Source organism: Cinclus cinclus, chromosome 12, assembly GCF_963662255.1.
Source record: "Cinclus cinclus chromosome 12, bCinCin1.1, whole genome shotgun sequence".
Lineage (NCBI taxonomy): Eukaryota > Metazoa > Chordata > Aves > Passeriformes > Cinclidae > Cinclus > Cinclus cinclus.
The window spans coordinates 2,294,026-2,438,204 of record NC_085057.1 but is presented as its reverse complement, the minus strand read 5'-3'; the positions used below and the strand labels follow the sequence as shown (position 1 = coordinate 2,438,204).

The 144,179-nt window shown below is 42.6% G+C and overlaps 1 protein-coding gene across 4 annotated transcripts; it reads left to right on the top strand.

Moving 5' to 3' along the window:
* Nucleotides 1–25,885: 25,885 nt before the first annotated feature.
* Nucleotides 25,886–101,741, top strand: LOC134048657 (contactin-6-like). Of its 4 annotated transcripts, XM_062500572.1 has the most exons (20): nt 25,886–26,042; nt 42,675–42,770; nt 49,493–49,696; nt 51,712–51,814; nt 59,750–59,934; nt 62,075–62,211; nt 65,850–65,979; nt 66,947–67,097; nt 82,430–82,557; nt 84,625–84,800; nt 85,146–85,263; nt 86,070–86,228; nt 86,321–86,470; nt 90,000–90,070; nt 92,198–92,432; nt 92,940–93,055; nt 95,204–95,390; nt 99,092–99,204; nt 99,930–100,098; nt 100,786–101,741. In XM_062500572.1, exons 1-20 carry the CDS (start codon nt 25,901–25,903, stop codon nt 100,923–100,925), a joined length of 2,910 nt encoding a protein of 969 aa, XP_062356556.1. In that variant the 5' UTR covers nt 25,886–25,900; the 3' UTR covers nt 100,926–101,741. The 4 variants fall into 4 exon arrangements, with proteins under 4 accessions (XP_062356556.1, XP_062356553.1, XP_062356554.1 ...); XM_062500569.1 differs by lacking the exons at nt 51,712–51,814; nt 100,786–101,741 and having other exon boundaries at nt 49,493–49,700; nt 99,930–100,173; XM_062500570.1 differs by lacking the exons at nt 49,493–49,696; nt 51,712–51,814; nt 100,786–101,741 and having other exon boundaries at nt 42,675–42,777; nt 99,930–100,173.
* Nucleotides 101,742–144,179: the final 42,438 nt, after the last annotated feature.

Genomic DNA, 144,179 nt, shown 5'->3' with positions numbered 1-144,179 from the left:
TGATTGGAGGAAGCAGGAATTCGTCCCCCCATTCTCCTTCGTGAATGTCCCTTGCGCTTAATTAAAATATCAACAGTTTGTAACATATTGTGAAGTAAAATGTTCTTTTCTGTCTGGCTGGGCATTGCTCACAGTGAGGGTTTGGTATTCTGAGTTCATTCCATCTCTGAACCTTTCTTCTAATTAAAAGCATATAACTTGACAATCCTGCTTCATAAAGCCATAAAAATGGGATTAACTCGTGTGGCTCATTACAACCTGGTCTGCAAACAGGCACTGAATGGGAACTGGACTCTTTGAGGTTATAATGAATTTGGGGATGGACTGACCCTTCACACTTGGCTGTGATAGAAACCATGACAACTGACTTTTGTCTCCAATTAATGTGTTGAACTCTAAATAGCCAGGATATTACTCATGTACTTACAAGGAAATTGTATTAAAGTAACCTCAAATGATACTTAAATTAATTATGTATTGCATGAGTCAGCAGCTGTTTGAAGTGAAGAAACAGAGCACAGGGCAGACTTCAGTAGCATTTTAAAATACAATTTAAATGAGACTCGATGCTGTTTTATCTAAACACGAAATGTAAACCTCAGGATAAAAAAAAAAGTAAATCTCAGGATCAGACTTTCTGTTAAATCAATACAAAGTTGCTATTTCAGTACCAAACAACCAGCATGTTAAGGACTAAAAAGCTTGGAATATGTAAAATACTGTGATATATAAAATATTTCAAGTGAACAGTCACTTGTTTAAGCCAAGCTTTGCTGAGTTAATCTCAACAACGACGTGTTTAGGACCCAAATCTTCCCTTTAATTTCCCACTGCCCCCTTGGGTACCTCTCACAGATCATGCCCTTCTTTACTACTCTGAGTAAAGTACATGCACTAGACTTTCAGAGCACAGCATTCCCCAGTAATTCCTTGATTTCTCGGGAAAAAGTTGGTGGTCCTGGAATCTGAATTGCTGGAGGAGCAAGACAGCTGCATGAGGGACAAGATATTCTTACACCCATTATTTGGATCTCCAAAAAGAAACTTTTGCTTCCTTTTTTTTTTCCCCCAGGCTTTCATTTTTGAAACTTTTTGTCATCTTCATCATTCTTGCCAGAGGATCATCTTTAACAAGCTCAGTCCCAGGCTTTAAACCTGAGTTAAAAGGGACTGGGAGCTCACTTTTAGATGAACATGTTCAGCTTTTAAAGACTTAAAAATAGCTAAAAATGTAAATGTTCCATATTCCCAGGCACCATGAGTAGCTCACAACAGCCCTTTTGTCCTGCTCTCAATTAAAGGAACAGCAAAAGCTCCCACTGACTTCACTGGGATAAGTTCATTTATACCTGGGTATAAATTAACTCCATTGATTTCAGCAGAGCTGCGCTGATTTTCACTCCATGACGTTCTGAAATAGGCCTGATGGTAACAGTCACACTGCACTTATGGCAAAACTTCTCTGCTTTATCACACAGAAGGTTCACATCAATTTAGGAATAATAGAAATGAGTGGGAAGATGAGGACCCAGTGCTGATGCTGAGCAGTTTTGTGGGCTGGGGATGGAAAGGTAATTTAGGGTGTTGGATGGCACTGGTCACTCATTTCCTCCTTGTTTCTACCTCAATTCTACATGACATGTAGAATGAAAATGATTTTGACCTCTAAATTAATTTTAAATCTCGGGATTAAATGTGCTGTGCAGAAGAGCTGGATATTATTACCCCTCAAAATGGCAATTCAATTACTCAAAAATCAAACTGCCCTCTATTTTCTCTTTATAGGCAAAAATCGTGGAAAGAATAATGTTCTTTCCAACTCTTATTTTCCAGCAGAGCTTTTTTATGTGTCTCAACGAGGGTCTTTAGGGTTTTCTTGCAGTGCCTTAGGGGACGAAATAAAATAAAGTAATGCATGCACAGTGACACAGCGAGGGAACAGATTAGATTTTTTTTCCCCTAACCCATTGCTATTTAAATGAGATAATCTGATCTAAGCAGAGCACCAGAGGGAAGAAGGGTGATGAAGATAAACTCCGAGATCATTACTTTAAATTCTGTGTACTTGCTATGGGGACGTACAACAACCATCTCCTGACATCATTGAAATTTGAACATTATTTGATATGAATATGTTAAGAAAGAGCCTTCACTTTCTGGATTAAAGATGCAGACAGGATTTTGGGAAGTTGAAATGAACAGACCTGTCCAAAGTGCTCAATAAAACAGAATAATTGTCTCTTCTCACCAAACTCTCTCATGTTTTCCTCCTATGGCTGCTCCAGGATTGTGCTGCTTCCTCTGGAGCTGTTGTGCAAGGCTGGTGGCCAAGAATATCATAATGAGAGAAAAATCGATTTTCATTTTTAATGTCATATTTCTGTCCTAAGCACCCATCAGATGCACCTCAGGCTGTTCCTTGGGTGTGGATGCCAGGTCAGATTCTCCATCAGGTTGGAGGAAATTTCCTCATCTCTCTCTCTGCTCCCTCCATTCTCTCTTCTGTCAATACTTTGTGATTATTTCAAGTGTCTGCCTTCCTCCTGGACAGCTGATCCAAATTCTGGCTGAAAATCCAAATCCTCCTGTTCCTCAAGGGAAATGACACCTCTTTGACCTGATTCCTGGTGGCTTCTTCCCTTCAAATAAATCCCTTTATCAATAAATAAATAGAGACATGGAGAGGTGGCCTTTGTGACTCTCCTTTGTTCTGTTGATGATCTTGGCCCCACCATGGAAGCAAGGGGGATTTCCAGGATTAAAGACTAGGAAAAGTGAATTTTATCAGACTGTGGACAAGAGAAATATCCCAAGCCAGTCTGACCTGCATTTTGGAAATGAGGCATTCACTGTATTTTTACACAGCCCTTTGGCTTCTTGCTCCAAATCAATTGAAGATGCAACCATAACCTCCTGGGCTGGATTATTTTGGCCCATCATTTTGAAACCATTAAATTAGAGAGAGACATTTCCTGATGTAAAGTGTCCTGATCCTCCTCTGGGTCACAGCAGGATGAATATTGAATACATCACATCCCACACTCTGCCTGAGGTGTCTCGCAGATTTACTGTTGGCATAACAGCATCTTTAGGGATGGAACAGCACACCATATATTTTAAGACAAGTGACATCTTTGCTATTTCTAACAGCAAAATGTGGAGATGAACTAGTCCAGCCTGGAAAAAACATTAAGGCTTCCCTGAGCAACCAGAGGCATTTGGAGATCTGCTGATGAGTCAGGCGCTGATAATAATTAGGTGTCCCTTAGACAGCATGGAGGTGTTCATGGTTTTGGGGAAAAAAAAGCCTGGATTTCTGTAAATGACTTGCAAGGCTGTGGCAGGACATGGCTAATACTGCAACAACTTCCCAGGAGAGGCAGCAGTGATCTTGGAAGAGCTTTTATTTCCATGCTACAGGGTGCCAGGAGGTTCAGCTTTTCCCCAACACCAGGGAGCAACAACCATCCCCTGGTGAAACAAAGACAGAAAAAAGGGGAACCTCATGCCCTGAAGATGCACTATTACATTTAGAGAATGTGAGGGAGCTTGGAGCTTTCCACCAGACAGACATAAACCCACCTCAGAGCTTTTCCCTGAGGGGACACCAGTGCCACTCCGTATTCTCCAAGGACTCCACCCCACCCCAAACTTGGGGCATTCTGTTTTATATTCCCTACCATGGGATAGACTCACTCTGCGGAAGAATCTCCCTCACTGGGCTTCATCTCCCAGAATAAAACACTTTTTGGGATTGCCCTGAGTGCATGGACATGGTGCAGGAGAGCTGAGAGCTCAGGTGCTGCTTTGAGAGCACATTTTGAGATTGGAGCCTGCATTGATTCTGCTGTCAGGGAAATGCTATTTATGGCTCCTGGAGTCAGGTGGAGATGCTGGAATTCATGGGTGCGAATTGACCTGACTTTTAGGTTTTCTGTAGGGCTCTAGTGTCTAAATTCTCTAGTCTGAAAGGCCTTGTCTGGTTTAAATAATTATTACTTCCCAGTCTTTTCAATTAGTTACTTTACATTATTTTTCCCCCTTTCATATAAATTTTACATGATTTATTCCTGTTTAATATCAAACCATTTCATCTCCCCGCACAAAAGGCTCATTAACTTTGTAAAATAACATCCTGGTACTTTAGAAGTGGTTGGATTTTTTTTTTTTTGCTTCTTTTGTTGCAATAGCTTCAAAGACAATTCAATTTACTTTGTTATCACTGCCAAGAAGTTGAAATTAGCAGGTGATTAAGCACTTCAAATATTTTGAGCATTTTCTATTGTCAACAATGGCAAATTTAAGTATAAAAAAATTAAACTTAAGAAGGCACAATAATATATTACTGAAACAGTTATTGAAGCACAAAATTTTCAAGGAAAAATGTTGGTTTTAAGTAATTGCTCAAACATAGAGTAGGTTTAGATCAGATTTTAGAGACAAATTGTTCCCTAAACAGGGTTGAGGCCCTGGCACAGGTTGCCCAGAGACGCTGAATATTGAGGTTCCCCATTTCACAGTTACCAACATGGATTTTTTTGGCGTTTAAGAGCCAAATGCACTCCCTTTTTATCTCCACAACCAATGCCTCAGTTAAAGAACTGGCACTTGAAACCCTTGGTTTTATTATGGTGAGAATGATGGCCACAAAGCGATGGAATCATTGAAAGGTTGGGGTTGAAAGGGACCTCAAGGATCATCTATGTCCTCCATGAAACAAAGAGAAACCCAGCTGAAGTCTAATTTTCCACTTCCAGAAATGAGATGTTTTCCCCCGCAGAATTCAGACTTTGTAAATTCAAAAAATAACCCCAAAAACAATTTTCCTTTATTTTGACATGAAAACCGGGACCAAAGTCCCCTGCTGTTTAATAAAAGCTGTGCACACCCTGACACAGGTGAAGACCTTGCTCACAAACTTTTAAGTGCTGCAACAATATCTGTGACTTCCACGCAATCACAGGCTGATCATCCCTCCCATTGTTTGCAGAAGCTGGAAAATAAAACGTCTGGGGTTATTGATTTGCTACTTCTTTTTCATTTAGCGCCTATTGATCGCTGTTTATGTGTGTGTTTTGTGTTGAGCAGGAATTAACATTGAAAACTTCTTGGAATTCACTGCATTCACCCCACTTGGCATTCCTGGGGAAATCTTGCTGCCACATTCCCAACTCCAGTTGCGGGTTTCAAAAATCGGTGTTTTGTCCTCTGGCCTCTTGGCAGAAAAAATCATAGACAAATACAAAAAGCATTTTTTTTAATGTATTATTATTATGGTTGGCACTTGCCTGGGACAGAAAATGTGGTTGTCACAGGGTTGGAGCTCCCAGAGTAATTTCCAAACCCTCTGGATGATTTAGGCTGTGGTTCTTGTGCCTACATTACAAAAATAAACCTCTTGGGGTTGGGAGGTGTTTTTTCATCCCTACCTGCACCAAGAAATCTTGTGATTGCCACAAAAATTGCTTGTGGAGTGTGGCTGGGAAGGCAGCTCTGGGTCAGTCTGAGAGAAATAGGGATGGATTAGTGCAGTGGTGGGGGGGATGGATGGATGGATGGATGGATGGATGGATGATGGATGGATGGATGGATGATGGATGGATGGATGGATGTATAGATGGATGATGGATTGATGGATGGATGGATGGATGGATGATGGATGGATGGATGGAGGGATGGATGGATGGATGGATGGATGGATGGATGGATGATGGATGGATGATGGATGGATGATGGATGGATGATGGATGGATGGATGGATGGATGGATGGATGGATGGATGATGGATGGATGGATGGATGGATGGATGATGGATGGATGGATGGATGGATGGATGGATGGATGATGGATTGATGGATGGATGGATGGATGATGGATGGATGATGGATGGATGATGGATGGATGGATGATGGATGGATGGATAGATGGATGATGGATGGATGGATGGATGGATGGATGGATGATGGATGGATGATGGATGGATGGATGGATGGATGGATGGATGGATGGATGATGGATGGATGGATGATGGATGGATGGATGGATGATGGATGGATGGATGGATGGATGGATGGATGGATAGATGATGGATGGATGGATGGATGGATGGATGATGGATGGAGGGATGGATGGATGGATGGATGGATGGATGATGGATGGATGATGGATGGATGATGGATGGATGATGGATGGATGGATGGATGATGGATGGATGGATGGATGGATGAATGGATGGATGATGGATGGATGGATGGATGGATGATGGATTGATGGATGGATGGATGGATGGATGATGGATGGATGATGGATGGATGATGGATGGATGATGGATGGATGGATGATGGATGGATGGATGGATGGGTGGATGGATGGATGGATGGATGGATGGATGATGGATGGATGATGGATGGATGGATGGATGGATGGATGATGGATGGATGGATGGATGGATGGATGATGGATGGATGGATGGATGGATGGATGGATGATGGATGGATGGATGGAAATATCTAGGATAGCTCTGAGCTGTTCTCTGGCTGAAGCTGTCACAGCTGGGCCATGTGTAAAGAACTCATTTCATTTTCATTGCTCTGGTGATATTCAGATCCCAGTTTTACCAGGTTTAGCTCCAAAAACAATCAAAAATCACAGGCCAACTACACATTCCCCAGGAGACTGAATTATAGTCCTGAACCAGCCAATAATAATGTGAATGGATTATTTTTATTTTCTTGACGTTTGTTTTTCACCCTCCAGAACACCCCTTTTCTCTATTACTCCATTCATATTTAGGATTAAACTCTTTTTAAATATTGAAAATTAAAAGCAATGCTTAATTGTCATGAAATTACAGTTTCAGGAACGGGAGGAACAACCCTAAATGCACCATGTAAGGATTAATGTCAGTAATTGCTGTGGTTGCAATTGTTAATCAGAATTCATATCCAAAGGCAGATCAGGCTCTCTAAGGCTTCTCTTGCAGGAGGTGAGAGGGGAACAAGAAATTTTGAGTGAGGAGGCAGACTTCAGGCACAGAGGGGACCTGTAGCCCCCATTTCCCTGGGTCTCTCTGCTTCCCCTTGTGTGCCAAATCCACCCAGAGATGCCAATCCTTGTCGTATGGGTCAGAAACTGCCTAAATTCCCACCAGGTTTGCAGCAAGAGGAACTTAATTTTGATATATTTGATTTTTAGACCTTTGTAGAATTTTAGTAGTGGCACTTCCCCCACCCTGCACAGTGTAACCAGTATTTTGTCCTGTGTTCAATATTAATATCTGCTTTATTGTTCTATTCTAATTACAATCTCATTATGAAAGGGGTCCTATATTTTCCTGTGACAGATATTGCATCTCATTGTTAGTGGATCTTGGTTATTCCATGTTTATTGTTATTAATAATTTGTAGCAATTGGATTGGAATTAGAATATTACTTTGCTAAATCACTTTTGCTGCTAATTAAAGCACTGTGTGTGACATTGTTTAGCTCCAAACATCATCGTCCTGCTTTTCAGCCTGCTCTAATTACCTGTAACTCATTCATTTCAACTTAGAAATCAGGTCTTTTAATCAAACTCCTTTGAGCTTTGCCATGCTGGGAGCTGCTCTTGGTGGGAATGAAAAGTTTGTGTGGACAAAGATATTTTAATGACAAATGCACCTTTCACTGCAGCCCTGGAGCTCCTTAGAAACAGAATAATTGTCCTCCATGCTTCCAAACACAATAGAAGGAGGGGGGTTCTAAGGGAAAAGTGAAAAATTACTGAAGAATTCCAGCTCTTCAAGGTATCAGTAAGGAAATCACCGTAGCTTTAAATTGTCTTCTCTGCAGAAAACATCTGTGAGATAAGATCTGTCACTCTGTTTGCTGGGGTAATATTTCCTCTGGAGAAGCAACATCGCTTCGTTATTTGCCTGGGAACTTTACTCACTCTGGCTGCCAAACAAACAGCAGACACACAAAAGTCATGCTGGAGTCATGAGTGAAAACTCACATTAATGGCCAGGGGGATTCCTGGGGTGTATCTGGCATTAGCAGGACTCTCTCTTAGTGACAGAACCTCTGACATATCCTGAACATTGCAGCAGTTTGAGGAAAAGCAGGAAAAAGAAGATTTATTTCTGTGCAATTCTTTCTGCAGCCATTTTAGGGCAGTGTAAAAAAGGTGCAGAAATTGGTGCTGGAGCTGTTCTGCAAACACACCTGCACACACCTGCAGCAGCTTCACCTGTCTTTTGTCATGGAATCACAGAGTGATGGAATGGTTTGGGTTAGGAGGGCCCTAAATCCCACCCAGTGCCACCCCTGCCATGGCAGGGACACCTCCTACTGTCCCAGGTGCTCCAGCCCCAATGTCCAACCTGGCCTTGGGCACTGCCAGGGATCCAGGGACAGCCACAGCTGCTCTGGGCACCCTGTGCCAGGACCTCAGCATCCCCAGCTCCAACAGCATCCCTGCATCCCAGGGAGGAAAGCTCGGAGGCAGGCAGGGATTCAGGCACCACTCCAGCATCGTTCCAGAGCCAATGGAAGGTTATTCAGGAAGATTGTTTCCATGAGAGGTTATTTCTGTGCATTGATCTCCAGTCTGGGTGGGTTTTTTGCCACAAGATTTCCTTGAAAGCAGATGCAAAGCTCGTTATCATTTGGCAGAATTGTCTGGGAAAAGAGCAACCTGGGATGAACTCAGAGCACGTCGTCCCTTGGGACTGGCTCGTCCTTGCTGGAATTGCTGGGTGACCTTGCCCTCTCTGAGGCTGGTTTGTCTTCCACTGCCCAGCACATACCCAGGCTGCCTCTCCTCCCTCCCAAACCCTGGACAGTCTCTGTCACAGTGCCCTGAGCTCATCCTGGAAAATTTAGAGAACTTTAGAGTAAAATCTATCCAAACTTTGGCTCACGTGCTCAGACGGCCTTTCCCCCCAGCCCCAATGTGATTTATGGAATGCAATTTCTTCATCCTCTAACATTGTTTCACTTCATACACTTATGCCAAGTAGTTTCTGATGATTTATTACTTTTCCTACAGCTTATTAAAAAATTGGGTATCAATACAATGTTAACAAAACTGTAGGGGTTAATCTCTAGTAACTTACTGAACATTAATCAGATTCATATTTCAGTCATATTAGTCTAAAGTTACTAAAATCACTGATGGTAGAATGCAACTTAAATCAGAATATAATGTGATACCTCCAATTGCTGTTTCTATTTAGATTTATTCTGATTTACACTTAATATGGTAGAAATAAAAGACATTTCTCTGTGTCTTCCTTGTATATTTGTGAGTTTGCAAAACACAAATAGTTTGCTCTAGGCCAGAGAAAATGTAACCATTAATGCGGATACTGAATTCATATTTGCCTGACAAGTGACCTTATCAGCTATAACTTGTCATCTTCTAATTAGTCTACATTTATTTTATTCACTCAATTAACCCCCAGCCTCTCCAGGAGATAAGTTGGTGATACACGAAATAATATATGGTGCCACAATTAAAATGCTGCTGCACATGTACTCCACAAATTTGCCTTAAAGAAAGGTAAACCTCATTAATATCCCACCAGTCTGACTGTAAATTAAAATGGTTTTATTGCCAGTGATGCTACTGACTTTCAGTGCTCACTGGCAGAGAACAACAATTTATTTTCTTCAGAGAATCTAAGAGTAATCACTTAAAACTTAGAGTGCACAGTGAGATTTGGTGAGCAGAAACATTCTACTTATTATTAAACCCAAATAATGCCCAAATTCTTCACTTAAAAAAAATATTTACAGATTAAGAGTGACCTGAAAGGTGAGCACCTAAAGTTTTTATGAAAAAGAACAAAATCCTATGAACAGAATCCAGCCTGATTCACATTTTGTGCCTTGAAAAACTTGTGTTAAGAGTTTTGAATAAAAATCTGAACCACATGATCAACAGAAAATCGTGCAAACTTTAAGGAAACCAAACCTGAATCAAGATTTCAGTCTCAGTTTGATATGTGTAAAATGCTTGTGCATATACTAATTTATAGAAGAAATTGAGAGAATTGTTGTCAGCTCAAAGGTGGATGTCCACCACAAGTCAAAATAATCAAACAAACATTTATTGTATTGCACTGACATTTTACCCAAATGTCTCCATCGTTTTCAAGCTATTAGGGATGTGAAAACACAAACAGGCAGAAAATGAATGTGGTGAAATAGGACGTGCTGTAAATTCAGTTGGATGCAATTACTGAGGGGGGGAGCATGGAACACCCTCCACTCTTTGCTTTAAAACTCTGCAGTCTAAATCTCCTGAAATTAGAGCTGAATCCATCACTGATTATGTCACTGCCCAGAAATATGGCCTTGAGCAGATTTGTCATAACTCTGCTGGTGATGCTGCACCGCGGGCACAGCAACCATCAGTCAGGAGGATACAATTTCCCAAGGAGCACAAGTCGAGCAAATGTGTTCTCAGCAGCCTTGTGGGACAAGTTCTGCTGGAGATGGATGGCACCAGGCTGTGATGGATGGCAGGAGCAGGGCAGCTCCTCACACACCCTGTGCTGTGATCAGCCTTTAATCCTCAGGGAAGGACTGGTGCTTCAACTCCGAAATCCCAAGGAAATCAGGGGGAAGGGAAGTGCTGGGCGCCCAGCCCTGGAAGTGCCCAAGGCCAGGTTGGACACTGGGGCTGGAGCAGCCTGGGACAGTGAGAGGTGTCCCTGCCATGGCAGGGTTGGAATGGGGTGAGCTTTGAGGTCCTTCCAACCCAAACCATTCTGTGTTCAATGATTCTGTGATCCAGCCTGAATTCAACACTTCCCCTCTAGTCTTCACATCCTGAAATTCTCCACCACCTCCATATCTCTTGATTTCTTTTGATCTGTAATCTCATCTGTATATTATTTTCACTTTTTGGATTTCATCTTTGCATTTCATTTTATTTTGTCTTTACATTTATTACATTTCGCTGCTCAACTTGGCCCCACAACTGTCCCAGCTCAGGTGATGACCAGCAGCCCCTACATGGAATGTCCTTTCTTTAGCATCAAAACCATCCTTTTTTTCTTTTTTTTTTTTTTGATTCCCAATCTGCTGCAGTTTGAATTACACTACTGGCAGAGATGAGATGACTAATCCAATTTTCCTCTATGCAAAGAGTCCTCTTGCATTTCTCTCTGCACTTCTACTTTTTCCCTGAATAGCTGTCATTTAATGCCCCGTTATCTTGGATGGCCCTCATTTAGTGGTTTATTAAGCAGTAATTCAGCAGCCTGTTATCAGTTCCTACTAGAGCTGGGGAAAATATGCCAGCCAAGTATGTGAGATTTCCGCGGAATTACAGTGGTTTGGTGATTTTTGGATTAGAGAAAAATTATCCAAAAGTAATAGATATGAAATGTTTTCTCTGCATTTCATTATTGGCCCGGTGCTAAAGCTCCCATCAGGCCATTCTGACTGTAGATTGTCTGATTTTTATTTCTGTTTCCAACACAAGCAGCGAAATTCTACAAAATCGCAGAGCACTCAATGGATCGAGAAGTCCTAAACCTGGACTCACTCTTTCTCCTGCACTCATGAATGTTTCCAGGTGTGTAAAAAGACATAAATTAATTTTTTAGAGCTTTTTAAATACCAGGGAGTTGAATTGAAATAATGGGCAAGGGTAGAAAGCAAAGTGTAGAGGGATCAATGTAAATCCCAGCGGGAAAAAATGAGTTTGCAAAATAATTTTGGTGATAGATTAGGTAAAGGCTTGATTGGAAATAACAACTTGTAAAAGTTGATGAAAATAACAATTTTTAGCAATAAATCATTCCTGTTTCCTAAAATGCCTAGATTTTAACAAACAATGAAAGTAGAGATAAAAGGAGGAGGTGACAGGGTGACGGAGCACCTAAACTGGCACTGGCCATGGAACTGCTGCCAGAGTTATGGAATTTTTCATATCTGCTCATGAAAAGCATTTCAGGTTCTGGTTTCCCTCTGGAAACCTGCACAGGAGCACAAATGGTGCAAACCCTTCCCATGGCCTGGCATTCCATGATCTCCAGGCTCCTCTCTGGGCTGAGAGCCTCGGGAAGGATGAACAGGGACACCTCAAACCCCAGTTTTGGGCTGCTGCTGTTTCTGTGCACCTTCAAAATGGTGTCAGACATGAGGAGAGGAAAGGCAGTGTCCAGAAGGGATGGTTTCCAGTTTTCCCTGCGTTTTCAGTTGCTGACATGGCCAGGGAGGTTTCCACATCACATGTGCCTGGCTCACTGCCCTTCCTGCTGATCCCTTCCCTTCCCATCTCTGCTCCAAGGCAGAGTTTCAGTGCAGCTCTATCAGCCTGCATTTCCCCCCTCCTTCCAGCTGGCTTTTGTTGTTTATGCTGTCATTTAGTTTGTTTTTGGTTTTGTTTTTTTTCGAGAACACGTCAGGTAAAGGTCATTTTTCCTTGAATGGAAAAGCACAGTCATTTTGACAGTGAGACATCCCCAGCTTGCTCTACATCAGAAATGTTGATATTCGCTCCTTTAAAATAGAGAGTAGAGACAAAAATTGCCTGAGCAACTCAATGGCTTGCAGTTATTTCACAAAAAAGAAAAAAAGAAAAAGGCTTTGCAAAGTTATGCTTATGGCTTCTGCTAAATTCCAGGGTGCCATTACTGGTAGGATTTTAACTTCATTTGCGTTTGCTCGGAAAAAAATAAGAAGATCATCATGAAGGTATTAAACAGCCACAAAAGATGATGGCCTCAAATAGTGTCCTTTGGCTGATCCATAATCATTTGCTTTGGCAATTTTATTGGGGAACATTAAGGCTGATCACTAACTCTGTGTTCCTAATTATTTCTGAAATATTGTGCTGTTTTCTGTGCTGAAATGCGGAACGAGCAGAGCAGTGGGCTGGTTGGGATTGCAATGTTCTAACTGGGTTTTAATCAATGAGTGATAATGAGAGCTTGTGTTTTGACTTTCCCTTAATTGCCAGTAATAAAGCAGATCCTCATTGATGATATTTAGCAGAGTTCAGTTTCATTCATCTCTGTTTATTCTATTTATTTTGAAAGTGCCTGGGAGCTTTCAGCATGCTAGACACAATAACAGAATATACAATGATAATTATATTTTCCTTGCCTGTTATTTTCCACAGCAGAGGGTGATGCTGCCTTTTCCTGGGGAGTGATTGCACCTCCCTGTTTTCAGCAGGTATCTGGAATGCAGGAGGAATCAAAGGATAAAACCATGTCCTGTGAAATCCCAACCACATTTTGCTGTTTAAATCTCTATTTCCCTTCTGCTGCTCACGATAGTTGGGATTTCTTTTAATTTTTTTTTTCATTTTTTTTTTTTGCCAGGATACCAAAATAAGAATGCAACATAAATATTCTTAAGACGAGGCACAACTGCAGGTGCTGCTAGCCAGGAAAATTCATCTTATCCAAACAGCCACAACAAAGATACACAAGGTCTGGTCTATCTCAGGCAGATCATCTCTGGCCAATTGCCAATTTTGCGATCAGATTTTTGGTTAAGAAATGCCATTTTTTCCCTAAAAGTTTATGTTCCAAGTTCAGTTTTAGTCCTTCAAATGGATGCCAGTACTGCTATGACAAATGCATGCAAAGCAGTCAGTCAATATAATAAATGTTTTGGTAATATCCTGCCTGAATAATCTAATTTAAATCAGGACCTGCCTTAGGTTTAAAATCTTTTAAACATCCCTTGCTTTCTTCTTCAATTATATGTAAGAAAATAAAGAGTTTTTAAATCTTGCCTGGATCATTGCTTGAGATGATTTATATCCCAAGATTTTCTTCCTGAGTTATCAATCATCTGAAAGCAAGAAGTAGGTGGCAGCCTGAAATTTCTATATCAGATCTTTTGTGTCCTGAGGAATTTTTTTCCGTGGCAGTAATTTGGGCTACAAAAATAAATGATCTCCACATGGTTTTTCTATTATCTTCATGATCTCAATTATTTCTAAGTGTTATCCCAGGATATAAACCTTCTTATCTACATATAAAATCCTTGCTGGTGTCAGGGTCTCACAGCTAATTCCTGACTGGTTTAATTCATGCCTTTTACTTAAGCCCAAGTGAGAAAAACAAGCATCTGGGAAGGAGCCATTTTGTTCCAGTTATTCAAAACAAATAAACTAAATTTAAATAACTTGTACAAGGAGCTTAAACACCCACCTGCATTATAGTGCTGTAGAATGGAGATTGTATTTGTATTTCTTCAAGGTCTGGGACTCTCAGTGTTGCAGAACCAAAATACAACTTCACATTACCACAATTTTTGTGTTGAGCATTAGGGGGATTTACCAAGTGTGGCCTCTGGAAACCAAGATGAATCACTGCTTGCTATAGTAAATTCTAACTGTTTATAAACTTTTCTTCTTAAATGATTTCTCTCCATCCAATTGTGGCTGGATCTTTGAGTGCAGCAGATCTCTCTTGTCCCCCTTTGTCTCCAGAGTCCCTGGGTGGGAGCAAAGAGTTGCAAAGACTCAAATAGGTCTGAAATTTCCCCAAATTCCTTTATTTCCCCCCCTTGTTTTCTGTGTAAGCTGAACTGCAGTTTCTCATGTTGTTATGTGCTTATTCATGTAAATGCTTCACTCTTACGTTAATAAGGCATTGATGGGGTATCTGTCAATGGGATTTGGGAGTCATCACACAAAATTCCAATGACAAAAATCATCTGAGCTTAGTAACTCCCCATCCTTTATGAGAGCAGAGCACAGTTACATTTTAAACAGAGAAAAGTTCGAGAGAAACAAAGTGCTGGCTTGATTTAAGTGGCAGGATATTAAACGATATAGCTGTTATCTTTTCCTGTAGTATAAATTATTGAATTAAGCCTTCAGTCAGTTTGGCAGCAGTGCTAAATGAATATTACAGGAGTACAATGCAGCAAACAGAATCTGTCATTGGATCTGGGACTCTCTTAAAACTGAAATTACAGTGAACAAAATGCCCATGCACTAGATTGGAAAAGGTTCATTATTATTTATTCGTCTTGCCTAGTAGCACAAAAAAACTAATGAAATTTCATTGAGAAGGGGGCACATCAGGATTAGTATCCATCAGAAAGGCACATCCCTCCAACTTCATCAGGGGTATTTGTCTCCATAATTAGATGTCTGTTCCACGAGAGTTCTCCATCTGAAGGACATGCCCAGGTTCATGACATGAAACAAATCACCCACACTAATGAAAAGGTGATTTTCACCTCTTATTTCACTTGTCTACATCTCCCACTGCGGCACAAAATCTTTGGGAAATCTTTTTGTAAAGCAAAAAAAAAACAGTCAGGCCCAGGTAGGAATTTCAGCACTGTTGCTCACAGGTTTGTTTATTTTTCAGTAAAATATTCCATTATTAATACAGGTGACACACTGTGTTTTTATAGCCCCTCTCCTGGAGCATCTTTCCACACATCCCCACAATGAATTGTTCATAAATCTGTGCTCATCTCCGGTCGAAAGCTTAAATCAGTGCAGCTCCACTGAATGCTCTCCACAACCCATCCATTAGGAGCAATTTTCCTTCCCTGCAACTTGAACTCCTGGTCTGGAATCTTTAGGGAATATTTGGGGGTTTGTATGGAGCATGGTATCCTGAAAATCTGAAGTTTGTCTGCTGTACTGGGTGATACCAGGAGAAAAGGTATTTTGGCATTTAGGTATCCATCCTAAATTATTTTGAGATTAGAAGGTGCGCATCTGTTAGATGGGTAATAAATTCTCTGTTACCCAAACATATTCCTAGAAAGCGTTGAAGCGATACTGATTATTATAGAATTTTTTACAAAATGCTGGGAATATCACATTTTGACAAAATCTTTTGTCACTATATATATTTAATTGAAAAAGGCTCATAATTCTCATGACTATGACAGTTTTTGCATAATACTTCCTTAATTATCACGTGTGAGATATTACACCCTAATTTTCTATGCTAGGTTCTGACAATAACGGTTATATTAGGAATTAAATTTGTATTTTATAGCTTGATTGCTTGTTTTCACACGCAAGGAAAATTGCAGTTAGTCCACAACCTAAGAACGTTGTTTGCCCCATTGGCCTCAGCTCCTCCAACCTGCCCCACCACAGAGATCCCCTTTAAATAACATGAAAAAAAATCAGAATATTTGACCCATTTCCCAAGGAATAAAATTGACAGGATACAGAATCAACTTACTGAAAACATTTCCAATTTTTGCGCCATTTGGGGCTGGAGGAACCCTGATTAAATAAAAGTTATATCTCCAATCTCAAATCAAGAGTGGGGCTCTCTGAGTGAGCCACAGGCAGCATCCCTCCATCACACATGGGAAGAGGGGACAAAGGAAGGGACACTTGGAGTGCCAGCCCCTGGGAAATGCCACATTCCAGCTGAGCCTCCTTTCACCTGCTTGCCCTCATTATTGTTCAGATCTCAAGGAAGGGGCACAATTTCCCCACTGTCTCCCAGATGGAATGGCCTCAAGATGACCCAGGGGAGGTTGAGGTTGGTTATTAGAGGAAATTTCTTTATAGAAAGAGTTCTGAAGGATTGGGGCAGGCTGCCCAGGGCAGTGGTGGCATCACCAGCATTGGAAGAGGTCAAAAGAAGCATTGATGTGGCACTTGAGGACATGCTTGAGCACTGAACGTAGTGGTGGTGCTGGAATGGATGGATTTGTTTCTTTGGAAGTCTTTTCCTGCTGCAACGATTCCAGGATTCTGTGAAAGCGATGCCTTGCACTCTTGGCTGTCGTTTAAAGACAGTTTTGTTTATGAACCCTGGGCTTGAGTGCTGAATTTCCCATCATTACTGAGAGTTTTCCTGACTTCAGCAGTGCCAGGACTTCCCCTCGTGTGCCTCATCACTGCCTCCTCTTCTCCCAGCATCACAGCGAGATAAATGTCTCCCTGGTTTGGTGTCTCCGAACAGAGTCACTGTGGAATTCCACCAGCATTCCTAATTTGAGTCTTTCAATAGAAGCTGAGAGTTGAAAGGAGCCCTGTGTCTCTGGAGCTCTGTACATCAACATCTGAAGGGACAAAACACATGAAAGTTGAAGGGCCTTTGGGAAAATCCTACAGGTCCTAGGTTGCTTCTTCCTGCTCACACCTATAAGAGCTATTCTGCCTTTCTCTGTGTGGCTGCTTCACTTTCAGAGAGCTGGGAGGCACTGGGAGGGACAGAGGGACAGAATCCTGCCTGTGCTCCTGAAAAGTCATTTTCCTTTCCACAGAAATGGAAATTTTCATGGTCATTTCTCGGCCTCATCTTCTCCCATCTTCTCTTCCAGGGTTAAAAATCCAACTCCTTGAAGGGATGTGTGTTACTTTAGGTGGTACCAAGCAGTGCCTCATCCCTTACCTCTCCTTTTAAAGTCCTGGAGCTCCCTGGTCCAGACTTTTGAGGAGGGAAATAATAATTCCATTCTGCTTCTGACTAGATTCCATCAAAAAAAACCCCAGTGTTCTCTGCAGGGAAACACTCCATGGCATTTGAAAATCTGTGGACCCCATAAACTCCCATATCTTCAGCCAAAAAATTAAACAGATTTTGAAGAAGTTGGATTTCTTATAATTTTTCTACTGTCTTTAGAAGGGGGAAGGGTCTAATTCACCTGTCCCATCCCTTTTGCTGGAGCTGACAGGTGTTTTACTGTCACACTGATTTAAAAGACTCCTCTTAATCAGGTGTCAGCTTTGGCCCATAAAGTCATATTAATGTTTTGGATCAGATATGAAGCTCTATCTTAGGAACATTAAGAAAGATTCATTAGAAATGCACTACCCCTGGAATTTACAGCCTTCCTGGAACTTAATAGCCTGGATAAATTCCTCCTTATCTGGTTTGCTTATGTGAATTATGGCAGTGTTGCATTTAGAAGCTTCTCCTTATGATTTTTGGTAAGGGTCTATCCCAGGGTGCTCCAAATCTTGTCCAAATCTTGGACACTTCCAGGGATCCAGGGATCCACAACTTCCTTGTGCTCCCAGCCCACCAGAATTCCCCATTCCTGGTCCTGGAGCAGTGAATCCTCTGCAGTTTGGCTCCTTGGAGCTGATTCTTCCAGGCAAACCTAAACTCTTTCCCTGCAAATAGATCACAATATTTCTGGGCCACTCTAAGTTTCACCAAACAGATTTTATCTGCTATTTCCGAGCAGCTTGGAGTAATGATAATTCCAATTCCACTTTGCAAAAAGTCCTAATGGGAAGGAAGATCTGTGTAGCAAAGGGATAAAAGTCAGCTGATTTACAACATTGGCCTACTGATTTATCCAAACTGACATTACAGCCTGGGCCTGGGCCAGCCTGAACTGCTCTTGGAACGTTCTCCTTTGCATTTCCAACTGGGCAGAGGTCTCTGTCTCACAAGGAGTTGAATATGAAGCCAGGCAGAGACAGGAACAGGAAAGAACAGGGAGCAGGATTTGGCTGGAAATTAAGTTGATTAAGTGTAAACTCCAGATTTGTGATTCTTTCCCCCTGTCTGGATGAGGCAGAGCATAAATATTTGAGTATTTATGGTGGCTGAGTAAAACCTCTTCAACTCCTTTTGACAGGAATATCAGGGTGTGACAGATCCACCCACTGCCCATAAAGCAGTGACTGGGAAGCACTGGGACACCCCTGCTTCTTCCATAATTATGGGAAAACCAGAGCTCCTCCTCTTCCATCAGCACTGTGTTAATCCCTGGATTGGCTGAAGACAATATCATGTAATGAATGAAGGAATGATGATTCATTTTCCTGCTTTAGCTTTGAATACAGGCTGAAATAATTATGGTCTTTATGGAGATCAAACTGATTTGGCATCATAAAGAAAGGCATTTTAACTTCTTATCAAACATTCCATAACAAGAGTTTATATTTGTTTTCAAGCACCACGCTGAGGATGCACACACGATTTTTATGTATGGAAATTGTACATTTAATCAAATATTTATATTCCAATTGAATTTTAAAAAAAAAATCTGAACTATTTAAATCTTAACAAAAGCAAACAGCCCCATGAAGACGCATTTGTCATGTGTATCTCTGGAGAAATCATGGTGATTGTATTGAACCTGGAGGATGGAGAAGAAATATATGGCCATTCTCTATAGGAAACACAAAAGGATGCATCAGGAAATTAGAAATGACCAGCCTGACCTTTTCTATAAATAAGAGATGGACTCCTAGGACACCATTGGCTCTGAGAGTACACATCATTTCTCACAAATTTGATGTTATTCTCTGCTGCAGATCAGCCAGCCAGGAAAGGATATTAAAGAGAAAACAAAACAGCAAGAAGCTGCCTTTACTAAAATTCATGGGCAGTGTTTTTGTGACAGGGACTGTGACACGTCCACTGCAAAGGAGCTGTAAAATACTGTGTCCTTATTCTACACATTAAGGGCCTGCTGCATTAAGGACATGAGAAGGGGATATAAAATTAAGATATTCAATATTCTGCAAATGAAAAATGAGTCTAAATTCCATTTAGGAAAAAAACATGGGAAATTAATCGCAGGTTTACCAAAATATTTACATTTTTATGAGGTGAAGTAGGGGATTTTATGTACATCAGGTAGTTCACCACTGGCCCAGTCAGGTACAGGGATTTAAAATGCAGAACGATGATCCCTGGGTCATTTTGTGGCTTCAGAAAAACTTTTCCCTGGCAGTTCTGGGAAGGTAACGAGAAGGACTGAGGAAATGAACCCAGAAGGGAAGAAAATTCCTCCCAATGAAAAGACAAGTCAAAGGGTCAATTGTGGACACAGTGAAAAAGAAGTCTTTAAATTTGTCAAGGGACTAAACCCAAAAGAGTGGCAGGACAAGAAACAAAGATCATTTAAGCAGAGCCAGGCACCACCCCAGAGAGCTGTTCTGCTTTGTCCTCGTGGTTTGCTGAACAAATTGTCTTCTCCTCTGCCCCCCAGAACAAGGAAGATCACCATGAAATATAGAAACAGTTCTGGTTTGCCTTGCACTCAATCATTTCATTTTGGATAGGAAGTAAAGGTTGATTGGGTAATGCTACATTTGTTCTAAAAGGATTGAAAAAGGGGAGGGAAAAAAGCCCCTAAACAACAATAAACAAGCAAACAAAACCCCCATAAACAACCCTAAACCCAGGTCAGCATAAAAAAAACTATACATAAAGCATACAAAAATAATATCTCAAGGAATGAGAAGGGTTAGAGGAGAAGGAGGTGAGTGATTCCCTTAGAGTGTGCTGTGACCAGGGAATGACAAGCACAATTCCACAATTCCACAATTCCACAATTCCACAATTCCACCCTTTCCTGCTGCCAGTCCTGATGCACAGCACAAGGGTGAGGTGCATGGGCACATTTACCAGTTGGCCAGAGAGCTTCCATGGGAAATATGCAAAGAAGCTTCACTGCCATCTGCAAAATAAATCAGCAGCACCTGAGATCTGCGATTTTATTATCAATCAGCCTTGAAATATTTCCTCCTTAATAGTCCAATGTCTGGAGGTGGATTCTCTGCTGAATATAATAGCGGGCCTTAACTCGCAGCTGAAAGCAAAGGACTCCAAAGGACAATTTTATGTGGAAGGACACGCTAAAGACATCTAATCTTAAATTATTGTTTTTCTTTCACAGGGGAAGAAACCCTTCATGGGCCTATTTTTATCCAGGAGCCATATGATATCACTTATTCCATGGGCTCAGCAAATCCAGAGATCCTCCTGAACTGCACAGCTAAAGGATATCCACTGCCATACTACAGGTGAAGTCAGCCTTGGGGAAATTCTGTCTCACTGGGACTCTTTGAATTGTGTTTCAGTCACTGCACCACCAGAAATAAACACCCCAAAATCTGTTGAGTGCTCAGAGAAAGAATATAAAAAGTTTAGAGTAAATTTGAAGAATGAAGGAAAAATATTTTTGCTGCTTTGCTGTAAAGAAAATTAACATAAGAAAAGAAAATAATTGAAAATCATCCCCAAAGTATTTAAAAATATACAGAATTAATTCTGAATCCACAGAACAGCTGTGAAAAATGGGGAAATGGAAGCACTGAGCATCTGTACTTGATAAAACTTTCCATACATTAATAAATGCTTGGAAAGCAGAACAACATCCTTCCCCTTTTCTAATTCCAGCATTTCATGTGCATATTTATGGTGTTTGTTTAGAGCAACAGCTCCAGTAGCTTTCAGGAGTCACCTAATAAAACCTTGATACAGAGGGGTTTTTTGTTGATTAGGTAACTATGGACTCATCTTTTCCAATAGAAATTGCTGCCCAAGCATCTGGAAATCCAAGCTGGATAAGAACAAAAGCTGGGACTCTAGGCAAAAAAAAAAAAAAAAAAAAAAAAAAAAGATACTTTGTTTTCTTCAGAGAATAGCGGGGAAAGTAATGGTTGAGGTGAAGGATAATTTTATACAAAAAAATAAATCATTCATGCAAGGCATGAAAGAAAATTGTGTCCTATGAAATTCTTAGAGAACATTTATTGAAAAATTTTAACTGCTCCCACCACAGCCTTCCCTGGAAAGTGCCACCACTGGGTGTCAGCTTGGCTTTTGGACTTCATGGCTTGATTTGTCCCCAGACATTGTGTGATGAAAGGAATCCTTAATTTCTTTAATTTCCTTTATGAAAGGAACCCTCAATTTCCTTTTCACGGTGCAACTTGTCCCCCTGTGAACAGAAACTCTCATGTATTTCCCAAGCCATTTGTTCTCCCTGTTCTCAACATGAACATCAGCTGCTTCAGGCCGTGAATTTCAAGTCTTTCCATGTCATCCATCCTTCTGTTTCATATCTGAGCAGCTTCTTAGAAAATTCCTGGCTCTTGTATCCCCCCATGGATTCCTCACACCCACAAAGAGCAGAGACAGCAGCTTCTATCGGGCAGGAGAGCTCCCATATTCCATATCCATATTTTACCTTTAATTTTTTCTACCTACCCATTAATTAAACTCCCTGGGGTTTTTTTTTCACCATTCCCATTCTTTTTTCCAAAGCCTTGGTGGCTCCAGGGACATGAGATCAACATCTGGGGATGGATCCTGTAGCCCTGAGGTCAATTAAAAGTCATCAGACAATCACTGCTGCAATTACACCACGACTTGGAGGGAACAGGGAGTTTTCACTTTGATTTCACTACAGCTAATGCTGGCTTTGTCGGATAAGGATTGAGCCCATATATTTAAAGTTCCAACAATTTTAGATAAATCAAGCCCAGTATGAAATTTTAATCATCTCCTTTGCTGAGTGATGGCAAAGAACAGCAAGGACTGCTGGAGTTTTCTCTTTGATTCAGAAATACAGAACCTCTCCAACAGGAAGAAAGTTAGATATGAGTTAATGTGCTATTTAGCATTTTTTTTGCATCAAGAAACATGCTGATAAATGCCTTTTCTTGAAATAAAAAATGCTTAGCATTTCCTAGAAGTTTTACTTTACTAGGTACTCTTTTATTCTTATAGACTTGTCGAATATAGTGATATTTTTTTTTTGCAACTCCTCCTCAAAATATTGTGTGTCTGAGAAGCACAGTGCAGGAATTGTGTAGAGCTGTAGGTGGAAGGGATGAGTAATAAAAATGAGACACAGTTTTCCCTTTGGAAGTACCAGTAAACACAGATTACACTGGAAACAAAAATATGGATGGAAGCCTCTCTGAAACCATTAAGAAATCTATATAAATGGTCTGAAATGTATAATTTTATCTCTTAGGTCTTTTTTATAAAGTCAAAATTGTCTATAATATCAGGTACATTATTCCAGGTGTTTCCTGGTGTGATGTTGGTGGTAAATAAACACAACTTTTAAAATCAGAATTATCATTTCTGGCACTTCAGCTTTTTTGGTTATAGTCACCAGAGGGTTTATCGTCAGCTAACTCAGTAAATTTTACTATTTTTCTTTTTCTTTTTCTTTTTTTTTTTTACTTTCCAGCCTATCCATGAACACCCTGCAGTGTTTCCATCAGTGTTTTGACATTTTTTTGTTTGATTTCAGGTGCTCTCTTTTCCTGCATTTCCATTCAATATCCAGAGCAATCCCACAATCCTGCATTTTCATGCAAGCTGGAAATTGAGGGTGTTTTCCCCTCAATAATCTTCTCAGAGAGGAGTCAATGGAACCAATAAATAAATAAATCCAAGGGCAGCATAAGCAGCATTCGTTAGAACAACATTTTAGTGCTGCACTAAAAGGAGATAAAGAGATTCAAATCCAATCCAAATCCAAGCAGCACAAGGATAAGTGGAGCACACAAATGAAAGGGAGGGAACAGAGCACAAAGTCTACAAGGATTGCAAATGACATCAAATATTTTCATAATCATTGCATCAAGATCGAGAACAATTCCAAGTAATCCCAAAAATCCACCCTTGACAAAGGAATTGCAGCCCTGCTCTCATGTCCTTGTTCCCTGGGATGCTGTTCCTTGGCTCAGAGCAGATTCTGCCCCAAAAGTGGGGTGGCATTAAAAACTCCTTCACCCTCTGCTCTCTGGTTTCACAGGCAAGAGTTTTTTAACTTCTTATTTTTTCCTCACTGGAAATGCTGTACGTGAAGGGCGGTTTGGCAAATCCTTTCCCCAATTACAAGAAAGCCTCAGGTGGCTTGGCAGGACATTTCCATTTAAATGCAAATAATCTAAGAAATATAGAACACAATGAAGTCATAAAAATATTGATATTTTTACTGTAGCAGAAGGCTGAAAAGATAATTTATTAACCACGTGAGCATATACCCACTCACAGTCCTTGGGCTCCCAGGGAACTGACCAATTCAGCATCAGAATACAGCAATTTTTTAAAAGTTTAGGTTCTGAAACAATTGGTGAAAGAAGAACAATTCAGGAAGTATTTCCCATAATTGAGGAAAATTATTTTCCAATGGTTGCATGAAAAAATTCACAAAAATACATAGATGATCTCAGCCTTAATGGGCTTATGTTAAAAACTCCCTAAAATAATTATCCAGATTTCTGTGTATTAATACACTGCAGAACACACAAAGTCATTAAATCATTGTCTACCACATGAATTCATTAATTTGCTTCCTTCAGTGATGTAAACATATTAATTAGGGAAAAAGCCCACACTAGGAGCTGAACCCCTGATCTATATGCAAAGTTTAATAATCATTGTACCATGGTGATTAGAATGATTATGGGGATACTGTGAAGAATTCATTTGCAGCAACTAAGCCAATGTTTTCGCATTTGTTTGGAAAAACAATTATAGATCTTAATTGGGAGCCATGCAATGATGACAGCAGTTATTTCAGTGATTGATTCTGAAATTAAAGAGATCTGGCAAATTAAATACCAGAATATCTTAGATTAGAAAATGGAAAGCTTTAGACAACTTGGAGCATATGCAAATCCTGAAATACGGCAAAATGCTAATGCTAATACCCGAAAATAGCAGCAAAACCTAAACCCACTACAACAAATACTCAAAAGGAATTGAAGAGAGGTTCACAAACACAAATCAGCTGCAATTTGTAGGAAGAATTCCTGGGAGTTGAGTGTTGCACCCAAATTTTTCAGTGTGGATGCATCCATGAAAAGGGAGACAGTAACCCAAAGAAATTATTTTATGTTATTAGAATTTGCTCACAGAATTCCATTGATTTTGTATTTAATCAGTCATTATCTTTCAAAACCACAAGTGCTCACTTGAAGGCCAGGGCACTCCCTGTACTTGTGGAACTTTCCCTTGGAGCACAGAATTGCATTTCCCAGCCCAGTGTGGAAATCCTCCCGCACAAAACCAACCAGTGGGAGTGTGTGGAGAGAGCTCTGGGAGGGGAATGACAGAACCCGGTGCTCTGCATCCAGGTCAGACTTCCAGGGATAAAGTGGGAGTTTGCTTCCATTTGTTAGCTGGGGAAACTGCCCTCGCTGCCAGGAGCTCCGCAAATAAGCAGAAATGGATAATTGCTGTGCTGTGATCAGGTAATTAGCCAAGAGATGAACAAGGATCCCAAACTGAGACACTGGCAATTTTCGTATGAACCTTCCATCCAATGGAGGGCTTGGGATCACAGCCAGAGATCAACAGAAATGATAAAGGCTGAAGGGGTGGCTCTGATATGAAATCAGGAGGAGGACATAGCTGGTTGTGTAGCTTTAGGACTGCCAACCACCTGAGAAGTGGCATTAACAAACCCCAAACTCAGCCTCGGTGCCCGAGTCCTTCATCCTTCCTTTGGTCCTCACGTGAGCAAGGAAAATTCAACCCTAGCGTGACTAATGACAAAGTCACAAAAATTCCCTTCCTGAAACACATAATATTTATTTTCTTTGCAAGAGAAATCGTATTTTGACATCTGTAAACAGCTGGGTAATGTTGCAGACACAATCCATTTTCTGCTTAGTGGACTAACAGGGACAAATGAAGATTTAAAATAGCAGTGTTCTCATCATGATAGGATCAGTCTCAGACTTGCTGTAGAAAAACTTCCCTCTCAGCTTTTGTTCTGCTCTCTGAAGTGCAATCCTTCCTGATCTACATCTCCAAAGCATTTTTGTTGCCAAATTCATGATTAATCATTTGCAAGGACTGTAAAGTACATTCAGGTACTATTCATATTATAAAAATAATGTAGTTGTAGACAAGGTATAAACCCCCCTCCCGACTGAATGGATAACTTTGTGTGAATAAGTTATAATTACTTTTTGTGGACATTTGGGTGAACACTGGTGACTCAAGTAAAGATTTTCCAAAGAATACCATTATTGCTATCATTAAGATTGATGTTAGAAGCAGTCGTGTGTGAAAAATGATCTAATTTTGTGATATTTAACTACATTTTTATCATTACAGGTATGCTACAGCACACTATTTAAGATAAATATGAATAGGCTCTGTAAATTATAAGCATAATTTGATTTTTTTCCCCTCAAAGGTGGAAGCAAAATGGCACAGATATTGATCTTACCATGAGTTATCACTACAGGTTGGTTGGAGGCAGCTTGGCAATCAATAACCCACATAAAAATCAGGATATTGGAACATACCAGTGTTTGGCCACAAATTCATTTGGAACAATTCTGAGCAGGAAGGCAAAGCTTCAATTTGCATGTAAGTTGGGAAGATCATATTTATTAGAGCATTATTTTCCTATTAATTCTGCACATGGACTGTAATTTATTGGGTAATTAAAGGATCATTGGGGATTCTGTCCAAAAGGTTTGACTTCCTTCAGAACTACTTATTCCTAAAAAACCCGAAATGCTCCTAGTAAATATTAATAACAAAACCAGACATCTGATGGCTACTGCCCTGGGGAGCCAGAATAAAAATCAGGAAATTGAAAGGTCAAGGAAGATGAGCACAATTATCTTTACTTAATAAAGTTGTTTTCACTTTTTAGGACAGTGGTTTTGTTGTTATCCCACAGGTAGCTACAGCTGGGGGGGGAGGGGGGGGAATTGTTGCAAAAAGTTGGGCTTTGAGTTTTCTGTAGCTAATGAGATCCAGTTGAGACACACAAATATTGTTCCCCTAATTGGCACACTGATTTTGGTTTTTTCCATTTTACATTTCTTTACCTTACCAAAGAAACACTCTTTTTTCCTCACACAACGTGCAAAAGTGTGAGCTAGTCTCTGAAATATTTCATATTTCAGCTCCCTCAGGTCGAGCACGTTGTCTGTCTTGAGATGATTTAAAATTTATTTCATCTTTGCTCCCCGTTTCACTTCTTCACAACTTCACAACCTTTTTCACAAGGTTTGGACACGGTGACCGAGTTCTGTGCATGCCCTGGGGAAGGGGGGGACAACAGTGACAACCAAAAAACTCCAGATATTCCCTCCAGCCCTTTTTTATTTTTTTATTTTTTTTTTCAGTCTAAACCTCAGAGCAGTCTGTTGCTGGGAGAAAGCAATTGTTTTCAAAGCTCATTAATAAAACATGTGACTAAAGCCAACCTTGTGTCACTATTTCAGACACCAGCAAATGGATTAATTATTAATCTTGTTCCATCTCTCATAGCAAACCTCATGTCACAGGGGTTACACAAAGGAGACATCAGAGGTCAGGCTGGTTCCCAGAGTCTCTTTCAGCAGAGCTGATCAAAAGGTGTATCACTGCTACCTCATTTAATAATCTTTTACCCTGAATTTCTCAAACAGCTTTGATTTCCGAGAGCTGGTCAAATGTAAAAAGTATAAAAAATTGATTCATTATTTTACCACTTTTTCTGCTGAAACATTTTTTCAAGCAAGACTTCCTGCATGAGAATTTTTTTTTTTTCAAGGTTTGGAGGTGAAGTTGTTTAGTGACAGAACAAATTCCATTTTAGAAAGGAGCAAGAATAGACGGCCACCTCAAAATTGCCCATGGAGTCTGTAATCCCCAGGGAACCAAGGCAAGCCAGGGACGGAGCTGGGAAAAGTTCTAAGGAAAGGGAATATCCTTAAAGAAAGGCACAAAGAAGGTGTAAAAAAGGATAAAATTGGGGGGAAAAAAAAAGTGGGGAAAGAAAGGAAAAACAGGAATACCTTTGAAAGAAAGAAGCCTCTGGCGATTATTCAGCATTTTGTATCAAGCAGCTCCTTTATTTAAGCTTTATACCCACACCCAAACACTTCCCAAAATTCCTGCAGGGAACAGATCCCAGAGCTGCGTCTGGTTTGCCCCCAGGTCTCAGCCTGCTCCAGTCCTCCAGCTCTAACAGCACCACAGAATGCTAAATTTATCCCATAATCAAGCACTACACCACTTTTCCAGTAGTGGTGACAGATATTTACATCCTTCCCCATGGAGAAGAGAGAGGACAGATAAATCAAAGGCTGTTATTTACACTGACAAGCACAAATTTACAGGAAAATGCTTCAATTTAGTGGCATCACTGCAGAGCTGGGAGTTTTAAGTTGTCTTACAATAGGTAAAAAAAAAAACAAAAAAAACCAGAGTACGCGGAAAACGTCACAAGAACCTGATGAGAATAGTGGAACAAATTACCTTGAAACACTTTTTTCACAGTCAACATTTCCTTGTTTCTTATTTTCATGTTGCCATCCAATTTACTTCTTTGTTTCAACCACTACTTCAGGCTATATCTTAAAATCCAGGCAGGCAGGCACGTTGCTGTTATGACATTTTCATTCAACACCTCACAAAATGGGATTCTTCCCTGGACTGGAATGCCTGGCATATTATTGCAATCTCCCTGATAAAGAGTTGAATCAAACCTATTATCCAGGTACCAGGGTTTATGTGCATTTGTCTCTTTACTACAAGGCAACTAACTCTGAGTTGGAGTTTGAATTAATGATACCTCTAGAAACCTATTCAACATGCCAACTTAATATGTGAAAAGTACTTTTTTCCTCCGTTCAAGAGAGAAAGTTCTCCGAGAAGCAAAATAAATGCGGGACGAGATTAGAAATATGTCTTCAGATTCAGCTGGAGTTTGGTGCTTATCCTCTATTCAAACCAGAGCTGTCAAAGGAAAGCTGCAGGAGGAATATTGTACAGAAGGCAGTGGCATAGATTATTAAAGCTACAAGCTGAAAATGAGAGACAGCATCAGGGAGAGGGAGAACGTAAATGCATTAGCGGGATGCAAGGATGGCAGGCCCTTGGCATCCCTGCTTCCTGCACAAGGGTTGTTTTGTCATAAATAAACTCGAAAGCTCCCTATAAATCCTGCACGCCTCCCTCTCCCCTGCCAGCAGCACATTTGGAGCAGCCCACGTTTGTTTTGCAGGAGCTGGAGTTGTTGAGGTGGAAGTTGTTGTAAAGCTTTGGTGTCAGGCCTTGGCTTGTGCAGCCAGAGCCAAACACGGGACAGGGTCCTTGTCCAGGCTGGAGTCTGGAGTCACGGTGATACCTTCAGTTTGAGCTTTCACATTTTCCAGGTTCTGCACTCCACTGGTGTGTGACTCTGAACTCCACACCGAGTGTTCCAAGTTCTGCTCACAGCTCAGGCACACAAAACAATCCTTTTCCAGCCCCACAGCCAAGGACACCTGGTGAAGCTGCAGCTTCACCCCAAAAAGTGCAAAGAGCAGAGAATTGAGGAGCAAATGGAGCAAAACTGATAAAAGTGTGAGAACTCGTGACCCAGGGTCCATCCTGGCTGTAGCCATGGCTGGGCTCTTGCACTGCCCAAGGTGAATCCTTGGAAGGGTTTTTAATAAATCCCTGCTTTATTCCTTTAACTCTGTGCAGCCTCTGCTCCAGGGAGCCTCTTTAGCCATCGATGGCCTGCCACCCACAGGAGTTTTCCCCTTCCAGGACAGTGGTGACATCCATCACAAGGTCACCTGGAACACTTGAGCTCAGCCTAAAGTCAAAGGCTTGGGAACTTTGGCTTGAAAATAAGCTCCAGGCAGCTTGAAGAAGAAATGAGGACACGAGAGCTTTTCCTTCAGCTTTGACACAACTCAGAGTCACAGAATCAGTGGAGCACACTATCTTAAGCTGCACCAGGGGAAGTTTAGGCCGGAAATTGGGAAAAAGTCCTTCACAGAAAGAGTGGCTGGGCATTGGAATGGGCTGCCCAGGAGATGGTAGAGTCACCATCCCTGGAGTGCCCCTGGCTGAGGCATTCAGTGCCATGGTGTAGCTCATAAGGTGGTGTTAGGTCACAGGTTGGAGGTCTTTTCCATCTTTAATCACAGAATCACAAAATAACTGAATTACCAGGGTTGGAAAAGACCTTTGGGATCAAACTCAGCCTTTGCCCAATCTCCCCCTGCTCATAAACCACATCACAAAATGCCACATTGCTCATTTTTTGAACACTTCCAAGCGTAGGGACTCCATCATTTCCACAAGCAGCCAGTTCCAAAGCTTGGGCACTCTTTCAGTGATGAAATTTTCCTAAGGCATTTTTATTTAAGGCATTTCATGCCTTAAAAAAAAAAAAAAAAAAAAAAAGAAAAAAGACAAACAAAAAACCTGTTAGGGAAAACTGCTTCAGTATGACTTCAACCAGAACTTTCTCCTAAGGCACACAGGGGATTTGCTCTAATTATTTCCTCAGTTTTAAGCAAAAATAACTGTGTGCAAACAACTGGTCTTGAGGGAAATCCCCATAACAGGCTGCCTGCAACAGCCTGTCCAGGCCTGTTACTTGTTCTTTTAGTTCTCAAACACATCTATAGCAGAGGCATTAAGGGATATGCAGGAGAAATAAGAAGCACAATTAAACAAACTAGAATAAAAAAGGATTCCACAATGAAAAAGAATCAAATGAGAACCTAATTCATAATTATTCAGGGCATAAACCCAGAAAATTCAGTATAAATTGAAAGCATCTTGTTGCTTAGGGATCTTAAATTGGATTCTCAGTCAAATTATTCTACACTTGGTGGCAAAAGTCACGATGATTGCAGCTTTCTCAGTCTTGAAACTCTGAGAAACAATGACAACAATCTAATTTCATGCCTAAAATTGGTCACTTTGCCCTAAATACAGGAGGGCACACAGTGGAGCCATTAGACTCCATATTTTAAAGTTCCCCACAAGGCTACAGACCCAGGAAAGATTTCTCATTGGGGTTTTTTTTGGCTCCAACCACATTCTCCCGTTTTTCCAAGAGGTGCTCGAGGGTTTTGTTTGGTGCTTATTCTCAACAGCATTTCCCCAGCCAACACTGCCACCCTCCCTGCCTTTGGCCAGTGATGATGTGCCCACAGCAGTGTGGCTGAGTGACAGTGCTGGAGCACTTGCAATGAGATCTGCAGCTCCCAAGAGCTTCCACGTGCTTTTTGTCAGAGACAGAAGACACAGTTTTGCTGAAATAACAAATTAGAGGCAATAATTCCTGCTGGACTGAGTTCTTGCCATTCTGAAGCGCAGAAATAGCAGTCCATCATTGGCATTTAACCATTTCAGGGAGGAATATATTAAACCAAATGAAACCCACTTAATGTTTGCTGGATGGTGACAGGCTGAGCTTTAGCAGAGCCCTGTTGGAGGGGCTGGCTGGGAGATGCTCAGCCAGCATGAAAGCCCACTTTTCATCTGATTACTTCATCGTGTTATTTACTTTTGAGTGCACACAAATTGCAGAAACATCACAAAGCAATCCAGCAGCCTCAGGATGTCATAACCCTTTTCACTGGCAGTGTATGCTTTCAAATAGAAAATGGAAAAATCAATAGGCTTGGATCAGATAGGCTGAATTTGCAAAGTCTGGACATGCATGAATTTAAGGCTAAATGGCACCTACACTTCTGGCTGGGTTGTGTTGTGGTGCTGTGTGTGTCCAGAAATCCCTCTGTAACAATTGTATTTGATTAAAAGGTGTGCTAGCTGTTGTAACTACCACCTGGAGTAAAGCTCTCTGGGTCTTTAAGCTGATTGTTAATTCATCACAACACATGAGGGCTGGAATACTGATCAGGCTCCCTGGCAGCTGGGTTGCAGGAAGGAACTCTGGCAGTGCCTTTCTTCCTCAAAAGGAGGCACACACTGCTCAGTTCAGCACTCACCAGGTACCCAGAGGTGACCAGCTGATAATTGAGGAGCAGGAAGGAGGAAGAGCTCAGCTTGCCAGTGCCAGGAAAAGGTCATCATCAAAAATACATCCCCAAAAGCTTGACTTGGTTTTCTAAGTTCCCTTTTCTTCTTTAGGGACGTGTCAGGTGTAGCCATAGACTTGCCTATATCCAAAGAGAATCATGGAATGGCCTGATTGGAAGGGATGTTAAAGATCACCCAGTTGCACTTTCTGCCACCTCCCACTGTCCCAGGCTGCTCCCAGCCCCAGTGTCCAACCTGGCCTCGGGCACTTCCAGGGATCCAGGGGCTGCTCTGGGCACCCTGTGCCAGGGCCTGCCCACCCTCACAGGGAGGAATTTCTTCTTAACATCCCATCTAACCCTGCCCTCTGTCACTTTGAAGCGAATTCCCCTTGTCTTGTCCCTCCAGGACCTTCCCAAAATCTCTCTCCATCCCTTTTTCAGCTCTTTCAGGTCCTGGAAGGCCACAGTGAGGTCTTCTCAAAGCTTCTTCTCTCCAGGCTGAACAATCCCACTTTTCTCAGTGTCTCTCTTCATTCTAGCTCCACTCTCTACCCTACACATGCTGAGTAATGCACTGATCCCACCTCTCTGTTTTAAAAGGGTGACCTTATGGATTATTCCTAGAATGGTTTGGGAGGGACCTTAACGCTCATCTCATTCCAACCCCAATTCCACAGGCAGGGACACCTTCTGATGCAGAAACACATCTCGCAGCAGATATGAGGAGAATCAACCATAAAATTCTCCTTTGCATGCTCTACACAGCGTTCCTGGTGACCCTGGTAACACCTCCCAGGCTGCACCTTCCCTGCAACCTGCAGTGGGAACACTTGCTGTGGATCGATCCTGTCTGGAGGATGGAAGTGCTGCTGTCATCTCTTCCATATGTCACTAAAGAGGCTCACAGCTCAAAATTGCCTTTTGGACTTCTAAGCACAGGTAGAATCCAATATCACTGCAGCAGCAGCAGCCACCCTCCCTGGTGTGGGGAGCTGAGGGCCAGGTGCTCAGAAGAATGAGTTACAGGAAACAAACTCTGTATTTTGTCAAAATGCTGCTTGGAGTGAAAAGAAAGAGAACTTTCATTTATCACTTCTGATTGTTATGGACACTCTGTGCCAGTGCTCCAGCTCTCTCTGCAGCAGTTCTGTGGCAGGAGACCACAGCAAGGTCTTTGCTTAATGGATGCTCTCCATGGAGCAGGCCCAGCAGCCTCAGGCATGTTTTCGTTTTTAGCCCTTTACTTCACAGAGTTTCCTCAGAAAATCAGGAAAAACCTGGTGAGAACCACTGTTGTAAGGAATATGACATTCCCAGGAATAACAGCCCCGACTCTCCCAGCTTTCTTCACAGGAGAAGTGCTCCAGCCCTCTGATCAACTGGGTGGCCTCCTCTGGGCTGGTTCCAACAGGGAAGGGTCTCTAAGGGGTTACTATCCTGCTGTACCCACCACAAATTAGGGCACTGGCCATCCTTCAGGGCCACTTCGAGCAGAACACATGGAGAGAACCCTCTAGTGTGATGCAATTTAATCACTCCAAGACCAAAACCTCTGGAAGACCTCACCACGCTCAGCTCATCCTCCCATGTTCCCATTGAGCTTCCCAGTGTACATTTCTTTGCAGAATTCTGTGCACACAGAGCCTCTCACAGGCTCCAGGAAAAGCAGGAACCACCACTCAGTGATGAAGCAGGAAGCCTGGAAGGGTTTCACCTGCCTGCTGACAGGACAAGGCAGGGTGAGAATGGAACTTCTATTTTAGAGCTCTGATGTTACAAGAATAGGATTATGCAAATCTCCTGATGCTCCTGAAGGCACAAAGAGCAGCCTGGAATCTGAAAACCGTATGGGTTTATCTCCATAAGGAAGGGGATTTGATTTCTCCATCGTTCCCTCTTTCAGTCTACTCTTCATTCTCAGAGCCTGTGTGATGTCCATTGGCACCAAGTGCTGTCACAGCCTCCTCTCCCCTGGGAAACACATCCTGAAGCTGATGGGAGCAACATTCCCTGTTTATTTTATGTTGTAACAGACCAGGCACATCAGAAATTCCACTTTTCTGTCCCTTCAATGGTTTAAACATCTCTGTCAGGGAACTTAACTGCTGTGTTCAAGGCTCTGCTCTATCAGCACTTGGTTAAAACTGCTTTATTCCAGGTTAGTTCCTTAGACTTTTATTATAAAAGGAGGTTTTTTTATCTGTGAAACAGAGATCTACATTGCAGAGAGGTTGTAAGGAGCATTACAGGCAGTGAATCAGGCAGATAAAGTAGTAATAGGGAACACAGAAGTATTTGAAGATTATCTTTTAGTTCTATATTACTTACTCTTCTTTAGGTCCTTTAAAAGTGTTTATCCTAAATCAAGGCATTGCCAGTTGTATTGGAAAAGCAATATATGTGATTGAGATATGGTGAGGAACAAAGCATCCACAGGTCTTGGAGCTGATAGATTCTGATTGATAAAATGTAATACTTGGGAAGGATAAAACCAGTCTATGTTTGCAGTTTTGGTGATTTGCTATTTTATCTGCTCTCCTTTCATTACAGACAAGATGATGTAGATTCCAGTAAATTATTGAGTGAAATATCCATGATGTTCACATGAGATTCTTCAGTTTTTGCTGTGACAAAAGAAGTTATGGTGGAGGTTTGCAAGGAAAAACAATTATTTGGAATAAATTACTGGCTTTTTTATAATAAAAATAACTAAATTAATTTATTAGTTATTTTTGCAGTGAAGGTTGATCCTGTGTAATATTTTAAGGTAGCAGATAAACTTGTGCTCTCTGTAGCTGATATTGGAGAAGGAGGAACAGTGTCTAACATTTGGGCTCTTCATGGAGTGAAGGAATGAGGTCACAGGCGTTGTTTTTCTCAACAGGAAAAGCACATCTGGCACAGAGAATGCACTGAGCTGTAAATATCCATTTCTAAGTGCTACAGCAAGAACAAATAATGTAACCTACACCTGAAATCCCACTGACAAGATTCACATCCCAAAATCCCCTACATCAATCACTCGGGTAAATCTTGAAATTCCCATTGGAAGGAAATCTCTGCAGGCTTTGCAGCTGGAATGAGGGAGGTAAAGGAAGGGCTGGGGGTAATTCAGGGTAATTCTACAAGAAGTAATTCTGTGCTGGATCAAGATCTCCAAAGGGCTGGGCAGGAATTTGGGAATTGTCAGCCGTGTGTGAGAGCTCTTTCTCCCTTGTCACTTTTCCTCTCTTCCTTGCCGTTTTTTATTGTGTGTATTACGAGCCTTGATTATTATTTCATTGGTAGAAACATTACAGAAATAATTAGTGGCCTGAAGTGGGACTGCATCCGTCAGAACCCAGGACAGGGATGCACGAGGTCCTTCCTGCAGGACCAGGGCACAGCTCTGTGTCCCCAACAACCAGGTCAAGGGCTGAGGGAAGGGACAAGCTCCTGAACCATCTCCACGTAGTTAAAAATGGGTTGTTGTGGGAGCAGTGGGAAATCTGAAGGACAAGAGGGTTGGAATAAGAGTTAGCCCCCCTGCCAAAAGGACGTCTGCCACCGCAGCCAGGGCCATCTCCCGTGGAAGCCCGGTGTAGTTGTGGCAGGGATAAATCCCACACTTGAGGTTCAGCCCAGGAAGAGAAATCTGTCTTTAAGAGCTCTCCAATCTGGAGAAAACTCCTGCAGACGGCAAAGTGACTCTGGTGATGACAGGTGACAAATGAACTGTGCCGTGACAAGTGAGAAAACCGTTCAGGAATCTAAAATATTAAACAAATCTTCCCTGTGTGCCCCTCCCTGGGAGAGGGGCAGCTCCTCAGCTGTGCCTCTGGCCTGCAGATGGGCTCTGGAGCAGGAGCCCTAAGGCTGTGTCAACACTTACTGCTCAGAGCGAGTCCTGTGCTCAGCTCCAAAGAGAAATTTAATATTTTATGCTGCTAACTCTGTAAAAGCAGGGGGGGAAATAACAAAGGCCAGATGTAGACCAGCTCTACAGCTTCCCTGCATATGTTTCTGTGCTCTGGGTTTGTTGGTGCATGAATAAAAATCAAGCCAGCTCAGGGTTTTTCCTTCCCTCACCTCACCCTCCCTCTTTAATTTAATTGTGACCTTCCACTTTTTTCCTCTAGAGAAGCTTGATATTACTTTGTAAAGGGCATTTTCACTCTTTAATTGAATAAGACAATCAGACTGTGGCAGGAATTATTGCTCCCCACCTTGAAAATTAGTGCCTGGATTGGCCATTCAGATCATTTAAGGCAAATTGAGGACCCGGGGCCTGTGTTCATCCTGAAGTGTAAATTACAGGTCCTTTCCCTTGGAAGCTCCAAAGTAATTTAATTAAATAAGGAAGCACTGATGAAGGTCTTTGGATGATTGCACAGCTTTGGAGAAGGACAGGACCCCGTGATTGTGTTTTTTCCCTCTCTTTTTTTGACAAACAACTCCATCCAGGAATTTTGGGGGACAGGGCATCTTTCCTTGTACCCACTCTGGGATCCAGTGCTCCCCTAAGGTGGAAATGAGCACAACAGTGGGAATTCCAGTGGATTTTTAACCTCTCCTGGTGAAAGGAGACACTCAGGCATTGCCCAGGCTGCTCCTGGCTAACTCAGCTCCAAATCTTCCAGACCTGAGGTGTTAAAGGCTCACGAATGCTTCAAATGGAGCAGGAGAACTCAGCAGGTGTTGAGGAGAAAATCCAAGTATTTCAAAGGCAGGAAATGGGAAATACTAAGCAGCTTTCAGACACCTTAATTAGAGATAACACTGCTCTTAATCTCAGAATTGAATTCATAGAAAATCAATTAGAACATTTAAAAAATTGAGATTAGATGCTAACGGGAAAAGATTAATGTATTGACAGTATTATCAAGACAAAGGAACTGTCAGAGGGTTTGTTCAGCAAGTTTAGTGCAGTTTGGAAAGCTGAAAAAGAGAGTTTACTTTGCAGTAGAACTTGTAGGGAAGGAGATTAGCCATTCCTTTGGGAGACATTTGGAGAAAGAAGGATATTTCCATAGCACGCCCTGTAGCATCCAGGCTGCAGGAGATTGGTGCTCATCTTCTGCAAGGCAATTCAGTCCAAAAATACTGAGGAGAAGCAAAAAACAGGGATTGATGTCCAGGAGGGGTCTGGGGTGGTCTGGATAGGCACAACCTGTAGCTAAAAGGGCTTTAACCCCAAAGTTTTTGGGAGTTCTGTTACGTGAGAGAAGAAAAAACAAACAACAAACCCAAAATCTGCAAGTATGGGGCCTTCCAGAATTTGAGAGAATTTAAAAGATTCAACAAGCTTCATTTTTATTACTTGTAGTAATAACAGACCTAAATTCTCTGATTCAGGCACCAGATTCAGACCCAAAGGGGGCCCCTAATTCATTACAGCCAGAGCAAAGGAAGGTAACTAATTGTCAGCTGATAACACAAGGGCTGGAAACACTCGCAGCAAATCACAGCCAGGAGCTTCCTTGCAAAAGTGCTGAGCTTGTCCTTTGTACCCCGTTTCCCTGTGAGGAAATTCCTGTTGTGCTGCATCACTGCAGGACCACCTCTGCTAATGCAATATATCACAGGCAATAAGAGACACTGGGGGAAAAAAAAGGAACAGAAGTGATCTATCACAATTTGACACAGGCGCGTGGAAATGTGAGGAATTGTATTGATTTGTCCTCAGGAGCGTGGCTAATTTGTAAGGAGCTCTACTCATGCCTTAACATTCATTGCACATTTCAATACCAAGTAATTACAGCCATTATATTTGGGATTATGTAATGACAAAACATTTATGAGGGGGGAAAAAAATCAAAAGTTCAAGAAAGCATGAAATCACATTAATTCAGATGAGCTGTGGTAATTATGCAAGGTGATAAATTGGAGTTTTTCTAATTGTCTGTAACAATTTCATATATTAAAACATCCAAGTTTCCTTGGTTTCCTTGGAGAAGTTCTATTGTCCTTCTTCAGATGGACTGGTTTGGAATGGGTGGGTTTGGATGGAGTGTCCCTGAGCAGGTTCAGGAATTTCAAACACATGATTGGGAAGTCAAAATGAGTGAGTTGCTGCTTGTGATTCGGTTTTTGCTCCTATCCAAAATTTTTAAGAAGCGGTTCCCTAATCCCAGGAAAAATGACCTTTCATTCTGTTGTGTAGCTAAATCTGCTACTCTGCCACTTCTAAGGCAGTTTTGTATTAAAATAAACCAAACAAACAAACAAACAACAAAAAACCAGATATGTGGGTAATAGGTGATGGGGAAATGGGAATAAATATATTAATGGCAGTTAGCAACTGGATGTTGCTCAGAGCACCCTGATCTAGTGGAAGGTGTCCCTGCCCATGGCAGGGGGTGGAACTTGATGGGCTTTAAGACCCCTTCCAACTCAAAGCACTCTGGGATTTATGATTATTATTATTATGAGCTTTAAAACTTAAAGGAAAAACATAATATATGGCTGAAGCTATTAATTTGCCTATTAACGAACAGAAGTGCTTCAGCAGGAAAGATTTCTGTCTGCCACTTCCATTTTCTTTCTGCCTCCAGAGGCCATTTTTTTTTAGGCAAACACCTCACCCAGCCTGGGTTTGCTTCTCTCACTGGTAGCTTTGTGCTCAGCAAAGTGAAAGTGATGGTCACCTTCATCCAACACTGATATTCTTCTCAACCTCTGGGTTTTTTTTTCTGTTTAAAATCTACCTGGAAGAGTTTCAGGCCATAAACCTTGATAAAGGCAGGTTGGATGAGGCTTGGAGCACCTTGGGATAGTGGAAGGTGTCCCTGCCCATGGCAGGAGGGGAATGGGATGAGCTTTAAGATCCTTCCAACCCAAACCTTCTGTAATTCCATGATAACATCCTTGACCCCAGTGGGATAAAGTTGGGCTACACCAGGTGAAAAATGCTCTGACCTATTTCTTCTCCCCATCCCTCCCTTCATTCCCGGCGAGGAGCTGACAGCCTCCTCCACCTCAAGAATTCCTGCTCCCATGGGAGGAAGCCATGCCATTCCCTAACTCCACCCCACAAAATGCCATATGTTTGGGGTGTTGTGAGCACAGCCCCTCCTCACTCAGCTCTGCCCCATTCCCAGCCGGAGATGAGGCCGTGCCACACGCAGCTGAGTCCATGCATTCCCACTCTTCCCTGGGAAGGATCACTTGTGCATCTGAGCATCTTGCTTGGCCTCCGTGACCTCATTATCACATCCAACTGATTAATCGTGCTCTACTAAGAGCAGTCTGCCAACATGCACAGATCCGGGGGAAAAAAAATGTGTTTTTTTGTTAGAACTCGCAGCTGAGAGAGCAATGGAGTGTGAGGGAACTCGTTGTTCTTCAAGTGAGATAAATACAGACAAAGAATGAAAGGAATTATGTAGGAACTAGGTGATAATTTATTTATAGATCTCTGCAGAAACACTGAAGTTAGCAAATATACCATCTGTTAAATAGTCATCTTATTCCTAAGTGCATATTAGCAGTCTAAATGTGTGCCAAACACCTGATCTTAGCCTTCTTAGTTGATACTCTTTTTGACAAGCAACATTCTGCTTTATTAGGTTATGTCATGTTATGTTATAGAGCCGTGCTAGGGAACAGGAGCTGGAAGAACAGAGTGCTTGTGCTCTCTCGGTGGAAATGAGCACCCAGGGCAAGCAGAAGGGGTTTTGACAGCAGCCAGAATTTCAGAATAACGAGAACAAAGTAGAATATCTGTATTTGTATCCTCAGGTAATTTTTTTTCTTTATATATATATACGCTTAACACATTTCAAATTGCAATAAATCACTGAAAACACAAAATTCCCATAGGTTGGGAAATAGATGGAGAAATCTTTGTGGCAAAGACAAACATTATTTCTGAGGGTCCGCCACTCCCCTCTGTCATCCACCTGGACTGCAAAGCCAAAGTAGATTATTTTATAGCTCATTATTGAACCCATTCGAATGAGGTGTCACAATATTCCATGGGAGTTGCTTCCTGCCTGGAGGAAGAGTCCAATAAAGATGAAAACAGCAGCAACACCGAGTCTACTAATGAATTCTCTTTATCTATTTTGTCTTGGTTTGCTCTTTTGGAAGTTTGGGGTTCTTTTGATTCTTTATTACAGAGAGAGGTACAGAATAAATTCACTTCGTACAATTATCTATCAAAATCAATCAAAGCAAAAGATCATTTCTGGTTTGGCCTGTGAAATTTTGGGGAGGTGAGGGTTTCTAAAGGATGCAGAGTGATGAAGATCTCAGAGTTAAGCAGTGGAACGGATTCTTTAAAGAAAATATCTTTTCCTAAAGATCTTGAAAAATTGGGTTAAATAAGGACATTGCATGTTTGTCCCTGTGGTGGGTGAGATGAAGATATTAAATGATAATTTATGTGCCTCCACAGATGCTTTTTTATACCTATGATTAATAAGCACAAAGGGAAGGAAATCTCTCGCACACTGGAAAATCTGAGTTGCTTTGTATAACAAAACTACAAACACGCCATGAAAGAGCCCAAACTTCTGCCAACAGATTTTGATCCTCAAGGTTGAAAAGTGGAGATTGAAAAGGCACAGCTAACTTCTTCCCCACATGGATTCCACTGAAAGGGAGTGGGTTTAGATGGAATATTGGGGAAAAATTGTTCCTTGGGAGGGTGGGAAGGTCCTGGCACAGGGTGTCCAGAGCAGAGGTGGCTGCCTCTGGATCCCTGAAATGTCCAGGGTTGGACAGGGCTTGGAGCAACCTGGGACAGTGGAAGGTTCTCAAGGGTGGAGCTGGATGAGCTTCAAGGTCCCTCCCAACACAAACCATCCCATAATCCCATTATACAATCAAAACTTGTCCTGCTCCCTATGAAACAATGGATCCCTAAGAGACCTCATCCTCCTGCTTTTAATTTATTCAAGTCAGGGACACTTGTCATGGTTTTAATGGAGGGACACGGGCAGGTGACACAGCACCTAAAATGAGAGTAAAACTGATAACATGACATATTGTGTCATTAAAGTAAAAATTGCTACTAGCAGCTCATTACTCCCCAAAATCTATTCCCATTTCAGAGCGAGGTATTACACAGTTAATTCTCAATTGTCAGGAAAACCTTTTCCTCCTGCTGCACTGCGCTTCCTTTATTTTTTATCCATCCTTTCTCGGATGTCTCACAACAGCAGAAATTTTGTTCTCGGTGAAAAAGTAGGGCTGATTTCTCACAGTGAAAATATTGGGAAAGTTTAGTTAGACTGCACAGATATTCCATACTGCGCCAGAGTTTTTGGGGTTTAACTCTATTTTTAAATAGAAATTGCAATGCTAGCAGCTGAGGGAAAGAGACAGGAAAGGGGACTGTGATAATTTTTGTTGTTAGTGCCTGAATCCTAAAAAAGAAATCTGAAATTTTACATTGTTCTAATGTTTTTTTAAAAAAATTAATATAATAAGTATGAAAATTTGAGGGTCTTTCTTTCCCCCTTGTCCCAGGGCACAAAGTCTCAGACCAGGCACCCCAAGCAAATCTTGACAGGAATTCCAGGGACCACTTTCCGCACAAATATTTGGTGCTGGCCTTCTTCTTCTCAGAAAACAATTGCCTGGAAAGAAAGAAAATGTGGTAAATTTTCTCAGATGAAATTTTCAAAACGAGTAAATAACTCCACAAATTCAGAGACTGGACTAAGTATTAAGCCAAACTCTAATTAATCATATTATACCTATCTACTATTTTGTCTTTTATTTAGAATTACAGGGTGGAATACAACTAAATAAATGATTGTTTTTTTCTATTTTTCTTGTACTTTCTTGTGTTTTTCCCCCCTTGGAGTGCCCATAATCCAAGGCAGAGCTGTAGCCAGCAGGCAATTAAAAGAACATCAGAGTTTAAAATCCTTTTTCTATGTATTGACAGGCCCCATCTATTGTGCTTTGACAGCACAAGGAGGTGCTACAGGTGTTTAATTCAATCCAGCCCCCTCTGAGCAGACAATGTCTTCATAGGAGACCAATATCCAGGAGATGAAGAGGAGGAAAAGAAAAATTAACTGTGTAAAGTTCAGCTAAGGGGGAGAAAATTGATATATTGACATAAATAGCTGAGGCTGTACAGGTAGTAATCGTTATTGCTCTGACCAACGAGGGCTGTTTCTCTCTATTGAACTTTGGCTCAGGTTGGTGTTCAGCTGATGAAAAATGGAACAATTGTTTGAAACAAGAATCTGCGGCAAGGTAAATAAAATGAGCTTAGGACAGGCAGTTTACAGCTCTGTGGTATAAAGAGGTTTAAGGGGAAGCTGATATTTATTGTATTAAAGCGTATTTTGAATGTGTTTTGAGCAATCATTTCCCAAATGGCTCTGAGAAAATGGGAAGGCTTCTCATTAGGATGAGAATTGGACCAAAAAGTATTTTTTTTTAAAGCACATCTATTGTGTCATGTTTTGTAATTGAATTAACAGGAATCAGGCTGATAATTCTTCAACATCTCAGTGAAACGTGAGGAAGCAGCAGATTGAGTGTGGTGTTAGACGTGGTGAAAAACAGACATTAAGAGCCATAAAAATCATCTGTGGGAGATGGGCATGGACAGGAGGCTTCCCACTGAAAGTCCCCTCTTCCTCTTCCTCCTCCTCCTGTTCCCTTAAAATACAGTGCTAAAGCTCATGGCAATTAAAACATACCCAAGCACTGCAGCCAGTTTAGGCCAGACCAGAATCTTAAAGAAAACAACATTTTTTTATCATCATTTCAACCTACACTCTGTGGGAGTCCTGCTGATCTTTAATTATCACTTGTATATATAGAACACAGCTGTTCTCTATTTCTATAGAAAAGGAAACACTACAAAATGTGCTTTGTTTTTTGTTTTTCCCCAACTCATGTAGATTAAGTCTTGCGACTTCTGAAAATATGATGCTGGAAAAAGTTGTGGAATAATAGACTGGGTTTGCAAATAGAAATTGTAAACACAAATTCCCAGAGCTGCAGTAGAACTGCTGTAGGAATAAATATTTTGTGAATGCCGAAGGACTCAGTAAGGGCTGGGCTGGATGATCTGGGAGGTATTTTCCAGCCTTAATGATCCTGTAATTCCTTGATATCAGGTTGGACAAGCTATTTTTTTGCATACAATTTTTCAATGAAATTAAATTCTGCCGTCCAGTACATGACTGTTCTCGAGATACTAGACTGGATAAACTGGGATGCAGTTAGGAATCAGTCTCATGGATAATAACCAGGCCCTGTTTTCTCCTTCTCCCTCAAGACCTGGAAAACTTCGAGACGAGACCGAGGAGCCCGGTGTCAGTGCGAGAGGGACAAGGAGTGGTCCTGCTGTGTGGAACTCCTCCCCACCACGGAGGTACGATGTGGGACAGCCTGAGCAGCCCCTCCCTGCTCAGGAGAAGCAGAATTCCCTGTGGGATTAGCACTGGAATTTGCTCGTGCATCAATTACCTATGTTGGGAACAAATTTGGATTTTGTTCCTTCAAAGGACACAGGGTTCACTCTTTTTTTAGGGCTGTTTTTATTATTGTGTTAGGGAGTAGAAGGTGTCATTCCTTGGGACACAGCAGGTGCAGCATGAAGGATCTCTGCTGACATTCCTCGTTATCCCAGAGCCTTGGTCCTCATGGAATGGCAGAAAAGCAGCCCTCAGCAAGTTTTCCTACACCAAAAGTACTCCAGGTCTGCACGGAATGGCTCCTTTCCCCTTTAGGGCTTGCTGCTGCAGTGCCCTCATTTGAATCTTGCATCAGACACATTGGATTTGTCATGAAGGTTTGGCTTCTCCTCTTGAATCCCTGATTTTATTCCTTCATGATAATCGGAGAATAATTTAGATTAGAAGGGGCTTCCTGGGAGGTGAACTGCCTGATTAAAGGAGGGCCTAGATCAGGTTTCATAGCAATTGTCAGAGGTTCAGATGGGGAAGGAAAAGGAGTTTTCTGATGAATTATTTGGGGGTGCTTACCATAAGACCCTGGAGATCTTCCTTTCTGTGTGGGGTAAATCCAGGTGAAAGTTTTACCCAAGTAAAGCAAATATTTACTAATAGAGGGGAAAGATCAATGACAGAGCTACCAAATTGTTCTGGACTTAAAGAATGAGCAGTTCTTAGATGACTCACATCCTGCTTTTGGCAGCAGTGACCTCACATCCACAGGAGCTGCAGTTTTCCTGCTCCCAGCAATCCTCAATTCTTCTTAAAGGAACAGAGTTATAAGTCAAACTCCCAGGAGAAGGTAAATAGTGATGTAGAAAGAGGATGCAGTATTTCAGAGGAGGAGAAAAACCCATCAATCAATAGGAACCCCTCCAGTCCTATGGAGAGGAAGTGTCAGTTCACTGGGTGTTTACAGCCATAGGAAAGGAGGATATAATCAAGGAGACGAAGTGAAACCTGGTCCTTAAGGGCACAAAAGGCTTCAAAGAGTTCCTCAAATGGATCAGTGGGACAGGCAGAAAGACAACACATCCATCTTGGAGCCAGTGAACTATCTATTTCCCTCCTGCTGCAGGGTAAAATTATGATTTGACAAATAGGAAGGAGGAGAAGAAAACATTCAGAACAAATAAGTAGTTACCAGGTGAGTTCCCCCCAGATTAATTGAACTGACAAAATGGTATCCATGAGCAAAGCCTTTCCCAGAGTGTTCCTGCAGCTGGGGTTGGGAGCTGCTGGGAGCAGGCCTGGAAAATCCATTCCCTGCAATAACAAGTCCCCAGAGAACAGAGCCTGAGTCCTTTTGTCATCCCTAAACACCCTGGTTTTAGGATCCAAAATTATATACCATGGGGATGAAGTACATGGTGTGAGCCATGATAAGTCAGAGACTATTTCAAAATGCTTGAGAAGCTGTTTTTGTTGAAAAGCATTATATATTTAGGGGTTTTTTTGTTTGTTTTTGGGTTTTTTTTGTTTGTTTGTTTGTTTTTTGTTTTTAAATTGAAACCCATGCCTCCACCTCACAATACCTACAGGAGGAAGGATTACAAACTGTGCTTCCAGCTCACTTTACAGGAGTTCTGTGCAGCACTTTAAATGTGTCAGGAATTAGAGAGATGTCAAGGAATTTGGAAGATAAGCCCTACCAGCAGGGAAAGAGTTGCCTTTCCTATGATGTAATGACTTGAAGGAAGACAGGAACCCTCTGTACAGCAGTTGTTTGAAGCAGCTGCTATTAATATAGGAAATTTGAAATAGGAAGCACTGGGTAAAACCTCCTGCCAACCTCTAAAAGTCAGGATAACAACAGCAGAAGAGGGATAGAAATAATAGAATGGAAAACAAGGAAGGTTCATTAATTCAATTCCTCCCATATAACATCAAGAAGATGGAACAAGAGCTGCAGAAGTGTTTCTACCACCCATGGTGTCTAGGGAAGTTCTCACTTCTCTCTCTTACCCCTCACTTTGCCGAGTTTATTTGGTCCTGTACCACAGCACTGGAGCTAAAACTGCTCTCAGAAAACTCTATAGAGCTCATCAGGACACTCAGCTGCTCATCAGACAGCAAAAGTGTTGGTCCATGGTCAAAAATATTTAAAATATTGAAAGCTCAATTAGAATTAAACTTAATTTTCCAATATAGCTGACAAGGAAAGATGACCTGCTTCTTGATTCGTGTGCTGGTTTCTTCACTAAGAGCACTGCTAACCTATTTTTGTACAGGAGAAAGGAGTGATTTATTTAAATCGAGGACAAAAATATATTAGTCAGCTATAACCAAAAACAAACAAACCCCACCAAGCAAACAAACAAATGTACAAAAAGGCTGCTCCAGCAGCTTTCACATCAGCTTTAAACCATTTCAGAAAATAAGAAGAGAATTCCCTATTGCTGTGAACTAATATTAAGACTTTCAGGATTGATCAAACACAACCATTAGAGAAAAAAATATCCACCCAAGTTTATATCTTTGATCAACTAGGGTATTAAAAATTACAGTTAACTGACAAAAAAAAATATAAAATCACATCCTGTAATTAGTTTTTAAAGCAGGAGCAGGGCTCCCCAGGTTACCTGACCCACCCCAAACCCTTTATTCCCTCAGCCTGCCCCGCTCACTAATTTATGCGCTGGTGTCTCTGTTGTTATTTATGAGGCTCATTACCACACCTTGCCAAGAGCAGCTCTGCCATCCCTCTGCTTGTTAGTGAGGCTCAGCAGGGCAGGGGGGACCAGGTGAGCCGGACATTTTCCTGAACCTCATCCCATCTCAGCTTTAAGTTCTTTAGGTCAGCCTTTTCCCCCTGTGTAAGCAACATATAGGAACATTTCACCAGTGAAAAAAAAGCGGGTTTTAGAGAGCTCTGAGGTAGGGAAAGACATGGGTGGAGGAAGTTGGGAGAAGCTTTATTTTCTGCAGCTACACATGAGCTTGACCTGCCTGTGCTTAAGAAGCTGCTGCCTAAATGGTAATACTTGACACAAGACTATGAGGTGGACTGTTGCTCATTTATTTCCTTAGAAGTGAAGCCTGATCTGAAGCCTGTTTCCTCCGAGCTGGTTCCCTGCAGAGCTTTAAGGAAGTTGCTAATCTTGTTAGGAGCAGCAGGATCACTCTGCATTTGCATTTATTTATGTGGAAGTGTTGCCAGGGCTGGGAGTGGGACGGAGGCCATGGGCTTTCCTCTGTGCTGACATTGCTGCAGGGAGGCTGAATAAACCCCAAAACACTCCTAAGGATGTACGAGCCCTGTGGACCTGCTCTAGGTGTGTGTGTGGCGGGGGGAAATTCCTAATTGTCATCCTGCAGAAGGCTGGGGAAGGAGGTGAAACGTGAATCTGGATGTGTGCAGAAGATGGGATGAGAGGATCTTTGATTTCTGCATTTTCTATTAAACGCTGCACTTGAGGAAGAGCATGATCAGAAAGGGAAGGTTTGAAGTCTCTCCCTTTATAGAGCCCAGCCATGGGCTGAGAGTTCCTTCTTTTTCTCTGCTCCTGTGAATCTTTAATCCAGCTTTCCCACAGCTCCAGAGGGAGGGAGAGTCCCCTCCCTGAGCCCAGCCTGGAGCTGCTCTGCTGCAGATCCAGCAGCCTTGCTTTGGATTTGCTTGTGCTGAGGGAAGCACTGCAATGTTCAATTCCCCAGATCAGTACACCAGGAATCTTTAGCAGCTGCTGCTCTTTCCCAGCCGAGCTCTGAAGGAAAACTCTCAGGACTGGCAGAGGTGGGAGATGCTCTCCAGCCTGGCCAAGCTCAGCAATTGCCCACCTGGAAGGTGAGGTGGATTAACCAGCTTTTGGGGTCTCTGGGGTGAGAAAGAACACTGAGACCACAATCACTTCCCTTGGATTAAAAAACAAACAAACAAACACACCCTAATATTGCAGCACTATAAAATAATTCCCGTTCTGCCAGAAAAGTGACAGCAAAGGGCTTTCTCTCTGTTTTTTGGCTCTTTCAGTGAATCTGCTCATCTGATTTATTCCAACTGACCCAAAATGGAAGATTTTATAGCACAGTTCTGGATTTTCTACCCTATTACCTGTTGCTGTAGTAACTTTCCAAGAAAAGATACTGAGTAAGGGAATATGTTGCTGGTATTATGCCTTAAAAGTATGAAAAAAAAAAGTTCAAAGTTTGGCTCCTTCCTCTTGAGATTTCATCCAGATCCCACTGAAGTCAATTAAAATTAGGGTTTCTACAGAGTTTAGTAGAGCTGGATTAGGCTCTAGGCAAGGGTGGCCTGGGGATGGGTGATGATGAACCTGCAGTTAGAAGAGGGGGAGTGTTTATATCCCTCATAGTGGGGGGAAAAGGGATTTAAATATGGCTAAAAGGGGCCTGTGCTTGTTCCCAGTTAATGGGAAAATTCATCAATAGTCCCTGAAGCAACGGTGGGGAGCAGACAGGAAGAAACTTCAGAAAATGAAGTCAGCTGGAACCCTCTGAGAACAGAAATCAGGACAGAAAAGGTCTGGTTCTCTCAGTGATTAATTAATTCACAGATTGACCTCTTGAAGAATGTCTATGTAGCACAAAGTTGGCTTTAATATAGAGTTTTATTTTTTTCTGTCTTTATTCTGAGAATTCAGCTGCATCATCTGCTCCCATGGCTGGAGCATGGGTTTTGGTTCCATGCCATAAAATGTTTTAAAGATCCTTCCTGGGAATCCTTTTGGAGTCTTGGCAGGTACAGGGATGCCCTTTGAGGGGGTCAGGGTTTTCTTCAGCTCTGTAATTGCCACCACCAGAACTTTGGCAGAGAAATTTCAAACTGCTTTTCCCTATTACTCATTCTTAAAATTATTTCCACATTCTTTTGGATGCACTGTCCTTGCATGGAAATCTGGGCATCCAAATGTCAGCTTCATGCACTTGGAGTGGTTTTATTACCCAGAGGTGCCTTAGTGCAGGTCTGAGTAAGGAGGAAAGCAAGAATTCCAGCTGGCAGGAAAAGCACATTGGGGTACCAGCCCTCAGTGTTTTGGGAAATCTGCGGACAGGGCAGATCCAAGGTATTTCTTCCACAGAAATGTGGACAACATTTAACTGAACACAGATTAAAACACTTACCTTGCAAATCTTCAGCGTTTTCTATAGAGTCCCCATCTTGCAGCTTAGAGACCTTCAAAAAATGAATTCAAATCGAAATTTTTGCACACTTTGGTCTGCTTGCCCAGACAGTCTGCAGTCAGCAAAAGCTGTTCCTGAGACAGCGAAACAGTCTGTGTATCTCTGCAAGACAGATCACGTCATGGCTGCATCCCTTATTTCTGATCCTTCCTGTAGGAAACCCTTCCATCCCCAGATTTTCTTCAGTAAATAGATGCTTTAAGGCACCTCAAACTCCATGGGCAGGTAAAAGGGCCAACGTGGGGCTTTAATCTTGTGGGTGAGCACGTGGACCTGCACACACCTTGTGTAACACTGAGAATTAATTGCTGCATCTCCCAGGTTTACTGCAGAGCATGGGAAAGTTTCGCATTATCTGCAGTAAAACGAAGCCTGTTGCAGGATTTAGCCAAGTATAGAAAGTGTCATTGATTGCTCCCTGGAGATGCATCATTTCTAATGAGAGTCCTAAAATGCTGGAAGCTGATAACATAAAACTCCACAAAACTACTGGAGTTTGCAGACTTATTACCATACTGCTCCCAAGCCGGAGCTGAGGGGGGAAAGCAACGTAAATAATCTTTTTGGAATGGGGTTGTTGATGGGGGAAATGTGTAAAAATGAAGCTGTTGGCAGAACACTGTTAAGCTTATGAATTATGCATTTAATTAAGAGGAGCTAAACTGGTAGATTTGGGAAGTTCTGATTTACTGTGTCTTGTAAAAGTCAGGGTTTGAGTCCTGCTTCTGCTGTTGGGTGTGGAGCAGCTGCAGAGAGGGGCTGGCAGGACACCCTGGGTGACCCCACAATGGGGCTTCAGCTCTGAACTTGCTCCTCAGTGACCAAGGCTTGGCCCAAAAGTTTTTCCCAAAAATAGGGAATGGGTAACTCGCAAGGATATCTGCTTTTCCAGGGTGTGCTGGTCAAATAAATCAGTTTTAAGTTGCCTGGTGTTATAGATCTACATTATGAAGATTTGCATTGTGGAGCACCTTGTGGGAAAAGGGGGCAGAAAAGGGGCAGGAAGAGAGAATGGGGCAAGAACTATGGGAGATAAGGGGATGTTCATTATGAAATGTCTCCAAAATACTTCTGTGGATCTCAGCTGATCCCTCCATGAAAATCCAGTGATCAAGCTGCATGTAACCAGTTTAATTTTCCCTTATTGAGAGTGGAGAAAGGAGCTGTGGCACCAAGCAGCAATTTGCCCTCTGGATTTTCGGAAGGAAAGTGCCATGAACAGAAATTATTTACTAAAACAGCTTTCCCACACCATTGCATCGCTGCCATTCCTGCTTAAGAGCAGGCTAAGCAAGAAAATGAGAAGTAGCAGGAGACAGAAACTGCTGCGACCTCCTCAAGTGGCTTGAAATGAGTTGAAAACTTGAGCAATACTTGTCCTGTGCTAATCTGTGCCTCCCCAGTGGTTTTCCCCACAGTGGTTTTCCCTTGTTCTTCGCTCTGGGGAGGGGGTTCTGCTGGAAGGGATCCATGAGGCGTGTCTGGTGTTTTCCAGCCTTGTCCTACACGTGGATCTTCAACAATGACACCTTGGATCTTCAGGAGGACAGCCGGCGCTTTGTGTCCCAGGCAACAGGAAACCTGTACCTGGCCAAGGTGGAGCCCTGGGATGTTGGGAATTACACGTGTGCCGTGAGCAGCGCCGAGGCGCGGCGCCGCGTCTGGGGGACCCCCACTGCCCTCACCCTCCGAGGAGATGGTGAGTCCAGAGCAGGGCTTGGATGCCTCAAAACACCCAAATGCTCCAGAGGTTGGCAGTTCACCCCCACGGAGGGAAAACTCCCCCAGTGAAGGTTGTGCAGCCTGACACGGCCCCATAGTGATGATGACTATTGGGCTTACATGAAAACCTGAAAATTAAGGGAATAAAAAGCTGTTCTATTTATTGAAGGGACTTCAGGTACATTTAGGGCAGACAAAGCCCCCCAGGGGCTATACCTAAAAATGGATCACGGGGTTTCACACTTTTATAAGTTGGGTCCATTTGCATTTTGGGGGTCAATCTCCCAATTACAGCCTCAGGTAATGAAGTCATTCACCCCAAGTTTGCTCCCCCCAACTCACTTTTGTTTCCATCTCTGGGGGCCTGAGGCACTGAGGTGTCCTTGATTCCCAGCCTGGAGAGGAATTGTTGTGTGTGCCCAAAATGGGAGAGCAGCAGCCAGCACTGAGTATGGAGTTTGGAGTTCTACACTAAAGAACCGCAGGGTTACAAATACATGGAAAATATAAAAGCTGAAATCCTAAGGCATCATGGGGATAGTCAGGGACAGGGGTGAGGAGATGAACATGCAAAGGAAGTTCTCAATGTCACTGAACAACAAGAGAATGTCACGTGGCACGTTAATATTTCCCACCTCGTGCCTGTGTTGAGGTTTAAATCCGACAAATCTTTCTAAACTTGTCATCTAAGTATAGCTCAAATATCAAATCCAGAAAGCTGCTTCAAATCAAGTCGCCGAGGTGAGAAATTCCCCTGCACATGTTCAAACGCCTTCCTGGCAACATTTGTAATTAAATGTTCATGGGGAAAAGTACAGACCTGGAAATCTGTATGCAAAGTTTGTTTTGTGAGTTTGCCCACCTAAATTTCAATATTCTTGTGCTGTTTGCAAAGCAGTGGCAACAATCAGTGACAAAAGTCTGTGCAGAGTTGGATTTGGAGGATAAACAAAACTCAGCTGTGCATTGTGGAGTAATGCTTTCACTGCTAGGCTGTGCTGCTCAATAACATCAGCAGATCACACAAAACAAAGCTGCACTTCCTCAGCTCCAAAGTTAATAATTTGGCACAAACTCTGATTGCAAATGCTTAAGATCTTTTCTGATTATTTTTTTTTTCCCTTTTCATCATGCTATTCCTTTTCTCAGACTTTCTATCAGCCTCTTTATCTTCTCCCATCCACTCTGGTGGCCTCTGGATTGGCTCCAGTGCTGGCAGCCTCTGAGGCAACAGTGGAAGCTGCATGTTAATATTATCCACATGCCTGCTAAATATAAAACAAGAATTGGTTCATTTTCTATGTGGGATCTGGGCAAATCAGGAAAATACCTGATTTATGTTCATCCCTATGGTTGGAATGAGTTTCACTGTCAGACACATGAAAGATATTTAAGAAGTTCAGCTAAAATTTTCGTTTCCTAAATCCATCCCAAGCCTGCTGCAAAATTAAATGCCCTAAATTAATACTGGATTATCTGTGATTTATCAGATGTTCAGACAGATTTTCAAATATGATAATTCCATCTAATTACATCAACCTTCCTCAAGTCTGCAACTCACATTTGGATGTTTTAAAGAAATTTTAAGAGTTTTGCAAGTAGTTTGGACTTGGGATTTTTGGATTATCTAATTTTCTTGCACATAGGATCAACACAGTGTCCTGAGAGTGACTAGTGGCAAAATCATTGCTTGATAAGAGATGTGAATCCAAAATTATCTCAAAAACCTTGATGCACAGCAGACTTGTAATGTAAAACTTGTATAAAGCCACTCTCTTCAACTCCTAAATGCAGGGAATGGAGAGATCTCACAGAATTTTCGGCCCAGGGTTGAACTCCATCCAGGAGGTTAAACCTGCTCCATCATGTGCCGCTCGCTGGGTGGAACATGAGGCTCTGGGGTGATTCATGCCACCTTTCCTTTACCCTGAGGTTCTGTTGCACGGGAAGGTCTGGGGCTCATCTGGACTGAGCTGTTTTGATGTTCCACAGGTGTGATGGGGGAGTATGAGCCAAAGATTGAGGTGCACTTTCCAGAAACATCCTACGCAGCGAAGGGCTCCTCTGTCAGACTGGAATGCTTCGCCCTGGGAAAGTAAGAGCTGTGCTTTTGTTAAATGTGGGGTTTAACACTGGTCCTTTAATGTTAGAATTGTTCTGGTCAGAGCAGGATTTGTGAATCTTATGGCTTTTTTGGCCTTGCTTTGATTGTTTCTGTGCCATGTGTTCCCAAGGAAATCAGAGAGAAAGAACACTGTGCTGTGACTGAAGCTCACTTGGGTGCAGCTCAAAACAGGGGGAGGGAATGTGGGAAGAGGAGGAAAAACTGGAACAAGGATTTTCTTTCTTGAGAGCAGTTTTGACTCTGAGATGGGTCGTGACTCCAGGTGACAGTGCTCAGTGTACCTGCACACTCCCACCTGACATGTGTCACAATAGGAATGGGGGTTTTGCTTGTGTGGCATGATAGAATCACAGACTGGGTTGGGTTGGAAGGGACCTCACAGCTCATCCAATTCATCAAGTTTCAACCCCCCCTCCTCAGCAAGAACACCTCCCACTGTCCCAGGCTGCTCCAAGCCCTGTCCAACCTGGCCTTGGGCACTGCCAGGGATCCAGGGGCAGCCCCAGCTGCTCTGGGAATTCCACCCTGTGCCAGGGCTGCCCACCCTGCCAGGGAACAATTCCTTCCCAATATCCCATCTAAACCCACTCTCTGGCAGTTTGAATCCATTCCCTGTGTCCTGTCCCTCCACCCCTTGTCCATTGTCTCTCTCCATCTTTCCTGTGTCCCTTTCAGGCTCTGCATTGAGCTCACCCCAAAGCTTCTCCTCTGCAGGTGAACAATCCCAGCTCTGCCAGCCTTTCCTCCCAGCAGAGCTGCTCCATCCCTCTGCTCATCCTGGAGCTCCTCTGGGCTCTCTCATTGCTGAAAATCAAACGTAGGGAACCAGGTTATGTTTGAAGATCAATGTGGGATGGATCTCCTGTCTCCAAAGCAATGCTGAGTAGCTCTGGGAAGATCCAGCAGCAGCCCTTCCTTCCATAAAATCCAATTTCCTGCATTTTTCCGTGTTTTCTTGCACTGCTGTGCCTGTTCCCAGCTGCAGTGGTGGCTCAGGCAGCTGCTCTGCATTCAGGGAGCAGCTGAGGGACTGAATCACTGTAACCAGCCCACAAACCCCAGTCCTCCCAATGAACATCATTTTCCCTGGAAAAGCCCGAATAAACCTTAGATTGTTGACCTCTATTTAGCTGAAGTTCACTTTGACAATCCATTTTAAGGCTGTAAGCTTTTAAAGTGTTTAGAGCTTTCCCAGAGGTTAAATGCCTGACTTGCAGACAGCACAAATTAATCAAATGTTCCTCTGGAACCTATGCTGGCAAGTAGAAAAATAAAGCAAATAAAAAGTTAATAAGATTGAAATGGCCTTGCCTTTCAGATGAGATTTCTATACAAACTAATACTAGAGCTAATTTTTATTAAAGGTATATGCACTTTTTTTGGCCCAAAAGCAGTACCAGACTTTAGCACTCTTGGTAAAGCTGATTTTCTTTCCCAAATACTGTCAATCCACTTCTCTTTAAATACCTCCTTAATTGTGTGCTAGCTCATGTGGGCTTTACATTTCAAGTAAGTTGTCATTTCTTATTTCCATCTGTTGCATGGAAAGCATTGAACAATGATAGAGAAAAAGCAGGAAATGAGATTAACAAAGCACTGACATCTTAGTGAAGGGCTAAAGATGGGTCATGTTGATGTGATGAACAGATTTTGCCATTTTAAGAACATTTTTCAGGACAATAAAGGGGACTGAAAGGACATATGGATAATGACATCCCTCAGGGAGACCCTTACATGCAGTGCTTAGGAATGCCTGAGAGGGTTAACGCAGCTTTAATGTACATTTTCTTCTTCATGTGCAGGCCTGCAGCTGAAATGAATGCTGCCAGACTTCCCTGGAGTTATCCTGCCTAAATACCAGGTCCAAAATCCATTTTCCACACACTCCCTGGTATCACACTGCTGATGTGCACCCTGTATGGAGGTGATGCTTGGGAGCAGAGGTTCTTGTGTGTTGACACTGGAGAATTTCTCAGAATTTCTCCTTTTAAATTTTATTTTCAGAACTTCAATGTCTCCTACAGAACTGCACAGGTTTCAGTCTGTGTTTTGTTTTTTAATCCTAAACAGAGCCTTAAACCACATTTTCACCAACATGTCCGTCAGTGAAAAAAAACTTTATTTCAGAGCTGGCACTTAGATGTGAATAGAGCAAACGAAACAGATTGCAGGTGAAACACTCTTAACTTATTAGATAAGGCCAGATTTCTGGAGGTATGCAGGTGATTAGTGGCATTGTGAAAAGCTGGAAGTTTCCTGCCTCCAACTGTTTACAATTGCAGGCAGAACCATCTAAATGCAGCAGCGTGGCCGCCTGCACCTTCAGATTCCCAAATTCCACTAAAACCCTGGCCCCTGCTATTGTCTGTTTATGTTAAAATCAATTCAGCCCAGCATTTGTTGAGCTGTACCTCTGATCTGCCACAAGCACTGGTGGTTATTATCTCGCTCGGATTTCAGAACTGCTTTCCCATTATCCATAATTTTCTATATTCACACTGTTAGGCCGCTGGTACCTGGGCACTGTGAATAACAGAAATCTTTTCACGCTGGAGGCAGATCATAGGCAACCTGCTGGGGTTTTGGTCTGCAAAAGTCTTAAATGAAGGTAGTTTTGTGGTATTTAGAGAAATAGCATCTCTTTTTTCTGTGTGGAACAGCAAATCACACCAATTGGGCCTTGCTCAAAAGGCACTTCTGCAGTTCAAACGCAGCAACTCATGGCTGAGTTTAAAACTCGGTTTAAAATGTCTTAAAGATGCCCTTTTTTTCATGGGGGAGCTCAAAGTCACCCAAAATGTGCTCCTGTGGGGCACCCTGGGGTAGGTACATTCCACATGGATCTGTTGAAAAGCTCTTTTGGCACGTCACATTAAAATATCACTAATGCTTTTTGCAAATCATCTACCAGCCCCAGAAATTCTTCTTGCTCTGGGGAAAATAAGGGGTTAAATAAGAATTTCTCCCTGCAAAGAGGGTTTGGAGGGATGGATCCCAAATGGACAAAGGATCTGGGGCCAGTCCTTGACTTTGAACCCTATTTTGTAGAGCAGACACCACAAATGGAAGATTTTGAAAAGCAAATTTGTGCTAACTGTGATGGAAATACAAGGTAAAGTGCAGCTCTCTGATGAACATAAACAGGTAAAAACTGCACCTTATACTCAATCCTTTGAAAGAGGGAAAACTGAAACATGAAATATTGGCTCCACTGTTTCAAATCCTGCAGCCTGTGGCAGTTTAATAGAAGAGATGAGACTTTGTGTTCTGCACCAATATTCATTACGATGACAGTATTTAATATTATGCCAGGATTAAAAGTCCTGGTTTGGATCAAGCTCTATTAATCATGCCATATATCCAAATTATTGTTCCCTGTCTTTCAGGGGATTGAGCACCATGGAAAGAATTATGTTCAGCTGAGTTACACTGTGCTGCTTTCTGTAGATTTCTCTCAAAATAACTTTTTTTTCCCCCCCTTTCTCTGTTGCACAAAAAAAAGAATAATTCCTGGAATGAAAACATGCAAAGTTCTTTCCATGTGTGGTGCGCACATTTATTAAACTCTGTGGTTTATATTTTTCTTCATTCCTTTCTGAAAGAAAGAGAAATAATCAGTTCACAATCCCTGAAGATGGGCTGTTGTCAGCTGAGTTTGTAAAAAAGCATATGTGAATAAAATAAAAGAGGATTTGTTTCACCCCAGAATATTCATTTTTTCATGGGAACATCCCACCTATTCCTCTAAAAGTGTTCACTGAAGGGTTTTTTCTAGCAGCTCTTGGAATAAGTAGATAATCCCACAGCTCCAAAATAAACATCTTTCACTGCATTTACATAAAAATCCCAGGCTTCACCTCTGGTACATTCTCAAGTTGTTTGCGTAGAAGGCTTTAAAAGGGTCAGTTACAGGATTCTGAAATCCCAGATATGGGGATGACTCTTGGCACCACAAGTGAAGTTTCCAGCGCCCATCCCTGCCCAAAACAAGGATTTGTCCTTTCAGGGATGAGCAGATCTCCTCTCACACAGTTCAGGTTGTGCCTCCAGGAGAGTGAGACTCAGCACCTTGCAGAAAAACACTGTTTTCAGGTAATCCATCAGGAGGATCCCAAATTAAACGCTTTAATTATGTGCTCCTCGGATCCTAATTCTTCCTGGTGTCAGCAGCAATGCGGCTTTCAAAGCTCAGCTCAGGCTCATTTGTCTAACGAACCACGGGCTTCATTATCCCAAATGCAGATTGGATTCCCCTTGGAAGGGCCCCCAGATGCACAGGACAAAAGATGAGGCACGGTCCCAATGCATCATCTCTGCTGAAAAAGGTGAAGCCTCCCTCGTGGTGTGGGTTCTAATTCTGCAGACAAATTAATTTTGCGCTCACTCTGACAAGAACTTGTCACCGTCCACAAAATATTTTCCATCTCCTTTTCTTTCCCAGTTAGTAACTTATGGTTTTGTGATTCTGCTGCCTGTATGGTGGAATATAAATTAAATTAGTGCTCCTGGATGCTCTGAAGGTTTCAAATAAACTACAGATTTATGTACTAAGACACTCTCATATTTATGCACTGTTTTCTTATTTACTCAGGAGAAAGCCAGACGTTGTCCATGAAGTGTAATAAATTTGGGGAGTGCACTCATTGTTTCTTTATGTATTCCAAAACTTTTTAGGCCCGAGCAGTTATTGTTTTTAATGTGGCTATTGGAAGAGACTGAAAAACAGCAAGACCCATGAGGGGCAGGGGCACCCAAACCTGCATGGGCAGGCACTGCTCTGTGCAGCAGTGACAGCTCCTGACCTTCCAAGGAATATGAACATGCAAAGTAATCCCACAACAACTCACAAGGCTGTATTTATTGGACTAGGTTTTATACATAATTACCTACATCTAAAGGAAAGTTTCACTCCTGAAAGAATCACTTTCTAAATAGATTATTTGTTCCAAAACCCAATTTAATCAAACTGGTTTTATTATTTTTTTAACCTTGAAAGGTTTCACATGGCCTGAGTAAGAGCTGCTGTGAAGAGATTCGGTTATAAAGATGGAAACTAGCAGCAGAAAAAAAGTGAAACCAGCCCAAGAAAATGTTTTGTGCAAAATACAGTGACAGATGATGCTGGGAATTCTGTAGCAACAAGGTATCAAGGAAGAAATGCAGATATTTTCTAGGAGGGTCCATCCCATGGAATTGGCCGAGTTATTGATCCTCCCTTCTTCTGCTCTTTTACCTGTAGCTCAGGTGGAGCTGCTGTCCTGACACAGGAATTCCTTCTCCAGTAAAACCCAGGCTCCCTGGCAGGAGAACAAAGGGCTGTTAACTCTTTACTGTCTTTAACCACAGCAAAGCTGATGAACTCCGGGGTTTCTCAGCTGACCTCAGGAGTGAGTTTCAAACACTCTCATGGCTGGCCAGAAATGAGCCAAGCTTTCCGTGAAACATCCCCAAGGATGTGATTACAAGTCTGTGGTGTGGAAAAGGAGAACAGGGGAGAACTTTCTGCTCAAACCTTGGCCAAGCTGACAGGAGGGGCCTTTTCCCACCGAGCGCTGCCTCTGGCCTTGGTGCCAACACAGAATTCCCTCGTCCAGGAACAGCCAGCACTGGGAGAAAACAAATGGCTGAGAGAATAGGAGATATGGAGATGAAGCTCTTTCAGGTGGCAGAATGCATCTAATTATTGTTTTCTTCTCCCATATGGCCACTGGTTCCCTTTAATCTCTTTGTTATTAAAAAAAAAAAAAAGTAATAAAATTAAATCCAGAAGAGATGCCTTTAAAGCAAGCAGTTAAATGCTCCTGGCATTCTGCAGGCTGTTGCTGCACAGTTGCTGCTCACCAAGTGTTGAATATGAAGGAGGATTTGAAGAGCCAGCCGTGCTCTCCTTCCTGTGGATCAATCCCATGCCAGGCTGGGAAGCTCCCCTGGCTGTTTTCCTGCCTGGAGCACGACAGTCGTGAGCCAGACTCGTTCTGCACAAGAGCTGTGTTCCTTTTAAACAGCTGAAAGTACCTTGCTTTACAGTATCTGAATAAATAAATGAAACTTGCTGTGGAGAAATCCTGCAGGAATGCTGGCATGCAGGATTAGTCTGGAGGAAATAATTCAGGAGCCTCGTTGCTGTCTCCAAACACCTGAAGGGAGCTGGAGCCAGGTGGGGATGGGCTCTTCTGACATGACAACGGCCTCAAGCTGCACCAGCAGGGGTTTGCATTGGATTTTAGGAAAAATTGGCTCATTGAAAAAGCAGAGAAACATTGGGAAAGGCTGCCCAGGGAAGTGGTGGAGTCACCAGCCCTGGAAGGCTTCAAACCACGAGTGGATGTGGCAGCTCCTGGGATGGTTTAGTGAGCAGGTGGAAGGTTGGACTCGGTGATCCTGTGATTCTGTGCCAAGGTTTCTGCATGAGACAGCACCTTTTAACAATTCGCTCAGGAAAAACAAACCCTTATAAATTCCCGAGGAAGGAATGGTGTAAAACAACATCTGAAACAGCTTTTTGGTCTTGTTGGAAAGGACATTTAATAAAGGTGGTGGTGACAGTGGCTGTTGCCGGAAAGATCTGCAATTTTTTACAAATTGAACCAAAGTGGGGAAAAGTAGAATAAAATCTCAGTTTTGCTTTGCAGCCCTTTCACTGGTTAACAATATCTGACATGTCCCTGTTTGTAGGAAATCGTTCAGAGAACTCACATTTCTCCCAGATCCTGGTTCTTCTTGCTTAGAGGGAAGTTGTGAACATCACAGACACACAGACTCAAAATGCAGAAATCAGGCCCAAACTTCCTGAATTATTAAGAAATTAATCCATTCTGTATTTGTGACTTGATTTCTTTGTTCAATAAACAAGGATTTGAACTTAAATAATTTAAGGTGTGAGCAGCTACAGTCTCTGCTGAAAAGGAATAAATCCTTCCTAAGTCAGCACTGCAGGCAGAGACCTTGGAGACTGGAAACAAGGACTTGTAATTTCCATGAAAGTTGTGTTTTTAGTTGCTGTGGATGTTACTTCCAGTGGAAAGGAAGTCAGCACTTAGCAAAAGCCTCTGTAAAAAGCTCTAAACTGAATTTGTTAGAAAAAGCAACATACTTCAGTTTGCAGAAACAACAAACAACTGTGAAATCCATGACTATTAATATTTCAAAGTGTTTTGGTGACATAATAGATCATGAAAGTGAGGCTCCTATGGTTTGTGATATTAACAGAAATCCAAGATGTATTTATAGCTGCCTTCACACTTCACTCTTCTGTGTTGTATGGGATACATTGATCCCATAATGAAAATAATAGAAGATAAATTAAAATGATCGAAAACTTCAAAAACATGAAAAAATAAATATTCCTTTTTTGTCCCTATCTCATTCCAGCCTCAATGTTTTGTTCTTCCCTCACTCAATTCTCTGTCTGCTCTCTTCTACCTTGGCTGCTGTTTTTTATATTTAGATTTATTGGTATTTTTAGATCTTTTGAAATCTTGGCCAATATTTCCTATTTTGGGGTATGAAAATACCTTTAGTGCTAGAGGGAATTTGTTTGCTGGGAGAACCAGTCAATAATTCAGTACTTCTGTGGTGTTTATGTGGACTTGCAAAGTCATTGCTTCAGTGTCACAGGGTTTAAAAACAGCTTTGAGCCCCAGGTAAGAGTTACTAAGGGGAAAATACAATTTGGCCTAAGGAAAAATCATAGAACTGACTGAGGATTTCATCCACTTTGTACTTGTGCTCCTAAATAAATTGTACATGCTATAAAATCTGAGTCTTGTATGAACCTCTGTATGTGATGCTTAGAAATTACTTTTTTTAAAAAAATATTGCTACTCTCAAGAACGTATTTTACATTCTTTTTCCTCTGTTGTAACCAGTGCTGTCTGTTTTTCTCCAATAAATACAATTTTTTAGTCCTGTCCCAAGTATCAGCTGGAAGAGGTCTGATGGAAACTCCTTGGCAAAGAAAATCCAGACCAACAGGACCAGAGGAGTTCTTGAAATCCCCAATGTTGAGCAGGAAGATGAAGGTTCCTACGAGTGCATTGCAGGAAACACTCGAGGAATAAACATTGCAAGAGGTCAATTATTCGTCTATGGTAAGCAGATTAATTGAATTTTGGTTTTTAATGAAGAGCAGGATGGTGCTCAGCTGTACTGTGCAGATCAAGTCTCTCAGCCCCTTTCTGCAGGTAGAAAGTTCAGCTGATTAAAAACTGATTGGGGGCTCTCAGTGACCTCTGCTGAGTTACAGCCTCAGCAAATAAAGATATTTTACACTGAAGCTCGGGCTGGGAATGTGGGAAGTTGGAAATGTTAACGGAAAGCAGAGAGGAATCCCTGGACGTGTGTGTGAAGCATTAAAGGCAGGGAGGGATCAGTGTCCAGCAGCAGCTGCAGAGCAGGGAAGGATTCAGGAGCCTTTGGTGTGTGGCACTGAAGGTGATTTCCTCTGTTCCCATAAACAGGTGAGGACAAAGCAGGGGGAACTCATCCCATTCCTCCCTCTCCTTCCAGCTTGGCTAAAAGTGGAGGATAATCCGGGAATGTTCTCCCTGTCCTCATCCCTTCCTGTGTGCATTGCTTCCCTGCAGTCCCACTCACAGGATGGTCCCTCATAGCCAGGGTGAATTATGGCTCTTTAGTGGAATTGTTAACACCCAGGGAAAGCAACACATTTTGACAGCAATAAGAGGAGAGATCTTTTCTTTACCTCATAAATCTTTCAAAGGAGAAAGAAAAAAAAAAAAAGAAAAAAAAACCAGAAACATAACAGTGGGGAGAAAAAAAAAATCACAGCAAGCGAGACTGAGCCTCCAGTTAACATCTGTTGAGAAGACTCTGGCAAGTATTTTCCTTTTTTTTTTTTAAGTAAATCTCTTCTAATGAAGAGATGCAGGCTTTGCTGATAAGGTACCAAGCTCCTGCAGCCATGGCTAATATCAAGATATATGCCAGGAATAGAAAGTCTGCTGCTGGTTTAAATATTTCATTATTTCCTTGCTTTCAGGAGGTAGGTTTTGCTCTCATTGCTCACTATTTTTTTTTTTACCACGTCAGTCAAGCAGTTCCATTAAAATTAAATTCAGTAGATTACCTGTCTGTGATTGATAACAGCACAAGCAATTATAAAATTATGATCAGTTAATTCAATCTAAAACAATGTGCTTATTAACTCTGCTTTGTACATTAATTAATAGCTGTTCATAGTGCAATGTATAAACAGCACTCACAAAGCCTCGGCATGAGGTTTTTTTTGTCATATTAGGAGACTAGTGGTGAATTATCTCTGTAATTGATTTCCTCTTGCTCATTTTCTCTTCTCTGGGGATTTTCTTCTGAAGCAAAGTTGTCTCCAAAAAATAGGGATTCATTCCTGGACACTGCTTTGTGTGTGATCCCTCCAGCCCAGACTTCAGGCTCTGAGAGCAGTACAACTCACATGTATTTAGAAGTGCTTTTAAGTAGGATGAACTCTGTCCTTTAGGAGCTTTGAGCACCTAAAGGGGCTCAAAAGGGATTTTGGATAAGGGATGGAGGGACAGGACACAGGGAACGGCTTCAGACTGCCAAAGGGCAGGGATGGGTGGGATATTGGGAGAAATCATTCCCTAGGAAGGTGGGGATACCCTGGGATGGAATTCCCAGAGCAGCTGTGGCTGCCCCTGGATCCCTGGCAGTGCCCAAGGCCAGGTTGGACACTGGGGCTGGAGCACCTGGGACAGTGGGAGCTGTCCCTGCCATGGGATGAGGTGTTATTTATTCTCCCCAACTCTCACCTCCATCCTGACCACTGCTCTGAGTGTCACCTTCCCCAAGGGAATTCCTGCCCAGCTCAGTCCTTGAGGCTTGGGTGTTTACAGAGCTCCTGGGTGATCCCTGCAAATTCTGCTTTTACACCTCAGTGAATTTCTTTAGGGGCAGACTTTGCAGAAATTGGGTGTCTTGTTGCTTTCATGAATTTCAGGCATCTAAAATCACAATTTCTGCACATTTTGGCCACAAAAACAGATAAAATCTCAACCAGACTGTCCACACATGAACCACTTGATTTCTGACATCTTCCCAAGCTTGCCCCAAAGTTTCATGGCAGGGAATTGTTGTACAGAATTCATTTGCAGTATAATAAATATGTTGAACAGATATTAATTAGCCCTGCTCAGTTCATTAATTAATGGCAGCATACCTCAAGCAAAATCACTTTTCTCCTGCTTAACATGATTTGCATATTCTTTTCAGCACCCCCTGAATGGGAAAAAAAAATCCAAAATGCCTTTCTGTCTCTTTATGACAGTTTATTTTGGGAATGTAAGGCGAGAGGAAAACCAAGTCCTTCTTACAGCTGGTTAAAAAATGGCCAGCCCCTCATGCCCGAGGTAAGATTCCTGTCTCCTTTGATTTCTTACTCATATTTTTTTGTTGTTGTGGTTTTTTTTTTTTTTTCATTCTATTAGTCATTCTATTAGCTTCACAATATATTAATTACATTTTAAAAATAGGTAAAGATTAATATATCAAAATAAATATAATAGCACAAACTCTTTGCAAGACAGAGCCTCACTTCTTGGAGTTCATCTTTATTGGAAATGTATGAAATTGGAATTCAGAGACAGAGAAAAACAGCAATTTCTTCATGTGAGTGATCTAATTGCTACAAGATATGGCTGTAGGTATAGAAGAGCTTAAAAATATTAATTACAATTGGTGAAAGAAACACTGAATACATTTGTAGACATAGTCTGCAGTTTGGGGAACTGGTAGGAAGCCAAAGGACTGGGAGAGGATTCCAGAGCTGGAATTGCAGAATGCTCAGCACTGATCTACACTTTTCTTCTGTTTCTGTTCCAAACCAGAAGCTGGGTGGGTTTTTGGTCTGGTGCAGAGTGGCTGCTCTCCTGCTGGGTTAATCCTTTACCTTAATTAACCAGTCAGCTCTGAAAATCAGCTAATTTTGAGGGTAATATTTTCTGTGCTTTGTAGAAGGATAATGCCAAGAAAGTCCTATAAAGGTAGATCTAGATAAGTGCAAAATGTCACTGAAAAGGAGCAGGTGGAAAGGGATGGAGGAGTGCAGGGGAAGTTTGGAGCTCAAACACTTGACAGCCACTATGAGATTCTTCACCAGCCAGGCCAAGGTGGTTTTTGTTTTTATGGAGCATCTCTGGGGCACACAGAGGCTCATCTGTGAGGCATTTTCACTTGGATAGAAAAAAATAATTCTGTGATTAATTCCTGCCTACCAAGAGCACATACAAGAGATTTTCCAAAACGTATGGGCTAAATTAGCACCTGCTGGGCTGCAGAACCAGCATTTATTTGATTTAGTTCTATTTATTTAAAGTAGTTGGAGTGGGCTCCAATCTTCCATATAATTTTCTACTGGATCAGTTCTAAACAAGCACAACCTGCATGTGGGGAAAATAACCAGAATTTACCTGGACTGCAATTTTTCTGAACCCGCTCAATGTAGTCATTGTCACCTTTATCTGAGCAAGATTATCTTGTTTCTCTCTCTTGGAAGGCAGCAATATTTAGAGTCTGTCATTCTTGGATTGCACCGTTTCAATAAAGAGGAATGAAACACTTGACAGGCACATTTTCAACCAGCATTTTCACAGTACTTACAGGGTGCTGTAAATGCAATTCTTCAGGCAACAAAGTGCTGGATGTTATTGCTCAATGGACAGAATGGACACTTTGGAGGGGAAAGTACAAGGGAGATGTAATAAAATATTCAGTTTGTCGCAGCGCCCTGCTTGTCGGAGTTCTCCCAGGAAGAATAACATCCAGATGCTTTTCACCCTGGGGCTGATTCTGATTGTCTCCTCTTTGTCAAATCTCTGCCTGACCACCTGGCTGCCCATCCCAGCATTCTCCCTGCTCCTGTACACTTCGTGCTTTATTCTTCCCTTTGTCTGCACAGCTCAAAAGGGCCGACCGAGAACGGTGGGGAATTTGGGATAAGGATGGAACACGAGCCTTGCTTCAGAGAGGGGTTTTGTATTCAAAGGATGTTTGTAAAAATAGAATGCATTGAGAGAATAGCAAACAGCCTGGAGGTAAAACTAAGTATGCAAAAGATATCTGTAGCGAGAGCCTCGGAAAAAATTATCAGTGGCTAAGTAATGTAATGTTGTTAATTAGTTTGCCATACAGCAGCCTTGCAGCCCCAGGCTGTGCTCTCATCACATTTCCAGGCTAAACAAGCTTGGGCTGGGTCAGTTCATGGTTGGGACACCTCCAAGGAAAAGCTGGGGTGTTGGAAAACGTGCCCAGGATGTGTGTGCTGACCCCAGAACCCCCAAGGCCTGTGCTGAGCCCAGCAGGAAAGGGGGGATTGTGTCCCTGTGCTCAGGTGAGACCCCACCTGCAGAGCTGCTCCAGCCCTGTCCCAGCACAGGAGGGACCTGGAGCTGCTGGACAGAGCCCAGAGGAGCTCCAGGATGAGCAGAGGGATGGAGCAGCTCTGCTGGGAGGAAAGGCTGGCAGAGCTGGGATTGTTCACCTGCAGAGGAGAAGTTTGGGGTGAGCTCAGGGTGATCTTGCAGAGTCTGAAAGAAAGATGGAGAGAGACAATGGACAAGAGATGGAGGGACAGGACACAGGGAATGATTCAGACTGCCAGAGAGTGGGTTTAGGTGGGATTTTGGGAAGGAATTGTTCCCTGGCAGGGTGGGCAGCCCTGGAACAGGGTGGAATTCCCAGAGCAACTGGGGCTGCCCCTGGATCCCTGGCAGTGCCCAAGGCCAGGTTGGACACTGGGGCTGGAGCACCTGGGACAGTGGGAGGTGACCCTGCCGTGGCAGGGGTGGGATGGGATGAGCTTTAAGGTCCCTCCAACCCAACCCATTGTAAGATTCATGACAGATGTTTAGCACATCACAAACATGTTTGAGATGCTTGTGGCTGTTCAACCACTGGAGTGCATCCCCTGACTCTGCACTCCCAACTCTTCCATTCCTGCTCCAGAGGCAGGAGAGCCAGGCTAAACGAGCAGCAGCATCCTCCCAGTGATATCTGTTGTTCAAGCTTGCACTTGGTGACAGGATTTATATTCCCTGTGGGTATCTTCCAAACTCATCTATTTGGGGGAATGTTTGAGGTTTTTTTTCTCCTCCTCAGTGCTCCACTTTGGAGTGCAGCTATTATTGTCTCCAGAGGGTAGTAATTGTAAAATCACAAGATATTTAGCTTTAAGTTATGATTGCAGCATGAAACAGGCTTTTTTTTGCTTTCCAGAGCAGAGCAAGTAAAGCTTCTTTTAATACACCAAATTCCAAGCTCTGGTCCAAATATACCCACTGTGCAGCTTTCTCTATTTCAGCAGAACTGCTGAAGAAAGTTGTGTGTGGGAATCCTGGCCTGGAAGAGAACACTCTCCCTGTGCTCTGAGCAGCTGCCTGGGGCTTTCCAAGTGGAATTTAATGTTGGCTTTTGGTGGAGATTTTCCAGTGGCTCATTTTCCGCACAGACTCACAGTGTGATGATGTTAGAAATGTTCCTGTAATTGGAGCATGTCTGTCTCCTGTGGAGCTTTCCTGATCACCTGAGATTATCACCACTAGATTTATCTGATGGGATGATGGAATGGTGCACCAGCCAGGGTTGAAGTGCTGCCTGTCAGGATCCAGGTAGAAGATGCTCCAGGCTCCCAGTGTGGAGCATCCCTACAGGTAGCTCCTCCAGTGCCACCTTTGTGGAGAAGGATAACCACACATTCCCAGCTCAGCAGTGCAGAGAAACACATGGAAAACCTGGACAAACCTGCCCAAAGCCACTGCTGCCACATGTCTGGATTTCCTGAAAATCTGGGAGAGCTCAGAGGGGTAGAAATAACATCACCACTGCATGAGGTGCACATCCCATTTCTGATGTATCCCTCCCCATTGCTCCTAAGTAAACAACATTTCTGCTTCTGAATCCTGATCAGGTACATCAGTGTGATACTAAAAAACCTTTTATTTGTTCACTTATTGGCTCTGGCAATGTTTTTCCTTGTTTTTTCTCTTATCAGGAAAGAATTCAAATAGAAAATGGGACTCTCCTCATCCCCATGCTGAATCTGTCAGACTCAGGCCTCTATCAGTGTGTGGCAGAAAATAAATATGACACCATTTATGCCAATGCTGAGCTGAGGGTGATCGGTGAGTAAATGTCACTAAAATGTGCAGATACCAGTAAAAAGGACACTCATTAAAAAAAAAAACCACCTGAATTTAAGAAAAGATAAGATGAAACCTAGCAGTTCAAACCTGATATTTCTTTGCTTTTCATCCACATCCAAATTAATTTAATTTCATGGCTTGTTTGGGGAAAGAATCAAATCCATGTGTGGTCGTTTTTTATGATCGCATATACACCTGTTTAATGAAAACAGTTTCTCTCTTAGTTTGAGTTATTAATAGTGATTCTGCAGGTTTTTAAAGTTGTTTCAGAAAGAAGGGGAAAGAGTTTGAGCTATAAATGAAGAGCATATGACAAATATGGGCATAAACAAATGATATGGAATAAGGACTCTCATTAATGATAACCAGAGATGAACATGAATGGGATTTGCTAATATATCATAAAAGTATTCTGTTCTAGACTTCAAAATGTAAAGTTTGCTCAAGAGACAAAGATCAGTGAAAGCAGTAAAACACTTCAGGAGAACTCAATGTCTTGTGTTTTCTCCTTCTCCTAGAGTGAATCTTCACATAAGCCACTGGAAAAATAAACATATTTTCAGCAAACAGGATAGGTCTATGAAAAGAAAGCCACAGTATAAGTAAGCTTGTGACAGAATACTCTGTGCAGATGGTTACATGTGGCTGGATCAGGAGTGTGAAGTTGATCCTGCACGGGAATCTTGTCTTCCATCACAGATAGACCAGTTCTCCCAGTCTTCAGATTTCCTCAGGAAAATTTGCCAGAGCACACAGCTCCAGGTAGACAGCTTTAGAAACAGAATTAGAATTATTTGGTACTTAGAAACAGTTTTGATGTTGGATTTGGATTTACTTTTGCAGAAATCTATAAACCAAAACAATTATTGGATTCTCTGTCTGAACTCAAAGAGAAGAATTTGGCAAGTTAATTTAGTAACGTCTCTTCCTCCTTCTCTCTTTTTAGCTGCAGCCCCTGATTTTTCCAGGAATCCTGTGAAGAAGCTATCTGTTGTTCAGGTTGGAGGGGAAGTTACAATTGGTTGTAAACCCAGTGCTTCTCCCAGAGCTGTCATTTCCTGGAGAAAGGGCTCAGAGCTTCTACGCCAGAACAAAAGGTACGGACAGCAACCAGCCACTGGGCCACTGAATTTTCTCTGTTTTGACATCACTTAGAGCTCATTGAAGCACAGCTGGCTCAGGATTGCTTTTGGCAGCTCATTGGTGGAAATTCCAGAGGCCTCTCTGGGTTTAGAGTGGCCGTGGGGTTCTGTGGGTAAGGAGCAGGGTGAGCATGGAACTGGAGCTGATCCACGTGGGAGATCCTGTGATCAGGAATGGTGTGGCCAGAGGAGCAGGGAGGTCATTCTTCCCCCGTACTCGGCACTGGTGAGGTCACATCCTGAGTGCTGTGTCCAGTTCTGTCCCCTCTGTTTAGGGAGGACATTGAGATACTTGAGCACATCCAGAGGAGGCAACGAACCCTGTGAGGAATGGCTGAGGGAGCTGGGGTTGTTTATCCTGGAGAAAAGGAGACTCAGAGTGACCTTATCACTCTGTAACTCCCTGAAAAGTGTCCGTGCTCAGCTGGGGTTGGTCTCTTTCTCCAGATAGCACTGACAGAACCAGAGGACTCAGTCTCAAGCTGCACATGGGGAGATACAGGTTGGATGTCGTGAAAAAGTTTTTCACAGAGAGAGTGATAAAATACTGGAATGGTTTGCCTGGGGAGGTGGTGGAGTCACCATCCCTGGATGTGTTTAAATAAAGACTGGATGTGGCACTGGGTGCCATGGTTTAGTTAAGGTGTTAGGGCATGGGCTGGACTCGATGATCTTGAAGGTCTCTTCCAGCCTGGTGATTCTGTGAATTCTGTGAATTCAGGACCAGCCACGGAGCTGGAGGGAGTCAGCTTCACAAGGAGACAGCCCTAGAGGCCCAGGGAGGCAGGATGTGCCCCCAGGCTGAGGCACAATTGCTGTACAAGCTGTGCAATAATCCCTGGCTCCATCAGCCTCCCTGGGCTGTCACTCCCGTTCAGGCAGGACTGAGCTGCTGGCCCAGCAGTGACACCAACTCACCAACTGCGTTGGGTCAGCTGGGGTTTGGTGAGGATGAATTCCTCATTTCTGAGCTGCCTGGAACCATCTCCATTATTATATTTCAATGCCTTCAGGTGCAGTGTGGGATTGTTGGGATGGACAATCCCCTTGGAGTTGGACTCCATGATCCCTCTGGATCCCTTCCAGCTCAGGCTTTTCTATGTTTCTATAATTCCACACTAATGGCAATTCAATGGTGGAATATTAAAGGGTCTTACTGAGAGAGATGAGGGACATTTTGTGCAACATACGGCCCTGAGGATATTTCCATAGACAAATGGAGACAGATGGAAGAAATGGGCAGCAGTGTCTTCAGAAGTGCTGAGAATGTCTGGGAGTCATTCTCAGCATCTCTTTCAGTTCACAAATATAACAGCAACCCTCTTTTGTCACATTCTGTTGTCAGCCTTTGAAATCTAGGATCAGTAATTCATAAAACTCTGGCAACTGAGCACCAGATTTTCACACAGGACCACTGCTCAAGGAAGTTACTCTGGGTCACATCAGACTTAAAATGATGATACTTCTCCACAACATTATCCCAAACTGTGACACACAGAGCTGTTTCCCTATGCCATGCTGAAGGGATGCACAACAAAAATAAATCACAGCAGTATTTATGAAAGAAGGTGCAAATCTGAGAATTTTACATCGGTGCTGGCAATGGAATGGAGAAATTTGGGTGAGCAATCCATCCCATGGCCAGAGAGAACTTCCCAAAGACTTTTCCCCCTTTTAGATGTGGCAATTTTATTTTCATTTTAATCAGTGTTTAATCAAACTTTTATTTGTCTTCTGATTGTATTTTGATTGTATTGCCTATTCCAGAGGATGAACTAAGCCTGGATCTTGAGATTCCACTACTCTGATATTCCCCACCTGATTTACTGATAAAAGAAATATTTACACACTCCGTACAGTATTTACTTGTGCTTCTGTATTAATTTACTAACAATAATTCCGAGCACACTGTAATTTCTGAGTATCCCAGAAGGCTCTCAAATAACAGAAGCAGGATTTGCAAAGGAGACAGAGTTTAAACTCTCTGCGTGCACATTATTGCCACTGTGGCCACTGGTGCAAAATGGAATTTATGAGGCTGTTTGATTATTAAATGACAAACTGGCTAATGCCATGGTTTAAAAGGATGGGAAAAAATCACCAGTCCAGTGTTAGTCCAGAGATGTCCCTGACAGAACACAAAATGAAATAAGGGTTTGTGTAAAGTACATGGCTAATTAAAGTGCTGGAATTACACATAAAAAGAGAGGGAACACAGTCTCCCTTTCCCACAGATATGATTAAACCCTGACAAAGCTTTATTTCTGCTCCCATTTTATCTGCTGCAATTATAACCTTTATGGACTCTTTTATTAGCCTTTGTAAAAAATATTTGGTAGGGTTATAGTTGCTAAAAAAAGGAAATACCAATCCCATCCAGTTCTGTCAGCCTAACTGTGATGGGCTCATTCCTATATAACTCAGATCACACAGCTGCTTTTTAATTATTTAAATAAATTTCATCTTTTCTTAGAGAAATAGTGAAACCAGATCTCTTCTGCCCAAAGGGGCAAGAAAATTCCTTCTTTTTCACCTTTTTCCTTTCACTCCTGATAATAGTTTATTCCTGATATCCTGAATATAGGTAACCACCCTCCCTGATCAGCTGAACTCTTGATATCACAAGAGAATTTCCCTTTAGATTAAATTCAGTTTGTAAGTGTGTAAAGAAGAGTGTGTTAAATAGGAACACTAATTATTAGATTTTCCATGTTAATAGATGCACAATTAAATATTTGTAATTAGGCTTCCTCTGAATTCCTGAGGTCATTTTAAAGTTTACAAAGCTACAGTATTTGGGCCCCTGGTTCCTGAAAAATATTTTAATAAAAATTTTTGAAGGATAATTTTCTGCATCTCTTGCCAGAGTTCAGCAGGGAGGCTCCTCAGCCCTCAGTCCCCTTTTCAAGGCAGAGTTTTCTCCAGCCCCACTTGTCTTTCCCATCCTTTCTGTGGCTCAAACCCACCACTGCTCAGCTCTTCAGCAGCTTGTCTGCTCTCATTTCTGACAAATACTTTCTTGCACTTGAAGCACACATGTAAATCCTGCAGAAAATGCCATTTTTTAAAAATTAGATGGTGAAATAAAGCCTGAACGTATCAGTACCAGATCTGTTTATTGTTCCCAGCACTCTCCAATGAGTGTTTCCCTTCCGGATTTTCAGAAATCACTCCATTCCACCCTTACTGGCAGGGCTCAGGCCAATGGCAAATGGCAAATATGGATAAAATCCATAAATCCAATAAATGGGATTTATCTACGGAGCACGCTGCTGACACCTGAGAGAGGGAACTGGAGGTTCTCAGCTGCAGGAATCCAGAGGAAATCCCACAGCTGGCTCATCCTGGCTGGTTTTCTCTGCTCCTTCCTCATGTGGTATCCACCTGTTCACCTTCAGACTCTCGCTTGGACAATTTTCCTTCTTCTTTGGGTCAAAATCTGGAGAAATGGGGTTTGGGGAGCGGTGCCACTTCTCCAAGGGATGGCTGTTTGGCCTTTGTAGAATAGAGAACTTTTCTGGGCATGTGCTGTGGGTTTGAGCTCAGTGTAGCAATGAAACACAACAAAAGCCAAGCTTTATGCCCCAAACTCCCTCCCTGTGGAGTCTGACACCGATTTCAGCTATTTTCATGTGTGTCACATCCTGAGTGCCTGCAACAGGAGTTTTCTTCATCTCACTTCTCGCTTCTATCCTCTTGTATCCAACTGAGGAAACGAAAGAGAAGAAAGGATCAATTCATATATTAAATAAAACAAATTTTCAAGTCTAGACAGCGATCTCATCACAAACGTCTTTGGTGAATTCAGATTCGGGACCCACGTTGAGAACTTATTTTACAAAAATTCCTTTTGATGGAAGCATTTTAATGAAAGGGAATTGGGCCTCGTTTTGCATTGCCAGAGAGAGGTGCTATTCCCCCAGCCTGGGCTGAGGCTCCCCAAGCAGTGCAGTGAATGCATGGAAACATATGGGATTCACTTCACTCAGAATTTCAATGAGGAGAGCTGAGGGAAAACTGAGAAATGAGGTAGGCTGCAATAATGCATTAGTCATATACAGTACTTTCCATGCATTAATAATCAGTAATAAGCAAATATTCATAATTTAAATTGTTTTTGGGGGCCTGGGCAAGAAGTACATTTAGAGATCATAAAATATGCTCAATACTTGTTGGCTCCAAGTCTTGCTTGTAGGACACAGCTCAATCCCAGTTCTGTGAAGGATGGGAATGGATCCTCTGCCATAAATAAAGCTGGGGAATGCTGTGTCCTGTGGCACACTTGGTTTTGGTGGTTTGCACTCAGGTTATTGCCATTACTCAGAGGAAACCTGGGAAAACAGTGAGGTGGGAAGCTGTATTTCATCAACACTGGGGAAAGAGAGCAGAGCAGATGTTGTGACTGGGAGGGGATTATCTGGGAAGTGCTGAGTTCTTGGAGCTGCCCCTTGGAGCCCAGACTCAAGGAGTCCTGTTCCCAGGGGAGCAGCCAGGACCCAGCACGTTTCCTTAGGATCTTTTCTCCCACCACTCTCTGAGCACTCTGGGCCACCCCCTGCTTGTGCTTTCCTTCTGCTCCTCCACTGTTCACAGCCAGCTTCCAAAACCATGAACATTTTAACACATTTCAACTTCTTTTGTTATTTGGGAAAAGGATCGTTTCGTGTCTGTGATTGGAATTAGACAAACAGGGAGTTCAGTAGTCTGCAGCTCCACTCTCTGTTCCCTCTGACAGGGACAGGGAATGGCTGGAGCTGTGCCAGGTCAGGGTTAGGTTGGATTTTGGGGAAGGTTCTTCCCCCAGAGGGTGCTGGGCACTGCCCAGGCTCCCCAGGGAATGGGCACAGCCCGGAGGCTGCCAGAGCTCCAGGAGAGTTTGGATGCACAGGGGGGATTGTTGGGGTTGGATTCTGATCCTGGTGGTCTCTCCCAGCTCAGCTTCTCCTGTGATGATTTGGTGAACAGGAGAAGTCCTCCCTCAGTCCCCTGATCAAATACCACACACAAAATGCATTGTCTGTGAAACAATGTGTTTCAGCTCCAAGCAATTTGAGCAGAAATGTGTCAGGATGGTTCAGCAAACTTCAGGGAAACATTTCAATTACCAGAATGTCAGCGCTGTTGGTTTAGCTTCAGAATATCCGTTATCCTTAAAAATAAATAAAAAAATCTTCTTGGGGAGGAATCAAGACCAAATGGATAGAAAATTCCAAAATTTGCACTAGTCTGCTAACAAAGGAGGAGATTGACGGCACTTGACTATTCTTTAGCTGAAGTCAATATGCAGCCTGAGGGAGTTATTTACTTGTTCTTGGCAGGTGCCTCTCTCTCAAATGAGACACCAAACTTAGATGAGCAAAGCTGAGGGAATGAAACCCATCAACAGTGTTTGAGAAAACCCTCAGGTGCCTTGAAGTCGAAGCAGATGAGTAGCACAGGCAAAGAGGAGTTTTGCTTGTCAGGCTGCTTAGTGCCACAAACCACCCTGCTTTCCTCACCCACTGCTTGCACATTCAATTCCCCAGATATCTGCATGCAGATACCAAGTTCCACATAAAATCTATTTTTCTTATGATATTCCAGAAGTTACTATTCTATCCCCAGCTTTCTGCAGCAATGCAGTTGGGTGAATAGCACTGGGATATTAATTTTACTATTATTTTATTTTTTAAGGCTGGTTTTTGAAGCCTGGATTAAGTGTGTGTCTGTTTTTATCCTCCTTGCTTCTCTACCACGAGGAGCTTTGCATAACTTTGATGAGATCCCTTAACCCTTCTATCTTATCAGTGTCCCTGTGCTTGTAAAGAAGTTCATTTCCTATTTTAGTATTTAAATAGAGCACTTGAAATGTGGGCATCAGCAATCAGAGCAATTCCAGCTATCTCAGACACCACTGTTGAAAGTCAACACCAATACAAACATCTGTTGATGAAATCCCACTTTTGCCTGGAGAACCAATGGGATTGATTCCACCTCTGCTAACTTTGATTAATCACTTCAGCTCCATTCCTTGCTTACAAACAGATTGACAGGAATCAAAAGCACAGATTTACCTTCCTGCTTTCAGGGTTTGGTCTGAAGTTACTCTTTAAGACATGAAAACTCCTACAAAACCTGGGGTTGTTGTTCAGAAGTGTTTTTTATCTCTGAAGCCCCAATGTCACAGCCCATTTGGTGCTAACCAGACAAACCCCACCATCACACCATTCTTCAGGGAATGCTGAGAGCTGCAGGAAGTATTTTCTAACTAAAAATATCCAATGCTGGCACCACAGTGATCCTGGTTTCAGAAAGAAAAGCGAAGGGAATTGCAGAGAACTGGGAGAGGCAGCTCCAATGTGTTTGCTGAGGAATTATTTGCTCTCAGCAGGGAAGTTTGTCTGGTTTTGGCATTGGTTGTAGGCATTTTCCAGTGCTGCCCCCTGGACAATGCCACTGGATCTGGGAGGAACATCACACATGGCAGCACCCACAGGAATCACCAAAACTGGGGCTATTGGCATAAGAGAAGTTTTACAACCAAAGGGTTGTCAGAAAACACCCCAAACTCTCCTGAAGTATCTTCAGTCTTTCCTTCTCCATCTTTCTGGTTATTTTGCTCTTGTTCCCCACACCGAGGATGAAGGCAGGGGAATTGAAAAATTGACTGAAAGATGAGGAGGGAGATTGAGAGAAGGAAGAATGAGAACAGATGATGGAAAGAAAAAATAAATACCTTTTTTTTTTTGACTTCTTTATCTTATTTTCCTTTGTTTTTCCTTTTTCTTGTCTCTCTGCTTTGTTTCCATTTGAAGTCAAGGCACTGCAGAGTAACGAGGAGGCAGGAGGGGACCCCCATTGCTACCTGACCCAGGCAGCAGCCGGAGGATATTGGTGCAGGGGAAGGCAGGAGAAAAGGGATTTTTCCTTTCTCTTCTCTCTTCTTGGAGAGTTTCACAATGGAACAAGCCAATAAACCTAATTTCACCCTGTACTGCTGAGTGCTCATTGCCAGAGTTTAGCACACCAGATAATTTGAGCATGGAGGAAGTAAATGAAGCAGATGTTCTCACGTGAAAAAGAGAAGGATTTATTACAACTCCACTCTGCAGGACACCTCTCTGATGCAGCTTGAAATTGTTCCCACTCAAGTCACAGCAGCCTTGTTAAGGGGAGCCTTTCCAAGGGGCTGTCCTGCATGCTGAGATGGGCCAGGAAATCTGCCCCTCTTCCCTGTCACGAGGAATCGCAATAATCCAAACCCCAGTGAGTGCCAGTGCTGTGCCCTCTCCCCCTTCCAGCTCGTGTCCTGTCACTGCTCCATGCACATTTCCTGATGCATGTTCAGGGCTCCATCCAAAGCCAGATAATCTCATTGGACTTTTTCCACTGAGCAGGATGGGAATCCAGATTCCTAATTAGGAGTCTGCAAAGAAAAAAAGTAATGAGAGGATGCAACCTTCTGTGCTTCTCTTGCAGTCCAAGTTGTGCTGCCATGCACATCGTTGCTGCTGGGGGTGTTGCTGCAGCATCAAAAATGCCAGTTTGGGGTGGAAAACCTGCACCAGATTTGGAAAAGATGGCCCAAATTTGGAAAACATGCCCCAGTTTTGGAAAACCTGCTCCAGACTTGTTGCACAGGCACCAAGTCAAAGATCCGGATCCCCGGAATTCTGAAAGCGAGTGTAACATTAGAGGGAACAGATCAAGGTGTGCTGGGGAGGTGATATCAAGTGAGGTTGATTAAAAAAAGGATCACAGAGTGTCCCAGGGTCCACGAGAGGATCCACGAGGAGCATCAAGGCCCAACTGCTGGCCCTGCACAGGACAAACGTGGTGGGCACAGGGACTGTGGCCAGGTAATTTCCAGGCTTGATGAACAAAGAACTTTCCAGGTAGGGATTTATGGGATCGTTTGGAGTGGGAAGGGTCATGTGAGTGAGAGCATCTTGGAAAAGTGGCTGATGTTTGGCCAACATGAAAGATCTGTAGGAGGCCACAAACAACTCTGGTTTAGCCATGGGATTTGGGGACAAAGGAATGTTGCTCCTTTTCCACGAGAGCTAAAAGTTTTCTCGGATTTTCAGTGAAAGCGAAATCTGGAAAAGGAAAGGAAAAGCTGAAGGGACGCACACAAGTGACACAATGTGACTAACGTGTCAAAAAGACAGAAGCTCCCTATGCTCTGAGTTATGTGGAACAAGGATGTGGGTCTGGGGCTTCAGTGAACCACACCCAGTCCCCATCATTGTCACTCAAACTGGGCTTAAGTTCACCAGCCCAGGGAGGATTGTCTCAGGTTTCCTGCAGGTCCACGGGGAGCCCAACCAACAGGCACAATTAGAGGTGATGAGACCTGGCTGGATGGGGGTCGGAACAACCTGGGATAGTGGAACGTGTCCCTGCCCATGGCAGGGGTTGGAATGGGATGAGCTTTGAGGTTTCTTCCACTCCAAGCCATCCTGGCATTCTCTGATTCTGTTTTGGGGGTTTTTGGTCTCTGATTCTGTTCCAGGGATTCTGAAATCCAACCAAGGCCATGCTGGTGTCAGCTGCTTGTTGTCTGGACAGAATTCTTTAAGGCTACCAGCAGGTTTTATTGTTCTTGTGTTTCTGAAATTTATTCTGACAAGCAGAGAGGGAAGCAGCTTCCTGCAAGTGAATGAAACTCCCACGCAGAGGGCAATTCAGGGCCTTCTGTACTGCTTAAATTCTACTTAAATCCCATATTAAGGGCTTAGTTTTGCATCTGGAGTGAATTTAGTTGTGTGAAGGGCTGAGTCAGAGCTCCTGATAGTGTCTGGATCATAAAAATGATGATTAATGGTGGGATTAGAAAAGTGGCTGTGTGACCATCCCATCCTGCCCTGGAGGAGCTTTTGTCTGATGTAGTGGGGTTACAAAGATTTCATAAAACCAGCAAAACTTGGAAGATAAAGGAATTGGCAGCTGTTTTATTTGGCAGTTCTGTTCCTTTTCTGCTTTTCTTTCCCATACACACAGAGGTGCTGTTGCCCAGTATTCCCTGGCTGCCAGTTCTGGGATGTATCAGTACAAGACATTTAGGCACAGTGTGTTTTTGTCACTTTTTTCTTTGGCCATCACAGAGGAACATCTGCCTCACATTTAATCCTTGAGTGCCTTATAGACAGGGCAAAACAATTTTTTTGCTATTTTGTGCTAAAGGCAGTAGCAGCTCCTGAAAATCCTGTGTTTTCTCTGGAATCTCTATGATGGAGTATAGCTCAGTTTGGATGGCTGTATATATTTACATAAATAAATATTTGTGGTCCCAATTGCAGAGATTTGATGCAAAAATAATTCTATTTTCAGGAAGAGCGGAGAATTTTATGAAATAGGATGGAAGACTTCTAGTGTCACATTTTGCAATTTCTAATAATGATATTATTTTCCACAATATTTTAATAAGACTATTCAGCTGGATTGTGTAATTTTGTTTTGATCCAAATAGTTAAAATATTATAATGACATTTATTTGATTTCCAGATAATTGTCAGTCAACCCTGAAGCTCATTTATATCAGCATGCAGATAAGGAAAATCTTTTAAGCGCTGTTTATTAACTGGCAACACCATTAGCATACAAATTATGCTCAGAATAGAATAAACAGGTACAAAGATCATTAACATATGATACAGACAGTCAGATCTCAGATGGGATTCAGTGGGACCTTTTCAAAAATACCAGGGCTGTCAGTAGCAGGGACAAGTCATTCATTCAGCCAAACTTTACTCACATTTCCATCTGCATAAATCACTGCTAATTCCGAGTCACTTGAGAGTTGTGCTCGTCTTTCTGCCCCTCACTCACTTCCCTTTGTAGTTTTTAATGCAGCCTCTCCTGCTCCTCAATCTTGGTAAAATTAGAGGAGTCAGATATTGTCTCAGTGTCTGGCAGCATGTCTGGAGAAATTTATAAACAATATATCTTTGCACAACCTGGAAATAAAGAGGGAGTTTGCTCCTGTGCAGCAAAGGGAGGCTGAGCAGACATGGTTTCAAATCGGATTTCTCAGATAATAAAAATTACTTTGCCTCTGGTTTCATCAGATCCAGATTCCTCCCTTTTTATCAGCACAGTGCCGTGATGAGGCTTCAGTAACTCTGGGATGTGTCAGATGTTAGAGGCAGACAGGAGACAAGAAGAGAGAATCTTTACAAAATATCAGGGTTACTTTATTTGGAAAAGAATTACACCCTTGAAGGGAGAGCTGCCCTTCTGGCAGTGCTGAAACCTGCAGAATTCATCCAGTTTTGCACCGATCAGGATTTTGACGGGGATTTCAAAGCCCTTTGCTCTTCGAATCCATGCATTTCATATCCATGAATTAACACCCCCCCTCTCCCAAAAACAGATTGGCTGAACAATGCAGCACTGCACAAAGCTACCCCTGCTGCACTTTTAATTCTAATTACTTGACACCTCTTTCTTTTCTCAGATTTCATTTCTTCTATCAGCTTTGTTAAATACATATTATTCTTTCATGCTCTTAAGATCAAAGCAAATAGCCATCAACAATCTTTTGCTCACACGAGACAACACGTTCGGAGATGGTTTGTTTGGCCTGGTTAATTAAAAGCTGTACCTATCATCCCTGCTTGATTTCTCAAGTTCTTTACTCAAAAAGTATGTGTGACAATTTTAATGAGCTCTCACCTCTTCCCCACAGCCTCGTGGTTTCTGCACAAACTTTGCAAACTCTTCTTGAACATCACAGGGAGCTCTGACTCCAGCAGATCCTGGGGAAGGTGTTTGTTTTCCCTTCCTGCTCACGGTGCTCATCTCATCTCATCTCCTGTTGGAGTCACTCAGGGGAACTTCAATATTTATATCTGCTGGGTTTAAAGAGGATCAGGTTAGATTAGGAATGAGGAAGGAATATTTTACATTGCCAGTGACAAAACAGTGGCTCAGAGTGCCCAGAGCAGCTGTGGCTGCCCCTGGATCCTGGGCAGTGTCCCAGACCAGGGTGGACACTGGGGCTTGGAGCAGCCTGGGATGGTGGAAGGTGTCCCTGCCCTTGGAACTGGATGATCTTTAAAGCCCCTTCCAACCCAACCCATTCCAGGATTCTATATGCAATAATATCTCTGTGTATTCCCAATTCACCCTGGTGTGCGGGAATGGGATTTTCATCCCTTCTTTTGCTCACAGGAGCTTGCTTTAATTGAGCTGTTCACCCAGAGGTAGCACCAGGCAGGAGCACAGGAGGCAGCAGGACTCTGATCACGATTTAAGCATTTTTTAAGTCAGAGATGCCAGCCTAAAGTTAGGCCTGTGCTTAAGCAATCCCTTGCTGCCTCAAGGCTTTATGAACATCTGGGTCCTGAGTTCTTCCTTCTCCTCCTTCTTTCACAGAACTGCATTTATCAGTTCTGCTTCAGTTCTTGTGCTTTTGGTCCTTTGACAGGCACTTATTTACTTATTGAGAGAAGTCCAGCTTTCCTGGCAGACAAAATATTTTCCTTGCATTGTGTTGGACAAGTTAAACTTTTCTGTCTCATCACAGCACTTGGAATTACCTTGTCTTGTGATGCAGCTGCTAAGAATTATTATCTATAGCCTTCACACAGCCTCAAATGTTGTGAAAAGGAATGGTTTCCAGCAAGCCTTTCAGCAGGTGAGACATGCCTTTCACAGCTTCTTTTTAAACCATTTGTCAGAGCTTGATCCAAAGCCCATTAAAGGCAACATTGCCATCTCCTTCTGCATCACAGCTCCCTGATTTGAGAGAGAAATGGGAGAGGACAAAGTGCAGCCCCTCTGAACCCACCCAGGGCAGAGTCGTGCCTCTGTGGGACTCGAGGGCACCTTTGCTGTTCTTGGCACCTGGGGCAGTGTTTCACAGCGGGTTGTTGTTTTTCTTCCTGCATTTGAAACACAGCATCTTGGTTTTCTGCTGTGCTCTGTCTTCCCATCCCTCTCCTGGCAATGATCTTAGGACAGCAGGAAATTTCTCTCTTTTTTTTTTTTTTTTTAAATTCCCTTCCCCACTAAACTATTCTGGAGTCCTTTGTGCTCTCACAAATTCTGCCTGAGTGTCTTATTTACTGCTCACTCTAATTGTTGTTAGGTAGCGTGACCTGTTTCAAACAACTCAGGAGCTTTTATTTAGCAGATTTTCTCTCTGCTAAGCTCTGTTTTGATCCATTGAAAGAGCCATTCCATCCTCAGCCTGCCCAGCCATTGAAATATTGTTTCAGAACAGCATTTCTTCAGATCAAACGTGACACTGTCAGCTCCTGAGTGGGTACAAACCCCTCTTAGTTGCTAAATGAGAGAGATGGGAATTATCAAGGTCTCAATTCATCATGAAGAATGAAAAATCCGAGGCATGACCAAACTTCAGTGATAAAGCTGTAATCAAAATCCACAGAGGCTAAGACAGAGCTTTCAAAGCTTCTCCCCTTTGCTATTCTGCATTTTACAGACTGTTTTTTTCCTGTGTATTTACCTACACTGAAGCTTTTGGGGATGGAGATATAATTTATTTTTTTTTTTTTGCTTTATTCCACTTCTGGATTTTAATTTGCACATAAGAGCTTTTAGGTGCAACTGCAGTGAAAGTAACAGGTCATCAATACTTGATGGAGAGAAAGACACTGAGGCGCCTTGTTATGAATTATCATTCAGGTACCAAATTTATGAATGTTTGCTGATTCACACTGGAATCTCTTTGGATACTGTTTGATGAACACCATATGTTACCCAGCCACTCGACTGCATCCCCTGTTTTATCACCAGCAGTTTTTCTGGTGGTTGGTGCAAGCTGATGGGAAGAAACGCATCATTAATGCCAAAAATATTGCAGAGGCAGAAGGGGAATACTTGGAAATGTTTCTTCATGTTCAAAGCTGCCTTGGAACAGTCATATGTGTGTCCCCACACAGAGGGAGAGGAGCCAGGGCTCCTGTGTTGATGCACAGGGTGACACCAGCTCAGTTCCATGGATCACAGAATCATGGAATATCCTGAGCTGGAAGGGACCCCCAAGGATCAGAAATGCTGCCCCAGGTGCCAAGATCCAGCCCCTGACTCTGCACGCACACACCCCAGATCCCACCCTGGGCATCCCTGGGAGGGTTTTCCAAACTCTCCTGGAGCTCTGGCAGCCTTGGGGCTGTGCCCATTCCCTGGGGAGCCTGGGCAGTGCCCAGCACCCTCTGGGGGAAAAACCTTTCCCAAAAGTCCAACCTAACCCTGTCCTGACACAACTTCATTCATCCTTCCTTATCCAAAAATTACCATCCAGCTGATACATCTCTGTATTGAGGAGGGGACTTTGCTTCTTCCTGTTTTGCTCTGCTCCAGTTGCAAACGATGGATTATTAAACCTGAACTGATTTCCTCACTGTACCACGAGTGGCAGACCCAGAGCTGCTGCAGCACCTGGTGATTATTGCCAAGGAAACAAAGATTTTTCATTCGAGCCTGAATCCCTTCCCCTCTCAGCTGCTCACCCCAGTGACATCCACAGGGACATCTCTGCTCATCCCAGCCCTAAATCCACCTTGCCCTGCTCAGGAGCAGATCTTTGTGCAGGGAGAAATCAGACGAGTGTGGGAGAGATGAAATTAGGGGGGCATGAGCGAGAAGATGACCAGAATTCCCAGTTTAGTGCTTCCCCTGCTCAGCTGAGATGTTGGGAGGCTGTAACAGGAGCAGGACAAGGTCTGATGCTTGTTCCACTTGCAGTTACAAATGTCTAAATGCCAGAAATGGAAACAGAAACGCAGTGTGATGGGTTTTTCTGTGTGTTTAATGGTTCTGATGCTACTGCCAGCTCCAGCTTCTGCTCTTGTGATTGTTCATTTCCTTTAATAATTCAGTACATCACCCAATCTTGTGTTGTTAGTAATAAATATTAAATACCCAAGCTGTGATGCATGAATTAGATATTTTCTATTTTATGAAAGGAGTCTTGTATTAGAGTTAAATGTCAATTAAATGAGGGATGTAAAAAATGATGCAGTTCTGCTGTGAATGAATGGAGCCTGGTTTCCTGTGGAGTTGTGGCTTACACTGAATTTTTTTGAGTGTAAGGAAATGTGGTATTTGGGTACAGATTTTCTGATGCCTATTGAGGACTGAGTTTAGTGGCAAGAGGACATGCACATAGAGACCCTGACTCCATTTTTATGTAGGGTCCATTAGGACCTACACGTCCTAAATTTCTTCTAAACTCAGAAAAAAAAAAAAAAAATACTCCAGTTCCACATTTACCAGGTGCAGCAGGTGGATGTTGAAGAATTGTGCAAAAAAAACCCCAAAATATTACAGAATAATATTTTCTGTGCTAAAGTTCATTGCTAATTCAGCTTTGCTTTGAAAATCCTCTGCTTTCAGATGCATGTTCTGTGTGATTCTGCAGAATCCTGAAGTCCTGCCCTTGTATGTGAGAGCAGAAGGGTGCCAGGCACAGAGTGACAGCTTATCCAAGGAAATCACATCCAGTTCTTGTCCTGACTTATATCCCAAAGCATCTCGTTAACATGAAAAAAAAAATGAACAAGCTTAAAAGTTAATTTTGTCCATAAAACCCAGGAGTAGCCTTGAAATTACCATTAAACGCAATTTCCTCAATACTCTGCAAACTGATACAAACAACTCAGGGACTCCAGGGTGGTTTGAGGGCCCTATGAGACAGTGATGGATTTGATTTGGCTCCTTGGCTTGTGAGGTAGCATTTGAGCATCTCAGCTGGTCTGATAATATCTTTTAATAATCCTGACAGAGCTTCACGGGCAGCTGGGCTCACACACAGCCTTAGCTTGGCTTAGGAGCACTGGGACCTGTTAAAAAAAAAAAAAAAAAAGGTAAAATAGAACACAAGTAAGTAGCAAGTTGAGTCTTTTGACCTTTTAGTCAGATTCCAGATTGTGTTGCAAGAAAGTCACCTGGAAAAGTGAATTATCAACCCCAGTTTGCCAATAAACCATTTCTAATATGGAAATTAGTAAGCAGCAGAGGTGAAAATTGGTTAACACATATTCAGCTTGCTGTAAAAGAGAAAAATCATAATGGAAATGTTTAAATATTAAAAGTAGTACTATATTTCTGTTACTATACCTCTTCCAGAAGTCTTTTTTATTTCTGTCTTTTCCTATTGTTGCCCAGGAAAGTTGTGGATTCCCCATCCCTGGAAGTTTCCAAGGCCAGGTTGGATGGGGCTTGGGGATGGTGAAAGGTGTCCCTGTCCATGACAGGGTGTGGAATGAGCTTTAAGATCCTGCCCAACCCAACCCATTCTGGGATTCTGTGATTCCATTTTGTTTGTTTTCCCCCAGGGTGGTGTTCCTGGAGGATGGCAGCCTCAGGGTCTCCAACATCTCCAAGATGGATGCTGGGGTTTACACCTGTGTAGCCACAAACCAGTTTGGAACTGCCAGAAACTCAGGGAACCTGATTGTGAAAGGTATTTCAGAATTCCCTTCTTTTGTGGAATGAGATGAGCTTTGAAGACCCTTCCAACCCAAGATTCTCTGACTTTGTAGCTCTTTTTTTTTTATATACATATCCTTGTTTTCAGTAGTATCAGAATGGTTGCTGTAGGCTGCAGTGTGACCTCTTCCTTAACTTTGCATCTGGCAAAAATCTTTTTAATATTCACTTAGTGACAGAGCAATTAGCAATTAGCACTGATACAGCTCAAAGTGTGATCTGAGATGGTGCTGCAGCACAGCCAGCAATGAAAACACCAAGAACTTCAGGGTTCCAGCAGCTCTGAGTTCATTAAGCTTCTGCCCCCTTTCACATGTCCCATATATTGTGGCAATATGGGAAAATCCCATTAAAATATGAAAAAAACCATATAGTGTTTGGCATTTATGAAGTTTATTAAAACACCGAGTAACAACATGGTATAAAAATGATCTTGTTTGCAGGGAACATTTGTTTTTGTTTCCCCTCTGGAGAAGTTTGGGCTGTTCAATTATAGGCCTCATTGCTTCAGCATTATTTTCAACTGAAATGTCAGAACTTGGGAAAGCATAGCTAATGTGCAAATTAAGTTTATTGCTGCTCATTGAGTTGTTTATTCTTTGTGGGAGAAGTCTTTATTACACCTCCAGCACTCACATCTCCCCTCTTTTCTCCTCTGGAATGGGGTTTGCCATATAATGCATGTTTGCTGTTGCTAAGCAAGATAGATGAATAAGGCAGAACCAAGAGGTTTTAAGAAGCTTTTGAAAGTATTTGAGGTGGAAGTTTTGAACACAAGCACATGAAAAGAGGTGAAAAATATCACCCAAGTGAACATTCTGCATTAGTGGGGATGAGGAGGACACAAGAGGTGCAAGAGAATGGGAATACCATAATAAATTAATTAATTTTTTTTTGTTATCACTACTGTAAAACACACCTCATGCCCAAGCCCAGTGTAACTCCCAAAATGATGGTTTTCAATATTTATTTGGTGGAAACAAACAGGCTCAGGCCAATAATAAAGGAGATTTACTGCGATAGCAGCAGTGCCCAAGGCCAGGTTGGACATTGGGGTTGGAGCAGCCTGGGACAGTGGAAGGTGTCCCTGCCATGGCAGGAGTGGCACCGGGTGGGATTTAAGGTCCTTTCCAACCCAAACCTTTCCAACATTCTGTGACTTAAGAATCACTTAAATGCTGGAGTTAAGCTGTGATGAGCATTGAGCTAACCCAGCTCGTTCACATTTCCTTCTCCTCCTCTCACGTTATTTTTAGATCATATTAATATTGTTGAGGAGATTCTGCTCTCATTTTCTACATGTGTCTAAGTTCTCACCACTTTATAACACTTCCGTGCACAAAAGCTTTATTCAGGGGAATTGCTTACACCAAAGTGGTTGTTATCTCTAATCTGTCTGCCAGTCATATCAACACAAGTGCAGCCATACAAACCCATTCCCTTCCACTTCAGTGAGCTGATACTTCCCTTCATAAGAGCTGCAAGTTTGGGTCTCGGTGTAATGGGTTAAAAATGATCAAATAAATAATTTTCCTGCCTTGGAAGGTCTTTGAAGCTGTGACTTGGATAGTGCTGTGGAGTAAAGTACCACTGACATTAATATAGATTAAGCATGTTGATGTCTAGAGTAAGTGGAGATGAACAGAGATTTTGCTTTTGCTGTAGTTTTTGGTCAGGAGAATTCTTCAAGTGTGAAGAACCACGGGCATGTTTTTAAGAGGAATTTGTACCTTTGACTGAAATCATACCTATTGATTATGGCCTCTATGAAATAATATAATTTGGGGTGTTCTTAATATAAATATAAACTAATTTAGGGTGTTCCTCTCACATCTACTCACTCTCAGGCACATAGTGTGGTCGTGGGGCTGGTGCTGCCATAGGAGTGGTGTAAAACCATCACTATATTAGAGAGAATTCCTTTTATTACAGAACATTTGGGCCAATATGAAAACATTTCCCGAAAGGTACGAACCTCCTTCGATAACTGGTACTTTAATAAGTGTTTTAGTTAAAAAGATCTAATTTTTTGTCTCCTCAGAAAGGACTGTCATCACTATTCCACCCTCTGACACAGATGCAACAGTTGGAGAGAGCATTGTCCTGCCATGCCAGGTGTCCCACGACCCCTCCCTGGATGTGCTGTTCTCGTGGTCATTCAATGGCCAGAGAATTGATTTCAGCAGAGGACTCCATCACTTTGAAAGGATTGGAAGGGTGAGTTTCCCAAACTCTTTAATGAAACTCTTTTCCACAGTCTTTACACGACATGAATGTTTATCATAATTCTTCCCTTGTTGTTTATAAGCCTGGCAAATCACTGTTCCTTACAAGGGCTGCAACCATTTGTTTTTCTTCCCTAAATTTCATAAAGGCACATGAGTTATTTGTGAAGCCATAATAAAAATGTTCCCATGAAAGAAACTGATGATAGCTATGCATATTTTAATTCAAAAGCTGAATTTTTTATTAATATTGAGCAATTTATAAAAATGCCGAGTACGGAAAGCATGTTGTGAGTGATTAGTTTTGTGTTTGGATTTTTTGTTTTTATCTCTCCAGGAATCTGCTGGGGATTTGATGATAAGAAATATTCAGCTGCATCATTCTGGGAAATACATGTGCATGGTGCAAACTTCTTTAGAGAGTCAATCTGCAACAGCAGATATAATTGTGAGAGGTATGTCTGCAAGGGAGACACACGTATCTTCTAGAGGAATTAGGAATTCTTAATATCAGCTGTTGTTTAAATGATTCCTAGGATGTCAATTCCACATCTCAATAGTGAAATGTTTTCTTTCTTTTACTCTTGGCCCCAAAATTGTGGCCAGCATGATCCTGGTGTTCAGCTAACCCAGGGGAACCTCTGCTGCTCTCTCTGGTGTCTTTGGCAAACATTTTGGGCCACACAGATCAGAGGGAAATCCTCTAATCTCAGCAGTGTTGTTATTTCCTTCAGGCATCTCTGGGTCACTCTGCAGGCTGGGAAAATCAAAATACCTCGTTCCTTTCCCCTATTTGGAGATAATATAGGATAATATTTTCGAACTCATCTTTTTCCACCAGCAGTGAGGAAATGCTGTCATGGGAGCAGATCTGTAAACCCTAAGAGAAATCAGAAATCTGCGCAGTGCACCATCCTGCATTCTTTCTGAACTCTCGGTTCTGATTTAATTCAGTAGGAATTCTCAGAATGTTCAATGGTTCAACAAAAGACAACATTGGGTGCCTTTCTTTGTCAGACACAAAAAAGAAATCATTCCTTTGTTTGTAGTTTTCATGTTAGCACCATCAAGACATTAATTTTCCTGACTCATAAAAATGTAATCCAGTCATGGAGCCATCATTTAGGGACTGTGCAGCTTTTATGACACTGCAGATTCATGAATAATTCCTCTGACTTGAAAAAGTAAGAGTTGCCCAACCCATTCCAGCAGTGAATCTTCTCTTCCCATTACCTTCCTCTTAAAATGCTGATCGTGTCAGGCCCCCCAGGTCCACCAGAAGATGTTAAAGTTGAACATGTTTCTAGCACGACTGCTGTCTTATCCTGGAAGCCTGGAGTAGATAACAACAGCCCAGTGCAGATCTACAGTGTCCAGACCAGGACTCCCTTCTCGGTGGGATGGCAGGCGGTCCCCACAGGTGAGCAGTTCGAGACTTGCCTTGGATTTTTTGTTTTGTACGTACCATTAATTACCTCAACAATCCGTTGTTTGTGTCATGCTTGCCTTCAGCTCCCGAGGTCATTAATGGCAGGACTCACAAGGCCACCGTGGTGGATTTGAGCCCCTGGGTTGAGTACGAGTTCCGGGTGGTTGCCAGCAACAGCGTTGGGATCGGGGAGCCGAGCAGCCCCTCGGCTCTCCTGAAAACCAAAGCAGCAGGTAAGGCCCTGAATTCTGCCAGGTTTTCCCAGCTCTCAGCTGTGGGATTTTCACTGCAGCAGAGCCACTCATTCCTACAGGGTTATTGACCCAGTCCCATAGGCAGGGAACCAACGTGTTCCACAAGAAGTTACTGGATGGGGCTTGGAGCACCCTGGGACAGTGGAAGGTGTCCCTGCCCATGGGCTTTAAGGTCCCTTCCAGCCCAAACCATTTTGGCATTCCATGATAAAAGCTGGAGTTAGCCTACGTTCCTCATTTTGGTGTGTCCCAACTAACCTTTCACTCAAACAATTGGGGAGAACAACTGTTGTTCTCCCAGTTGAATCCAAGTTTTTTACCCTGCTCAGGGACTTGCTCATGACATGATAACTCCACTCTCTGAATACCCCTTGGCTGCAGAGGTGTTTGATATCTGAGCACCAGGAGGAGCAGCATAATTTTAACTTTGGGTATTGGAGGATATAAATGGCAGCATCCAAAGCCCAGTGAAGCCAACAGCTTCTACTGACTCCAGAGTGGAATCCTTTCTGTCTGGCTGTCTGTCTCACCTTTATTCATTTATCCCCTGGGACTTGGAACCTCACAGGACCAACACTGTCAGTCCTTTGACCTGCTCAATTCGGTACAATTTATTTGCAGCCCAAACCTTTGGTTTGTTTTATGTTCCTCCCAGCACACTGCTTATCAACTCGCTCCCACCTATAAAATCAGTGTTTATAGGATGGAAAGCAGTAAAATGGCAGCAGCTTTTTACAATCCACTTTGTCTTCTCTGTTTATCTCATTTGCCAAGCTCTGAAGTTTGGCAAGCTGCATTTCAGGATAGAACTCAAAATACAGTATTGTACATTATACTGAAGAAAATACATTCCTTTTAGAATGTGGAATCCATTTGTTTCTGGGAATAGACACCCAGAATTATTTGGATTGGTAGGGGCCTTAAAGACCATCTAGTTCCAAGCCCCAGCACCTTCCAGAGGAGGTCAGATTTTTTTTAAATTTCCCAGCAGAGTATCTCAAATAAATATTCTCCATTGCATGATTGATCACAAAGACTGAATTAATCTTGAGAAGGTTTTTGTTGCTGTTACCACCGTGGGGCTTTGTAAAGTGGGACATTCAAAACCAGACAGGCAGTGAAAGCTTTCATCTTTTAAAACTTTTATTTATTTATTTGAGGGATTCACAAGACTGGGGTGAGGAGGAGAAAGAAACAATAAAATTATTGTTATTTATCATGGCAATAACACAAGGAAGATTATTTCCTTACAGTGTAGCTGTGTCTGAAGTTTAACAAAAGAGACAGAAAGACTCATCTCAGGTTTTAGCTCCTTAACTCCTTCACAGCTGTAATTCCTGTCTCGAAACATTACAGTGCAGTGGGAAAATGACAACTTATCTTAATTTTTTAATCAGAATAGGAGACTGAAATCAGCAGGGCCATGTGGACAGCAAACACCTGGCCAGGAAAGGGTGAATTTGAGCTCTGCTGTTGTAATAACTATTTTGCCAGCTGAAGTCTGAGCATTAGTAGGTTTGTGGATGCAAATGAGACACTGTTCATTTCATTAAAATGGAGCTGAGAATTAATTGAGCCTCTGTTGGTGCACTCAGCTGTAAATTTTCATCTGTTTCTCAACTCTGACCCAGTTGAAGCTCTGCTGAGTCACAGCACAAAATTTTCCCCATGCAAATGTAGTAAGTACCAAACACATTTAACACATGAGCTAATTGATCATCACTTGGTTCATGAAACACTGAAACACCAGGCCCGAAAGTTTGTTTTGCCATTTCCATGCAGTTCTTGTCAGTCTGAGATTTTTTGCCTCTGATGTGCCCAAAGACATTGATTGTGTGTGACAAAAATGAACAGCTCTGAAAAGCCCTCCAGAAGAGCCCAGGCTGTTTGCACTTGTGCTCACTCTTAAGGCTGCACAGCAAAATTATCCTGAAATTCTAGAGGATGAAATCAGATAAATATTTCTATGTGTACTAGAATCTGGAAATGATAATGGGTTGACATCAGTTTCTGTGAACTTGCAGCACTGCTGCTTTTATTGCCACCCCTGGAGCTGGGCTAATGCATTTGTCAATGGGAAGGACCAGAGATATGGCAAAACTTCCCCAAAATCTCTGGAAAAAGCTTCTGAGATGTAAATATTCCACCCATTTCTCACCCTACACATCAGCTTTTCAGACAGTGAGAGCTGAATGAAGACAATGACATAAAAACCTGAATTTTCTGAAGATAGGGTTTGGACATGGCACCACCAGATGTCCTGTAGAGGGCTCCTGTCTCTGCCCATTTCAGGGATGTTCTCTTCTCTTGTACTTCTCCAGCAGCTGGAAAAGAACATGATGTCATAGAATAGTTTGGGTTGGAAGGGACCTTAAAGAAGAAATATAAAGCAAGAGGCAGGGAATGCTGATATTTTCTTTGCCTCTCTACCATGAGCTCCTTCAGCCTCAACAAAGTTCCCTGATCTCAATCCTCTACCTCTGGTGCCACACACCTGTGGAATGCTAGAGAAATCCAACTCTAATCAACCAACTTTTGGACACTTACAGTCTTGGAAGAAGGAGAAAAGCAAATTGTGAGTTTTGAATTTGCTAAGAAAAGCATACAGCCAATTAAAAAAATTAATATATTGCTCCAACAACATGTTTACTGAACAAATGCATAATTAGTAAATCAGTAGTGTTGCAGCTACAGTCTGAATGGAACATCATTTTGCCAATTAGTTGATGAGGCATAATAATGTCAGATACTTGATGCTCCTAGTTCTTTAATTAATTTTTTGAACCAGGGTACTCATGTATCAAATGCATCTATGGCTTCAGCCTTAAAAAACGTGTAAACATCATTTCAGCTCATTTCAAACAGCCTGCTGTGCAATGTAATCCCTGTTCCACCTGCTGAGAGGTGGAATGGCAGCAGGTGAGGTAGAAAATGTTCTGAATCATCCTCTTGGAAAAGCCTCCAGGATCACTGAGTCCAACCTTTGACCTATCACAGCTTTGTCCAGAACTGGACACAGCGCTCAAGGTGTGGCCTCAGCAGAGCCCAGTGCAGAGGGACAATCCCCGCCCTGGTCCTGTGGCTATTGCTGATCCAGGCCAACTGACCTTGGCCTTCTTGCCCACCTGGGCACATCTGACCTCATCGTCAGCTGCTGTCACCAGCACCCCCAGGTCCTTTTTTTGGCTGGGCCACCTTCCAACCACTCTTCCCCCATCTTGGAGTGACCACAGGGCTGTTGTGACCCAAGAGCAGGACCTTGCACTTGACCTTGTTGAGCCTCACACCCCTGGCCCCAGCCCATGGATGCAGCCTGCCCGGATCCCTCTGCAGAGCCTTGCAGCAGATGCACACTCCCACCCCAGTGAGTGTCAGCTGTGAACTCCTCAGGGTGCCCCGATGTGGACAGAGGATCCCTGTGTCCACATCAGCCATACAGACACTGAACAGGCCCCAGGACTGAGCCCTGGGGAAGCAGCTGCAAGCACCAACACCTTTTCTTCTCCAGTTCCTGTGGTGGCACCAACAAACATCAGCGGAGGAGGAGGGAGCCGCTCCGAGCTGGTCATCACCTGGGAGGTAATTCTTATCTCAGTTAACCTCAGCTGTCTTATGGGGGAAGAATCCGTGGGTGAAATCACAGCCCTGCTGAAATTCAGAGGCTTTTGGTCACCAGCTTTGGTCAAATCTGGATTTCACCCAGGATGTGGAGAGCAAACAGCCTGTAAGATATACAGCAAGTTTTCTGTGTTATAGGGAACAATTTATAAAAATAAACAGTTTAAGAGGCGTGTTGTAAAGATGTTTGGAAGTCTGCATAACCCTCTTATCTCCATTGTACAGGAGGTGCTTAACACACTAATCTGCTTGGCCATTTTCTGCATTTACATTTTCCCTACTTTTGTTTACATGTTTTCCATTCTGGAACCATGTGCTGACAAGACATATCCTATTATGCGTTAAAGGAGATGAGCCCTTTAATTCTCCAGCACTCCAGCAAGAGCAGAGAATACACATTTTCAGAGCTGTTAATGCCAGACAAGTTGCAAAGGGTGAGTGCAGGTCATTTCAGAGAGTAGAAAGTGAGTGCTGTGGGAAGGAGCCTCTTTTTTCAACCTCCCGGCAGCTTCCCACAGACACTGGGATGAAGGCAGGCAGCCTCTGCCAAAGCCTGGGAAGTGATAGGGCAGCTGCTTGGTCAAAAAGTGAAAAATCTGATCAAAAGAAATTTTAAAAAAGAATTCCACTAGATAAATAACCCCGCTGATGTTTTCTCCTCCCCGCGCTGCAAACAGAGTGAAATTCCACTTTCCCTGAACTAAGTCTTCCTCCATCTGCACCTTTCACTCTTTTGTTTCACTGGGAGCAGAAGAACATGAAAATCGAAAACAACCTGAGAGATCTCGATCAAATTATCCTGTTGGACTCCATAGTGTGTCCAGAAAAACAATCAGAAAAAATCCTAATTATGGCCAGCTAACAACACTGAACACAACTCTGCAGCTTTCTGTGATGAACTCACTAAATGTCTTGATTAAATCTGAGGTCACAGAAGCCTCAAAAACAAATTAAATGGTCTAGAAAGTGGTTTGAACTCCTATAAATCCCCAGTGAGCCATCATCTCTCACATTTAACTCCCTCAGGACTGGAAAAGAGATGGAAAGGGGAATATTTGGTGTTTGAAAAGGGTGCACTGAAGGAAAGACAAGTGTTCTAAATGCCAGGGCAGGCTTGTTACATTTCTTTTTATGATTAGAATTAGAAGGAATTTATGATAAAAATAACATAAGTGCCCTGAAATCTTCTGAAGTGCTTCCAGATTTTCCCCTATTATCTCACACTGTTTGTGCTTCCAAGAGTTTGCAGGAGAAGAGGTTGAAGGTCAGGTCCTGACCCTTTTTCTGTCTTCTTTTCCATTTCCATGTCTGCTTTTCCATGCTCCTTCCTTTAATGCAAGCCTCTGAAACAAATGCAGTTTTATTGAAAAACATTTTCTTTCCATTTAATCCTGTTTTTGTTTCATAAATGTCCTCTTGCTTCGAGAATGTGGAAGTATTTTTATCCCATGAAAAACCAAACGTCATGCTGGACACGGTGTTGCTGTAATTGCCTTTTCAGTTTGAGCCTTTCATACATATCTTGACATGAGATTTTATTAATAGAAACATTAATTTTGCCATGTTGACTTGCAGGAACATTTCTGTTCTGAGAACTTAAATAAGAATATGTTCAAGCACTTGAGGCTTTCTCCTTGATGAAAAAAATGCATCAGTACTGTACTCAGAGGAAGGCAATTATACAACTGACACACATTTTTTTTGTGTACATTTTTCCTTCCCAACTCATTTCTTCCTTTAAAATCATTTATTTAAAATTAGCATTCCCATGCCCCTTTGGGGGGAAAAAAAAAAATCTACAAGCTACAACTTGTACAGAGTGAAATGCTTTTAATTTTGCAGACTTCATGCCTGAAAGAGACAACTTTAATGGAGCTGATCAGATCTTTTGTTTCTGAATTGATTGCCCTGATAGATTTATTATTTTGATTTTTATTTCAATATTACATTGACGGATGGGGCAAACATTATTATCTTCTCCAAGGCACAGCCAACTAAATCAATACCACTAAAATATAGTTAGGGACTGAAGATTCAATTAAAACTATGGATACATGCAAACCTTTATTGACTGCTTTGTCACCACAGCCAGTGTCAGAAGAACTCCAAAACGGGGAAGGTTTTGGCTACATCGTCATGTTCCGTCCTCTTGGCTCAACAACCTGGACCAAAGCTGTGGTGGCCTCTGTGGAATCCAGCAAATACGTTTATAGGAATGAGAGTATCACACCCCTCTCTCCTTTCGAGGTCAAAGTTGGTGTCTACAACAACGAAGGAGAAGGGACCCTGAGCTCCATTTCCATCATCTACTCAGGAGAGGATGGTAACACAAGTTACTCCTAGTAGTAATGGGTGTGTAGCAGCTAGAGGTGACTGATATGATCAGGCTGACCTCTCAGGGCTTTTAAGGACCCTGTTCAAACCTGCTCATTGCACATTTATAACAGACATGAGGCAGGAGATGGGAAACTGAAGTAAAAATAGCAAGGGACAAGTTTTCAGAATGATTTTCAGCAGAGGGCCGGTTTCAACTACTTTGTCTCCAAGATGTTCCTGCTGAGTGTATTGGGAAAGCTGGGAGACACTCAAAGGTGTTTATCTCAGAGGGCTTGGTTCCTCAGAACACTCAGTGCAGCCAGTCTCTGAAAATCTGCTCCAGCAGATGGGGAATGACCAATTTTGAAAGGAAAGCTTACTGACATTCCACCGTAAGTGGAGAGTAAAGCTGATGGTTAAACCAGGGGCTCTTCCTGCTGCTCCCCAATCATCTCCTCCCCTTGCACTGTCTCTGTGCCCATGCTCATGTCCAGCTGTGTTTTCCCTGTCCCAGAGCCACAGATGGCCCCGGCGGGAGCCTCGGCGCTGAGCGTGTCGGCGGCGGCGGTGGAAGTGTCCTGGCTGCCCATCCCCTGGAACCGGCACACGGGCAGGGTGCTGGGCTACGAGGTGAGGGGATGGGCTGTGAGGTGAGGGGATGGGCTGTGAGGTGAGGGACTGAGCTGTGAGGTGAGGGGATGGGCTGTGAGGTGAGGGGATGGGCTGTGAGGTGAGGGGATGGGCTGTGAGGTGAGGGGATGGGCTGTGAGGTGAGGGGATGGGCTGTGAGGTGAGGGACTGGGCTATGAGGTGAGGGGATGGACTATGAGGTGAGGGGATGGGCTGTGAGGTGAGGGGATGGGCTGTGAGGTGAGGGGATGGGCTGTGAGGTGAGGGACTGGGCTGTGAGGTGAGGGGATGGGCTGTGAGGTGAGGGACTGGGCTGTGAGGTGAGGGGATGGGCTGTGAGGTGAGGGGATGGGCTGTGAGGTGAGGGGATGGGCTGTGAGGTGAGGGACTGGGCTGTGAGGTGAGGGACTGGGCTGTGAGGTTAGGGGATGGGCTATGAGGTGAGGGGATGGGCTGTGAGGTGAGGGGATGGGCTGTGAGGTGAGGGGATGGGCTGTGAGGTGAGGGGATGGGCTGTGAGGTGAGGGACTGGGCTATGAGGTGAGGGGATGGGCTGTGAGGTGAGGGGATGGGCTGTGAGGTGAGGGGATGGGCTGTGAGGTGAGGGGATGGGCTGTGAGGTGAGGGACTGGGCTGTGAGGTGAGGGGATGGGCTGTGAGGTGAGGGGATGGGCTGTGAGGTGAGGGGATGGGCTGTGAGGTGAGGGGATGGGCTGTGAGGTGAGGGACTGGGCTATGAGGTGAGGGGATGGGCTGTGAGGTGAGGGGATGGGCTGTGAGGTGAGGGGATGGGCTGTGAGGTGAGGGGATGGGCTGTGAGGTGAGGGGATGGGCTGTGAGGTGAGGGGATGGGCTGTGAGGTGAGGGGATGGGCTGTGAGGTGAGGGGATGGGCTGTGAGGTGAAGGGATGGGCTGTGAGGTGAGGGGATGGGCTGTGAGGTGAGGGGATGGGCTGTGAGGTGAGGGGCTCTGACACCTTGGAGATGTCCCTTTTCCATCCAGAATTCTTTTGGCCTTCTGGTTCCTCCTCCCGCTCAACAAACTGCTGCTTCCGAGGAAGCAGAGAGTGGAGCTCTTCCCCTGCTCTCATTAGCAGGAACCCACCTGAGGTGATCAGGAGGATTTACAGCCCAGAACTGCAGCTCTGTCCCAGGCTTTTTTTGCTCAGATTTGGGGACAGGCACGCGTGGCACTGCTGACAGAGCAGGGCAGGATAACTGTTCTCCAGCACTACTCAGAGCTTGTGTTGTGATGCACTGAAAGGCTTTTAACTTCTCCCTCCCCTTAGAATCATAAAATTGTTTAGGCTGGAAAAGACCTCTAAAACCTTCTGGTCCAAGCATTAACTCAAACATTTGAAGAGGGCAGTGGTGGAGTCCCCATTCCTGCAGGGGTTTAAAAACTATGTGGATGTGGCACTTGGGGACGTGGTTTAGTGCTGGCCTTGGCATTGCTGAGTTAATGGTTGGACTTGAAGATATTTTCCAACCTAAATGATTCTGTGATTTTAGGATTAAGTAATGTCAGATGTCATTCCTGGTCATTTTACTTGCACAGTTGAAGCAATTTCTTTTTTTTTTTTCTTTTTTCTTTCCTCTATTTTTTTTTCCCTGTAGATAAGAGGAAAACAAGTCAAAAATACTCTTAATTCTGTCCTACTATTGCAATGTACAAATGGAGGTAATAAGAGTCATGTGCAGTCCACAAACCTTCCTAAATCAATTACTCACTGAAAAAAAGAATCAGGTCTAAATAGGTGTCACTGAATCAAAATTAGAGCCAAGATACAAAACAATTAAAAACTTTTTAGATGCCTGAGATGAATGTTCTTTTGTATCTCTTAAGTTTTTTCATTGTGTTCAACCATAAAACCAACAAAGCCTTCATCATTCCTTACCTTATCAAAGGTTTCCTTCTGGACATCTGTAAATTTAAGGATTTCATTTAGCTCCTTAATTGGGATTCAGTCTCTGAAATGTTATTGCTTCTCTATAAATATTCATGCCTGGCTTTACATTCTGCTAGATAGGAGTACAAAAAAAATCCCATATTCCTCAAAATCTTCCTCGTCAGCATGCCTGCTTCCCAGCCAAGCCTCTAAGTGCTGGAACACAATGGATTGCCTGCTCTTTGTTCTCTCTTTTTAGGTTTTATATTGGATAGATGATCCCAAGGAAAGCACCGCTGGGAAGGTCAGAGTCAGCGGGAATGTGACAGCCAAAAACATCACGGGCCTGAGAGCTAACACTGTGTATTTTGCAACAGTCCGAGCCTACAACACTGCGGGGACAGGGCCCTCCAGCACCCCGGTGAACGTCACCACCAAAAAATCCCGTGAGTATTGGATTTGGTACAACAAGTGTCCCAAATTCCCAGCTGGGACAGGCCTGTTCCAGCTCACCGTGACCCATCGCTGCCAAACGCTTCAGTAGCGAGGAGAACGGGGTCCCAAATTTCTTCATAAATCAGACAAGAAAATTTGTGGCTGAGAAAGTTCCGCTTGTCCTAAATCAGAGCCCAGGGGGAAGGATTTCTGTTTTCCTCTTATTTCAGGAGATTTTTGGAGATGCAGAGTCAGTAAAGGAAGGATGTCTCACAGGTCAAACAAGAGGTTCTGGGGTGAGGCTGTGTTGGTTTGGGGGTTTTAAAGGAAGCTGTTGAATGCACCAAACACAGAGGGGTTTTGAGACCTCTGAACTTTGCGCTGCAGAAGACAGGATCAGGGAAACATAAATATAAATGCCATTTAGGATTTATTATTATTATTATTATTATTATTATTATTATTATTATTATTTAACACTAAAAGTAAAGCCCCCTGCTGTTTTGTTTTCCTTTGACTCTATTGTCCCAGTAAATTATTGATTTGTCCTTTAGCATAAAAGGGAAATATTTTTCTTGAGTTTCACCAATTTTCCTCTTTTCTATATGCTGTTCCATGCCATTACTCCAAGTGCAAGATAAGACTGACTTGCAGAATGAATTAACTGATTTTTAGTTGCCACAAAACCAATATTTATTGTAAATAAAGTAAAGCCAGAGAAGACATTTCTGAAGGGATCAAAAGGGACCCATCCCCGGAAATGTCCAGGACGGACAAAGCTTGGAGCAACCTGGGTGGTGGAAGGTGTCTGTGACCATGGCAGGGGCTTGAATGAAATTAAATTAAGTGCTATTCCAACCCAAACCATTCTGTGATTCCATGGCATTCCTCACAGTCCATTTTTCAATGGAAAATAGATTCATCCCTGGGAATTATTCCCTCTATTCCTATGTGCATCTATATGAAAGACAAGTTAAAGACATGGCAGTCAAATGACAAAACACAGAAGGAATAAATTTGCTTTTGTTTTACATCTACTTTATCTCCTGTCAAATTCAGGATTGTGCTAATGGCTCATTTAAAAATTAAAGTCAAAATAACCTTTTTAATATTTAAATATATATATTAAATTTTCAAGCTCTGTCTGTAGAAGATGCGAGCTCTTGCAATAAGAGAAGAGACAATATGTCAAGAGAATATCAACAACATGCATCTGGAGCAGGAGATGGAGCTCCAAAATAATAGCTCAGCATCCAGCATTCCTGCAGCCTTCTGCTCATCCCATTATTGCAGAGACTCAGCAAAGCTGAGATGATCCTTCTGCCAAAGAGGTGCAATTCTGATTGAAGAGTTCTTCTCTAAAATCAATGCAAGGTCTAAGGTGACATCCTAGTTTAAGTTAAAACTACTTAGGGAGGTGGAATTGATATCCTCAAACCATGGACGTGGCTCCATAAGGACATGTTCTCTCATGGTTCTTTAATTATATGGCATGGATTTCAGAAATTCCTCTTCCTCCTCCCTCCTTCCCTTCCCCCTCTTTCCCTTCCTCCTCCTTTCCCTTCCCCCTCCTTTCCCATTCCTTTCCCCCTCCTTTCCCATTCCTTTCCCCCTCCTTTCCTTTCCCTTTCCCTTTCCTTTCCTTTCCTTTCCTTTCCTTTCCTTTCCTTTCCTTTCCTTTCCTTTCCTTTCCTTTCCTTTCCTTTCCTTTCCTTTCCTTTCCTTTCCTTTCCTTTCCTTTCCTTTCCTTTCCTTTCCTTTCCTTTCCTTTCCTTTCCTTTCCTTTCCTTTCCTTTCCTTTCCTTTCCTTTCCTTTCCTTTCCTTTCCTTTCCTTTCCTTTCCTTTCCCTTTTCTTTTCCTTTTCCCTTTCTCTTTCCCTTTCTCTTTCCCTTTCTCTTTCCCTTTCCCTTTCCCTTTCCCTTTCCCTTTCCCTTTCCCTTTCCCTTTCCCTTTCCCTTTCCCTTTTCCTTTCCCTTTCCCTTTCCCTTTCCTTTTCCGTTTCTGTTTCCGTTTCCTTTTTAATCTTCCTCTTCTTTTTCCCTTACAAATACACACAAAATAGATCAATATTACATACAAATATTAAAAATACTTGCATGGCTGAACCTCAGCTCTGTACAGCAACAAAGCCAGTGTTACCTAAATCATGACAGCAACATCAGCACCTCAATAAATTTAAGCAGATATTTGGGACTTCTCTTATTCTTGACAGCATTGATTACAAGAACTTAATTGAGGAAAAAGTCTGCCAGTCTTAGACCTGGTACTGCTTGGGTTTTCTTGCAGATATTCCTATGGATGATCTTACCACTTATTCCGGTTTCTGGCTTAAAATAACCCCTGATAATTTTTTTTTATTATTTTCAAATCCTCCTGTGTTTTTTTGGGTTTTTTTGGGGTTTTTTTTTGGTTTTTTTTCTTTTCAGCTACAAGATCATGAATTAAAATGGCTTTAAGTTTCTATGTCAAAAAGATTTGGACAAGGCTGTAATTCATCCATTTCGGAGTGATTTCAAACCTCTTCAGAGTGCACAGCCAATGAAGTATTTGACATCCTTTGCCTCTTGTGACTATTCTGTTATCCAATTTCTTGTATAAAATGTTTCCTGAGAGCAACAGAGAGCTTTCAAGCCATATTTAAGTAAATTTGCAGTTTGATGTATGTGACAGTAGCTAAATGTTTCATAATGAAATGAATCATTTCCAACACTGACAGTGTGGCTGATGGAAGGACATCCCTGGATGTTGACCTGGGAGCTCCTCCAACACCTCATTCCCTACCAGAGGGATGGATTAAACTTCTCCAAAGTCATGAGGCAGATGGATATGAAACAGCAGGGCCCATCAATTTTTTTTATCTCTGTGGGAAATGAAAGAAATTGTCACCAAATCAAGTGTTCCTTCCAAGTGACATCCATCAATCACCAACACATAGCAGCGAAGAGAAGGATCCCAGAGTTAAACAATTCAAAATCAGGGCTGGGATGTGTTCCTCCGAATATCTTCTCATTTTCACCTCTGTTCCAATCCTTTCCTGTGCCACCACCCAGCAAGGCCCAGGAGGATGTGCCATGGAGCAGGAGGAAACGTGCTGGCCCAAATCCGAGCTCCAGTTCAAAGGCACAGCTCCACCCTCAAATGTTCACACGGGATTTGGTTCCAGTCACTTGTAGGCAAATTTTCAAAGTCCTCACACTTAGGCATAAAAAAAGCCATAGAAAAAGCTGCTCTCAGCCTATTGTGCTGAGAATTTCTAAAATCCTACAATGTTTCATGGTGGATCACATGGAGACTTTCATGTGCAGCTCTTTGTAACCTGTCCTGGCTGATGGAAATCTTGGCTTCTGTAGTTTGCTCATGGTTTTAGCTTTTTCTGAGATCCAGACAGCAAAACATCCTCTAGGACATGGAAACACAGAGAGGAACAACATTTTCCTTCCACAAAATCTCTCAAATATAACTTGAACTGTCAGACACTGTCAGGCTGTGCCTAATTTTGCAAATGAAGTCTCACAGTAAGAGGTTCTCTGCTATGAATAGATCTTTATTCTGACTAATACCAGAGCAATGATGGACTGAAATTTTTTTTTCTTTTTTAGAAGAAGCATTTGCTGATACTCCCATATCAGCTGCTCATTCAGTTACACCATGAAAATTAATATTCAGTTTATCTCATTATTATAATTTTCTTTTTTTTATTTTTTTTTAAAGCACCAAGTCAACCTCCGGCGAACATTGCCTGGAAGCTGACAAATTCCAAAATCTGCCTGAACTGGGAGCATGTGAAAACTATGGAGAATGAGTCTGAGGTGTTGGGCTATAAAGTAAGTGATTTCCTTGTCTCATTAATCAGAAATTGTGGTTACAATTCAGGTACAGAGTTTTGGTGGAAGATGAGTGTTCATTACCTGGAACACTGAATTTTCTGGATTTATTAGGGTGGTTGGCTTATGTTTATAAAAATATTCAGAGCAGGAATTCTTTATCCCAACACAGGGATTTTCTGTCCCCAGTCCTGTATTTCCCTTGTTTCCTTGTAATCATACTTACCTAAAGTTTCTTGCTTTCACATCTCCAGGGAAGGAGTTTCACAAATATATAAGAAATAGAGAACAATCTTTTAAGTATTCATAAAGTAGTCATAAACCACATTTAAACCATTCTCACTCTTTGACGGTTCATAAATGTACCTTTAAAAAAGAGACTGCTACATACTCACACCACGATCTATGTGAATGAACCAAAAAGTATTCCCATAAATCTACTTTTAACGGAAATACAAATTTATTTTAAAGTTTGGTTGCAGCGCAGAATTGTTTGATTACCCTCAGGTTCTAGGAAACCACCTGCTGTGGAACCCACCCCAAAATCCTGCAGAATATATTCCCCTATTTTAAATTGCTTTTAACACCCTGCAGGATGCTGAGAGTGCTCGGAAAACTTTGGGACACAACAGAAGAATCTCTTAGCCGCCCCCCCCCCCCCCCCCAATAAAAAAAAAAAAAATTAAAACTTTAAATGAAATCCCTCTTGTTTTCCAATCCCTTAGATTCTGTACAGGCAGAACAGGCACAGCAAAGCCCATATCCTGGAGACAAACAACACTTCAGCTGAACTTCTGGTCCCGTTTGAAGAAGATTATCTCATCGAGATAAGAACCGTCAGTGATGGTGGCGATGGCAGCAGCAGTGAGGAAATTAGGATTCCAAAAATATCGAGTAAGTGAGAGATTTTTCATTCCCCCTCTGAATGCTGTTGCATAAGAAGAAATCTGTGCCTCTAAGCACAACAGATTCCCAGCTTCTCCCTTGCCATAGGTGTCCTCCCTCCTGGTGCTTTTTGGTGCTGGCTCCTATAAATTTGTCCCTCATACTCTCACATTCATTAGAGGAGAAAGTGTTTTGCTCCACACCTCATTTTTAGTGCAGTTCTCCACTGCCCTGGCATGCAGAGCTCAGGGAAGGACACAGGAATAAGATTTCTTGGGAAAGTCAAAGTTCCCACACATAATGTGACCCTAAATCTGCCCTGGAGCTGCTGCTGGGACAGACATCTCAACCCTGTCCCATGGCTGGGGTGGGGTGGCCTAGGGTGCAGCCTCTGCTCTCACAAATAACTTATTATTCATGGTAAGGGGAGCATATTTGTATTTATATATCATAGTTTGTTTTGCAACAAAATAGTCAAAACCCTCTTAAAGTAGATACTCACAGGAAAGCTGGGTACTTCATCCAAAACCCTACTCTACTAAATGGCCACTACAACTTAATAAACAAATAAATAGAAATAACATTTGTGGGTAATGTTTACATTGAAAAGGGAACTGAGGTAGCTGTTAAGCTAAAATGCAAAGAAAAAACATGTTTTGACACAGATTTTACCACAGTCTCTTTATATTTTCACAGGTTTAAGCTCTGGAGCAATGAAATCATCCCAAAGGATAAACCATACATTGACATCTGGAATCCTCCTGTTGACTTCCTTTCTTCTAAACCCTTTTCCTTGCTGGTTCCAGCAATGCCCTGCCGTGGACTTTCAAAATTAAAAAATGTAGATTTTATCTTAATTCCTCACCGTAACCAAGATTCCTGAGAAGAAGCAGCACTGGGGAGGGGGAGGGAGGTAGAAGTGGTCTGTCATTAAGAAAATGCTGGGTACTGATATTCCATGAATTTGTAAAAATGGGCTTGGAAATTAACAGATAAATCAACATGCATTAATTAAATGGAGTGGTGCCAAACCTAATTTGGGATTGACGTGTGGGGGGGTCTCAAATTTTTTCCAAGTAGTTGTTGTTGGAGCAGCATTTAATGGAATGTCAACCTGTGCAAGCTGATGCCAGGGAGGGGAGAAGAGATTTAAAACTCTTGTGATGTGGATATTATTTATCTCATGTTCTTCAATGTATCCTGTTAAAAAAAAAACAAACAAACAAAAAAAAGCACTTTCAATGAAATAAAAGCTATTTGTTTACTTTTTGCACTGTCTGTATTAGAGGAGGTGTCATAAAACACATTATTTGAAGTTCCCTCTGCTATTTTCTTCAGAAATGAGGAACTTAAAAAGAATCTCCTATGGACCAACACAAAGCCAAGTTAATTCTATAAAAAAAAAACAAAATCAAAAAAAGCATTTGGTGCCATCAGCTAGCCTTAAAACATCAGCACCTTTTATACCATTGAATATTTTGCATATCTTCAAATCCATTTTAAAGGACTTTTCCATGCAAAGACTGTTCTGATCAACAAGACTTCCACAGATACTGAATATTTTTTGAGGTAGGATTGAAATCTGTCATTAGGGAGGATCGGTTGGCCTCTCCTGCTTTTGTTATTCTTTGCTGTGTCTTGAAAGCACAGATTCATCTGTGGGTTGGGCGTGAAGGTAAATGAGAAGAACATTGATTTTCATCATCTTGAAATATAAATAAAAGCAGCTAATTAAGCCCTTCAATCTCCTGAGTCCCCAGAATGACAAATTAAACACCAGAGCTTGGCTTTCAAGTCAGGAGATGCAGCTCAACACTTGCCACTCTCCTGCCAACTTGAATTACATCTGATAAAAGGTGGGGGGTTTTTTGCCTGGTGTCATTACTGGGAAATCTTTTCTTCCTTCTCACTTTGCTCTGAAGTTTATTTTCTTTTCTCCACTGTCAGATCCACGTTGTGTCATCTTTGTAAACATTTATTACTACAAGATAACCAAATACCCAAAATATTTTTTTCAAAAGGGGACGGTTGGAATGGGGGTGAGGATGTGTCAGCACATGAACGAGTAAAAGAAGTTCAGCTGTGCATGGAAATCCTTCAAAGAGCACATTAAACCATGTTTGTTATCCATGGGCATGGGAATGGGAATTCACAGAGGAAGCTCCAAAATTTTGGTACCTCCTCAAGGTCCCTGCCAAGCTAAACCTTTCTCTGATTCTCTGGTTCCTCACACAGCCCACAGGCTGGTCTGGCAGAAAATAAACTCAAAAATGATAAAATCATTGCAAAACCACATGGAGGGGATCAATGTCCAAGAAAATAGCTCTTCACAGAATCATGGAATGGTTTGGGTTGAAAGGGACGTTAAAGATCTCTTACAGCTGGTGATACTTAATACCCCCCACACTCAATTCAATAAAATGTTTTATACAGGTCACTCCTATTTGGTTTTGGAAGAGCTTTTTGCATCATCCCTTCCCAGCAGTGTCCAGCAGGACTTCTGCTCACTCCCCGACCTTCTGTGCCCATTAAACAACAGGTACCTTTTATTTCCCTTCATTAAACTGAATCTGAAATTCTACTTCATAACACAAATGTAATTCTTTGCTAACTTTACCCCAAACCATATTTTTGTTCAAGTGAAAAGAGATTTTCTGTAGAGCAGTTACAGCTCCATAGAAGGTCTGAGAGATGTTTAATTACAGGGAGGCTCTGGAAATGAAATGTCACTTTTAGAATTCTGTCCTCTGGGATTTCTACAAAGTTCCTAATCACAGGAGTTATTAGGAAGAGGTTTAACACAGCTTTCAAAAGAGGAGAATGGTTTTTGAAAAGAAATGAATGTGCTATTAAAAATCCTGATAATACCCTAATGAAGTAAAAACATTTTTCTCTGTGGTGGAAGTAAACAATGAATCACTTCTTCAGATTTCTTCTCATTTTTGTGCAGCACTCAGATTCTCTTCTCACTGTAGAAGATCCAAATCAGGATCCTCAGCCTCAGCATTTCTCCACTTTGTCACTGCCGTGGGAGCAGCCCTTTTTAAAAAAGGGGCAACTGAGGAGTCCCAGGAATATGAGTGAATCTTTTTCCCTTGGAGCTGGAGATTCCAGGGTGAATATTCTGCCTCAGGAGCAAAACTTCGGAGCCAAAGGAGAAAAACTTTAAATCCAGCACCTCCCATCCTCCCTAAATCACTGCAGAACTTGTGCAGGTTCATATTCTCCCCAGTGCATTTTTTTTGGTATTTCACCAAGACAAACTGAGTCTGAGCAGCCCAAAGCACTGAAAGTCCAGTTCTTTTTATGTGGAAATGTTATTAAAGCAGCTGATGCTGAAATGGAAAGAGTTCACATGGCTGGCAGCTTTCATTAAAAAGAAAAGGGAAAGGGTCAAAAAGGAGTTTTGTCACTTAAGAGTTGCAGGAAAAACTTCGGAAATAGGAACAGCACAAATCCCCTAAAACCAGAGCTGAAATGAAAACAACAGAAATACTCTGCAGTGCTCCTGGTTTTTAACAGCCAAGAACCTGAATTGAAAACCCCATTTAAAGGTGCTCAGTAAAGGGAATTTTGGGCCCAGACTTAGCAGATTTTACAGAAAATCACAGACCAGCCAAAGTTTTCAGACAGCTGGGAAAAAAATAATACCTATTTTCTTTTGATAACCTAAGCAAAGTACTACAACATGAAAGAGACTCACAGTCAGGGATTTTCATTTTGAATTTAACACATCAACAAAATATTTCTCCATGAAAAAAGCAATTTTGAGTCTCTCCAAATGTTTCTGTTCACTCCAAGCACAATGTTTCTTTGTGATTTACGAGCATTTAAACTTTATTTAGCATCTTCTCCCTTCTTTATAGGGCAATTTTTGAATAGGAATGCCAAGAAATGAAATAAAATAGCCCATGTGTGTTATTGTACCAGCCCCTAAATCAACATTATCCTGGAGTGCAGAAACTCCTTGCTTTCCGTGGGTCGTTGGAATGCAGCCCTGGTGACGCCTTGACACCAAGCTTTAAATCACAGCCATGAATGAATGTGCTGTAAATGTGCAAAAAGGGTTTTATTAATATCTGCCTGTGCCTCGGTCGTGGAGAATTCCCCCCAGTGATCTGCAGGGCCCACAGGAGGAGAGGATTAATCTGCTCACCGAGGTTTGGGGACCCTCTGAGTTGCTGTGCGTGGTGCCAGGGGATCCTGGCTCGCTCTGTGTCCCCCTCCATGGATTTTTGTGTGCTCAGGGAGCACAGAAAATGTGAAAAATTGAATAAACCAATATTTTTTTGCTTTGCCCTGCTCAAAAGATGTCAGAGCTTGAATAATCCAATGTGTTTATTCCCCTCCAGCATTGATATTTCCAAGACACCATCCCCCAAAATTGCCCTGACGTGCCTGAAGGTTGACGTGCCTGAAGGTTGCTGTGTCTCAGTGCTCCCAAAAATGAGGTTTCAGGAGCCTCTGTAGCTGTAGCCACAATGTCATGGAAGCACAGAATCCCAGAATGGTTTGGGCTGGGAGGGACCTTAATGATCACCCAGTGCCACCCTTGCCATGGCAGGGACACCTCCCACTGTCCCAGGCTGCTCCAGCCCCAATGTCCAGCCTGGCCTGGGACACTGCCAGGAGTGTGCTGGCCTTGGCAATGAGTGGATTGAGGTCTGGTGGCAGCCGCAGAGTAATTCCAACACGGATGATGACCTCTGCCAGGCACAGGTACAGCAGGACTCCCCCCCTGTCTGTGCACTATTCCTGCCAAGGAGTGGCCCAGCCTCCCTCCACTGAGCTGAGTTATTTTCCATGTCCTCCTTCTGCTCCTGACTGGATTTATGGGAGGGACAACACTTCCAGGATTGCTCCAAACTGGAAATATAAAATAATGGCAAATGATGCATTCAGAAATATCCACCTAAAAATTTAAATTAGGTTCCACGGACTTCCCACTGAATGCCCCTGGCCAAATCCAGAGTCTAGGTAAGGATTTGACATTTCTCTCACTCTGACCATTATCTAATCTAAAAACTGGGGGAAAGGGTGGGCAATCAGCACTATTAAAATAGCCTGTATAAAATCTTCCTTGGAAAAATTTACCATGAGGAAAAGGTCAGTTGGACATTTTGACAGCACAGTACAATGAGGGCCTCTAAATAGCTTCAGTAACTCAGGCCTTTTTATTAGGAACTTCTTTTGTCGGTTCCTAGCACTAAATACTTGAAAATAGGTCTGGCGTAGCAATTAAAATGTCATATTAATCATACTGGTGTGCATTGTTTCTTTACTTCACCTCTTTTATAGACACCAATATATTTCAGCAGTGAGAAGCAGCTACAAATGTTTGTCATCTTTATGGAATGAACTGGAATAATTCTTAAATGCTAAGGGATCCCAGAGGAGCAGAAGTTTTTGGTAAGGTGTGTTCAATAAGATAAATGAAATTGTTGCACCTGAGTCATCGCCTCCTAACAATTGTTTTTTTCCACATTGCCTTCAGTGAAATGTCCAACACAAACTTTCCTCATTCATGTCCCTGTTTGCCTCCTTGTGCTGGTTTTCCAGACACATTCCCAGTCCTATCCTCTGCTCCAACCACTCTGCTGCCACAGGTCCCATCTCCTCAGGTATAATCCAGTTTTTCCCTTATAAAGCATCCATAGGCTCTGCCAGTAGCCTTGCACTGGGTTACTGTTGTGGTAAGAAGTAAAATAAAAAACTGAGGTGCTCGAATGCATGGTTTTATAAAAAATGGAGGTGTCTGGAGAGGCCAAACCTCCTCCAGTTCTTGGGGCTGTCAGGAGCAGCCTTCCCTTCTCTGTGCACCATTTGCTGTTCCTGGAATAACAGAAAATCGTGGAACTCGTGGAATGGTTTGGGTTGGAAGGACCCTAAATCCCACCCATCCCACCCCATCCATGTCAGGGACACCTCCCACTGTCCCAGGTGCTCCAGCCCCAGTGTCCAACCTGGCCTTGGGCACTGCCAGGGATCCAGGGGCAGCCACAGCTGCTCTGGGAATTCCACCCTGTGCCAGAGAATAGCGACTCCCCACCCTATTCACCCTGAAATCCCCTTTTCCTGGCAAATTTGAGTGAAGGGATCTTTTCTGGAGCTCTCACTGCAGTGGTCTGTGGGAGCACTGCTACCTTGATTTAATTACATTATTCTGCAGCTCTGCTGTCCCAGGGATTTTAAAGAGAAACAGCACAAATCTTCCCCGGGTCCCAGTGCCCTCAGCAGATTCAAAGCCTGTGCAGTTTGAGTGGGTTTAGAATTTATTTGAAAGCCTTCTTACACCAGTACAATTTATCCACAGAGATCAGCAGTTTACATCGTATTGATTAATGCAGTTATTGATTTATTCTGCAATTGTACTGGCCAGGTTTATACAGCACTGGAAAGTGCTATTTTCCAGGAGTGATTGACTTCATTCTTTATTGACTAAAATGAGCTGATAAAAATCATCCACTGGCTGAGCTAGAAGTACTTTTTATTTTGTATCCCTGGTTCCAGCAGAGAAAAGTAGGAGACAAACACTGCTGCAAAGCAGAGAAAAGGAGTTCCAAGGCTTGACCCCTCTGGAATTACCCTGCCTGGGCTAAGTCCAGCCCCAGATAAGGCAGGTGAGAAGCTGGAAGGCTGGGGTGGTGAAAAGCCAGGCAGGCATTTGGAGTTGGAGGATTAACCTGCTTTTCCTTCTCTCTTCAATGCCTGCACAAGTTTTTTGGAGCCTTCTGCTGCTCCTAAAGCTGATGTCACTGCACCTTTCTCCACATGGGGGAGTTTCAGGGGGGCTCCTCAGAAGGGCTCCAGGTGTCCTCACAAAGGATGGAATGGTGCTTGTCCTGTTTTAGGGGAGTGCTGGCTGCAGCTGGAGCTTTTTGTAGCATCTCGTGGCTTTGCAGTGCCATAAAGCGAATATAACAGCCCCTGATCCTGGCTGCTCCAAGGTTTTCCCAGTTTGAGGGAAGAGCCCTGTGCTCCTGAAACATTTGGCTGTAAATCACATCAGCTCTGAGCTGCTCTCCTGGTGGAACTGCACCATCAGGCCAAGGAAATTCTACTTTTTAACAGGTACCAGGGTGCAGAGATCCATCCTCCCCCCAGCCCTTCAAACCCTCCCTGACTGGAGGGTGAGTGAGAAACTTTTGTTTCATGTCATCTATGCTGCTTTCAGTTTACAAGTCAGTATTGCTATATTTGTATTTTTAATATATATATTTATATATTTACATATTTGCACATTTGTATTTTCTAGTGAAATACGTAAAATTAACAGAGATCGATTAAGTGCGCCTGCAGAAAACATCCATGAGAACCCACACTGCTGCAGTTCAGAAATACTCTCTAACAGGAAAGTTCTTCCAGGCCATTTAGTTTCACAAGGCTTTTAAAATTTCTCTTGAAGTCTGGCTTGTAAACTAAACCTTTTCTCCTACTTAATATGCACACATCTCTCTCCCAAAATCTAAGCATCACAAGTTAGAAGAGAGAACTGTGCTCCGTTGCAATTTTGGCAAAAGGTGAAGTTTATTCCATCAAGCAATGGATTTAAGGCAAGGATGGTCTGGGGTTATGGATTTTCGTTCCCACTGTTCTGCTCAGGAGGAATTTCTGTCCCCAGGGAATGAATGCACAGCTCTGGGCTGCCCAGGGGCACCTGGGGCAAGGTGTGTTGCACAGCCACCTCCAACACTGCCCACACAGGGTAGTGAGTGCACTCAGCAAAAAGGAAATTCAGAATTAAAACACGAAATTAAAAATAAAAGTTGGTAAATAAGTGATCTTTCATATATATATATATATATATATATATATATATACATATATGAAATACACATACATGCAAACTCAGAAATTGTATATACACCTGTGGAACAGGAAATAGAGAGCTGTGTAATGAAAACAGCACCACATTTCTGATTTTCCCTTGCTCCTGAGAAAGGGAATCACAGGAGGGATCCTGCACTAGCAGGCAGAGTGGAGAACAGGGCCCAGAATAATTTATCTAATTCAGCTCTGGCACCACATTCTTAAGCAGGAGCTCCCAATCATTCCTCTGCATTAGGAGATGTGTGTTCCTTCCTCCAACCACTGCCAGATTTCCTCCATAAACCCATCCTGCTATAAATACAGCCCTGGCTCTCTCACTTGTTAGTTGTTGAAGGAAATAAAATAACAACATGCCTTGCACTTTAGAACCTTGTTTATAAAACATCTTCATAAACCCACTCAAAGAAACATCTGAAATAAAATCATGGCCATTGCGCCCCATCATGCCAGCCCTACAAATTGATTATTTTCTTTAAATTAAAACCATCAACTACAACAGGGCTGCTTTGTGGCACTTCACAAGTTTCAGTAAAATAAGCCTGCCAGCATTTATTGATTCATGGGCACTCTGGGCTGTGCTGGTACCTACCTGGGCATTTCAGAAAATTAAAGAACCCTGCCCAAATTATGCCTTTGGGTTTTAATCACTGTGATATCCACTGGCTGGCAAGGATTTCAGCATCACTCAAGGTGGGCAGGATGCTGACTGTGAATCCATTGGGTTTCTTTGGTTGGATACTAAAACATGAGGGTTTTTTTCCTCCAACAAAACCACAATTTCTTGTGGTTTTCCCTTGCAATACATCTATTTTTTTTGCAGAGAACGTGGGCTGCCAAATCCTTCTAACCAGATTTCCCCAGATCTGTGTTTTCCAGAGTTGTTTAAACTAAAAAAGGCACCAAAACACTCTTGGTGTGATGCTGTGGTTGAGCTTTGTCCCTCAGGATTTCTGGGCTCTGGACTTGTCCCCTCAGGATGGGAAGGATCCAGGAATAACCTTCTCCAAAACACCCCCTGTTCTGGGAGCCAAAATTTGTCTGAATGCCCTGAGCTGCTGTTTCCTCCCTCCACACGACGACTGTTGAGAGGAAATAATTTGAAATTAGAGAATGAAATTAGTTCGCAAAAAACCCACAAATATCTGCTACATAATTTTTTAATTCTTTAAAGATTAATGGCTGAGATGAAGTGATTAATTCAAGCTTTGCTTTGCAGATGATCTCTCAGGCCTCACAGCGTACACGCACAGTCAATATTTTGCAAATGTTTTGATTAATAAATCTTTATATAGCCCAGTGCAACTTTGTAGATTTAAATTGATGCTTGCACTCTGCATACTGATTTTCCCCGCATGGTTTCCTGACTCGGGCTCGTTAGTCCAAAGGAAAGAAAACAAAATAAACACTGCTAAGCACAAAATATTTCACTTCCACCACGTAAGGTATAAAACCCTTTGGAAGCCACTGTGTTCTAGGGAGAAAATGCCACCACTGCATCAGGCAGCTGTCCCCACCTCCAAACCAGTCTCCCCAGCATCATCCCTGGATTTTTTCTAAGCTATCAGTTGCTCCCACAGCAAGAAAGGAAATGCAAGAAGATGGGTGCCAGTCTCTTCTCTCAGGGAACAGGGACAGGACAAGGGGAAATGTCCCCAGGCTGCACCAAGGGGGGCTCAGGTTGGACATTAGCAGGAATTTCCTCATGGAAAAGGTGGTCAGGCATTGGAAGGGGCTGCCCAGGGAGGTTTGGAGTTCCCATCGCTGGAGGTGTCCAAGGAATTACTGGACATGGCACTCCGAGCTCAAGGACTGGGCACAGGCAGGTCTGGGTGACCCTGGAGGGCTTTTCCAGCCTCGGTGATCCTGGGATTCTCTACACACTCTCAGGTTGAAGCAGCTCAGCGTTAATGCTGGAGCAGAAGTTTGTTCTCACTTTGCTCTTTGCTGTGAGTTTTGTTCAATGCCACAAGCACTGAGTTATTCACAGCCTGGCTTTGGAAGAGCTTCCCAAGGAGCACGAAGGGCCTGGAGAAGGCACCATGGGCTGAACCCAGCCTGGTGGGATCTGGGCTCCTGATCCCACCCTCTCCCCCAGGTCTGCACAGGTCCAGCACCTCCCAAGCCCACCTGGACACTGTCCATCCAGATAAACCCTGTGATTGCTGTAAAACTCATTAATAAAAAATGATCTGAGCCAAGGGACAGTGGAATCCTTGTGCTTTTGGTAGGGACTGAAATCAAGCACTGAATCTCTTTGGTAATGCCCTATCACTCACAGGAAGTATAAGAGACAAAATGAATAAAATAAAACAGGAAATATAAAGGTTTTATTCGGTTTCTGATGCACAACAGGACCACTGGAAACCACTTTTTCTTCCCATGTACTTCCCACAGCCTCTGATTCTCTTCACTTCCTTTCCTGAGAACAACTTCAGTGCCTTCGTGCACTCTTCTGCTTCTCACCTCTTGTCCTGGCACTTCTGCAAACATTCCTGCAGATCCCTATAAACTCTCAGTTCAAGGAATTTTTGGGACAGGGAAGGTGGGTGCTGGCACTGAGCTGCATGGGGGCTGCACCAGGGATCCCTGCTCTTTCCAATTTTTCTGAGTAAAAGAAGCGTTTGGCAACTCCTTTTCTTTCTCCAGATTGAACTTTGGAGTCACATCCAGTGACTTCTCCAAAGTTTTATCTTGTCCTGACATTGGACTATGGAAATGCAAACAGACACCTTAATTCTACACTTCAAACATCCCCGAAAGATTGAAGCACGCTTGGGCTATGCTCATCCTGCAAAAGAAACCATTTCTTACAAAGAAACCCCCTTAAAAGCACTCAAGTGCCAAAGAGGATGCTCAGTACCATTTTTTTAATAGTAATGGAGTATATTAATGAGAAAAAATTTGGACCCCAGCATTATAACTCTTGCAGCAGATATTATCATTAGGTGCATTTCACATTATCACTAATTTTGTATTCAGCATGCCAGGACCATTAATTCAGATCCAGTCTGCAGCTGAATGAGGCAGATTGCTTAAGAAAATAAACGTCTCTATTACTTTTTATAGTGTTGAAATTAATTTACAGTTCCAGTTTGTGAGAACTAAAATTGAGAATTAAAACTATATTTGGTACCTGAGATTTCTCAGAGATTAGCATTCACGAGGCAGTAAAAATATTAACTACTTTAAATATTGCTTGCAATATTTCCAGGGTTATGAAGCATCTTCTCTTAGCTCATTTTAATTTATTTAGCATCCATCTCTCTAAGCATATTCACACCACTGGAAGATTAGAATGAGATCGTTGCATTAAGAGAAATACTGTTTACAATGATGTGTAGTATCTCTTTCCAGGGGCTTTGGAAGGCATGAAAATAAAGATTTTGATGATGTCTTTAGGGGCTCTCCCGCTGCCTTTGTGCTGCAAGAAAAGTCAAAGTTGAGGAGAGTTTCTGAGGCAAAGCATCGAGTCAGGAGTGGAGTAAATAAAACCTTTATGGGGAAAGGGGAACTCGATAAAACACACAAAGATATGTTAGTTCTGGATTTGTCTCTGATGCTCCAAAGTGAAGAAGAGAGAAATGGGGGGACTGGAGTCTTCAAGCTAAGCCATGGACACTGTAAAATTATGGGGTTGTGGCTTTGTTTGGGTTGGGAAGGGACCTTAAAGCCCATCCAGTCCCACATCCATCCATGGCAGGGACACCTCCCACTGTCCCAGGTGCTCCAGCCCCAGTGTCCAACCTGGCCTTGGGCACTGCCAGGGATCCAGGGACACCCTGTGCCAGGGCTGCCCACCCTCCCAGGGAAGGATTTCTTCCCAAAATCCCATCTCACCCTGCCCTCTGGCAGTGAGAAGCCATTCCCTGTGTTTCTTCACTCCATTCCTTGGCAATTGTCTCTCTCCATCTTTCCTGCAGCTCCTTCAGGTCCTACTAGGTCACCCTGAGGTCACCCCAAAGCTTCTCCTGAGGTGAACAATTCCAGTTCTGCCAGCCTTTCCTCACTGGAGAAGTGTTCCATCATGATTTTCTGGCTGTTGTTTCAGCCTCCTCAGCAAACACTGCACTGTCACTGAACACACCCCTGGGTGAAAGCATTAAAAAATCCTTATTACTACCCAAAACAGGCAATAATTTTGATGCTTGGACACGTGAGATTTTTTAAACCTCCAGTGTGAACCCCAGCCCTCAATCCTGCCAGTCAGAAATCCCCCTGAAATGAATGAAAGGCTGAGCTCCTAAACAAGTGGTTGATACCAGCAGCTGAAGCTTAAAGAAAACCATCAAATTTCATAAGAAAATTGGATGAGTTGGCCACAGTGTCATTGTAGGATTAGGAGCTCAGTCAATAACATCTGTTCTAATATGTTCCTTGCAGAAGGAAGAAAATAGGATTTAAATTTAGATCCATAGATTGAACAAGAGGCAGTGTGGCAGATTCAGAGCTAACAAGGTGCAATACTTCCTGTGAGGCTTTGGTAAATTCTGGTTTGATTTGGATATTTAATGATAAAATGAAATTTCAGATTAATTGCATCTGTCTGAAGAAAGCTCTGAGCAGCTGATCCAACCTTTTCCTGGACCCTTAAACTTTGAGTTTGAGCTCAGGGGCACAGTTGGAATGATTGGAAGGGTATTTTGGGGAGGGAGCTGCTACACAATTCCCCAAGCACTGTTAGGACCACGTGTGATGGGAAATTGTTCTGCAGATCTTCTCCAGTAACAATTTAAAAAAGAAAATCATTGTTTGACCATTGTTCCATATAAACATCATTTCCTTTGGGTGCCATTGCAGAAGAGATGATGTTCCCAAAGACTTTTTCGTTGCTTACATCTATAGTAATTTTTATTATTTAAAATTGGAAAGGTTTCTATTAGGGATTTTAGGATGAAGACACCTCAAGCTGAGATTTTAACAGCTGAGTTCAGACTCTGAAGCACAGAAATGGCACTGCCTCAAGTTTTCATTAAAAAAAAAAAAAAAAAGAAAAGAAAATATACTGCTCTTAATTCTGAAGGCTAACCCCCAAATGCCTGAGTGTCATTTTATGAAAATCTCCCTTACATCAGGAGTGAGTCTCCAGCGTTCCACAGCAGTGCCTTTGCAGTAATGGTTTCAAATGGAAACATTTATTTTTCCCTGCTTTTTAGTAGCTACGGGAGAAGCAGGGGGCTAATTACCAATGCTGAGCTGCAAGGGTCAGATGGAGAGGAAAAAATAAAACTAAATGTTTCTGAAAATAGGTGAAGAATCCTGCTGTGGCAGATTTGGATGATGTAGCCTGGTGCTGTGGGGTTTTTTACCCTGTAGTCTATAAGTTACAGCAGACTTGGTGTTTTTTGAGTTGGAACTGGCAGATGCTTGTAAAGTGACACAACCAGACCTGGGAAAAACAAATTATTACAACATTGAAGGGTGATTTTCCCATTAAGAACAATGCATATTTAAGTTTAAATATGCACAACATCAGCAGCTGAGAATGCAGAGAATTGCTTCACCACAAAAATCAGCAATTCAGCAGCAGTGAGACACCTTCAGTGCTTTTCTTGCAGGTGGGTTGGCTGCTGAAAGAGGAATATCCAAAACAGGCCAGTGAAAGAAGACTGAGTTTAAAATTATTTTCTTACTCTGTTCTGCTTCCATGTCATTGTAAGATCCTGTCAGAGAAAACTATGTGGGGCTTCTCCCTGTCTTTTGAAGGTGGCCTTGTTGTCACATCATTGTCATGCAAAAAGGGCAAAACGAAAAGAAAAATCCCAAATTTGTGGGTGAGTCAGAGCGAGCCATAGCCCTGAAAAACAGAGGTAGAAAATTGCTGAGAAGGAATTTTGGGTGCTGGAGATTCACGAGCCCAAACCTGGCCTGGGTCTGCCTCCGTGAGACCACTGAGACCTGACAGAAAACCCAGAAGTGCCTGATCAGGTGTGTTCTGACAGAGCCCAGAGCAGCAGCAGGACACGGGGACAGTCATTGCAGGACATCCAAAACCCTGGTTATCCCTTCCCTGTCTCCTTCAGCACAGCAAGAGCAGCCGGCCTCGGGCTCCAGCCTGCCCTGGGAGCCCTTCCCGTGCCAGGGTGAAATGCCAGTTCTGGCACACAAAGAATATTTGTGAATATTTCATTTTATCATCTTGCAGAAAGCTTTAAGAACCTTCCAGACTCCAAAACGAGTTAAAGCCCTGCAGGATCACCCTCCATCCTCCCAAGCCGGGATCTGCTCTTTTCCACGGGTGTCACTGCAAGATCCATTTCATCAGACACCAGGAAGCCACGGGCAATTACTGAGCAGAGCACTGGTGGCATAAATGAGATTAAACACCCACCCACACGTACCGAGCTAAAGCAAATGGAAAAGTGGAGGAAATCAACCCTCAGGGCACGCTGGAATACAGATTATTTTTTGTTCTTCCTTTCTGGAAAGCACTGAGTAAAAGGTCTCCTCCGTTCTGATCAGTTCAGATGTAGCATCTCGTTGCAGCCAGGGAAAGGCAGGCACTAAGAAGTTCTCAGAAGAAATAAAGAAGTTGAGAAAATCATTTTATTGCCTGACAGAAGGGGAGGCTGCCTTAATTTTGTTGTCACTGGGAGTCTAAATGTATAAGGACAGCTGCTGTGCTCAAGCAACAATGCAATCAGTTAATGCTTTCAGCAGGGAGACATTAGCTGCTGCTGCCTCCTGCCAGGCAGGGAGAAACAAAGTTTACCAAAAAAAAGGGGGGGGGGGGGGAAAGGAAACTTTTAGGCATTTTTTTCCCATTTTTTCCCCTGCTTTTTGGGTAAAGGGAGAGCAAGGTCCACAGCAGAACAGGGAGCGCTTTACTTGAGGTTCCCCTTAGCCCGTTTTGGGGGTTGGTGCTCTGAATGTGCCTTGTCCATCACATCTTCTGCAGCAAAGCCACGTAATTACAAATATTAAACAGCACGTGATAAGGAACAGAGAGAGCTAAAGAGACCAATGCTACTTTTGTTATTGACCAGAAAAAGATCAAACAGCAGAATGTTGTCTGAGATTTCAAACAAAGCCACACAGCCAGAAGAATTTGCCCTACATAGAGCCGGAATTGGCATCAAGAAAATGAAAACATTTGCTATTTTTACATCCCCAATTTGAAGTGGAGGTGAGGAACAAACGAGGAACTAAAACTCTGTGTAAACTCAATGATGTGTTTGTACCTAGGAGCTGGAATGAGGAAGGCTCCTGCTGGAGGAACAATCCACTCATCTCACCTGGAATAGGTTGTGAGGTGATAAAAAGGAGAATCAGAGGAGCCTTGTCGTGGAATAACAAAATGGAAAAAAGAAAGAAGGAAGGAAGGAAGGAAGGAAGGAAGGAAGGAAGGAAGGAAGGAAGGAAGGAAGGAAGGAAGGAAGGAAGGAAGGAAGGAAGGAAGGAAGGAAGGAAGGAAGGAAGGAAGGAAGGAAGGAAGGAAGGAAGGAAGGAAGGAAGGAAGGCCAAAGACCTCAGGTTACTCCTAAAACCAGATCTCAGAAAAAAAAATAATCAGGTTTTATGGGCAAATCAAGCAGGTGGAATTTGGCTCTTTCAGTCAGCAAGTCTGAAGCATAATGAGAACACTGAAATAAGAGAGGCAGAGACAATATTGCCTTAAAGGAAACTGGAGATTGTGGATTTTGTAACTTGAATGCTCTCAGGCCATCACTAGCTGAAATGAAAGAATTTACCTAAGGTAGCTCTAAGATCCAATCTTGATTTTATTAGTAATTATTATATGTTGAAAGTTTAAATATTTCATATAGAAGAGATTAAAAGATTGCAAGAGAAACTGAATAATCTCTACAGACTTCAGAAAGCATAAAGGCCAACCCTGAAAGGAAAAGAACACTAAACTCCATTGTTAATTAAATCCCTTATTTGTCGTATTTGTCTTAATTTCAAGCGTTTATTGGTAAAGGATTTAAACAAGAAATGACAGATTAATTCTTTCTTTGAGACCAGTGATTATTTGAAAGCAGCAGAGAGAATGCCAGGCAGGCTGGACAGAAAGCACAGCTCAGTTCAGATACTAATCTGCAAAAGTGGATTAATAAAGTCAGGGTTAGACACTTTCACCAGGGTTTTATTCAGCCTGGGGAACAGCATGGACAAAGAATTCACTGATGTTGAATAGCTCAGAGAAACCACCGGGGAGGGAGATGGAAAACAAACCTCAAATCATTTGAAAAGATTAAACACTGCCATAAAGTAATTTAATCTGTTGTACTTTTTTGTTGTTTTGGGGACATCTTCAGAGCTGTTTTATCCTTCTCTTGCTTGCTCCCTGGAAAGGACTCAGAGATGTGGCCATGAGAGCCCCAGGAAAGGCACCACCACATCAAATAAAGCCACACACAGACTCATCTCTAAACTCTCTTGTTAATTAAAAGGCAAACATCAGAGCTTGGCCATGTTTCCAGTCAAAAAAAAAAAAAAAAAAAAAAAAAAAAAGAGAGGGGAGAAACTTTGCTGTCATTTCAATGACAAGCAGATCAAATTTCTCATAATATTGATCAAACATGAAATGCAAGAGTGTGGGATGGCAAGTGGGGCTCAGGAAAGCAATGAGTGAAGACTCTCAGCAAAATCACTCCTTGGACATTGTTCTGCTGATAAAATTCAGTTAAATTATCTTTGAAAACTGGAATTCTTCATTTGCAGTTATGATCATCATCATGAATTACACCGATTTTTGTCAAAGGTGCTTCATGCTCTTGGTGTCTTTAACAACTGGATCCAAAGAGGGTTTGGCTTGATCCAGGCTGTTGGACAAGAGGTACCTGATGTGCAGGCTGGAGAAGATTAGCTTAGAGAGGTCTAAAATGAGCTGTCAAACCCCTGCCTTGAGTGCTCTGGAAAGGATTCTGAAGTCACTGAGCCCTAAATATGTTGGGGGAAAACGTGGAGCTAGATGAAGACACAAATAAATGACATTGAGAGACTAGAATAACGAAGATATTTCTATGGCAGTCAGGAAAATATGGCAAAGACTGACAAAATTGTGATCAAGCAGAAAATACAGCTGCTTGCTGTGAACAGCAGATATTCGATCTGATGGGGAAATCATTTCTAGAATTCTCCTTTCTCAAGAATGAAGCTGACACACCACCTTGTCTGGTATTCTGCCTTCCCATGATGCCACCGTGTTCTAAATGATATAATCATTCCCCTCTCTTTGAAATCATTGTGTCGTGTTGTGAACCGTTCAGGAGGTGCCACAGATGAAGGAACTGTAAACACTCCAGTGGTAAATGAAACCAAATCAATTTATTTTGATTAACTTAAGCTTTTTCTTATTTTTGTGAGTACAATGTGATATAAGATGATGTTCTAATCAGAAATTACCAGCAAGGCCTCTTGCAGGCTGTTTATAAAGTCTCTTGTTGTTGCTGCAGGTGAATTAAATAGACATTTTTCAGGAACCTTTGTGCAGTATTTGTTTCTAAACAGAGCCCTGAAGAGAAGGAACCTCTGAGACAGGGTGTGCTCCAAAGGTCAAGTGATTCCTGAGGAAAGGGATTGCAGGATGCTCTTTCTCACTTCTTCTGTTTCAGAAGTGTTATTTGTATGTTAAAAAAAGAAAATTACCAGCAGAAGTTATCCTCCAATTCTAGAAAATCTCCCCAGATTTTATCAGGCATTCCCATCACCTTAAAAATAAAGCAAAAAAAAAAAAAAAAAAAAGAGGAGGGAGAAATAATAAGAGGAATGTTTTGAACATAGGTGGGGATGTACAGTGAAAACTGCTGAGAAAATTTGAAAAAATATCACTTTCCCACTGTTTTCCATAAACATTTCAGCCTTGTTTGATGCTTCCCCAAGAGATTTTATTCCAATGCTTCTCCTTGAATTGCATCCTTAATAAAGACTTGATGAGGCTGCAGAGGTTCAACCATTGCATTCTTCCTTGAACCTCTGCTTTCAATTCCATTTGTGGGGGATCTACATCCAGATGATAGGGGAAAAAAAATCTTCCTTTCTTCAGAGCTGATTTATTTTGTTGGCAATTTCAGTTCTTCTGTCTCTACAAAACAACGAGACTTTTCCTTCCTTCAAATCAGAGCTAAGGAATACACAAATGAGGAGATGTGCCAACTTCAGCTTCTCTCCTCGGAGCTCCTTTGAAATCATTTCCCTTGAACTTCCATCTTGAAAAACAGCAGATTACTTTAAACAACCCTCAGAACTCTCTAGAGGCATCTGTAAAATGTTTTCTCCCAGGAAATCAAAGGCAGGAGACCTTTGTTTCTCCATTCCTATGATAAATAAGGAACTCTGACTTAAAATATATATATATATATATAAATATAAGAGTCATGTTAAAATCTTGTCATGCTGTAGAAAGTCGCACTTGACTTGCAGTTTGGAGAGGATTTCAGGGTGTACATCAAAGCCTGTTTATTTTCCCAGACTCACCACAGAAAGGGCTCAGAGGGGAGGTTTTATGTACAGGAGAGCAGCATCTCCCAGGGTGGTTTGGGTGGGGATGTTGAGATGTTGATCTGGCTGCTGACCCCCCTATCCCTGATAACTGCTCTGGGTTAATCATCCCAGCAAGGAAATGGATCCTCCACTGAGAGTGAAGTGTCAAAGTTAAAGCAAAGCTAAATCTTGGTCTGGGGTTGAAAACATTTGGGGAATTCTCGCCCTCAGTTAGAGGTCACTGGTGTTGCTGAAGAGCTGACCTCAAAATAAATTAAAATTTAAAAAAAAATTAAAAAGGGGTTTTAGCAAAGAATTTGGGGGGATGAATCCCAGCACATTGGAGAAAACTGGTAGGGAAAGAACAAGAAATTCAGGGTTCCCAAAAAAGCATCAGCCAGACCATAAAGAGAACACTCAGCACTCTGCTTCACCTTCACAGATAAATTCAAATTAATCACAAAGTTTATGCTGATTTGTTTCTGCCTCACCCTTGGTAAGAATCCTTGTCCTGCATGAAAAACTAAATGAATGCTACTTAAAGTTTTGCCTTCTTGATTTGCATTTTATATGAGACAGTAAATTAAATTTATGCTAATCTGATACATATATTCTTCCCTGAACCATTAAAGGGGAGGTGGGGCTACACAGTGCAATAGTTTAAATAATTATAGCTGTCACTCACAATTATTCAATCTGTTGTATATTAGGAACCAAGTTATAACTAGAAATTATCCTCCAGCTCCAGAAAATCTCACAGATGTTGTTGTGCTGATCAAAGTTCTTAAAATGTTGGATATAAGATACGAGTTTCCCAGGAATGGAATATTAGAAGAAGATAAAAGTGGAATCCTTAAGTTTTAAATGTTGGACTTTGTTTTCATACTTTCCCAATAAGGTGCAGCAAGGAACTAGAAATGACAGAATATTGCTAGGAACGATTTAATGTTACTATAAATAAGATTTCATAGAATCCTACATTAATATCCAGGAAAACTTTGGGAGCTGATGACACCCAGGTGACAAAGCTGCTCTGCTACTTCCAGGCCTGGCTGTCCACATTTTATATAGATTCATTTATAAATATAAAATCTAATGACCTCCAACTGACATATTCTACAGCATATCACTGGACTGGAGAGCATCTTGTTCCCCTCTATTTTCACTCCAATTCAGTTAAAAAATCAATAACTTTTAGTGTGAATAGAATCCTGTCTCTGGTATAGGTGGCATTATCGCTAAAAACATGTGGCTCTAAAAACATGACAGATCCTTTGAAATGCAAAGGTAAGACCAAGTTATTAAAGCTCATTTTTTTTCTGCTCAAGTATTTTTAGGCTGCACTTGCCTTTGATTTCCAACACTGAAGTAATAATGTGGGCATCACAATAGAGGTCACAGGCAGGAACAGACAAAAATCAGGTCTGAAGATTTAGCCAGGCAGATCCTCTGGTTCCCAATCCATAAATCCCAAACAGTGACCTCGAAAAGTGCCAGCAGAGATCTCTGCAGATCCTCTGGTTCCCAATCCATAAATCCCAAACTGTGACCTCGAAAAGTGCCAGCAGAGATCTCTGCATCCCAATCCCTGCATCCCAATCCTTGCATCCCAATCCCTGCATCCCAGTCCCTGCATCCCAATCCCTGCATCCTAATATCTGCATCCCAATCTCTGCATCCCAGTCCCTGCATCCCAATCCTTGCATCCCAATCTCTGCATCCCAATCTCTGCATCCCAATCCCTGCATCCCAGTCCCTGCATCCCAATCCCTGCATCCTAATATCTGCATCCCAGTCCCTGCATCCCAATCTCTGTATCCCAATCCCTGCATCCCAATCTCTGCATCCCAATCTCTGCATCCCAATCTCTGCATCCCAGTCCCTGCATCCCAATCCCTGCATCCCAGTCCCTGCATCCCAATCTCTGCATCCCAATCTCTGCATCCCAATCTCTTCATCCCAATCTCTGCATCCCAGTCCCTGCATCCCAATCTCTGCATCCCAGTCCCTGCATCCCAATCTCTGCATCCCAATCTCTGCATCCCAGTTCCTGCATCCCAATCTCTGCATCCCAGTCCCTGCATCCCAATCTTTGCATCCCAGTCCCTGCATCCCAATCCCTGCATTCCTTTCTCTGCTGGCTGGATCTGAGGGCAATTTCTTGCATAGATAAGGCTCAGCTCAGCTCTCAGCCTAAAATTTTTGTGTCCTGAAGGCAAGTCAGAGGATAGATTTCTGCAGTGCTTTGCAGCATTATGGTAATGCATGAATCTTGAAAAATAGCAGGAGATGGGGAATGGAAATGGGGCTGATGCCAGCACAGAATTCCCGGGTCGCTTCTGGCTGGAGCCTCTGCTCTCTGCTCAAGCTGCTCTAATGCTGGTCTGGGTGGCCAAAAGCAGTTTTGAGCCAAACTTTTAGTCTGAATCCACTGGGAGGAACGGGCTAATGGGAAAGGAGACAATATCCTGAAATGGGTGTGAGTGCATGCACTTCCAGCTGGTGGGGAAGGCTGAACAAGAGCTGCAAAACTCCACCGAGCACTGCCCTGGGTGACACAGAGCTGCAAAGAGATCTCCGTGCTTCAAAGATGGATTGAAGTTTTGGAGGGGAATGAGGAAGCAATGAGGTGTCTGGGTATAATATTGCAGATTTTGTTGGGATTGATGCAAGCCCCTGCACTCCACGGTGGCCAGGTTTTGCATGTCAGCTCTCAAAATTTGCAGCTGAATCTCTGTTCTGTGACATTTAGCATCACTCTGCTTCAGCAAAGGTTGTTGCTTTTTTTCCTGGTGCCTTCCTGACCTGTCTTGAAAGTCAGCGCTGCCATCAGTCTGGGCTGACACACAGAAAATAGTGACATATCGACTTTTACAAGGGGTGCCACAACATGAATAGATGAGAACTTGCCCAGCTTGGATTTTCCATATGAAAGGAAGTGTCAACAAAACAGAGGAAAGTCCCCACACTTCACCCAGCTAATGAATCTTCCTTGTCCATGTACATGCATCATTCAGTGCTCTGTGGAATGCATCTCCTGAGAGAAAAGAGGTGAACTAAATTAAAACTTTAAACCAAAAATTTCAATTTTTTTTTTTTTAACATGAAAGCTCATTTCTTAAAATTCTGAAGGAATGAAGTTAATTGGTTTGAGCTGTGTGCTGCTCTGGAACAGGAGATGAATCACAAGAATTTGCATTTTATTGAAGAATCAACACAATGTTTCTTCTCAGAGCTTCTTAGAGTTTTAAAAATCATGAACTGTCCTTCTTCTACCACTTTCTTGGGAGCCCAGAATAAGTGAGGCTGGATGAGGCCTCAGGTCTCAAATCCAACTTTGGGCTCGAAGAAACTCAGCCAAGAGCTCTGACAAGTTTATCCTGCACTTCTCTGCACAGCTTTTTTTTTTTTTTTCTTGCAAAAAGGCAGAATTTCTTGCCCTTAGTACACTTTATCCATAGTTTTGGAGTCCCTTTATGTTCCCCAGACGTCACTGAACACAAACAATCCTGGGTGCAACAGATGATCACACAAAAATCCACAAATTGTTGAGACAAAGGTGTGGCACTGGGGTGACCCCACACTCACCTGCTGGGCAATCCCTCGTCCAGGAGGTTCCTCTGAGGAAAAAACTCCAGGTGACCATTCCTAGGACAAACCAAGTGCCCTGTCCTGCTGGCCAGAAGCTTTAGAATTCTAAATAAAGTGGCTCACTGGGACTGGTTCAAATTCAAAACTTTTTTAAAAGTTTACAAACTCCAGCCAAAATTTGCAGAAGCGCCCTGAGTTTGCCGTGCGGAACCAAGGAATTTCTAGAAAAGTCTCTTTCCTCTTTCCCAGCTGCTTTCTAGTCCCACAGAGCCACTCAGGGCTGTCATACCCTGAACAAATCCATAGTGAGAGCACTAATTGACTCTGGCTGATTAACAACTGACAAGTGCTCAGTGGTGCACTGAGCAGAGCCTGAGCTGGCTCCAAGACTGCAAATACTCAAATCTACCAGAGCTGTCACCAACTGGAATTCTTCTCTGGCTGCTCCAATGCAGAGGTCAAAAAGGGACCCAGCACAGCAGCGTGAGGAGCAGGTCAGTTTTGCTGCACAGATGATTTCTGGCCTCTGGGAACACACTTCCTGCAGTGCCCACAGACACTTTTTCCTAACAGCACATATTAATTCCACAGCTAATTCCAGCCATACCACATGCAAGTTGTTTCCTTTCAAGAGTTATCATGCACGGAATTATTTATTATTGTACGGAAGTGTTCTAATGAAATAATGGTTGTCTCAATGCCCTAAAGCTGTAGGGTCATTTAAATGTAACTGTCAGATGAAAAGAAAAGCCACACGCTGCTTGTAAAGCTGCAGGACTTGTTAGATTAACATTTCAGCTTTCTAAAGTAAGTAGATTTGAAAAATGAATCCAATATAGAAAATTGGATGTTGAGAACAACATAGTTGAGTATTTATGAAATGTCACTTCCCCCTCAGAAATACAGACAAGTGGAGCTGAATATTTGCTTTCTTATCCTTTCTGAGGATGGGTTTGACACCAAGTAGAGCAGAACTGCTGCAGCTCAGCAGCTCAGTGGGAAAATAAAGCTGGGGGGCATTTCTGAGCTGTACCAGCACTGCAGCAACAGAATCACAGAATCACAGGATGATTAGGGTTGGATAACACTCCAAGATCATTAAATCCAAGATTCGGCCAATACCCCAATGGCCACTAAACCATATTTTGAAGTGCCACGTGTTTTGAACAGCCCCAGGGATGGTGACCCTGGCACGAGCTGAGGCCATTTATTCCCATCCCATCCCAGCCCTGTTCTCTGGGAGCAGAATCTGACCCCACCTGGCAGACTCAAACCCACCCTGCTCTCAGGGAGTTGTGCAGAGCCAGAAAATTCCTCCTGAGCCTTCTTTTCTCCAGGCTGAGCCCCTTTCCAGCTGCCTCAGCCCCTCTTGGGGCTCCAGCCCTTTCCCCAGCTCCATTGCTCTTCTCTGGACATCCATTAAGCCACTGGACATCCACCAGTTTTAATTCAGGAAGAAAAAAAAAAAATTGCTCCTAGGTGTAAGAAGTTGGGAAAATGTTGATAGAGGTCAAAAAAGGAATTTCTAAAAACCAGCTCCTAAGTCAGGGGCAGTGCTGTAGGTGCCTGAAGGTGGAGGCACTATAGTCCAAACCCCTGGAAATATTACCATGTCCACAGATTTCTTTTCTCTGCTCACCCCAAGCAGTGACTGCTAGGAACAAGCCACTATTAACTTACCATTAAAAAAATAATAAAAAAATAAAAATATATTTTTCTTTCCACTGCATGAGCACAAATCCACCTGAAAATTCCTGATGATCCTTCACCATCCCAGTTCCAGGGGAACCTGGCTGGTAACTACTTGCAAGCTTCATTTCCATACAAAAGCAAACTGGGAACGGCAGTCAGTGGTTTCTTGTTAATAAACAAACACACAAGACAAGATCAATTAGTCAAAATGATGTGACTCATTTGTCATTTACAGACGAGCTCAACCACACGAGGATTGTGCTCTCATCCAAGGATTTGGCCTTGTTCTGCTCACAGCTCTTGAAAAAAAAACGTTTAAAATCAAAAACTCAATGATCTGTGCACCCACAGAGCCCTGATAGAAAGAATCAAGGGTTTGGCTGCTCGCTGTCTATGGGATGTATTTTCCTTCATCAGAAATAGCTGCATTACTCATCTCCACATTGTCCACATCCCTGAGAGAAAATCCAAATCCTCCCTCAGCAATTCTCCTTCTGATCTCTCTGGCACCTCTAGAAGAAGAAAAGCAATAAAATGAAAACCTTGAAGTGGTGGGTGAAGCACTAAAGTGCATCCCTACCTTCAGGATCCATCACAGGTCTCATTAAACCATGGCAATCAGAAAAATCTCCCTTTGGATTGTCTTCCTGATATCTGAAAATCTGGGCTCTGGGGTGCTTCAGACAGCAGCATCCAAACAGATTTTGCCAAAAAATAAAGTTTAAACTTGTATACATGAAGCAGAAGAAGAGAGTAATGAGGAGCCTGGTTAGGTGGGTGAAAAAACTGAAATGAAATAAATTCATTTGTTGGGATGTGAGGCAGCACAGACCCAGATTTGACCTTGGAATACCTTGATGTCCTCTATATCCATGGAATAGAAAATAAGGGGAACCCACAGGGTCACACCCATAGTGTTTATGTTGGTTTGAATGTTATTAGTAGTATTTTTAGTATTAGTATTAGAATCAGTATCAGTATGCATTAGTATTCGTATTTATCAGGATCAGGATCAGGATCAGGATCAGGATCAGGATCAGGATCAGGATCAGGATCAGTATTATTCCTGAGGGAATAACTTCTTTTTCAATCCTGCCAAGGCATAGATCCCAAACATCCATTTTCATTTTCTCCCTTGTCTCCCAGGGTTAGAGGGAGAACAGAAATTTCATTTCCCAAAAGTCAGAATTGTACATGCTGGAAAACCTGGCACATTTTTCAGGAAATCTTCATGAATGCCCTAAATCTTCAGGAAACATGAAATGCACAGAATCCTCCTGTCCACGGCTTTCTGCTGCCCCGGGCTATGGTTCTGGGTTGTCATTGAACCAAGGAATCCCAGGACAGCTTGCACAGGAGCCTCAGAGTCTGGCAAACAATTCCCTCAGAGCTGAAAGGTTCAGTGGCATCAGCCCGAAGCTCCCTGCTAATGGAGAGAGCAGAACTGCAAATGCAGTGCGGGTCAAGGGAAGGGGAGTGTGCTCTGAGCCTCCCTGCGTTCCTCCTTAGGTTCCTCCAAAGTTTTCAGAGCAGCCACAAGTCGAAGGCACAAATGGCAAGGACAAGCTTTAAGATGCACCTTGTGCGTTCCTCAATGCAAATTCCAGCCAGGAAGGGACTGGGCAGCGCTGTAGGAATGTGTTTGGAGCAGCCTCTAGGGGTGGCATCGCCTCTGCTCCCTGTTCCTGCACTACCTGGAGGTACAGTGATTGATTCCTAAGGAATTCTAAGGACCACGGACAGCCCCACACTGTCCTAAGCAGGAGTGTTTAATCTGCCCAGATGATCCCCCTTGGAAATCCAATTAAAGTCCTGTTAATGTGGAGGAGTTTAGAGAAAATCTCCTGTTGGTGTTTACAGACGAAAGAGCAGAACTTAATTATAGACAACAGCCTGACTAAGGGCATTATATAATGAGGGAAAGACATTTATAGAGCCCCTCTTACAACTCCAACAGAAAGAGCTCAATGATAGAGGAAATTTAAAAGGCCAGAAAATGCTTTAGGAAGATGGGAAAAACAAGTGAAAAGTCAATACACTGAGATGTCCTCTGTTCCACTTCTTTCGTGCTTCCAAACCACGGGAACAAGGTTCTCTCACTGTCACATCTAGAGCAGGATGACAGCAAACAAGGCAGAAATTTCACTTCAGGACCCACCTTGAATTATACAACTATTTTTAAAAAATCATTTTATCTCCTTAGCAACACTTGCCAACCACATTGAGCCATTAATGGCATAATTGTTCAACCACAACAACACATTTTGTTGGCTTAGAGATATCAAAGAAAGAACAGGAATCCCTGCTATCAGCATCATCTAGCAGTGGATTAATTAAATGGAAATGCATGGAGAAAAAAAACAGCTGGAACCACAGAAAAATAATTTGGAATATGGCATTTATTGTGATTATTCCCATTCCGCTTTTATTGGGGATTCCAGGTACAAATAGCTGTCAGAGAAATCCCTGACCTTATCCAACCATGTTTTCACCTCTTCCCTGATAACACAGAGCTCTTTCCTGCGGCCAAATTGTGAATTAAAGAAAAGTAATGGAACAGCAATGAGGGCAGGATTATTCATTCTGGCAGTGGGTGACATGAATATGTAAAAGAAAACCCCAAACCAGCCGCGGTATAATGAAGATAATTAGGATATTACCCGTGGTATGCCTATCTTTGCATCCCATTAATACAATAAAATGGCTGGATCTAGGTTTGGGAGAGCTCTGCTAGCTGCAGGAAGTGTTGGCTTTGTGATAAGTCCACAGATGTAGAGAGAAGTCTTGGTCTTGTTAGAGGGTTCATTTGTGAGCCTGGGCTGATCTCTGCAGGCTTGGCCCCGTCAGCAGCTCCTGCCTCCCTGCTGCCACCAGGAGAAGCCCAGGGAATTATCCAAAAGAACCTGATTTAGAACTATCTTTTGGGATAAACCAGCATGGCAATAAACCCCTTGAATTTGCCCAACAATCTGGGAGCTCTTGCTGTCATTGGGATTTTCCTGTAGGATCTGGAGTCTGCTCTTTCTTGTGGTGCTGAGGGAGATGCTTTATTCCGCTTCAGCTTCTCACCTGTCTTGGATATTTGGTCTTTTAGGGAGGTGAGCTTTTCCAGGCCAGGCTTTGTTTCCACCTCTCTGTTTCCATGTCTGCTGCACTAGAGCTGCAGTCTCCTTTGTCCCGTTATCCCAGCCCCTCCATGGCTGTAGTAACAGTGCTGGGAATTCAAGGACCATCTGTCCAAGTGTAACTCATTCCCTGCCCACTCAGCTCCACAGTCTGTCAAAAACACCCAGCTTGCAAAAAGGAAACCAGAAGCATCTACTATTAAAAGTGCTTGAATTAACTGGATCTCCTTGACAGAATTGGGTTGAGGAATGACAGCACTGGGAAGATCTGGAGGGCAGAAATTTCTGCTGTGGCAGCAGTGATGGACACTGGGGATGGTCCAGGGACAGGGAAGGTTGGAACACCATCCCAACATTCCTGGGATCAGGGATGAGAATATTCCCTTGGTAAAGAGTTGGGATGGTGAAAAGTCTCTTTGCCCAATCCTTCCATCTTCACATTTCTCCATGGCATGAAAAAAAAAAAAAAAAAAAAAAAAAAAAAAAAAAAAAAAAAAAGAACATTTGGCCTTGTGGATTCAGATTGAAAATTGTCCGAGAATTCTTACTTTGAGGCTTTAAGTCAAAAAAGATAAAACATTTAAAAGTTCCCTCCCTGCAATTTTTGAAGGGATAATAACTGTTAAGAGGAAAACAAAGCAAGGAAACAGGCAGATCCATCAACAGGGAGCCCAGATCAGAGCTTTGAGCCAGCTCATTTTTCTATTTTTGAGAACAAATATTCGAGACTTTCAATACTTTCTGTTATAATGGGTATTCTCTTCAAGGCTTTTTTGCCTTGCTAGGGACATACAGCTTTCTTTCAGCTTTCATTTCCAATTTTATTAAAAAATAATTTATTTTTCCATTTTCTGTTCGACAATGTCAATCAGGTTCTGCAGTTCTGTTCCCTTGCTCTCATAATATACCCAGCAGCAGGAATTCCAGAAGTGCCCAAGCCCCACTGGCAGCTCCCAGTGGTAATGTCTGATCTGTTTCAGGTGGACTGAAAACTCATTTATAATCAAAAAACCAAGAGACACCTGGAATGGAAACTTATTCATTTGGAGCTCTTTGAAACAATCCTCCAGTGGGTTTGAATAGACTGGAAACAGAAGATTCTGAGACAACCGAAGCTGTTTTCCATTTCCTGTGAGCCACATGACAGGATTACCCTGGAAAGTCCTTTTTCCAAGGACAAATTCTGGTGCTCAAATCCTTCACTGTTGTAGTGGTGGCAAAGATCTCCCAGCTCATTCATCCCTTGCCCCCTCTCCCCCCCCCCCCCCCCCCCCCCCAATTCCCAATGATTTCTGCTTCCACAGGGGTGAAATTTTCACCCCAAAACTCATTGTCTGTGGCTGTACTGAAAGGTTCAGTGGAAAACAAAAAGCCCATATTGCATTTAGGAATAGCAGAAAGCTTTGGCTTGGAAAGGAATTTAAGATTCATTTCTTTCCCAACCCCTTACCATAGACAATTTTCACTATCCCAGATTGTTCAGACCTCTATCCAACCTGACCTGGAAGAGACAGACTCAGTCTGGAAACTGAGAAGTTTTGCTCTTTGATGTTATCTAAACCCACCCACGGGAAAAAAAAAAAAAAAAAACAAAAACAAACAAACAAACAAAAAAAAAACAACAAAACACTCATCACATCCTTAATATCTATGTCCTAGTGACCGAGTTAAGATGAGGTTTGGGTGGAATCTCACCAGGCAGTACAAAACAGCTGTGGGTAGATGTTTTTTTCCTCATGATGAAGCGTCAGAATTCCTGGTCCTTCCTCCACCCCCCCTCTCTGGGTTCCTCACTCTCACTGTAACTCCAGGGCTGCACCGTAAATTGGATCTGCGAATGATCCGAGTTTAAAAAATGGAACCTGAAGGTTTGTTGTGCTCTGAGTTCCTTAATCTGGGTAATTCCATCTGTCCTGCTCGCAGCAAACCCCCAAACACTGGGATCTGCAGCCTGGGGGCTGCAGCAGGGCAAGAGGCAGGGCAGAGCCAAGGGGAAAGGCTAAAAGCAGCTCTGCTGATGGCAGAAATGTTTGGGCAGAAATGTTTATGCAGAAAGCTTTGTGCAGCCTCCCCCTGCACTTTGAAGAGCCATTAACGCCCCGTGATCAATGCAATTCTTAATTATTTGCACTTCAGTGCTTTATGCAGATCAACTCATCAGCACCTGAGATGCTCCTGTCATCTGCTCACTTGGAAATTGGGGATTTGTGACACCGGAGCTGTCTCTCACACTGAACCAAGCGACTTGTGAACAGGATTTTTTCTCCTCCTCAGGAAAACAGCTGCTTGGATGTTGCTACAAGTGGTTTTTGGGTTGCTTACAGGTGTCAGTTCAGGTACCCATGGGGAGCTTTCCTTTGTTTCTATCCCTGGAAATGTCCAAGGCCAGGTTGGACAGGGCTTGGAGCAACCTGGGGTAGTGGAAGGTGTCCCTGCCCATGGCAGGGGTGGAACAAAATGATCGTTTTAGGTCTTTTTCAACCCATTTTAAGGTCCTCTGACTACATGCAGGAATGAAAACTAATATTCCTTAGCAGTCCATCTGGTTTCATCAGTAAAATAAACTCTAATTAAGACATCTGGAAAAAGCACAAAGCCTTCCATGATGCTGCAGCCCAGTTTTCATCCATGCCTGTGGACATCAGCAGAAGTCATCCTTCCCCACAGAAGAGTTTCACACAAAACCAGAGGTAACTGAATTATTTCTGTCATCCTGCTCTACACTGTTGTATCTCAGGTCACAGGTGGCATTGGCCCTTTTAAACCAGCCCAAAGTCATCACTGAACTGAGCCTGTGCCACTGCTGAGAATTCCCACATGGCAGTGGAGGATGGACCTGCTGAGGAAGCAGCTCACAGGGTAAAAACTGCTCTAAACCATACGATTTTTTTTTGTAGGGTTCATGCTGATAGTGGGGCCTGAAATCTTGCAAGAATTCTGCCTCCTCTGTAAGTTAAATCTGTGACCATCAAGATCACTTTTTATCCCAATCCAGCCTAATAAAAGCTTTCCTGTTATCACACAGGAAGAGCCTGTTCAGGAATCATCACTTAACTTTCATTTTCTGCTTAACTGTATTTATCTTCAGGGTGATCCTCCAGCCCTGACCTGTTGTAAGACACCTGCTTTGTGTCAGGACAATTATTTGCAATTACAAATAGAAGAAAAATATTAAAAGAATAATAATAATAATAAAAAAAACCTGCAAGACCCATCCTGTACTGTGTTTGCCTCTCATTTAACTTGTAATTGCTTTTATTGACAATTTCTTCTTCCTTCCCTGGAGTGGTGGAGTCATTAAGCAAATCTGCCTTTTTTTCTGTACAAAATGATAATTTAACTGATTAAACCTCTTGCATGGTCAATACACTTCCACGAGAGATTCCCATCCCACACAGCACACTGGGATTTTGTTTGCATCTGAAGACATTTCAGAGTGTTTAATGACAAATAGGACGCTATTGGCTTTTTCCCTGTCTCAGGTTTTCTATCCATCTCTTTAGAAAACTACACTTGTTGTCATTAAAAATGCAGCACAGCCCTGTCAGTCATTTTTCTAAGCAGGTGTTGTCACTTTTACAGTGCCACTTTTACAGTGCCACTTGGACATTACACAAACACTGGCATTGTACCAGTGACAGGACTAAAGGAAGTGGCCTCAAATTGTGCCAGGGAAGGTTTGGATTGGATATCAGGAAAAAATCCTTTGTGGAAAAGCGCTGAAACATTTCATTTCTTTATCTTAGAAATGTTCTCTGCCCTGAAACGGGGGTCAGGCACAGCTGGGGGCTGCTTGGGGCAGGTACAGAACTCATTTCCTTCCCATTCTCTGCTTTACAGCAGGCACTAAAACAGCAGCAAGCCTCTGATGCCTTTTTAGCAGGGGCTGGAAAAAGAGAGAGTTTCCAAGCAATCCTGTTGTCACCTTGTTTCAGCGAGCCCAGAGTATTCTGGAGATGCCTAAAGAGAAGCTACTTCACACCCAGTTTTATCCTGCAGCCTTTCCCTCGTCCTGTGCTGTTCTCACAGCTGAGGAATGAGCTCAGGTTGAAGGAGTTTGGGGTAAATCAGAGAAAATCCTGTGATATTCCATGATAACTCCATGATATCTCAGAGCAGCCACCACAGAGCCACCCTGCACCCTACCCCTGTCACCCCAGCACACGTTTCATCTTTATTTTTATGTCCCATTCAATTTGACCTTCAGCACCTGGAGCCTGGAAGAGACATTTTGGAAACCTCTGCTCAGAAACCTATTTTATTCCTGCAGCTGGGAAGTTCTCCTCACCTTTGCTACCTTGTTTTAAAATTCCCAAATCTTTATTTCTGTTGTTCCTAAAGAATAGATTGCATGACTCAAGTTTCCTTTTTTATTTTTTTTAACTTCTATTTTTATTCTTTTCCATTTTCACAAAGTGTTTAATGGAAGAGTGAAGTGAGCTCCTGTTCTGCTACTCCAGGAGTTCTCAAACAAGAAGGAGGCTTATTGGATGCTAAATGAGTTTCATTTCAAATTGAAAACATTTTCTGTCTTGTTGTTTTAATTCAAGTCATTAGCTGTACCTGAGTTTAAATTAGCTACATTTTCCTGAACTTCTGAAGTATTTTTAAACTCTCTTTCAAATTCCTTTATCTGAGTGTATCTCTGTCCCATTTGTAATGGTCTGCTGTGTTCATTAGATACTGGGAACCATCTGTTAGAAATTTGCCCAGAACAAATCCAGTTTGAGCAAGATAAGGAGGCATAACTGACTTTCTCTGAGCTAATAGCTCAGATTTTGGTGAAGGGGTTGGAATCAGCTGCACTTGATATTTTCACCCTGTTTTGAGAAGACAGCAATGGTGGTTAATTAAAATAAGAAGACATTTCTTTAGTCTCCAAAGAATATTTGTAAATCACAGATGAAATTGGAAGTAATTTATCACCGATGCTCTATGAAATTCAGCTGTAGATCCATCTGGCCATGGTGCTTTAGGAGGCAATATTGCTTGCAGGGCACTTTTTATTGCTTATCTCTCCTGGGGGTTATCTAAGTATTGCCTTGATAATGCTGGCAGCTCTATTTCAGCCACAAAATAATAAATGGCTCCTATTTCTGCTGTATGTAATTCAGAACAAGGAAAGAAAAAATCTTTATTCATTTGTCTCCTTTAACTTTTTGCATATAACCTCTTCCAAGCTGGGTTTGTTTTCCTTTAGGTGGCTGTGAGGGACATTCACCTACCCTGTGTGCAGAAACAAAATTAAATAACAGCAGAGTGTAGCTCATTTAAAAAATGAACCAGACAATTTTTTGGTCTGATACAACCTTGAGCTGCATTTCTTAAGCTTGGAGTTGAATGGAAGGATTGATTCTGGATATATTGATTTTAGCACATTGAAATACATTCAGGAATAGAGGTCATGCTTAGTGCTGTCGATGAACACAAGTAAATGACCCAGAAACATTTAGGTTTGTACTTTTTGAACAGCTAGAAGTCCGATCAGATGAGTTTGAAGTCCCATTAGGGGGTTGCACTGAGGTGGTAGCTTGAAAAAACACAAGTTTTCAAATTAAACATTGCTTTGATGCCAAACGAGTCTGAATCACAGAATCCCAGGATGGTTTGGGTTGGAGTGACCTTAAATCCCACCCAGTGCCCCCCATCCATGGCAGGGACACCTCCCACTGTCCCAGGTGCTCCAGCCCCAGTGTCCAACCTGGCCTTGGGCACTGCCAGGGATCCAGGGGCAGCCCCAGCTGCTCTGGGAATTCCACCCTGTGCCAGCCCTGCCCACCCTGCCAGGGAACAATTCCTGCCCAAAATCCCATCTAAATCTACACTCCTCCAGTTCAAAGCCATTCCCTGTTGTCCTAACACTACATTCCCTTGAAGGAGAGTCTCTCCAGCTCTCCTGTACTCAAACCAGTGAAGATTTGACCAGGAGGGCTCTGCCAGCAGCTGTGAGTGGCCCAACTTCACCCAATATTCTCTCCCTGCCCTTTCCTCCCATTCTGCCCTGACAAACACTGCAGGAAATGTACAAAAAAAAAAAAAAAAAGGCAGAATGTCACAGTAAAAGGAGCATTTTTGATACAAGATACCAAGTTTGATAGCAGAGAAACACTGCTGGGGTGAGTGCTCAGCTAGATTTAAGCCGAGCTCACCCCACACTCCAGTGAGACCCTCTGTGACCCTGTGGTGGCACCTGGCTGCAGCTGCCCTCTGCCCTGGGCTCAGCGATCCCAAGATGTGGTCCTGGTGTTCACCTGGACCTGGTTTCCATAGAAAAAACTGCTCTGAAACGTAGCTCAGGGAAAGATTTTTCCCCTGCCTGCAGTTCAGGGGGAGGAATTGTTCCCAGAGGTCCTGAGTGCTGTTTACTGTTTTTCCTGCTTTTCCATTAAATGTATCTGACAACTCCTGTTGCCAGGGTTTCATCCCACTCCGAGCCACACACCGGGGTTACTCACTGGGGTATAAAACACATTTTCCAGGGCCAGCCTCTGACCCACTGCTGTCAATGAGATCTTCTAGTAAAACCCTCAGAAAAATCCAAGCTCCCAATTTCAAGGGAAGTTATTTGATGTTCAATTTATAGCCATTTTCAAATATTGCTAAAACAATCACTCATCTGCTTCCCTATCCCTCCCAAACAAATCCCAGCCAAATCTGGTTTTTTTTCAGGTATTAATGCAATGTAACTGTGTTGAAATCCCAGAGCAAGCCCAGGAGGGAATATCAGGAGCCCTGAGGTCAGATTTGCTCCTTCCTAGGCTGTTCACTTCCAGTCCAATATCGTAGAATGAGATGAACAACAGAGGTGGGATTTGTGTGTTTGGCTCCAAATAAACCCAGGGGTGTGCTGAAATATCAAACTCCAGAGGCCAGGGGCCCGTGGCAGTGACAGGGATCCAAGGAGCTGAGCAGAGCAGAGGAGAAGAGCTTGGGAATGAGATTTGGGGGGAGTGGGGGAGCACTGGGACTGCTACTGGGAGTTCCCCCTCTCATCCTGGTGTGCTGCCTGCTGATAAAGTGCCATTCCTCAGGAAAAGTCACGGAACAGCAGATCAGAGAATGAGAGGAACTCACTTGGGACTCAGTGTCTCCTCTGGATGCACATGAGCTCACATATGCAGTAACTAATTTTACAAGGGGTGTTACACACTGGAGAAGCCTCAAGTAGCTCTTGGATTGCTGCAAACCAATTCTGAATATGCTCCTTTGAATTCCAGAGACCTATTTGGGTTTGGTTATATTCCAGTCCTTTAATCTTTCAATATTCATTAATATTTTCATGAATATTTTTGTACATCACTGAGGTATGGGTGCTCTTCCTTCATCTGTCTCGACTTCCATGCAAGCAAAGATATTTCCTATTTTTTAGTTATTTTTCTCTATTGTCTGTCATAAAACAAAAATTACCCATGTCACTCAGATGACCAATTCCTCACTGTAAATAGAAAATGCTCAATAATTTCAGGAGTCTGCTGCAAACAGCTACGTGCAGGGAGAGGTCCTGCCTGGTAATTAACATCTTATTTAACAACTATTAATAATAAATACACCTGCATCAATCCTGAGCAGATCACAGAAATTAGAAGCAGAAAAATTGCTCAGTTACTTCAATAATTTATTTCCAAAGATTCAATCCATGAGTTTAGTTCCCTGTTTATGATTTAAGTAAGAGGAGGAGAAAAAAAGGTATTTGGGGTTCAAATGGATCTTGCAAATGGGTTGAAACACCATTTTATTAAAGGATTTCTGTGAATATGGGAATACTTTAATGTTACCATAGCTTTAATGATTTCAAGTGATTTTGCCTTTGCAGTTGGAACCACTGATTTTTGACATTAACTTTCCATTTTGAACTAAAGAAAAACAACTGTTTTCCTATCCCCCCCCCCCATATAGGAAAGAAAAATTGCAGTGTAAAGCAGGAGAAATTGAATTCGGAAAAGCAGAAGGCAAATCAAAATAATCACAAATGTATTCTTTTTCAAAAATGAGATTTATTAGCCAATCTCTCAGTGTTATTAAGCTGGATGGAGAGCAGCAGCATTGTTATTTTTTTGCAGTGCTATTCAGGAGAACTGGGAATCTACAGCTATGCAGAAATGGAAAAGCACACAGAGGAATAGCCACTTGAAATAATTCAGGGGTAGGGAAGGTCTTGATTGCACAGGGGTTTCATGTTAGCAGCAATTTTGGGAAGGATTGGTTTTCCTGCAGAGAGAGCAGGGAAAGGCTTGGGCTGAGCGTTTGCTGTGATTTACAGATGTCTGTCCCTCCATGTCTGTCCTGGGTGCTTTGGGTGGAAGCAGAGACACCAGAGTGTCCATGGATTCCATGGACAATGTGGAATTCAATCTGCTGCAACAGGAGTGTCAGATAACAAGGCTGTAGTAAAGATTCAGCAAAAAAAATGATTGAGAGGAAAGCTTCTCCTTCAAACAGTGGGCGTGGAGAAGTGCTGAGAGATGTTATTTGGGCTCCAGAAAAATCCCATTTAAAGTATTAATGCAGTCTTGTTATGATGGGAGAAAATTAAAAATTCAAGTTCTATTAAGTTCTTCTCTAGAAAATTAAAAATTCAGCTGGGTAAGAGCTGGTGTAGTTAATACAGACTTTAAAAAGGGAACAGGCACCAGGACAAGAGGAAACGGCCGCAAGCTGAACCATGGGAAGGTTCGGTTGAATATCAGGAAAAATTTCTTCACGGAAAGTATTGGAAAAGGTTTTCCAAGGAAGCGCTGGAGTCACCAGCCCTGAGGGTGTTTAGGGTGACAGCAAAGCCGTCAAAGTGAGAGCAGGACCTCGGGGGAGATGGTTGGTGATCTTAATGATCATCACTTAATGATCTTCAAAGTCTTTTGGGAGCTGAACATTCCGTGCTCACATCGGTACTAATGACCCTGTCCACCCCTAATCCTGAGGATTCTGCACTTCCCCCAAAACAACCTCAGTGTCCCCAGAGGCTTGGTCTGAATGCTTTAGGGACAGATTTCCCTGCCTGCAAGCACAGTGAAGATAAAATTGTCTGTCTCAGAGAGAGATGTGACGGATCTCCAAGAGACAGATCCCATCCGATTGTCCATGTGACAAGGGATGTCATACCGATATTGACTGATCCCCTGCAGGGCAGTCTGGCAGCTGCAAGGGATGGATGCCATCAAATCCAACTGCACTGGGGAGGCCCTTGGGAGTAGCCAAAAAAGCCACAGATTGGCATTTATAGGATATTGTGTAGGACTCCAAGTCCTCAGGGTAGATTTCTGGACGTGGAAATGTGGGATTGCTCCAACACATCCCTACAGAGATTAGAGGAACCAGCAGGGCAGAGCCACAGATGGATTAAAACCGGAATATTTCCTGTGATTGAAGAATTCCAAAAGATGCTGCCCAGCTGAACAAGGGGGATGTGAAGGTGCGGATGGATGGTGGGAGCTGCTGGCCAGAGCAGCAGAGCTGCCAAAGGCAGATTTCCCTCAGCTCAGCCCTCATTCCCCAGGGTGGAGCACCAAATGGATGGATACAGGGATTTCTTGACAGAAACTCATCCAGGAATACCAGCTACTGGAAGGTGGAGGAAAAAACTAAGGAAAATAATTGTGCTTGGGGCTCCTAACCAGGACAGAGAACGGGGAGATTGTCCTCACTACCTTGGAGAAGGGTGGGAATGGGGAGAAAGAATCCTTCTCCAGTCCCGATTTTCTCCATGGACTTAATCATTCAGCCTTTGGAGCAAGATAGAAATTCCAGAAGAACTCCAAGCAGGTGTTTGGGAAGCAGTTTTCTTCCAGCCCTTGGCACGTGTGGCCCTTTTCTGCCTTCAAGGACCCCCAGGTGTGAGCACTGTGATTTGCACAGCTCTCACGCATCCTTCATCTTATCCCAATGGCTGTTCATGCAAAACCAGAGCATTAAATTGCAAATGGGAGACTTAATTAAAATGTTCCCCTTCCTAAGATCAATAATTGAGGGTAAATAGTTTCACTTTCCATTGATATATCTGTTTTTTCCCTCATTTGAAAAAAAAAAAACCTGTGAATTACACTTTCTAACATATTGCTTGCAAAAATGCTCCAAAAGCAAATTAAACCTTCTGGCAGCCTTTGATTCATTTTATATATTACATAGGATAACTTAACAGATATATTAGAATACAGCACAAAATAACATAATTAGGCACAGTTTCATGCCTAGAGTTTGCAAGTGTGGAAGAAACTTTTTAAGCATTTAACTCATTTAGTAAAACTCAAGTGCTACAGAGCAAATTGTGAATATTTTGATCTATACAGAGTTTGATTCCAAACTCTCAGCTCTCAGTAGAACTCACTTTATAAAGTGACTTCTAATTTATATTCTGTGTTAATGTCAAGAAACTAAATCAGAAATCTAGAAGCAATTATACATAATAAGGTGGAAACAGTGGAATACAGTCTGTCAGGTAATTTCAATCAAAATCCATAACACTGGTGTATCTGAGCACTGTTCTCTCTGCGCAGAGACCTTACAGCAGTCTTGCATTTTATTTATTTAAATTTTAATAATACTGGATCTCGTGAGAGTTTTTAAAATCTCTGAAATAGTACAAGACCTTTAATTTAATTTTGTGGTTATTGGTGTTAACTGTTTTGGATGTTTTAATGTCTGTGGGATTATGCAAGTCCAGAGCTGTACTAGAACCCCTCTGGCACTTCATTCCCATAAATAAGATCCTGGCTTTAGGGAAGTTCGTAGTGAAAATTTGTCAATTTATCTATAATACAAAGATTCAATCTACGAGAATTCTACTGAGAATTTTTCAGTGTTTGGAGCATTTCATTATGAGAAATAAGTATTGCATGCTTAATGCATGAGAGTATTTCTCATTCTGAGAGCAAAGAAAAGAGCTGGGAATAACATTTATCCTACAGGGCTGTCTCAGTCAGTGTTCCTGCAGTGATTCCTCTCTCTATTTGCCTTTGAGAAGTGAAGGGAGTTTGGGTGTCTCCAAGACTGGAGAAAGTGTTTCTCCTCTGAACTGTGAACAATCAAGGAGTGTTTGGGCTTCGCTTTGTTTGAATTGAGCCTGGAGTGCCGGGACACAGGGAACGGCTTCCCACTGCCAGAGGTCAGCAGGAGATGGGATTTTGGGCAGGAATTGTTCCCTGGCAGGGTGGGCAGCCCTGGCACAGGGTGGAATTCCCAGAGCAGCTGTGGCTGCCCCTGGATCCCTGGCAGTGCCCAAGGCCAGGTTGGACACTGGGGCTGGAGCACCCAGTGGAAGGTGTCCCTGTCATGGCAGGGGTGGCACTGGATGGTTTTTTGGTTTCCTTCCTCCCCAAACCTTTTTGTGTACTGTGATTCCATTCATTCAAAACCTGCAGCTCAGTTTTACCCTCAGCCACAGGATGTCAGTTCAGTTTACACCTTGGGGCTCATAATTTTTCCTGTGCTTTGCAGACCTGTGATCTTCTCCTGAGTCCTGCTCCAACCAAATCAGATTTTTCAAAAGGCAGGAGCCATCCTGAGGTGCTGAAGGCATCCAAAAGTCTTTACAAAAATCTATAATCACGTTTTCCTTCACTATAGAAAGGATGCAGTTTGCCTCTCTTCTCTAAAACTCTGAAGCGTGATAAAAAGAAAAGCAAGGTGAAGAGCACAACAATCAACCATGGCAAGTCTCCACTTTGTTACTTCAATGATGCACAATCTGTTTGCTATCTGAGCACTGTAAACAGACTAATATTTCCCGAAGTATGGGATAAATCAGCCATTTAGAAGCAGCGAAGAGAAAATGATGAAGCTCCAAGTGAGTTGTGAAGCAGTGAATAAGGATGTATTACACCACGGGAAACCATCAATATTTGTTTATTGTGTCAGTGTGAGGAATAAATCTGTGGGCTAATTTGTATTCTCTTCAGTTAATTCCACTGTTCCTGATGTGGTTTTGGGCTTACCTAAAACCAGAGGCCAGACAGAATTGAGGGAATAAAAAGCTCTTCTATTTATTGAAGGGACTCCAGGTACATTTTGGGCAGACAAAGCCCCCCAGGGGCTGCACCCAAAATGGATCACGGGGTTTCACACTTTTATAAGTTGGGTCCATTTGCATTTTGGGGGTCAATCTCCCAATTACAGCCTCAGGCAATGAAGTCATTCACCCCAAGTTTGCTGCCCCAACTCACTTTTGTTTCCATCTCTGGGGGCCTGAGGCACTGAGGTGTCCTTGATTCCCAGCCTGGAGAGGAATTGTTGTGTGTGCCCAAAATGGGAGAGCAGCAGCCAGCACTGAGTATGGAGTTTGGAGTTCTACACTAAAGAACCGCAGGGTTACAAATACATGGAAAATATAAAAGGCATCAACTCCAACCAGGGTGCTACCAAAGGGCCCTTCTGAAGGTGGCACTGCCACACTTGGCACCTCTTTGTTTCCCTAAGCAGAGGATTTATCTGACAACATCAAGATTGTGGGTGTTATCACCACATCCTTGAATGGGTTGGGTTGGGTTTGGCTGGGTTGGGTTTGGCTGGGTTGGGTTGAGTTGGGTTGGGTTGGGTTGGGTTGGGTTGGGTTGGGTTGGGTTTGGCTGGGTTGGGTTGGGTTGGGTTGGGTTTGGCTGGGTTGGGTTGGGTTGGGTTGGGTTGGGTTGGGTTGGGTTTGGCTGGGTTGGGTTAGGTTGGGTTGGGTTTGGCTGGGTTTGGCTGGGTTGGGTTTGGCTGGGTTGGGTTGGGTTGGGTTGGGTTGGGTTTGGCTGGGTTGGGTTGGGTTGGGTTGGGTTGGGTTGGGTTGGGTTGGGTTGGGTTCGGCTGGGTTGGGTTGGGTTGGGTTGGGTTTGGCTGGGTTGGGTTGGGTTGGGTTGGGTTTGGCTGGGTTGGGTTGGGTTGGGTTGGGTTGGGTTTGGCTGGGTTGGGTTGGGTTGGGTTGGGTTGGGTTTGGCTGGGTTTGGCTGGGTTGGGTTTGGCTGGGTTGGGTTGGGTTGGGTTGGGTTGGGTTGGGTTGGGTTTGGCTGGGTTGGGTTGGGTTGGGTTGGGTTGGGTTGGGTTGGGTTTGGCTGGGTTTGGCTGGGTTGGGTTGGGTTGGAAGGGACCTTGAGGATTATCTCATTCCACCCCCCTGCCATGGGCCATGCTCCTCACAAAATTAGTTAAGCCACCGTTTACAAATTAGCTCACCAAGTGTCTAATTGCCCTCTTTGAGCTGCCCCCTTTCACGGAGCTGCTCTTTTGACTCATGACAGACGTTTTTAAAGCTTGATTAGAACTACATGAGTTTATCTCCAGACCAACCAAATCCCACCTATCCTGGAGGGACATGGAGGAGCAGTCACTCAGCACCGCTAAAACCGATCTTTGCAGTGCGGCCACTCTGCTGTTGTTGCTCTTTGATGATTTTAGTTTTCCCTCTGTATTTTTATTATTTCCCCTTGGTGAGATTTTCAGTTCTTCAGAGCTGATCTCCATAAAAGCTGTTGGCTCACATTCCAATGGCTATTGGAAGTCAAAATCTGGATGGCGGAGGGGATTGTAAAGAGAAAAGGTAGAATGCTGGAATTTAGAAGATTTTCAGCTCTAATGAACTGAAAAGGAAAAGATCTTACAGGTTTTCATGCGACCAACATGAGAAGAGAATTAATTTTTCTTTGGTTATTTGAGTGAATTGACCATTTTGTGGAAACAGGGTGAGGAGTCAGAGATAGTTCATTTAGTTTTCTGCTTCACTGAAATTTTCCTGCCAACAAATATTATCTGAATTATTTGTTCATGAAAGGTTTTTATCAAGGTCTTTAAAAAGCACTCATTCCTATATCCCGTTGTAAAGGGCTGCAAAGGTTAGGAGGGTTTGCTTTGAATCCCACTATTATTTCTTCATTAATCATCCAATTTTTGGTATTTAATAAATGTCTGTTTGCAGGGAAAAAATGAAAAGCTGGATTGGTTCTAATCAAATTGGACTAAAGGTATTTCAGGAAAGCAAAGAAAGCAAACACTGGTGTGACATGACATAAACATGGAAGCAAAACTGATCTACATCAATTATGTTATAGGAATCTTGGGAATAAATGAGGGGAAAAGGAAATAAAATGCTTTCATTCTATTAGTCATTTATTAAATTGCAAATTTCTTGGTTGGTGACATTCAACTGTGGCTAAAGGCTTTCAATTCATATCCAAAATTCTTTGAGCTCCAAATTACAAAATATTCCTCTTTCAATCCACATGCAGATAATTAAGTAGTGGGGAAAAGTGGAGAACTGTGAGTAAATTTAATCAATTAATGGATAGGTGGTTTTACACTTCAAGGAGATAATTCAGAATGAAGCCACTGCCTTCAAAGAAATATTGATGGACACTGAACTTTGGTTTTTAACTATAAGTGATGCCCATTTCTGAGCAGGCAGCAAACAAGAAATGCTTTAAGATGGAGCTCCCACCAAGGAAGCCTTTAAATATGAAAAGCCAACCCCAAAGAACAATTAGCAATAAATGTGTTATTTAGTACTTATTTTCTTTTGACCCACGTGTCAAATAAGTAGGTTTTTCAATTGTTTTGTTAATTGCAACTGTTTAATTAATGGATCTTACAAAAGAAAAAAAAAACACCCACATAGTCTGTGCATTGTAAACGATTCAGTACAGATGATTTTTTGCCTAATTTTTGCAATTCAGTACTTCAACTAACTGATAATACTGCCTTAATTTCATAGTTTTTTCCATCTCTCTTAAAGAAAAATGTTTTAAAGCAATGAAATTTTGTTTCTTGATGAAAGGGGCTGGGGTATTTGTTTTTCACTACTTGCACATTGTAAAATCAAACCCATTAGGAGCTCAGTACTTTCAAATCTAAATTCACCTTCTAAAGAGCTCTTGGTCTCTGGAACATCTTCCAACAAGGTCTGCATTCTGCAATAATTTTGTTTTGCTGCCAAAGCCAAATTTAGCCCTTCACACCTTCCACTGTCCCAGGCTGCTCCCAGCACCAATGTCCAGCCTGGCCTTGGACACTTGCAGGGATCCAGAGGCAGCCACAGCTGGGAGGAACTTCTTCTCTAAATGTCTCCTGGTTTAGTTTAAAACACTTTCCCTTTCTCTTATAGCCATCTGCCTGAGTAGTAAGTTGCTTTCCCTCTTTTTTAGGATCTAAAGTCAAGTTTCAAAGCCTGTTTTGCTGATGTTTCCCAGAACCATACCCAACATTCTCAGCTTCTTGTTCCCTTGTTACTTTTGCACAGAGTAACTCAGATTTGAAACAACCCAAAAAAATTCTTTCTGAACTGTTTGGAAATCCTTCATTTCAGAGGAGTTGTCATACCAGGGGGCATTCATCTTTCTCCAGGATTCAGCAGAGCTGGAGAGAGGCTTTCCAGTGACCTCTGCACTGCCCAGCAAGGTGTGGAGCATCCCCACTTTGCACAGAAGTTGCCAACACTCCTCTCATCCTCTGGCCTTCCCCCTCCAAGCACAGCCAGCCAAGGATGCTTCCCTCAAAACCTCCTGGAGACCCCAGGAGCGGTGCAAGAACCACTCCCCGGGCTTCTTGGCCACCAATTTGGGATTTCCAGCTCAGCAGGGAGGAGCAGCCATGTCATAAGGGTTGCTCACTCTTGGAGCAGATTTGGATGTGCTGAACTGAGCCCATTCACACCCCGGGGCTGGACAAAGAACAGGAGCAGGCTCCTCCACTCCTCTCATTTCCATATTGCACCGAGGCAATGCATTCCATCACAACACTTAAAATGACAAAGACGTCTTTGTTTTAATTGAATTTCTCCATGAAAGAAAAAAAAAAAAAAAAACGAAAACCCTCCCACATTCAGCTCTTGAGATCTCCCAATATCCTTGACCTCTAGATACCTTTACGAATAAAATCATTTCAAATTTCATTACTTGTTTTCAGATAATCAAGTGCATTACGTGTTCATTAGTTCATTTAAACCTCAGCACATTCCACGGAGTCATTTTAATGTCAGTTGATTTAGCAGCAGTTAAATCTCACACAAAGGGAGGGAGACAAGGACAGCTCTGTTTGCTCCACCTGCACAGTAAATGCACAGAACCTATAGAGGAGTTAAGCAATAACTCAGAATTACATCTAAACAGACAAAAGCAAATTCTCAAGGTCTTATCCTCTACTTGTGGAAATCTCTAAAGGACTTAGTAAAAAAATATAAACCAGAAGATTACAAGGAGTAAACAATGAAACACAAAGCAAATAATGAAGTGGGAAGAGGGAACTGCCAGCATAGCACAGCCTGGAAAAGAGGGATTAGAGCATGGACAAGACAGTGGGAAATTATCAAATATCCTTCAGTGACAGACAGGTCTGTTTGGTACAAAACCTTGTGTACAGGACAAGAAAATAAATCAATTCCTAAGTCAACCAGTTTGAATAAAAATATTCAAATTATTCTGTCTCATAATCTATTAATCAGGTGCCACAGTTAATGAGAGATAAGGAAAAGTGGCAACAAATGCTCTTTATCCTCTCTTTCCTTTGGGGCACATTAATGTAATCCTTTTAGGGTGGATGGAATACAAAGAACTGAAAAGTGCTCCCTCTTCCCCAGGAGCAGAGAAGTCCATGGTAATGGAACAGAGAGTTATTCTTCATGGACAGTAGATGGGCCAGGATATTCCCAACTGAACATGAAATGGAATTTAACAGAGATCTGCAGACCCTCAAGTCCCTCAGAGGGGCATTTGGTACCAGAGGCATTGATTGGAAACCTGTCTGTAAACTTCTATTTGGGAAAATAAAAACTCCATTAAAAGTAATCAGTTATCTTGGGTTTTTTTCTCAATACACAGTTTCAGGAAAACTTCAGCAGCCATGTTTTGAAGGAAAATTCTTTATTGGTAGCAAGTATCTTTTATCTGATCCCACATGAAAATCACCCTTGAGGAGCAGTGAGCCACAGTATTTCATCAAGAATTCCTGGACCTAAAAATCTGCATAGCTCTTGTGTACTCCTATCTATTTTTATGTATTTTATTAAATATGTCTTCAACTGCTGCTCAGTAACCACTGGGCCCTTACACTGAGATGCCTTTTTAGCAGCAACAGTAGGGAAAAACTGATGTGGGCACAACGTATTTGCCTGAATAAATATAATTATGTTTCCTTGTAGTTGTTTGATGTGGTGACTATTACAATTTCCCACTTAGCTGGAGAGCCTGCTTTAAAACCCAAGAATAAAGGCTTGTCTGCCTGGAACTGATGCTCAGTTCTGTCTGAATGCATCCATTCTCTTCCCATCTTTGTGCAACAAATGCTTTTCTCCTCTCCATAATAACAGCTACAATTATGTGGGTTTTAGTCTCATGATAAACTTGCACAGAGGTGAAAACAGCTGCACTGAGGGAGTGTGGCAGCTTTTTCTGGCACTGGAGGAGTTTCCTCTCGGGATGGTTTCTCTCCTGGGGTTGGTAGGTGAAGCTTGGTGGCAGCAGATCTCTCAGTATT

Bases quoted from the DNA above. Each gene is read 5' to 3' on its own strand.
- LOC134048657 (XM_062500572.1), top strand. From the start codon at position 25,901: ATGAGTTATCACTACAGGTTGGTTGGAGGCAGCTTGGCAATCAATAAC. The intron at 62,212-65,849 runs GTAAGATTCCTG...TTCTCTTATCAG, and splicing joins GCCAGCCCCTCATGCCCGAG to GAAAGAATTCAAATAGAAAA. The intron at 99,205-99,929 runs GTAAGTGATTTC...CCAATCCCTTAG, and splicing joins CTGAGGTGTTGGGCTATAAA to ATTCTGTACAGGCAGAACAG.